The 117,224-nt window shown below is 53.1% G+C and overlaps 2 protein-coding genes, 1 long non-coding RNA gene and 2 gene segments (V, D, J or C); 1 reads left to right on the top strand and 4 right to left on the bottom strand.

Moving 5' to 3' along the window:
- Positions 1 to 1,112: 1,112 nt before the first annotated feature.
- LOC135975759 (immunoglobulin lambda constant 1-like) lies at positions 1,113 to 5,231 on the bottom strand. The segment is given in 2 exon segments: positions 1,113 to 1,822; positions 4,984 to 5,231. Coding segments are annotated over 2 exon segments (474 nt in total).
- Positions 5,232 to 9,083: 3,852 nt separating this feature from the next.
- Positions 9,084 to 12,875, bottom strand: LOC101950601 (immunoglobulin lambda constant 1-like). The segment is given in 2 exon segments: positions 9,084 to 9,779; positions 12,695 to 12,875. Coding segments are annotated over 2 exon segments (489 nt in total).
- Positions 12,876 to 16,100: 3,225 nt separating this feature from the next.
- LOC101952231 (immunoglobulin lambda-1 light chain-like) lies at positions 16,101 to 51,484 on the bottom strand. The gene is made up of 4 exons (XM_065567971.1): positions 51,153 to 51,484; positions 46,354 to 46,360; positions 19,963 to 20,015; positions 16,101 to 16,800 (listed from the first exon to the last, which is right to left on the bottom strand). Exons 1-4 carry the CDS (start codon positions 51,457 to 51,459, stop codon positions 16,478 to 16,480), a joined length of 690 nt encoding a protein of 229 aa, XP_065424043.1. The 5' UTR covers positions 51,460 to 51,484; the 3' UTR covers positions 16,101 to 16,477.
- LOC101950155 (immunoglobulin lambda-1 light chain-like) lies at positions 27,278 to 41,826 on the bottom strand. The gene is made up of 4 exons (XM_065567970.1): positions 41,727 to 41,826; positions 41,273 to 41,599; positions 32,727 to 32,780; positions 27,278 to 27,975 (listed from the first exon to the last, which is right to left on the bottom strand). The coding sequence occupies exons 1-4, from the start codon at positions 41,770 to 41,772 to the stop codon at positions 27,653 to 27,655; spliced, it is 750 nt and encodes a 249-aa protein (XP_065424042.1). The 5' UTR covers positions 41,773 to 41,826; the 3' UTR covers positions 27,278 to 27,652.
- Positions 51,485 to 66,116: 14,632 nt separating the features above from the next.
- Positions 66,117 to 98,635, top strand: LOC135975761 (uncharacterized). Its single transcript, XR_010592779.1, has 4 exons — positions 66,117 to 68,232; positions 68,497 to 68,648; positions 95,725 to 95,861; positions 98,257 to 98,635. It is a non-coding gene; the product is annotated as an uncharacterized LOC135975761 (long non-coding RNA).
- The last annotated feature ends 18,589 nt before the right edge of the window (positions 98,636 to 117,224 follow it).

Raw genomic sequence — 117,224 nt, 5'->3', positions numbered from 1 at the left:
TAGTGTGAAGCTTAAAAAAACCCTCATTGTTGAAAACTTTTCCATAGTTCATCCTCCCTCTGCTCCCCTTTCCCCTTACTCCCTTCTGTAGGAGATGGCAGTGCATGACTGGCCATCCATCCATGTAACCCATATTGTGAGTGGTGGTAGCACGGTGCGATCTGACATATATGTGACACATGTGATACAAATGAATCCCTTTACCTCCCTGGCCCCATGGCTATACGAGAACCAGTGTTTATGGGTCTCCTTTGGCTGGCTGGCCCAGCACAGCTCAGGGGGTCCATCTGTGATGCAAATTCGCAGCTGTACACACTGTGTATGCTGCTGTCTCAGAAGGGTCGGACAGACCCCAGAGCCCCTCAGAGTATCCACTCTCACATGAACCTGATCCCCCAGCAGAACTCATTGGTTTTTAATGGGACATAGACTATCTGCTCTGTCCTGTCAAGGCCCAAATCGTGCAGCATCCCAGAAGTAACACAGGCCTGAGTGATACCAGGGAATCCGGATGACCAGTAATGTTCTGCTTTCACTTGAAAAGCATCTTTAATCTGAAGGCTCCCAAAGCACTTCCCCCTTGTACACAGCTGGACAAACTGACATAAGGGTCACTGCCTTCCCCTTTGGCTGAGACACAGCAGGTGTCACACAGTGGCCAGCGGCGTTAGTTTAATTCAGGCAGATTTCCATGTACAGCTGAAGCTAGTGGGAGGGCCGGTTGGGTGGGTTGAGAGCTATCACCTAAGGTGGTGTTTGCAGGACATTAAAGGCCACTCTTCCAAAGAGGGGTTTGGGTCTCTACTGACCAGAAGTGGCCAGGAGCTCTGTTTACAGCTTATCCCAGGAAACCGCCATCAGCACTGTAGTGCCTCTCCCACTATGGGCCAGATTTGGCCACTTACACCCCTGAATGCTGAGCTGTTCAGCCAATAGCCCATTGACTCCAGTGAGGCTTGTTGAAGAGTGACTAATGCTCAGGGAGAAGGTGGTACCGGAATCTGCCCCATGCTCAGGCAGAGGTTGACTCAATACTAACTCACAGAGCAGACTGCTTTCTGCAGGGCTAGGGACCCAGCTGAGCATTGACCCAGATTAAAAAGAAAACCGTATTAGCTGATAAAAGGTACATTTATTTTATTGGAAGAGAAGGTGAATATTGCAATTAATACATGAGGTGTAAAAGGGACAGAAGAAGTTAAACTCTTCACAGTCACAGTAATAGTCAATTTTTTCAGATTTTATTAATATCATAACAAGGCTGCATCAGAGAGTAAAGCAGGAAGGACATTTCCAGGGAATGCAGGGGGGTGAGAGCAGTGGGGACGTGGGAATAAAGACAGGTGTCGTATGGATTGATAAAATCCCCCACCTAAAACAGGAAGCACATTTGCTGGAAATCAGCATTATGAGAATGCTACAGACAGATCCTGGCTCCCTTGAGGAACCCCCTATAGACTTGACACGGGAACCAGCCAAGCCGTCTGGGGGTCAGAGTGTTAAGAACACTCTGAGCTCTTCAGGGACTTCTCGATGTTCTTCCCATCGTGTGTCACCTGACAGGTGTAGGTTTCATGGGTCTTCCACTTTGATGCATCCAGAGACAGGTAACTGCTGGCCATGTACTTGTTGTCACTCTGTTTGGATGGTTTGGTCGTCTCCACTCCAGTGGAGATCTGCTGGCCATCAGCTTTCCAGGTGACTTGGACTGACCCTGGGTAAAAGCTGCCCAGCAGACACACCAGTGTGGCTTTGCTCTTTGTTTTTATCTCTTCCGAGGATGGAGGGAAGAGGTGCACTGTAGGAGATGCCTTTGGCTGACCTATAAGACAAGGAAACTCAGTGTTAGAAAACCCAAAACCAGAGACTAGCAGTGCAGAACGTAAGAAATTCCAGATCTCGACAGTGTAAGCAATCCAACCTTTCACAAGCGCCGTGGCAGGGTAATTATCTGAGATGTTCTCCCGGTTAAGGACTGGGAATCTGGACACTTGGGGTCCATTCCTAGTTCGGCCACAGGCTTCCTCTGTGAACCTGATGAAGTCACTTACCTCTCTGCCTATGAAAGGGGATTACATCACTGAACTCCCCGCACACAGGCTTTTTCTCAAGGTTTATGTGTTTTTACATATTTCTAAAGCGCTGTGAGACAGTTGGTGGAAGATGCTGGAGAAGTGCCAAGTATTCTCAGTATTGTTTCCAAGCTCACCTTTTCATTCATTGTTGCTCAGATAAAGGGAAATACGAATTCTAAACAGCTAGCAACCTAGGCAGTTTGCACAGTATTCCTCCATATTAAGTGCCAGATTTTAATCCCCTTCATCACATTGAGTAGCACTTTCCTTCTCAAATGTGCCATTTAGTGCAGAGGAAGGGGCTACTCATTGAATTAACTAGGAAGATATTTCCATGGAGAAAACTCTCTCTCTCCCTCCTCAAGAACAGACTATCTGCGAATGAGATGGTGAGAGCCATTCACAAAGGAAAACTCTAGGTCATTCGGCCTTGTGCCCATCTTAGAAATATAAAAACGGCAGATAAGTATCTTCCTAGGACTATGTTCTATTTATTATTTTGGGGATATTTCTTAGGGTCTAAGCTTAGAGTTTAATTTGTCTGTTCAGGCCTTGGGGGCTGTTTCACTAGAGGCACAGAGGAATCTGGGGGTAACCCCCATTTTTCCTAATGAAAAAAATGCTGTAACAGATAATTACAAAAAACCAGTAGGATCAAAGGATAAGAAGAAGAGCTACATGCATTAAATAGTTTTTTTTATAGAAAGTAGTATAAAATTCTGTACAGTTTAAAGAGAGAGAGAGTTTGTTTTTGAACCATCCTATGGAATTCCATAGCAGGGATAAATTCTCTATTCTGCCAAGTGGGTCAATAAACCCATTGTTGAATTATCATTGTCTATCTGGGTCTGTAGGTCTCCCTGCTAAGAGTCAGATCTTCTGATTAACACCTGGGTGACAAACAAGCTCCTACCACACCCTGGTTGCCTGTTCCTGTTGCTGAACAGCCTAGTTACCAAGCAAGCTTGTTGCTGAAACGTTTTCAGCAGCTGTAAAGTACAGACTCATTTATGGGACCAATCCCTGCTACAGGGCACGATCCAGTGTGCGTCTGAGCACTTTGCTGGATTGGGGTTCAAGACAAGAGGGAAAGGGACCTTGCAAAATACCACAAAGAGAGTTGATTTCATGGTGGGTGCAGAGTAGATTCCCCTGGGCCCTAGCCTGGTGCTGTGCTGTGTAACTGCAGGGAGACAGGGAGACATTGAAGGCACGACCTGCTTAGGAAGGGCACAAAAGTTCAGGGAAATTTTAAATCCTTGGTAACATTTATGAACAAGCCTTGTTGCAGGGGCCAGATTGGGATGCCCGTCCTCATGCCAGGTTGCACCTTACTCCACAGGCGGTCGATCCCATTTCATTAGTGGGACTGTATGAAAAGCAACGTGCTATTTGGCATGAGTAGGGTTACTGCAGTCTGGGCCTTAATTATTTCACGCTTTATATAGGTGAAAGCAGCCAACAATGGTCTTTGAGCTAATATTGCCCTGACTTACTGAGCCCTGGCTAAGCCAGGTCCATCAGGTCCCCAAGGCTGGTCTGTAACTGAAGCCGGCTGGTCCAGCCACCATCCTGATCACTGAGCTCTGAGCTTGGCAGACACAGAATCCAGCCTCTAGGAAGCCGTCCAGCCTTTCAGATTGGTCAGCAACCTCGTTAGTGTGCTCTACGCTTGAGGGACACAATTAGTGCAACCTCTTTAAAGCCCTCTTCCCCTGCAGGCTGCTCTAACCCCACTCTGTTTAAATGAGATCTTGCATATTTCAAAGGTTTTGGGTGGGGTTGGGTTGCATTTCTAAACTGAACTCCAGTGGTAGCTACAGTCGTCCAAGGTACAATGGAACGGCTCCTCCGCGTCAGGAGAAAGTCAGTCAGTGCAATCAGACTCACTGAGTGAACGTGTAAATCAGTGCAGTCCATTGCTGGCAAGGAAGCTACGTGGATTTACACCATGTGAGGAGCTGTCTTCGATTTTTAAAATGTTATCGGTCACTTGCCTACCTCTACCTGAGCAATGCTACAAATAGGGCTGGTGGAAAATGACCCATCAAAACTATTTTCAGTGGAAAGTTGGTTTTCAAGTGAATGAAAATTTTTGTGGCAAGTTTCTGCTTTTCTCAGAAAGAAAAAATTTTTTGGGGGGGGGTTAAAAATCCCAAAATGGAAAAAGTGGAAATCTTAAGCCAAAACCTGTCAATAACTGAAGCATTTTTGGTTTTCAGCTGAAAATGCTTGTTTGAATTTTGGACCCCTTGAGATAAAAATGATTTTTTTTGTTTTGCTTTTCCTGAAATTATTCACAGAATAAAACATTATTTTCTGCCCAGCTCTCATTGCTAAGCATTTCCTCCCAACGGCCCCTGACAAATCAGATTTTAAATCACCAGGTACCAATGACTTTAATAGAACATTAGATTTCCTGGGATTGGACACCTGTCTGTAGGCGCCTGGGGTGAGTTTTGGTGGAGCTCTATTGCGGACAATGGAGCCAGGGCAGTGTGCAGCACCTGAGACTCTGGCCCTGGGTTTCTTTCATACACTGACTAACACCCGGTGCTACTGAGAAATAGTTCATACCTTAAAAGAAAAAGAGGGAAAATCTTTTCCTTACGGGGCTAACACTAGGTCATCGTAAGTGGGGACCCAGTGGCAGAATCTCAGTAGGTTTCATGGGCAAATTCAAACTTCTCTTCATTAGGAAAAGAAAAGAAAACCCAACATGTGCCGTGTACACCTGCTATGACTATCCAGAGAGACTGAATGTTATTCCCAACACTGTGTGAAGGTCCATATATAAAGTGAGAGGAGTCCCGAGCCCAGCATGAAGACAAAGAAATCAGGAAAAAATCATGGAAAACGTACAATACAGCCAGGAGAAGGAAAGTTTGTGAGTAATTCAGTGACTTACCAAGGACGGTCAGCTGGGTTCCTCCACCGAAGACCCACCACAGTGACACAGGGCTGTACAAAAACCAGTCCCAGTCGATGGCAGGGAGAGGTCGCCACCTCTGCCCGCGTAGGGAAAAAGAGGCGCAGGGCAATTTCCACTGGCACCCCATGGGAGTGCAGGTTTATCCTTTCTGGAGAAACTCATCGTACAGTCGGAGGAATGAAGATCCACTGGGATGTGAAGCAATGGGGTATTCCTTTGGAGAACTCACAATAAGGCCAAATCCTGGTTCCAGGCACACAGCCCACATAAGAGCGCGGAAAATGGTCTTGTAGTTGAGGCACTGATGTGGGAGTCAGGTGAGCGTGGTTCATGTCGTGGCTCTGCCACTGATTTTGTATCCTTGGGCAAGTCATGTCATCTCTGTGCCTCACTTCCCCATCTGTAAAATGGGGGCAGCACTTCCCTGCCTCACAGGGTGGTATAAGGATAAATTCTATCGTGTGTCAGAGATTCTCAGGTACTACAGTGGTTGAAGGCATAAAAGTACTGAGAGAGAAGCAAAGGAGCTCTGTGCTCTGCTACCGCGCTGGGTTCCCCCACTACAGCGCTCCCCCAACTCCTGCACAAGCTGTGGGTCTGCCTGTGTGCCTGTGCGGCTGTGGCTGGAGCCCGTGGAGAACGGTTGTGGGTGCTGGAGGGCATGTACACAACTGGACTGCGTGTTGGTCCTTCCACTGCCATTTGGCCATGACAGGCCAATACTGGACCAAATTCATCACTGGTGCCATTGTAGTCACTTCAGTGGAATTACATCAGGGAAAGAATGAGGTGCATTAGTTGGCAGTATTGAATGGATTCTGTGGGGTATGTTATGGATATGATAACCATTCTTAGAAACCATGTGTCCGTAAGCCCACACCTCTGGGAGCACCAGCATCTTTCTAGACATAATTAATGTACAGCATGTCCCGGTGACCCACCAATTAGTGTCAGCGAAGAGACAGATCAGACGTGCCAGGGGCTGCATGCAGGTGGACCGGATGTGATCCAAACCACGTGCTGTCCTCGTCTACTCTCTGAATAGTGCAGCCTCTCTGCACCTGTCTGTGAGAAGCTAAGACATCCCCTCCCACATTGTCCTAACTTACCTGATCAGGATCTTCAGACAGTCCATGGGGCCAGGGGGTCACTCTGAGTCACTGGGCACAGCCCTTCTGCAAGAAGCTGCCTCATGATGTCCTGTGTTCGCTCTCAGCTGAGCCATGCAGTGGGCTGGTGATGTCTCCACATTGGACGTGCCAGAGGAATGACTCAAGATCCATGTGCCATTAAACCGATCACTCCACGCTCTGTCTGATCCCAGCAGTGGGTCAGGTGCAGGCATTACTGGAAGCCAGGAGCCAAGCAAGATGCTCAAAACCTTTGGTGCTTGTAAAAGCCATGACCATCGTTCAGCTGGCATATGCTGGAAAATGCTCCAGACCCTGTTGGTACCAATACAAGGCAATGCAGGTATCAATAGAGAGCAAGTCTGCTCAGCCCATGTCCAATATGCAGCAGAGATCAGCACTTTCCTCATGGGAGCCCCCAGTTGCCTTTAGAAATTAACTCAGTGCCATCAACGCTAGCCATTTGCTCTCTATTTCCCAGCTGTTCTCAGCAGTAAATCCCTGCGCTGTTTCCCTGGACTGAGCTGCCATGCGACTCACACCATTGCTGGGCTATTCCCTGCCCCTCACCTTAGGAGAGCAGCTCTGGGGCCTGCTGCCCAGCAGAGTGTGGGCGTGAGGTGCCCCTCTCACCAAGGGCAGGGCCAGTAAACATCTAGGCTGTGAGCTGTGTCCATGCTCACCTGGTTTCTTCTGAATTAAACCAGGGCACTGGACCCTCCCTCTGACTGTAAATACAACCCCCCCTTAGTGCCTGGTGTGTGTCAGCTCAGCACGGCCAGGGGAGTGAATGGTACCAGCCTCATTTCCTCATCAATGGGCCGCAGTTGAAGCCAAGGAGGATCATGTGCTGTGATTCACACATTAACCGGCACTTACTGAAGATGGTGGGGAAGCTCCTGTGACTTCAGTGGTTCAGGCTCAGACCCTGCGAGAATTCCCTGGGAAGTGGAGGGGAGGCCTGAGCCGCTAGCAAAAGTGTCCAAGTCCCATTGTCAGAAGTGACATAAACACTTGGGGCCGGAGCGTTAAAGGTATTTAAGCACCTATATGTACAGACAGGCAGTTGGCGGGATTTTGAGAAGCACCTAGCTGCCAAACGCCCATTCATTTCAATACCTTTTAAATCTGGCCCTTAGGCTCCTGATTCCTATTGACTTTCAGTTGACCTTAACTTGTAATGGAGTGAGTCACTTTTGAAAATACCCTAAATACTTCATACAGGTTTTCAGTCCATTCGTCAGTCTATTGCAGGTCACATGGGCAAGGGAACAGGCCCAATTAATAAACACTGAGCAAAGGAAGTTCACCTCTTTCCAGAGCCTTTTTGTCAATGAAATAGTGTTAAAAGTCAGCGCACACCAATAGGTTCTGGCAGCGAAATCTTTATGGCACGTGCTCGCTTCCACCCCGCCCCCGATCCTTTCACTCTCCTTCTTGCAGTGTAAGGACCTGAAAACGTCGGAAAGCCATTGTCCCCTCTGTGCTCTGCACACTCTTGGTGCGTCACAAATCATCATCTGGAAATCTTTACCCCCCCCCCCCAGTACAGACGTGTGTGTGTGTGTGTGTGTGTGTGTGTGTGTGTGTGTGTGAGAGAGGGTGTTGGGATGGTAGGGCAAATAGGTGTGGGAATGTTAAAAATATTTATTTAAAAAACCATCCTTCTTTAAAACTCATCCATAGGGCAGCCTCCCCCAGCTCCCTTCCCCCTTATTCGTTTCTGGAGGAGGCGGAAGTGCATGATAAATGCTCTCTGTGAAGCGAGTTCCCAGCTGTACACAGGGTGCATGCTGCTGTCTGGGAAGGGTGGGACAGACTCCAGGGTGCCTCTCAGACTATCCAGTCTCACATGCAACATGAAACTTATCCACAGACCCCCAGAACTATTTTGGGGTTTTAATGGGACTCAAACTGTCTGCTCCAGCCCATCAAAGCCCAAACTGTGCAATACACAAGACGTACTGAGGGCCCCAGTGTTGTGCAGCCAGAGAATCCAGATCATCAGGAATGTTCTGATTTAGTTCTAAACAATGATGCTTTTCAAATGTAATATCTTGAATCTGAAGGCTCCCAAAGCACTTTACACACCTACATAGCTGGTCAAACTGGACATGAGTTGAAACACAGGAGCTATCACACAGTGGCCAACAGCAATGGTTTATTTCAGGCAAATTTCCCTGTACAACTGAACCTGCTGGAAGGGCAGGTTGGATGGGTAGAGAGCTGTCACCCAGGTTGCTGTTGGCAAGATATTAAAGGCCACTTTACCAAAGAGCGGTTTGTGTCTCTACTGACCAGACGTAGCCAGGAGCTCTGGTTACAGCCTATCCCAGGGACCAGCCTGCAGCAGTGTGGTGCCCCTCACGCTCTGGGCCAGATTTGGCCACTTACACCTCTGAGTGCTCAGCTGTTCAGCCAATAGCCCATTGACTCCAATGAGGCTTGTTGAAGAATGACGAATGCTCAGGGAGCAGCAGGGAGCCGGAATCTGCCCCATGCGCGGGCAGAGGGTGACTCAATACGAACTCACAGAGTAGACTGTTCTCTGCAGGGCTAGTGCCCACCTGAGCATTGACCCAGCCTAGCCCTGCTGGTCTATTGGGAGCTGCCAGGATCCCAGCACAAGCAGGGCTGGCTGCAGAGCCCCGGGGGTTGCATTACGCGCTCACGTAGCCCACTATCACCCAGTGATTCCCTAACACAATGTGTGCTCTGCAGAGAGATTTGTGCAGCAGCAATTGTCACACCTCAGCGAAGGCTGGCTGAGACCCAGAGTGACCAGTCTTGGGGACGACAGTCACAGCTTGGGTAATGATCCCTGAGTGACAGCTCCTCCTCCTTCTCCCCTGCTCTCCATGACATTACACGTCACTTCCCATTAGCTTGTCTGAAACCCCAAAGCCAACGAGATCCTTACTAAAAAGAAAACCATATTGGCTGATAAAAGGTAAATTGATTTTATTGGCAGATAAGGTGAATATTGCAATTAATACACAAGATGTAAAAGGGACGGAAGAAGTTAAACTCTTCACAGTCACAGCGATAGTTGAATGTTTCTGATTTTATTAATATCATAACAAGGCTGCATCAGGGACTAAAGCAGGAAGGACAATTCCAGGGAATGCAGGGGGATGAGAGCAGTGGGGACGTGGGAATAAAGACAGGTGTCATGAATTGGTAAAATCCCCCACCTAAAATAGGAAGCAGATTTGCTGGAAATCAGCATTATGGGAATGCTACAGACAGATCCTGGCTCCCTTGGGGAGCCCCTATAGACTGACACAGGAACTGGCCAAGCCCTCTGGGAGTCAGAGGGCTAAGAACACTCTGAGCTCTTCAGGGACTTCACGATGTTCTTCCCATCGTGTGTCACCTCACAGGTGTAGGTCTCATGGGTCTTCCACTTTGATGCATCCAGAGACAGGTAACTGCTGGCCATGTACTTGTTGTCACTCTGTTTGGATGGCTTGGTCGTCTCCACTCCAGTGGAGATCTGCTGGCCATCAGCTTTCCAGGTTACTTGGACTGCCCCTGGGTAAAAGCTGCCCAGCAGACACACCAGTGTGGCTTTGCTCTTTGTTTTTATCTCTTCCGAGGATGGAGGGAAGAGGTGCACGGTGGGAGATGCCTTTGGCTGACCTACAAGACAAGGAGATTCAATGTTAGAAAACCTATATCCAGAGACTGCCAGAGCAGAACGTTCGACATTCCAGATCTCTGCAGTGTAACAAATCCAACCTTTCACCAGCGCCGGGGCAGGGTAATTATCTGAGATGTAAGATGTTCTTCTGGTTAAGGCCCAGGGCTGGGAATCAGGACATTTGGGGTCCAATCGTTGCTCTGCCACAGGCTTCCTTAGTGAACCTGACCTAATAAGTTACTGTCCCTATGCCTGTGAAAGGGGATAATATCTCTTTACTCATCCTTTTTGTTACTTTAATCCTTGAAGGCTTGATCTTGTATTCTTCCTGCACCCATAACTCCCACAACTTGGGCTCTGCAAGGTGGACAGTGTTGGCGCTAAAGATACAAATGATTGTTATGAAAGTGAGCAAAGTAGTAGGTTGCAATCTATATGCATTGGACGTCTAGCATGAGTGGTTCACAAAGAAACGTTGCAGTTCATTCTACATTGTGCTTCATTTAAAAAATCTGAAATCAGCTTTCTGAGGGTTTTGGACTATGGTCTGGATATTTGTTCGGGGTTATTTCTTAGGGTCTAAACTTTACGTAGAGTTTAATGTGTGTGGTTAGGGCACCAGAAGCCACTTCAGTGGCCAGAAAGGAATCTGGGGTAACCCAAATTTTTCCTTATGGAAAAAGCCAATAAAATGTAATAACAAAGCAACCAACATGATCCGAAGGATGGGACAGGGGATCTAGACACATTGACAGCGTTCTATAGAAACTACTGTAAAATAGTACACAACTTCCATAGAGAGAGCTTTTTGAACCAATCTATGGTATTCTATGGCACAGATAAAGTTTCAAGATATTAAATTCTGCAGCGTAAGTCAGTGATGTCATTGAGGAGTTATCATTGTCTATCACATTCTGTAGGTGTTTCTGCTAAGGGTCAGATCTGCATGACTCTTGGCTGGGAAATAGCCTTTTATCGCAGCGTGTTATATGCTGGATACTCTTGTCGCTGAAATGTTTTCAGAAGCATTTATGAGACCAAAGCACTCGAGCCAGTATGTGTCTCAGTGCCTTGGTGGATCAGAGTCCAAGACAAGAGGAAAAGGGACATTGCAAGATTTCCCAGTGGGTGCAGAGTCGAGTCCCCCAGGCCCTAGCCTGATGTTTGGCTATGTTACTGCATGGAGATATGGAGACAATAAAAGACCTTCTGGCTTAGGAATGGGCACACAAGGGGGTTAAAAATTTCTCAGGCTTTTAACACCTAGACACCTGGGATCAAACTGAGAAACTCTTCCTCATTCCAGGTAGCACTTTACTCCGCAAGCGGTCGGTCCCATTGACGTCAGTGGGCCTGTTTGAAGAGCAAGGTGCCACTTAACACGACTAGGCTCAGCGCAGCCTGGGTCGAAGCTACAAACAATGTTGTTTGAGTTAGCACAGTCAGCCCTGATTTACTGAGCCCTGGCTAGCCGAGATCTATCTGCTCCTCAAGGTTTTACTCTAACTGAAGCCTGCTGGCCCAGCCAGCATCCTGGTCATTGTGCTCTGAGCCTGGCAGACACCGAATGCAGCTTCTAGGAAGCCATCCAGCCCTCCCAGAGTGGCCAGCAACCTCATTAGTGTGCTCCAGGCTTGAGAGAGGCAACCTCTTTCAAGTCCTCCCTTCACAGGCTGTTTCAACCCCACCCCATTTATCTGTAACCCTCCATATTTCAAAGGTGTTGGGTGTCCCTCAGCACCTGCAGAAAATCAGGGTTGAGTGGTATTTCCAAACTGAAATCCACGGTAGCTACAGTCATCCAATGTACAATGGAACCGATCCTCCAGGTCAGGAGTAAGTCAGTCAGAGACATTACACTCACTCAGTGTAAGGGTAAATCAGTGTAGTTCCATTGTTGCCAAGGGGGCTACACTGATTTACACCACACGAAGATCTGTTCTTATATTGTTAAAATATCAATCGCTGAACTTGCTCTAAAAGGATACTGCAAATAGGGGTGTAAAAATTACCCACCAAATCTCGTCAGTTAAAAATTGTTTTTTTTTTTTAATTGTAAGTTTTTGCAGAAAGTTTCTGCAGATCTAGAAAAAAATCTTTTTTTATTGCTGGAAAAGTAAAATCTTAAAACCAAATATTTTCACCTAAACTCTGATTTCTCCTTCCCACCCCCCGGCTTTTCAGTAATTGTTCGGTGACAACGTTTTAGTGTTTGGGTTTTTGCCCAAAAGTCAAAATTTTCTGCTGAAAATTTAGATGAAAAGAGTTTTTTAAATTTCCAGAAAATGTAACCCTATTTCGTGACCAACTCTCTCTAATTTGAATTTTCTGCAAGCTAACCAGACAAATCAGGTTTTAGATTGCAACAAACACATTATTTTCTAGATCGCATTAGGTTTCAAGGTATTGTACACCCATCTTAAAGAGATTTGGATGACTTTTGGTGTAGGTTTATTGAAGACAATGGGACTATTTTGTTTTACCTTGGTTGAGAATCTGGCCTTTAGTTTCTTTCACATATGAGACAAAATGGAGTGGTAATAAGAAATGTCTAGTCCACTAAGACCAAAGCAAATAAAAAAAAAAAAAACGTTGGGGTGGGAAAATATTTCCCAGAAGAGGCTAATACCAGTTATTTAGAAATTGGTACCTGACAGCAGAATCTGCACAGGTTTCATGGGCAAATTCAAAACCCCTTTCAGAGGGAAAATATAAGAAAATCCAGCATGCAACATGTACACACTATTCTGACTATCCACGGGTGAAAGATTGTTCTCAACCCCGTGGGAAGGTCTGTGCATAAAGTGAGAGGAGACCTGAGTCTGGCACTAAGACAGAAAAGGACCTAAAAATCATGGAAATATGGCAGTATTGGCATTGAGAAGGAAAGGCAGTGAGTAATTCAGTGACTTACCAAGGACGGTCAGCTGGGTTCCTCCACCGAAGACAACCCACAGTGACACATGGCTGTACAAAAACCAGTCACGTTCAATGGCAGGGAGAGGTCGCCACCACTGCACATATGGAGAAAATGCCCATGGAACAACTTCTGCTGACTCTCCATGAGAGCGAATGTTCATCGTTTCTGCGGAAGCTCATAGTACAATTGATTGAATGAAGATCCATTGGGAGGTGAAGCAATGGAGTATTCCTTGGGAGAGCTCACATGAGGCCAAATCCTGGTCCATGCATGCCCACCACATAAGAGAGCAGAAGGTCGTCTTGTCATTAAGGCACTGGAGTGGGAGTCAGGAGACTGGGGTTCAAGTTGGGGACGCAGAGAGAGTTGAATTGGGGCTGCTAAACTGTTGGTCCTTCCACTGCCAGCTGCCCCTCGTTAGTCCCCAGGAGGGAGGGGCTGGCAGATTTCTTTGGGATGCTGATAGCGAACACGCTGAGCCACGTTCAACCCTAGTGCAATTATAGTGACTTGTGGGAATTTTACCAGAGAAGTATTAGGCCCATTTGCTGCCAGTATTTAATGTATCCAATCGTGTATCTCATGTAGGCGATACCCCTGTTTCCAAAGCACATGGCTGTAGCCAACACTTCTGGGAGCAATGGCATCTCTACAGGCCTAGTGTAAAAACTCTCCTAACACCACACCAACAAGTGTCAGCAAAGAAACAGATCTGCCATTCTGGGGCTGCATGTGTGTGGATAGGAAACCAACACCACGTGCTGTCCTCGTCTCTCATCTGGATAGTGCAGCCTTCCCTGCACCTGTCAGTGAGAAGCTACCACATCCCATGACACATGGTCCTGCCTTACCTGATCAGGATCTCCAGATAGTCCATAGGGCCAGGGGTCGCTCTGAGTCACTGGGCACAGCACGTCGTGTGTTCACTTTTGGCTGAAGGATGCCGGGGCCTGGTGAAGTCTCCACACTGGACATGTCCGAGGAACAAGTAAAGAATGCTCAAGATCCATGTGCCCTGAAACCGATCACCACCATTCTCTGCTGGGACCCTGTTATTACCAATACAAGCAATGTTGGTACCAATATCCAGTATGCAGCAGAGATCAGCACTTTCCTGAAGGGTAATTAACGCAGTGCGACCAAGGACAGCCATTTGCTCTGTATTTCCCAGCTGTTCTCAGCAGTAAATCCCTGCGCCGTTTCCCTGGACAGAGCTGCCATGAGACTCACACCATCGCTGGGCTATTCCCTGCCCCTCACCTTAGGAGAGCAGCTCTGCTGCCTGCTGCCCAGCAGAGTGTGGGCGTGAGGTGCCCCTCTCACCAAGGGCAGGGCCAGTAAACATCTAGGCTGTGAGCTGTGTCCATGCTCAGCTGGTTTCTTCTGAATTAAACCAGGGTACTGGACCCTCCCTCTGACTGTAAATACAACCTCCCCTTAGCGCCTGGTGTGTGTCAGCTCAGCACGGCCAGGGGAGTGAATGGTACCAGCCCCATTTCCTCATTAATGGGCCATATTTGAAGCCAAGGCTCTTGTGCTGTGTTTAACAATTGATCTGGCACTTGGTGGAGAAGCTCCTGTGACTTCAGTGGTTCAGTCTGAGACCCTGTGAGAATTCCCTGGGAAGTGGAGGGGAGGCCTGAGCCGCTAGCAAATGGGCCCAAGTCCCATTGTCAGAAGTGACTTAAGCACTTAGGCCTGGAGTGTTAATGATGTTTAAGTGTCTAAATATACAGGTAGGCCCCTTGTGGGATTTTGAGAAGCACCTAGCTGCCAAACGCCCATTCATTTCAATGCCTTTTAAATCTGGCCCTTAGGCTCCTAAGTTCTATTGACTTTCAGTTGAACTTAGACTTTTAATGGAGTGAGTCATTTTTGAAGATACCCTAAATACTTCATGCAGGTTTTCAGTCCATTTGTCAGTCTATTGCAGTTCACATGTGCAAGGGAACAGGCCCAATTAATAAACACTGAGCAAAGGAAGTTCATCTCTTTCCAGAGCCTTTTTGTCAATAAGGTAGTGTTAAAAGTCAGTGCACACCAATAGGTTCTGGCAGCCAACTCTTTATGGCACATGCTCGCTCCCCCCCATCTCACACACACACACGCTCTGTCTTATCCCTTCACACTCATCGTTGCATTGTAAGCTCCTGAAAACTTCTGCGAGCCATTGTCCTCTCTGTCCTCTGCACACTCTTGGTGCTCCACAAATCATCATCTGGAAATTTTAGCCCCCAAAAGTACAGTTCTGTGAGTGTGTTGGGATGGCAGGACAGTAGGTCTGGAGATGTTAAAAATACTTTATGTGAAGGTTAAAAAAACCCTCATTGTTGAAAACTTCTCCATAGTTCATCCTCTCTCTGCTCTCCTTTCCCCTTACTCCCTTCTGTAGGAGATGGCAGTGCATGACTGGCCATCCATCTCTGTAACCCATGAGTGGTGGTATCAAGGTGGGATCTGACATATATGTGGCACATGTGATACATGGCTGTAGGAGAACCAGTGTTTATGGGTTTCCTTTGCTGTCTGGCCCAGCACGGCTCAGGGGTCCATGATAAACGCTCTCCGTGATGCAAATTCCCAGCTGTACACACTGTGCATGCTGCTGTCTGGGAAGGGTCGGACAGACCCCAGAGCCCCTCAGAGTATCCACTCTCACATGAACCTGATCCCCCAGCACAACTCATCATTTTTTAATGGGACACAGACTATCTGCTGTGTCCTGTCAAGGCCCAAATTGTGCAGCATCCCAGAAGTAACACAGGCCTGAGTGATACCAGGGAATCCGGATTACCAGTAATGTTCTACTTTCACTTGGAAAGCATCTTGAATCTGAAGGCTCCCAAAGCACTTCCCCCTTGTACACAGCTGGTCAAACTGACATAAGGGTCACTGGCTTCCCCTTTGGCTGAAACACAATAGGTGTCACACAGTGGCCAGCGGCGTTAGTTTAATGCAGGCAGATTTCCATGTACAGCTGAAGCTAGTGGGAGGGCCGGTTGGGTGGGTTGAGAGCTATCACCTAAGGTGGTGTTTGCAGGACATTAAAGGCCACTCTTCCAAAGAGGGGTTTGGGTCTCTACTGACCAGAAGTGGCCAGGAGCTCTGTTTACAGCCTATCCCAGGAAACTGCCATCAGCACTGTAGTGCCTCTCCCACTATGGGCCAGATTTGGCCATTTATTCCCCTGAGCGTTGAACTATTCAGCCAATAGTCCATTGACTACAATGAGGCTTGTTGAAGAGTGACTAATGCTCATGGAGAAGGTGGTACCAGAATCTGCCCCATGCTCAGGCAGCAGTTGACTCAATACTAACTCACAGAGCAGACTGCTTTCTGCAGGGCTAGTGACCCAGCTGAGCATTGACCCAGATTAAAAAGAAAACCGTATTAGCTGATAAAATGTACATTTATTTTATTGGAAGAGAAGGTGAATATTGCAATTAATACATGAGGTGTAAAAGGGACAGAAGAAGTTAAACTCTTCACAGTCACAGTAATAGTCAATTTTTTCAGATTTTATTAATATCATAACAAGGCTGCATCAGAGAGTAAAGCAGGAAGGACATTTCCAGGGAATGCAGGGGGGTGAGAGCAGTGGGGACGTGGGAATAAAGACAGGTGTCATATGGATTGATAAAATCCCCCACCTAAAACAGGAAGCACATTTGCTGGAAATCAGCATTATGAGAATGCTACAGACAGATCCTGGCTCCCTTGGGGAACCCCCTACAGACTTGAGACGGGAACCAGCTAAGCCGTCTGGGGGTCAGAGGGTTAAGAACACTCTGAGCTCTTCAGGGACTTCTCAATGTTCTTCCCATCGTGTGTCACCTCACAGGTGTAGGTCTCATGGGTCTTCCACTTTGATGCATCCAGAGACAGGTAACTGCTGGCCATGTACTTGTTGTCACTCTGTTTGGATGGTTTGGTCGTCTCCACTCCAGTGGAGATCTGCTGGCCATCAGCTTTCCAGGTGACTTGGACTGACCCTGGGTAAAAGCTGCCCAGCAGACACACCAGTGTGGCTTTGCTCTTTGTTTTTATCTCTTCCGAGGATGGAGGGAAGAGGTGCACTGTAGGAGATGCCTTTGGCTGACCTATAAGACATGGAAACTCAGTGTTAGAAAACCCCAAACCAGAGACTAGCAGTGCAGAACGTAAGAAATTCCAGATCTCTACAGTGTAAGAAATCCAACCTCTCACAAGCGCCGTGGCAGGGTAATTATCTGAGATGTTCTCCTGGTTAAGGCATAGGACTGGGAATCTGGACACTTGGGGTCCATTCCTAGTTCGGCCACAGGCTTCCTCTGTGAACCTGATGAAGTGACTTACCTCTCTGCCTATGAAAGGGGATTACATCACTGAACTCACCGCACGCAGACTTTTTCTCAAATTTTATGTTTTTTTACATATTTCTAAAGCGCTGTGAGACACTTGGTGGAAGATGCTGTAGAATCGCGAAGTATTCTCAGTATTGTTTCCAAGCTCACCTTTTCATTCATTGTTCCTCAGATAAAGGGAAATACGAATTCTAAACATCTAGCAACCTAGGCAGTTTGCACAGAATTTCTCCATATTAAGTGCCAGATTTTAATCCCCTTCATCACATCGAGTAGCACTTTCCTTCTTAAACGGTGCCATTTAGTGCAGAGGAAGGGGCTACTCATTGAATTAACTAGGAAGGTATTTCCATGGAGAAAACTCTCTCTCTCTCTCCCTCCTCAAGAACTGACTATCTGCAAATGAGATGGTGAGAGCCATTCACAAAGAAAAACTCTAGGTCATTCGGCCTTGTGCCCATCTTAGAAATATAAAAACGGCAGATAAGTATCTTCCTAGGACTACGTTCTGTTTATTATTTTGGGGATATTTCTTAGGGTCTAAGCTTAGAGTTTAATTTATCTGTTCAGGCCTTGGGGGCTGTTTCACTAGAGGCACAGAGGAATCTGGGGGTAACCCCCATTTTTCCTAATGAAAAAAATGCTGTAACAGATAATTACAAAAAACCAGTAGGAGCCAAAGGATAGGAAGAAGAGCTACATGCATTAAATAGATTTTTTTTATAGAAAGTAGTATAAAATTCTGTACAGTTTTGAGAGAGAGAGTTTGTTTTTGAACCATCCTATGGAATTCCATAGCAGGGATAAATTCTCTATTCTGCCAAGTGGGTCAATAAACCCATTGTTGAATTATCATTGTCTATCTGGGTCTGTAGGTCTCCCTGCTAAGAGTCAGATCTTCTGATTAACACCTGGGTGACAAACAAGCTCCTACCACACCCTGGTTGCCTGTTCCTGTTGCTGAACAGTCTAGTTACCAAGCAAGCTTGTTGCTGAAACGTTTTCAGCAGCTGTAAAGTACAGACTCGTTTATGGGACCAATCCCTGCTACAGGGCCCGATCCAGTGTGCATCTGAGCACTTTGCTGGATTGGGGTTCAAGACAAGAGGAAAAGGGACCTTGCAAAATACCACAATGAGGGTTGATTTCATGGTGGGTGCAGAGTAGATTCCCCTGGGCCCCAGCCTGATGCTGTGCTGTGTGACTGCATAGAGACAGGGAGACATTGAAGGCACGACCTGCTTAGGAAGGGCACAAAAGTTCAGGGAAATTTTAAATCCTTGGTAACAATTATGCACCAGCCTTGTTGCAGGGGCCAGATTGGGATGCCCGTCCTCATGCCAGGTTGCACCTTACTCCACAGGCGGTCGATCCCATTTCACTGGTGGGACTGTATGAAAAGCAATGTGCTATTTGGCATAAGTAGGGCTATCGCAGTCTGGGCCTTAATTATTTCACACTTTATATAGGTCAAAGAAGCCAACAATGGTCTTTGAGCTAATATTGCCCTGACTTACTGAGCCCTGGCTAAGCCAGGTCCATCAGGTCCCCAAGGCTGGTCTGTAACTGAAGCCGGCTGATCCAGCCAGCATCCTGATCACTGAGCTCTGAACTTGGCAGACACAGAATCCAGCCTCTAGGAAGCCGTCCAGCCTTTCAGATTGGTCAGCAATCTCCTTAGTGTGCTCCACGCTTGAGGGACACAATTAGTGCAACCTCTTTAAAGCCCTCTTCCCCTGCAGGCTGCTCCAGCCCCACTCTGTTTAAATAAGATCTTGCATATTTCAAAGGTTTTGGGTGGGGTTGGGTTGCATTTCTAAACTGAACTCCAGTGGTAGCTACAGTCGTCCAAGGTACAATGGAACGGCTCCTCCGGGTCAGGAGAAAGTCAGTCAGTGCAATGAGACTCACTCAGTGAACGTGTAAATCAGTGCAGTCCATTGCTGGCAAGGAAGCTACGTGGATTTACACCATGTGAGGAGCTGCCTTCTATTTTTAAAATGTTATCGGTCACTTGCCCACCTCTAACTGAGCAATGCTACCAATAGGGCTGGTGGAAAATGACCCATCAAAACTATTTTCAGTGGAAAATTGGTTTTCAATTGAATGAAAATATTTGTGGCAAGTATCTGCTTTTCTCAAAAAGAAAAAAAAATTTTTTTTTGTTAAAAATCCCAAATGGAAATAGTGGAAATCTTAAGCCAAAACCTGTCAATAACTGAAGCATTTTTGGTTTTCAGCTGAAAATGTTTGTTTGAATTTTGGACCCCTTGAGATAAAAATGATTTTTTTGTTTTGCTTTTCCTGAAATTATTTACAGAATAAAACCGTATTTTCTGCCCAGCTCTCATTGCTAAGCATTTCCTTCCAACGGCCCCTGACAAATCAGATTTAAATCACCAGGGACCAATGATTTTAATAGAACATTAGATTTCCTGGGATTGGACACCTGTCTGTAGGCGCCTGGGGTGAGTTTTGGTGGAGCTCTATTGCGGACAATGGAGCCAGGGCAGTTTACAGGACCTGAGAAGCTGGCCCTGGGTTTCTTTCATACATTGACTAACACCTGGTGCTACTGAGAAATAGTTCATACCTTAAAAGAAAAAGAGGGAAAATCTTTTCCTTAAGAGGCTAACACTAGGTCATCGTAAGTGGGGACCCAGTGGCAGAATCTCCATAGGTTTCATGGGCAAATTCAAACTTCTCTTCATTAAGAACAGAAAACCCAACATGTGCTGTGTACATCTGCTATGACTATCCAGAGAGACTAAATGTTATTCCCAACACTGTGTGAAGGTCCATATATAAAGTGAGAGGAGTCCCGAGCCCAGCATGAAGACAAAGAAAGCAGGAAAAAATCATGGAAAACGTACAATACAGCCAGGAGAAGGAAAGTTTGTGAGTAATTCAGTGACTTACCAAGGACGGTCAGCTGGGTTCCTCCACCGAAGATCCACCACAGTGACACAGGGCTGTACAAAAACCAGTCCCAGTCGATGGCAGGGAGAGGTCGCCACCTCTGCCCGCGTAGGGAAAAAGAGGCGCAGGGCAATTTCCACTGGCACCCCATGGGAGTGTAGGTTTATCCTTTCTGGAGAAACTCATCGTACAGTCGGAGGAATGAAGATCCACTGGGAAGTGAAGCAATGGCGTATTCCTTGGGACAGCTCACAATAAGGCCAAATCCTGGTCCCCGCACACAGCCCACATAAGAGCGCGGAAGATGGTCTTGTACTTAAGGCACTGGCGTGGGAGTCAGGTGAGCGTGGTTCATGTCGTGGCTCTGCCACTGACTTTGTATCCTTGGGCAAGTCATGTCATCTCTGTGCCTCAGTTCCCCATCTGTAAAATGGGGGCAGCACTTCCCTGCCTCACAGGGTGGTGTAAGGATAAGTTCTATCGTGTCTCAGAGATTCTCAGGCACTACAGTGGTTGAAGGCGTAAAAGTACCGAGAGAGAAGCAAAGGAGCTCTGTGCTCTGCTACCGCGCTGGGTTCCCCCACTACAGCACTCCCCCAACCCCCGCACAGGCTGTGGGTCTGCCTGCGTGTCTGTGCGACTGTGGCTGGAGCCCGTGGAGAACGGTTGTGGGTGCTGGAGGGCATGTACACAACTGGACTGCGTGTGGGTCCTTCCACTGCCATTTGGCCATGACAGGCCAATACTGGGCCAAATTCATCACTGGTGCCATTGTAGTGACTTCAGTGGAATTACGCCATGGAAGGAATGAGGCGCATTAGCTGTCAGTATTGAATGGATTCAGTGGTGTATGTTATGGATACGATAATCATACTTAGAAACTATGTGGCCGTGACCCCACACCTCTGGAGCACCAGCATCTTTCTAGACATAATTAATGTACAGGATGTTCCAGTGACCCAGCAATTAGTGTCAGTGAAGAAACAGATCAGACGTGCCAGGGGCTGCACACGGGTGGATCGGATGTGATCCAAACCACGTGCTGTCCTCGTCTACTCTCTGAATAGTGCAGCCTCTCTGCACCTGTCTGTGAGAAGCTAAGACATCCCCTCTCACATTGTCCCAACTTACCTGATCAGGATCTTCAGACAGTCCATGGGGCCAGGGGGTCGCTCTGAGCCACTGGGCACAGCTCTTCTGCAAGAAGCTGCGTCATGACGTCCTGCGTTCGCTCTCAGCTGAGCCATGCAGGGGGCTGGTGATGTCTCCACATTGGACGTGTCAGAGGAATGACTCAAGATCCATGTGCCATGAAACCAATCACCCCACGCTCTGTCTGATCCCCAGCAGTAAGGTTGCCAATTTTGGTTGGACGTATTCCTGGAGGCTTCATCACATGACATAATCTTTAATTAAATATTAATTGTTAATTCCTGGATTAATCGACAATCCTGGACGGTTGACCAGCCGTGGATCAGATGTAGGTGTTACTGTCAGTCTCCCTGGAAGCCATGAGCCAGTCAAGATGCTCAGAACCTTTGGTGCTTGTAAAAGCCATGACCATCGTACGGCTGGCATATGCTGGAAAATGCTCCAGACTCTGTTGGTACCAGTACAAGGCAAAGCTGGTATCAATAGAGAGCAAGTCTGCTCAGCCCATGTCCAGTATGCAGGAGACGTCAACACTTTCCTCAAGGGAGCCCCCAGTTGCCTTTAGAAATTAACTCTGTGCCATCAACGCCAGCCATTTGCGCTGTATTTCCCAGCTGTTCTCAGCAGTAAATCCCTGCGCTGTTTCCCTGGACTGAGCTGCCATGAGACTCACACCATCGCTGGGCTATTCCCTGCCCCTCACCTTAGGAGAGCAGCTCTGGGGCCTGCTGCCAAGCAGAGTGTGGGCGTGAGGTGCCCCTTTCACCAAGGGCAGGGCCAGTAAACATCTAGGCTGTGAGCTGTGTCCATGCTCAGCTGGTTTCTTCTGAATTAAACCAGGGCACTGGACCCTCCCTCTGACTGTAAATACAAACTCCCCTTAGCACCTGGTGTGTGTCAGCTCAGCAGGGGCAAGGAAGTGAATGGTACCAGCCCCATTTCCTCATTAATGGACTGCAGTTGAAGCTGTTTATAGCGCTTGATCTTGCACTTACTGAAGTAAGTGACACAGCTCCCTTGACTCCAATGGAGCAGACCTTACCGAAGCCCCTGGACAGTGGTTTTCAGGCCTGAGAGAGGCTCTAAACTACACTCCCCCAAACACTAACACTGTTAAGCATGACATGGGCTTGGGAACATGTGATGAGCAGGAGAATTCTGCGCAATCGCAGCTGGGGGTGAGCATTAGGGGTTCTGTCTAATTCTCAGCGATGAATGTGTAGCTCTTCCAGGGAAGATGTTTTGGGTGATTAGAAATCCCCTCACACCTCTAATGTGGCACTTGCTGATTTGATATGTTAAGTGACTTCATCATTCTCCCAGTTGAGGGCTGGGTCATGTATCCCTTACCCAGAGTAGGATGAAGTCACCCCTGGGCTTAGGCTCTGCGCAGGCCTATGTTCCATTTAAATCTAACTTAACAGGGCTGATGTAGGACTTCTGTGGTGCATAGACATTATGCAGGTCCTCTGCACAGGGTGAATTTCACCCACTGGTGAGCACTTCTTCACCCTAACAGTCCTCTTGAAATCCATGGGACTAACTCAGGTGAGTAAAAGCTCACGAGTAGGAGCTAACATGCACGCCCTAACTGTTGAATCATTCAGGAGTGACTCATCTAGATGTTTAGCTTAATTAAAGGTCGACACGTGCTTAACTGCTCTGCTGAATCAGGGCCTGTTTTCCTTTTGCTCAGGTTCCTCAGACTGCATGACTTGTGTCTGATGTTTGCTTTGGCTACTACTTTAATCCGGCAAATGAAGGGTTAATGATGTCTAATAATGGATGGCCACAGGCTAAACGGGGATGTAGGTGGGACTGAAGTGGTGTGTAACCCTTGTGGTGGTTCTTTGCACTAGAGGGAATTTCACTTCGCCCGCCAGGCAGCAGAGTAATGTGGGGGCTGTTTTTCTGTAGCTGTTTGGATTTGCTCCGGGTTTTTTATGGGTTTGGCTCCCATGTAAATCCAAACCGTACACATAATACGAGTAGGATTTTCAAAGAGGGCTGGAAATATGGTGCTAGCTCCCATTGGAAATCAATGGAGTCCGAGCACTTTGATCTCTTAGAATCCTTTGGAAATGCCGGCCAATTCATTGCTAATAAAATATAATACCAATGCCCCATTTGTGCATCCACAGAGGATGTTGTGAAGGCCAAGACCATAACAGGGGTCAAAAAAGAGCTAGATAAGTTCATGGAGGATAGGTCCATCAATAGCTATTAGCCGGGATGGGCAGGGATGGTGTCCCTAGCCTCCATTTGCCAGAAACTGGGAATGAGTGACAGGGGATGGCTCACTTGATGATTACCTGTTCTGTTCATTGCCTCTGGGGCACCTGGCATTGGCCACTGTCGGAAGACAGGATACTGGGCTAGATGGACCTTTGGTCTGACCCAGTGTGGTTGTTCTTATGTTCCCTGTGTACAAATAAATATTATAGTTGCATCAATGCAATCAAGTCTGGAGCCGAATGCCAGCAAGGGCTGGCAAACAGAAGAGTATTTCGCCGGGGATGCTGTTCTCATTGGGAAGGGTTATATGGTGAATATGGGAAAGAGCTGGCCAGGGAGCAGGGCAAACCCACCAGTGAGTGGGGCAGGAGCATCCTAATGGAAGGAGCAGATTGTCCAATCCCTGTGCATAGGCGACAGCACCAGAGATACCAGGCCTGGCTGCGATGCCACCTTCCCCATAGTCCTGCAGGGACGGTGCAGTTCCACACAGCACCCCTCGCCCGTTACAAAGGCACAGCCTTTACTGACATGCTCACTGAGTGGCCAGGTTCCAAGGCATGGTGCTAGGGTGACCAGACAGCAAATGTGAAAAATCGGGACAAGGGTGGGAGGTAATAGGAACCTATATAAGAAAAATACCCCAAAATTGGGACTATCCCTATAAAATCGGGACATCTGGTCACCCTACACAGTGCAGCTGTTGTCACGGCCCAGCGTGCTTTGTGGAGAGTTTCTGTGTGAAGTGCAGGAACGTCTGAGAGCTGCATGAGCCTGTGCACGGGGAGTGACTGCAGTATCACAATGACACCACGCAGGGCCTTGGAAAGGAGGTAGCTGGATTGTCCTGAGTTGGTAACGCTGACTTCACTTTATAATGACTCTACATAAAGAACATAAGAATGGCCAGACTGTGCCAGACCAATGGTCCATCCAGCCTGTCTTCTAACTGTGGCTGGTGCCAGAGGAAGTGAACAGAACAGGGCAGTTATCCAGTGATCCATCCCCTGTCACTCAGTCCCAGCTTCTAGCAGTCAGAGGCTTACGGACCCCTGGAGCATGGGGTTGCATCCCTGGCCAGCTTGGCTTCTAGCCATTGATGGACCTATCCTCCATGAACTTCTCTAATTCTTTTTAAACCTAGTTATCCTTTTGGCCTTCACAACATCCCCTGGCAACGTGTTCCACAGGTTGACCGAGTGTTGTGTGAAGAAGAACTTGCTTATGTTTGTTTTAAATCCACTGCCTATTAATGTCATGGGGTGACCCCTGGTTCTTGTGTTATGAGAAGGGGTAACTAACACTTTTTCTCCTCACCATTCATCATTTTATAGACCTTTATCATATCCCACCTTAGCCGTCTCTTTTCTAAACTGAACAGTTCCAGTGTGTTTAATCTCTCCTCATATGGCAGCTGTTCCATACCCTAATCATTTTCATTGTCCTTCTCCACTTTTCCACTTCTAATAAATTGTTTTTGAGTGGGGTGACCAGAACTGCACACAGTATTCAAGGTGTGGGTGTACTGTGGATTTATAAAGTGGCAATATGATATTTTCTGTCATAATATCTATCCCTTTCTTAATGGTTCCTAACACTCTGTTCGCTTTTTTGACTGCCTCTGCACATTGAGTGGATGTTTTCAGAGAACTATCCACAATAACTCCAAGGTCTCTTTCTTGAGTGGTAACAGCTAATTTAGACCCCATCATTTTATATGTATCATTGGGATTATGTAATTAACATTGAATTTCATCTGCTATTTTGTTGAGTTTTGTGAGATCCCTTTGCAACTCTTTGCTGTGAGCTTTGGACTTAAATATCTTGAATAATTTTGTATCGTCTGCAAACTTTGCCACCTCACTGTTTATCCCCATTTCCAGATCATTTATTAGTATGTTGAACAGCACTGGTCCCAATCCAAATCCTTGGGGGACCCTGCTATTTACTTCTCTCCATTGTGAAAACTCACCATTTATTCCTACGCTTTGTTTCCTATCCTTAAGCAGTTACTGATCCATGCAAGGACCTTCCCTCTTATCTCATTACTGTTTACTTTGCTTAAGAGCCTTTGGCTATCAAAGGCTTTCTGAAAGTCAAGGTATACTATATCCATTGGATCATCCTGGTCCACATGCTTGTTTACATCCTCAAGAATTCTAATAGATTGGTGAGGTGTGATTTTTCCTTTACAAAAGCCATGTTGACTCTTCCCCAATATATCAAGTTCATTTCTATGTCTGATAATTCTGAGCTTTACTATCATTTCAACCAATTTGCCAGATACTGAAGTCAGGCTTATCGGCCTGTAATTTCCAGGATCATCTCTGGAGTCTTTTTTAAAAATTGGCATTATAGAGTTATTTGGTTTCTTTCCCCTACATTTGATTTAGCTTGCATAGGTGCCACAGCAGACTGGAAAGTCACGTGTGGGGGAAAAAAACCTCAGGGCCTGGAGTAAAACTAGCTACTCCAGCAGGCTATGCTTGATCTTAGCCTTCTCTGTTCCTGTAGCATGGTGACCCTGTACCAGCCTGGGAGACAGGGGCCTTGAATTCTTGCCTCCCTGGTGGTTTCTCTCTGGGTGTAATTCAGGAGTCCTGCAAGAGGCCTATGTACTAGTGAAGCCCACTCACATAAACGGTTCATTGGCTTCATGAAGGCCATTGCAGAGGGTGAATTTCACCCTCCAGGAATTCTGTTATTAGTTGTACCCACGCTTCCTGGTCCAGGGGAGCAGGCTGGCGATATCTGTGTGAGCAGCTGAGATTTCATGCTAATGACCAGGCAAACCATTTACATTCAATAAGAATTCTTTTCGGTAATGATGACCTTACAGCACAATGAATGACAGACCACAGATAAATGGAGCTAGGGTTGACTAATATAATCCTTCCCTTGCAGTGCTCCATGGCTTTATGGCCTTTCAAGCTATTACAAAGGACGTATTTTCATTTGGAGTTCACATTTGTAACTGTAAATGTATCTATGACTGTATTTGCCAGGCCTCTGCTGGTAAATTATAATCTGTTTACGCTCTTATTGGAGCTACAAGGTCACTGTTGAGACATTCACCTTTGGGAGAAGGAACAGGGACACAGCAGCTCGGAACAAAGATATTTTGATTTAAAAAAATCTATTCAAAGCTCCTCCTACCTAATAACATTCATTTGTCATTGGCAAGCCCATAGCTATCCGCCCCTGTGAACGAATAGTGGGTCCCACACAGAGAAGCACAGTGCAGTTTGGCATTCAATGGGAAGGTGCGTTTCCCTGGCTGCATTGCTGTCTTTGTGACTTGTGGGCGGCCAGGGACACCAGCAGCCAGAGATACTCAGTGAATTGAGTGGACTGTTGTAGCATGAGGTCTGTTGTTGGTGTTCCAGTTACGCCATTTGAAGGTGGGTCAAGTGACGCTCTTGTGCAGACAGCCAGCAAAAGGGCCACAGCCCCACTAACAGAAAGACCCACTTACGCTTGCTCCATAGTGTTTAAGTGGGACTCAAGTGCCACATAACTATGGTCTGAACTTGGGTTGAGTTCAGACCATAGGAGCTCCCAAGAGAAACCGGGCAGTGGGTCCCACCAGAATATTTCTGCCCTGGCAGCTGCAACCTCTGTTGCTTAGAGCAGTAGCACTTTCCACCAGACTCAGGGTAACTCCCAAGCTTGGTGCTAGTGGTTTTATTGGTAGACAAAAGCAAACAAGGTGAGATCATCAGCGGGCGTAAATCGGCCTCACTCCACTCAATTCAATGGCATGGGGCCAATCTACTCCAGATGAAAACCCTAGCTCCATTTATATATATAACGATGAACACATCTTACCCAGTGGCTACTAAATCTTACTGGTATTTGCTGGGAATAAGTTATTGACAGATAAATTGAGAGAAATCAGTTCAGCCTTTGGAACCAGAAGAATAAACTATTGGCAGATAAATGTCCATCTTTTATTGCAGAATCACGATAAACAACTTTTTGAAAACGTTTGAAAGAGACAATAATTTTAACTCTTCACAGACAGCGATAGCTGAATGTTTCTGGTTTTATTAATATCATAACAAGGCTGCATCAGAGACTAAAACAGGAAGGACATTTCCAGGGAATGCAGGGGGTGAGAGCAGTGGGAACATGGGAATAAAAGCAGATATCAAAAGGATCGTCAAAGATCCCCCACATCAAACAGGAAGCAGAGCTGCTGGAGATCAGCATTAAGGTGATGCTACAGACTGATCCCAGCTCTTTTGGGGAAAACTCTACTGATAGACACAAGGACCAGCTAAGCCATCTGAGGGTCAGGAGGTTAAGAACACTGTGAGCGCTGCAAAGACTTCTCAATGTTCTTCCCATCGTGTGTCACCTGGCAGGTGTAGATCTCATGGGTCTTCCAATCTGATGCATCCAGAGACAGGTAACTGCTGGCCATGTACTTGTTGTCACTCTGTTTCGATGGTTTGGTCGTCTCCACTCCAGTGGAGATCTGCTTGCCGTCAGCTTTCCAGGTGACTTGGGCTGCCCCTGGGTAAAAGCTGCCCAACAGACACACCAGTGTGGCTTTGCTCTTTGTACTTATCTCTTCCGAGGATGGAGGGAAGAGGTGCACGGTAGGAGATGCCTTTGGCTGACCTACAAGACAATGTGATTCAGAGTCAGATTAAGAACAAAGCCAAAGAGAATTCAGATTCACAGTGGAACATCAAATTCAGACGCTGCCAGTGCAGAATGCAAGGTACTAGATATTTTGAGCTAGATCCTCACCTACTATAAATCAATGTAGTTCCATGACACCAGCGGAGGATCTGGCTCTTCGGGTCTATAAAATTTTATTTTTTTAAATAAAGTCTGTGGGGCCTGAGGGAGAAACTGCCTGAAATCTAAACCAATGCTGCTTTGTAACTACAAAGTCTTACCATTAAAAATCAAATCAAAACTCATCTACATCCCTGGATTCTATCCGGCAACGATAGAGTGGAGTAGGACAGGAAAAGCTAAGTTCAGCTAAACCACGGTGCTAGCACAACACTGCAGCAGTGACTCTCTTCTTTTCAAATGACTTACTAGGTATTTCCCTGATAATGTTTTTCCACTGAAAGGACTATTCTATGGATACAGATCATCCTCACAGAGAAATCCTGCACCAGAATTTGGCAATATAATAATCTCCACTGTTAAACATTCCCTAGCATCTCTCCTTGTACTTGTTCCCTCTCCCACCAGCTAAGGAGCCATGTGGCACTGACGCTGCATTTGCAGGATTGCCCAGCAATTCAGGGCAGAGGAATGTAGCTGGCTTATTCTTTGAGTCAAACACATTTGATCTGCTGTGAGCTGCCATCAGAACATGGAAAGCAGCTGTTGCTTTCATACACAAAATGGCGCCCCACTACAGCTGGTCTGCTGTCATCTGGCTCTCACACGTCTATCTTTAAAACTGCCAGCTAGCATTTGCCATCCTGTGCCCACACCCTCTGGCTGTAGGAAATGTGGATGTTTCGGCGGGCTCCAGGTTTAGCTCTGACTTGGAATCCTGCCTAACCTGAGAGCTATTTAAATTGGTTGGTTTTTAATGGTTGGGATTATAGAAATTCAGTGCTCCTTCAGTATCTCCTCCCGCAGGATACTCCATACATGACAGAGCACTCACAGAGCGTCTTTCAAGTTTTTCTCCTTACTGTTTTCTTAATACTTTAGGGCCGCATGTAGGCAAATTCAGCTCGCATTTAGGCAGGTACTGAGGGAAATGTTGAACCACTGACGTCAATCTGATCGCATCAGAGAAACCAAAAACAAAATTAGGGCCCTTAAAATGAGAATAAGGGCCCCAATCCAGTTGAGCACTTAAACGCGTGCTTAACTTGAAATGTATTAGCCATCCCCTGGAAGTCAATAGACTGGCTACTCATGAGCTTAAAGTTAAGCATGTGCTTAACTGCTCTGCTGGATCAGATACTTTGTGCAAAGATTTAGGGTAGATGATGGCCCGTAGGCAGCATCAGAGTTTCCGCAAGTTCAGAATCTGTCACGGCACCCTACGTTGCTAATTCCTGTGGGCACAGTTCTCCCACTGCAGATATCCTGCTTGCCTGGAATTAGGCCTTCGGTCCTAGCATTAATAATCTTGTCTGTTACGAGCTCACTGGCTCTACGGCTATAACAGCTGAACACCACATTAGCGGGAATGAATGGCCCTACTGAGAAATGCTCAGCTGAAACCTGACCTGGCACAAGCCACAAGCCTATTGCGGAGTTCACAGTCACACCCGGGCATTGCTACGTCCGATTATTTCTGTGTGTTCAAGCTGGAGAAATTTAGCCTCTTAGGTCTTGATCCTGCAATCAGATGCGTACCACTGGCCCGGGCTGGATTCCTATTGGCGTCAAAGATGCTCTGTGAGTCTGCCTGTGTGGATCCAATTGCAGGAGTGGGGCAATATTTTATCTGAGGAGAGAGCCAGAAGGGCTCATTCTCCTGCGTTCAATTGTACAGCATTTGGCAATTCAAAGATGTATCTATAGTTAACTAGATTCTCTAGGGCAAACACTCCTCTCATCTACGCTGTGAAAATCCCGTGTAATCAATGCACTTCACAGTAACCGAGAAGAATATGGCCCAATATTTTCAGAAGCCAATTTCAGCTCATGTTTAAAGAAACCTCCTGGCTAATAACTGCCAAAGCTGCTAATATTCCCGGCACTGATTGCAGAACAAACAAGAGCAGCAGAGTTCCCGGTGTTTCATCAATGTAGTATTCATTGATTGTTCAGTGCTACCTTGCAGTTAACGCTGCAACTGATAAGTAGGGAGATTCCCTCCTCCTGAAGGGAAACTGATTCTTCAGAGACGTACTCCCTCATCCTGCCATGAGTTCCCCCAAGGAGACCCATGTGCTAGCACAGAGGCCCACTGGATTCAGTGGTCATTGATAGTCACTGAGAGTTAAAGGTTGTGGTCAGATTCTCAGCTATTGTAAATTCGCGGCTTTGATTGAGAGAGGCTATATATATATAAATTCGCGGCTTTGATTGAGAGAGGCTATATATATATATATTAAAAATTTGTGTGTGTGTGTGTGTGTGTGTGTGTATGTGTTCTCCCACTGCATATTCTGACAGTTCAGACCTGCACACACGGCTTGATTCTCAGAGATGCTGAGCACCCAGCACTGCCATTGGGAGCTACGGGCACGCAGCACCTCTGAAAATTAGGTAATAAGATTTGTTCACTTTCCTCTTAAGCATGTATACACACACACAAACACACTGTTGGAAGGAGAACCCATCATTTTAATATCTTCTAGGACAAAGTGAATCCAGTTACTCCAGATGTACACCAATGTAACCGAGAGTAGAATTTAGCCCACCGTTTCTAGATCAGGGTTCATTTTCTCTTAAATGACAATATGTTAGTCCCATCAGAATCTCAAAAACTCCTAGTTCAGCGGCTTTCAACATTTTTTCATTTGCGGATCCTTAAAAGATTTTGAATGGAGGAGCGGACCCCTTTGGCAATCTTAGCCATAGTCCGTGGCCCCCCAGGGTTGAAAACCACTGTCCTAGATGTTTCAGGAGACGCTTCCTAAAAAAAAAAAAAATTCTAACATTGCTGGTGTGACCCTGTCTGCTGCTGGTCTCCCTCTCGCTAGCAGAGAGGAATAAATATCTATGGATAAACTCCCAAAGGAAATCATCCCTTGACTTAGTCCTGCATATTCTGACAGTTCAGACCTGCACACACGGCTTGATTCTCAGAGATGCTGAGCACCCAGCACTGCCATTGGGAGCTACGGGCACGCAGCACCTCTGAAAATTAGGTAATAAGATTTGTTCACTTTCCTCTTAAGCATGTGTGGTAATTGCCAGCTCCGTGGTCTGACACTGTACAGCAATTCCTACTGATCTGATTCTCAGAGGCACTGTGCCACCACAGTTCCCAGTGAATTCATAATCTGGCCCGTTTCAATGCAGCTGTGCAACGCTGGGCAGCGACACACTTCTGTCCTGTCGCAAAGGTCCTATCCTATGTCCCGAAGCACAAGATATCAATTCCCTGCCTTTGCATGTGCAAGACACAGAACAGTGGCGTTAACTGGTCATAAAATTATCCAGCTTCTTGTTAACTCAAGCTACAGTGTTTTACTCTAGCATCTCCCCTGGGGATGATACACCCTTTTACTTAGCGAATCCTTCTATCTAGAGACCCCTCGGCTCAACGGGCAGTGAGAAGGGAGGAGTGAGCCGTGTTCGCTTGCTAACAATCACAGTCATTCATTCATAATCTTAAACACTTTGACTGAATCCTCTCTTGCACCGCTCTGTTCCAGGCTACAGAATCCTACCTGGAGCAGTTCCTCATCCATACGTGAGTCTCGCTATTTAAGACCATCTTTGTTGCCTATCTAGCTAGGGTATTCCTAGCGCCCATCACAGTAATATCTAAGTATCTGCATGACAAGGAGAAATCCTCCTCTGGATCTTTTCAGCAAGCTCCGATTCAACAGTGACTAGACAGCCAGCCAGACGCTTAAAACTGAACAGGCTATTTGCAAAAGAGGGTGTCTCATGTTTCAAGAAGAAGTCATCAGAATTTGCTCTGTATCCTTTTTAATTGCAACTGAGAATTCAAAGTATCTTTTTAATTGCTTCTGCCCCCGGGACTGACCTAAAACATCCACCTATATTTTCAAGAGACGTTTCTAGCTCCCTCTCAGCTGACTGACCGCTCCCATTTTCTGACTCTGAGTTGAAAACTCTCACCAAAATCTTCTAACTTTTCCAGCATAACCTCAGAAAAAGCATTAGACATGGAAAAAAACCCAAAAAGCAGCTGTCTTTTTTGACTATTTCTGAAACGGAGAGCCTTTCCCCCCCCTTTTTTTTGGCTGCAGGACTGACCAGTCTTCTACGAAACTAAAACCTTATATCTCAAACTCCTGAATATTTTCTCCTTGTTACCATAGCCTTACCTGGGTATCTTTCCATCAGAGAGTGAAAACTGACATAGAAAGTTTTGTTAGATAAACAATTAAAATACAATTTGGCTGGGCTCTGAAATTAGGAGGTACCCCCCCAACTATCGCCGGTAATAAAACAAAACCCCATTATGTGACCAAAGATTTGATCAATGGGGACTTATCAGTAACGAACGGACAAAAACATTTTACAAGTGGAAAAATCTGTAACAACACAGGACCTGCGTTTTGTCATTCAACAGAGCAACCCCCCTCCGCCCACGCACACATTTTCATGGTGATTAGGACAGAGTAGAAGAGCACCCAGCCCGGAATAGACAGAGAAGTTGAGAAAGGGAGACAAAGGAAAAAAATTCAAAACCCGCAACAACTCGGAAACGATTGTAAATGAATATTAGAGTGACTTACCAAGGACGGTCAACTGGGTTCCGCCGCCGAAGATATACGCACAGTGACACACGGCTGTGCAAAAATATCCCGGCAGCTGCTTGCTTCTGCTTTGTGGCCCGGGCGTCCCATCGGCGGGGTGAATTAGATGGGGTGGTTGATCGCCCAGAATGTTGAGCTTTGGGAGAAGGGACCCAGATTTCTCTTCTCTGAAGAAACTTGGGTGATACAGGTAGACGGATAATAGTTCAGTGGGGAGTGTAATTGTGGAATCAGCTTCTCTCCCAAAGGAGAAGCCACTGTGCCTCTGGTCAAGGTCTTGAGTTAAATCAAATGCTAATCCCAAAGAACGAACTCTCATTCTCTTTGAGTCCTAGCATAGGGCCTTTCTATTCAGGTCTGTTTGTCTTGGAGCATCTTGGCCTGTCTTCTTCACCAGCTCGTCCTTTCTGGATCTTTTTTCCTCCTCATTTTGGCAGAATGGGGTCATTGGGCCCAGCTTTGTTTCCATTTCAGTGTTTTTTGACCTTTCTACGGTGCCCCGCTACATGGCACCGTGTACATATGTAAACGCAGTTAGTGTAACATTAGCAGTGCTGGTGCACAGCAGTGTACGGAACCCATAGAATAAACCAGATCACAGACATGAACAGAATTTTCACCCGCCGGTTTGGCACAGGAGCTGTCGGCCTGGAGTCCAGGGGCCTCCAGGGAACCGCAGAACAAAACGTGGAGAGCTAAGCAATAGGGGATTGGGAGGAAGGGGAGCCTGGGGCTGTGTGAGGGGCCCTCGCTGTTATGAAGTTCTCCACAGAATGGACAAGGTGGTAGGATGTACGGCTGGGGACTGGAGTATGAATCAATAATATACATCGTACTGGAGTTGATAGACGGAATAGAAAAGAGGCTACATGATTATTCCCAATCTCTAGAATGCTGCACCGGGCCAGTTCTAGGAAAGGGCCACAGTTCCTAGAGTCTCCCCTTACAAAGCCAGCACTTTATGGGCCCCCCTTTATCCATATCTCCCCTGACAGCTTGAACCACCCCACAGACCATGGCACTTCCCCCCACTCCATGGCTGCAGACTCCCCTACTTCTCAGGCTGAGTGTCTGAATCAATGTGTGATCTGAAATGGTCGGGGAGGCAAGAGGGTCACAGACAGATGTCTAGAGCGTAGTGGTCCCTTTGCCCAGGTCCTGTGGAAACCCAGAGCCAGCCGCCGTGCAGCCTTGTTTTGGTTTAGGTCAAGACAAATAAAAATCAAGAAAAAGGTGATATTACGACTTTAAACCTGGTTTACCTGGTTCTGTATTTCTAGATTTCCAGCGAGCCTGTGGCTTGATTCCCAGTGGGTCCCACTGACACACAAGGTCAGGACAATGAGGTTCTTTGCTCTGAAATCCACCTCGATGCTGTGAATGAATCCCATTCTGGAAGGAGAATGCAGTGACTAAAGGACACTTGTTACTGAAGTATCAGCAGCATCCTCCATTGGGCCCCCAGTGAAGGCAGCTCTGGAGACATCTTTAGAACATATGAGCGGATCGGTTTCCCCAGAAGGCCAGTCAGAGACATCCCTGTGAAGCAGCAGGTAGGAAGGCTCCTGGTGTTTGTTGCAATGGATGGGTTACTCTTGCTGTAAACGGCCCTCCTAGCCCTGGGGCCTGGTCCTTGCTGGGAACCAGGGAGTGATCCGCGGCAGGGGGAACCCACAGGCCATTTCCAAGTTTTGAGCTATGACGTGTGGTGTCTCTTAGGATTAGGGAGGGTCTGGCTGCCCCTCACAGAGTACAGCCCTCTGGATGTTCACACTACTGATGTCTACCATAAGCATCTTCTGTGCAAGCTCCTGGGTCCCAAGAAAGCCCCAGAGGTCCGTCTTTCTGTATGTCCAAGGCACAAAGCAAAATTGTCCCAACAGATGCTGCTCCTACAGTCTAATTCACTGCAGTAGCAAGATAAATCCTTCCCTTATCTGCCCTGGAGGGGATGGACAGGCACCATCTCAGCCACGGACAGAGTCTCCTGCTCAACTGGCCTCTTCGGGAAGCCCACACCTCTGGCTCTGTCACCTCACTGGGAACTGAAACGTTGCTTCTTAACCCCTGGATTCTCAGCCTGTTACGCCTGACAAGCTGAGCTCGGTGTGCGCAGTACAGGCAAGAGACCGAGAGGAACATCGGGTGGTAGGTACAGCTGGCGATGCAAGCTTGGAGGGGAGGGGCCAGTAGCCAAGGGCCAGGAGCAGAACAGGAAGGGCTGACTCAGACAGAGTCAGCTTGGGCAGTGACTGCTGATGCCTGACGACATCTGCAATAGCAAGTCCCCGGGGACAGGTATAAACTGAAATTCAAGCCTGCTCCGTCAACCCCCGATTCCCAAGCTACTAGGGCTTCCTGTTGCTCTTGAAAGCCTTTCTTCAATAACATCCCCTTTGAACGTCCCCAATCCCATACTGCGCAGGGTGTTCAGTCCGGACAGAGCAACCCCCCCCCCACACACAGCTGGTGGGTGCTATTTTAAATGGAAGGATTTTAAAGTTAACGTCAACATATTCAGACACCTGATTTCATGTTCCTGGGGCGGGGGGAGGATAGCAGAAACCTGCACAGCTAGTTGGTGCTGGGGAAATACCTGGTGTTCAGCTGAAAAGATGAGGGCACTCATGTGACATTCCCCAGCCTGATCATTCTATTGCTGCTCCGAAGGGGCAAACCAATGCGGAGCCCCTAGAAAGCCATTCGAAGCGGCGAAAGGCTCCATCTTTTCATAGCTTCCTGGGGAGCGGGGGGGGGTGTCACACTCACGGTTTTATTTCAGTCGAAGCGGCTGCCGCCTCTCTGCTGTCCCTTGTCCGGAGCAGCCAGAGCTGAGAACCGTATGGATGTGCTAATGGTAAGAAAATGCACCTGGCCTATCAGAACAAAATCCCCCTGGATCAGTTGATGATGGCAGATGGACTCATGGAATTTACCTGTTTCACAGCCGGTTGCTTGACCCTGAGTGGCAGTTTTGTATACCTGAAATTAACTCATAGGCTGGGAAGTGCCAGTTGGTACCAAAACACGTAGCCGATGAAAACCTGCAGTGTGATGTAATGTGGCAGGGAAGTCACCATGTGTAATCAGTATGTGCCCTCTGCGGTCAGCTCCTGTGGTTACAAGTTGACTTGTGGTTACATAATTTCATGCTTCTTTTTTTCCATTGATGCACTGAAACACTCTAGTCACGGGGGAAACACACGGTGGGGTTGAGCAGCCTTGCGTTGCCAACTGTCCTGCGATTGCACACACATCTGGCACATGGTGTGTAACGGTCTGGCTCCTGGAAACCACTTCCTTTTTCTGCTAATCCCTGAAAGGAAATCAGAGTAGTTTCTGGGGAACGTAGGTGCCTCTCAGCGCAAGTGGCAATCACTCTGTTTATAGTTCCCTGCATGCACAAGACGCATCATGCAAGAGCCAGGCTCTCAGGAAAGCAAGTCTCCCGTCCTTCAGTTGGTAACCGTTCGCCTCTGGGAATCTGGGTTCAAAGTCTTTTTATGGCAGGAATGAGGCTGAGTTGGTCTCTGCCTTGCCCCTGATCTCATGGGCAGTCTCCCCACTCGGAGAGCTCGGAGTGGAATAACCATGGTGCTGGGGGTCAGGACTAGGATGCCTTGGGTGGAACTGCCTGGAGAAGTGGCCGGTGCTCTGGCGGGGTCTAGCCAGGGTTGTCAATCCCTCATGTGTAAGAGCAACTGTCTCGCCAGTTTGCATTAAACCAGAACCAGGTGAAGAGCCCAGTTAATTCCTTTCACTACTGCCAGGAGCGGCTCGTTCCGGCTGGTGGGGAGCGACTGGGCCAGAGAACGTATTCCCTGCTTACCTAGTGTGCCGTGCTGCAGCTGAACGTGGGAGCCAGCCCAGCCTACACGCACGCAGGCTTGGGGCTGCTTTGCACTGGATTCAGACTGGTCAACCGGGTTCATTTAGCCTGAGAAAAACTCAGACACCAACAAAACCCAAACCTCTGTGTGTGGGGGTGGGGTGGGGTGAGGTGTCTCATAGACAATCCCACCCCCTTTGCTTTACTCCTTCCTGGCTTATCAGACAGGTAAGGGTCAGAGACTCGGCAAAGAATCGAACCAAAGCAGAGAGCACCAGCCCAGCTTCACAGGCAGTAGCCCCCCCGAGCATCGGCATTCCCCACCCCCCTTGTCTGTGGCCCAGGGCATCTGGTAGCCAGTTGAAGCTAATCAGACTCCCATTATCACCAGCTTTGTTTTCAGTTGTTCTGGCTGCAGGTCCCTGCCTCGCCCAGCCTGCCCAGTTCTCTCACAGGCCAGGGCCTGGGCAGCATCCCAACACCTAGCCCCTGTTTGGAGGATCGAATGAAACTTCCACGGGGCTCGGGGCTTGTTGTCCTTTGCCAGGGTGTCCTTTCACCCTGTTATTAGCACAGTCTGCGTCAGAGCCAAGCTTTCAGCTCTACTGGTGATTGGTCAGTCACGTTGTGCAGTCAGGGGTATTGACACGTATCGCTTCACAATGGCCAGGCCCTGGTCACATGGAGCGGAGACCAATCGAGCTCTGATGGCTCATCAGCTGAGTGATCAGCCATGGCCGCAGTGAGTAGCTGCGCAGCCTTGCGTGGGGTGGCTGGGCGGCCCAGCCTGCCAGAGCGCCTCGTGCTGGGACCGCGTCAGGCCTCTCCCACTGCAACTGCTTGAGCTGGACGCGGAGACCTCCAAGAAACGCCTCGGGGGCCGCAGGAAGTTGGGTGTTGTAGGCGGGGTAGGTGCTGAGGCAGAACGGAAGCATGGCGTGAGGGGACACGATTTCTGGCAGAAACATCTCTTAGAGGCAGGGCCGGCTCCAGGGTTTTGGCCGCCCCAAGCAGCCAAAACCAAAAAAAAAAAAAGTTGCGATCTAAAAAAAGCCGCGATCGCGATCTGCTGCAGCAATTCGGCAGGAGGTCCTTCACTCCCAGGCGGAGTGAGGGACCGTCCGCCGAATTGCCGCCGAATACCTGGACCTGCCGCCCCTCTCCGGAGCGGCCGCCCCAAGCACCTGCTTGAGAAGCTGGTGCCTGGAGCCGGCCCTGCTTAGAGGAGACGTGAAATTGAGCTCCTGTAATAAATAATAATACAACTTTGGAAGCATTTTGCAGCCGTCTAAGGAGCTCCTGGCCATTTGGGTTCACTGAGACTCCACAGCACTTTTGCAGGTGTTAACCCCAGTGACCTGGCCTGTTGTAACAAAGCTAGTTACATTCTGCCTACCTCCATTTCTCATTGGATCGGCCGCATTATTATTCTGTGCTGCCTGCCCCAAACTCGTGTGTAGTGGCGTTGTTGGCTGTACATCAGCTGTCTCCCTTCACCCCAGAGGTGGCTGCCGATCAGTGATGGGTGATCTTTGTATATCATTTTGAGAGGGGCTTTGGGAATCCTCCGGGATCAGAGAGAGCTTTCTTAAGGCAAGAGACTGTTGGTTTTGCTCCGGTGCGCTTGGGCAGCCTTGCATGGCAAGGTGGGGCCGATTACCGTGCGCCGCATGAGCAGCCTTGCCTAGTATTCACCGTGCCGTCTCTGTGCAGCTGGTCACGAGCAGCTCCTCCAGGTCAGTCGTTTGTCCCAGCATGTACCTGAGTCTCTTAGGGATGTGAATATTATCGGTTACTCAACTTCATTGCTGCTTAATGAGTGCAGTCTTAGCAGCTCATAATGCCCCCATTTCAGACAGGGACGCTGAGCCATGTACTCTAAATAATTCAGGTCAGGTAAACATTTTGTAGCAAGCTGCCATCTCCCATCAAGTTATGCATAAGTCTAGTCCATGCAAAGGGAAATGATTAAACTAGCCAAAGACAGGAACAAGAGATGGACCCAAGCCCTGAAATGCAGCAAGCAAATTAATATTGGGCAAATGTCAGACGCTGACAAATAATCAGTCACAGCACAGTTCAGATAACGGGCAAGGCCCAGCTCCCAGAGCTAAGCAATGAGCCTCCCGCTGCTAACTCCCTGACAGTGCTGGGAAATTCAGATCTGGATCCCTCTACTCTCCATGCAGTTACCTCTCTCCCCCCCCACCCTCCCGGCCATCTTCTTTTTCACACACACAGTTTGTTTCTGCTTAGATCCAGGGCTTGGGTTCAGGCCTCTCTAACAGGAACTCAACTGAGAGGAAAAGAAAACAGATTGGCCAAAATTTTCAAAGGTGACCAGTGATTTGGGAGTATCCAAAGGGGGCCAAGCACCTGTCCTGTGAAAATCAGGCCCCTTTCCCGTGTCTTTAGTTGGGCAAATAGAAAAAGAGGCTCCCCAGAACCGTGTCCTTTTTGAACATCTTAGCCAGATTATGACTCCTGGGTATCCGAGGGAATGTGCAACTCCACCCACGCCCCCCAGCCCTGCACTAACCTTGTTCCCTGGTGCACATCCCCATCTAGTGTCATTTTGCAGCAATGCCACGCGAAGATTCCCATGTCTATTTCAACCAGACCCTTACAGCTGGAGACGCTTCCTGCTTGGGATGAGCCTGAAGATGGCAGCAGAGCCACAGAGATCGGAGCTGATGTGACTCCAACACTCACCTCACAGACTGTAGTGTCAGACAAGCTGGGGCTGGGGCAGGCAAAGCCAGGCCAGCAGAGGTCAACGTGCACCAACAGGTCTTGTGGCTCCTGGCAAAGGCAGAGTGTTTCCAAGGGCTAGCTGCCCAACGGAGCAGGTTCTGCCTGCTGATCACTTATGAAAGAGCCCGGTTCCTACCCGGGCACCTCACAGGTCCTCCCTGGCTCTCTGAGTGCAGAGACCGACTCCTCAAGTCATCGGCCTGGTCACAGCTTTGGAAGGGATTGCCCAGGGATTGGGGCAATCTCACAAGGATAAGATAGAGCAGAAACCCTCTCCCAGTACGTCTCTATATCATTCCTCCTTTTAGTGACCTCAACGGCCCTTTTCTGACACCAGCGTCACCCCTTGGCTGAGCGGTGGCAGTTGTTAAGGCCTGTCACCGACTCACAGATCGTGCCCACTCTTGGCCCCGTGCGGTCTGGGGGTGTGTGTCCCTTTCAGTCAGACAGCCCTTCTCGGGGGTCCACTCTCTCTCAGGGTCAGGCCCCTCCACCTCCTGGAGCCGCACTTCTCTGAGCCTTAGCACGTCTGTCTCTCGCCGTGGGCCCCCTCAGGGAGTCCACTTGCTCTCGACCCCCCGGGGCCTCCACCCCCCCGAAGGGGTTGATGCAACCCTGTTCTCTAGACCGGAGTGACTCAGCCAGCGTAAAACAGGAAGGTTTATTGAGCATTGAACACAGCACAGGAAACTCTCTGACCCTTAGGCCTGGCCTCCCTCAGCACAGCACATCCAAGTCTCTCCCTGCATCCAGGTGGGCTCTGCCTGCTTCCCCTCTCCAGCCCCAAGCCCCCCTGCTTCCCAGCTGGGCATCTGATATCACTGGCTCCAAGCTCCGCCTCTGTCCCTTGTCTTCTCTCCAGGTAAACAGGGTCGCCTCGGCCTCCTGTCCTCTGGCCCCTTCTGGCTGGAACGGGCTGGTTAGGTCATGGGGTCCCCTCTTCGCAGCCCATTGTCCTCCCACTGGCCAGAACCGGCTGCGACTCCTGAGCTGGGTCTCCGTCAGGTCACCAGTTGCTGGGGTGTCCCTCCTCCAGGCCATCAGCTGGGGTCCCAAGTTTCCTCTCCGGTCCTCTGCAACAACAAACTTCCTCTCCCCTCACCTTGTTAAACCAGTAACACCCAGGGACACTGAGTCCCACTCCTTCTGCATGCAAACCACTGGAAAACCAAGAAAAAATAAAAAAATCCCCCACTTCGTCACAAGGCCGTTCGGGTCAGTTCCCCCGGTCCATGGGCTTGTTTTACACTGGAAATCTCAGGATCTCTCTTCGCTGCAGGCTCTGGTGTCCTGGTGTCTCTAGCCTCTTTTTGCTAGAAGCGGGGATTGGGCAACAGGGGATGGATCACTTGATGATTCCCTGTTCTGTTCATTCCCTCTGGGGCACCTGGCATTGGTCACTGTAGGTAGACAGGATACTGGGCTAGATGGACCTTTGCTCTGACCCAGTGTGGCCGTTCTTATGTTCTCTTGGCAAGATCTCTAGGGCCCTGAGTAGGGATGTCTCCTGAGGGTGTAACTGGAGCTGGAGCTCCCCCTGCTCATGCTGGAGGGGGTGATGACCCTTAGGCCGTCTGAGCAGCGAGTTCCCATCCTGCACGAGGAGATGGAGGAGGGAGACGGAGAAGGGCCATTCACACAGTGCACGAAGGGAGCTGGGAAGAGTTCGCCTCCCCATGAAAAGAGAGAGGTGGAGGGCGGAGAAGGGCAGCGATGTTCCACCTGACCCCCTGCAGAGGGAACATGAGGAGGAATCAGGGGAGCGCTGTGCATCTCCTGAGTGAGGAAATGGACTTCACTGCGAAGAACAACTGTTGTGTGATGTGTTACAGGCAGAGACCAAACACTGCAGCCTGTGCGGTTCTGTCCCCCACGCACCACCACACAGCCCAGGGTCTGGGAGGGGAGGTTTTTGTCTCACTTCCCCATCTGACTGTGACACTGTGATGAGCACTGCTGTGCTCCACAGCACAGTAATAATCAGCCTCGTCCTCCACCAGTGTCCAGGAGATGGTCAAGTAGCCGGTGTTACTGGACGTGTCTTTGGAACCAGAGAAGCGAGCAGGGACCCCAGAGCCCTGGCCCTTGTCAGAATCTGACTTGTATCTCAGCAGGTATCGTGGAGAATTCCCAGGTTTCTGTTGGTACCAGTTCACATAATAGTCACTGATGCTGGTCCCACTGCTCATGGTGCAGGAGAGTTTCACGGTGTTTCCTGAGGACACTGACACTAAGGGCGGCTGAGTCAGCACAGGCTGTGAACTGGAACCTGGAAGAAATATGGTAGAAACCTGTCAAACCCTCCCTGTCCGTCCCCAGCCGCTAGTAACACGGGTTGTGCAATTGGCTTCAGCAGTAACTTTATTGTGTATTTAACCTGCTCTCCCTGTTCTCACCTGTGCACCACGTCCCCAGTAGGACAATGAGGGGAACCCAGATCATGGTGAGGAGATTTCAGGCCCTTGGGAGAAACCCAGCGAGAGCTGCTGACAATGCCTGACAGTGTCTGCTCCTTATATTGACCCTCCTTGGGGAGGAGCTATTAAGTTCCTCCTTTATGTTCATCTGCTCTCATCTGATTGGCCCTGACGATCACAGGGAGGGTGCTGTGCGGGAGGAGGGACAAGCTACAGCCCTATAAGATAAAGCTTCCACATCCCAGATGAGATTTGACTATTCGTGTCTAATCTGTGAACAGTTTTGGGTTGACTGAAACTGCATCTTTAGCTGAATAAATTATTTGTCAGAAACATTTTCCCAGCTCCAGTGATGCATAACTCACTTTTGCCCGAGTGGTCCCCTAGGCCTGCTCCCTGTCTGTGTCCACTGTTTGGTTCTGCTCTGGGGTTCTCGGAGTGCCTGGGCAGGCAGGTGGAGTCTGCAAGGCTCTCTGGCTGCTGTGCGGTGTGTGGAGAGCCCTCAAGTCCGTGGCTGAAGAGGGCTGAGGAAGTTACAATAAATGTTTGTCAGTCTCAGGGCCTCGTTCCCAGCACATCCAGACCAGGGAGACGGGCAGGTATCCACCTTCAGCAGCATTTACTCTGCCCCAGGGGAAGGAATAAAATAGGCAGTGAGAGCTAGTGCAGTGGGGACAGGCCTGGGAGCCGGGAACTCCATCGCTCTAGTCCCAGCTCCTGCACTGACTGCGCACCCTGCATGGACTTAATGTAGCACCCACAACTCTAATCTGAATCCTTAAAGCCTAGAACAATTAATCTCTTTGCATTTGTTTCTTTGCATGGTTATCTTGCAGGGTTTCTTAGCACCCTGCCTTTAGAGGTAGGATCAGGAGTATCAGTGCCCCATTTCCCCCCTGTAGTTGGACTGACCACTTGGGACTCATTAGATTCAGTGGACTGGTTTAGTAGTGCTGGTATTTCTGAGCTGGATGTTAGCACAATTTCTATTTGTCCCATATTTTCATTCTCCTCCTGCACAATTCTGTCAGTGCTCATCAAATACTGTCTGTTTCTTCCATAGACATCTCCTTCCTCTGTCTCAGCAAGATAAGGTTTTGGAGCAGGGTTTGGTCAATCACCAATGCAGATTTCCATACTCCTGTTTGACAAATACAGTCTCTCCACTTTTCAGTGATGATAAAGGCTTTGCACCTTGTCAAAGAAATATTTCTGTGTTGCTTGTCTCAATTTTAGGCTAGTTTGTATGTCTCCTTGTATCAGCTTAGGTTGTACCAATGTTGATGAAGTCAGTAATCAGGTCCTTAGATGTCTTCCCATGAGGCGTTGAGCAGGTGATCTCATACCTCCTATAGGTGTATTCCAATAGTCCAGCAGGCTAAGATAGGGATCTGTGTTAACCAGGCTAGATTTTTTAAGAATCTTTTTTACAGTTGCAACTGCTCTCTGGTCATTCCAGTTGATTGTGGGAACAATGGATTTCAAGCTTTGTGAATCAAGTCCCATTGCTTTGCAAAAGTTTTTAAGTCTCTGGCACAAAACTGTGGTCCGTTGTCACTAATGAGGTCTTCAGATATGCCATGCCTTGCAAATACAGACTTGTGATGTCTGATCACAGACACACTTGTGGTGTCCTGAAGCAAGCAGACTACTAAGTATTTGAATATTAATCAGCCAGAATAAGATAATCTGCACCTTGAATCTCAACTGTCCATGCCAAGTTTCTGCTAAAATCTGTTTGGGGCCTCATGTGGTAGCACCGGTTGCTTTTGATTTTTGTTTCTGAAAGTTTCTTATGTGGTGCAAAGACTGTACCATGTCCACAATTTGACAGCACATGCTTGGCCAATAGATGGCATGTTGAACTCTCCTTTTACATAGCTCTGCTCCCAGATCAGCATCATGAATAATAGCCAAGATCTCTTTTCTGAGATTTGCCGGTACTATGATAACGCGTACGACACGAAATTGCTTGTGGCATTCACGGACATGCTCAGCACTGTGGAACGCCGCTTTTGGGATCAGGAAACAAGCACCGAGTGGTGGGATCAGCACGCATCTTTCGGAACACTTGGCTGTTCAGGAAGATGCAGGCCGGGACTTTTTTCCCAGAGTGGAAGATCACAGTAGGGGAAGTTGAAATGCCCATTGTGATCCTTGGAGACCCCGCTTACCCGTTAATGCCGTGGCTCATGAAACCCTACGCAGGGAGCCTTGGCAGCAGCAAAGAACGGTTCAACTACAGGCTGAGCCGGTGCCGAATGACTGTGGAGTGTGCCTTTGGCCGTTTAAAGGCCCGCTGGCGATCTCTGTATAGCATCTGCTTGGCGCTCCAGGATGCTTATGGGCCGATCCGTGCTTTGTTGCCGGTGCTCTGTTCTTTGCTGCCGGTGCGCTGCGTTTTCCTGGCGGATCCTGCTTTCTCTCTCCCTCCACTGCTGTGCTTTCTCATTCTCTTTAATAGATTGCTGCATCACTTCTTGCAGCATGTCTTCTTTGCTTTTTTGCGGTCTCTTCCTGAGTCTTTGCAGTCTCTGAGCAGGCGATAAGAGGGACAGCTGAGGTCTCAAGGTTGATGCAGCTGTATAGGCAAAATGCAACGTTTAACAGAGGCAGCATTGTTTATACCAGACAGAGTAATGATTCCCCCCGCACTTAAGGAGTAGAAAACATACAGGGTCTACACAATTGCATAATTTTCTCGTCCGAAACAGAGCACACATATCCCACGGGAACCTCAAAATGGTGAGTAAGGGGGACTGATTGTTTCAGGGCTGCACTGTCCTCTGGGTTTCTGTGCCTTGGGGAGAGCCAACAGCTTCAGGGGGCACCTACACTGAACACTGTCCCAACATTTTCCACAGGAGTTCGTCCCGGACGATATCTCGCTGCTGAGGGTGACCTGGGAAGCAAGGAAGGGTCTTCTACTGCAATGCGGCTTCCGCCCTGGCCCATATGCAGCTTGCCTGTGTGAAGCAATGGTCCCCCCGCCCCTCGCGGCACAGTGGCGCGGACACATTAGCCTGGCTGGGACAAGGACCACGGTGGCTCTCCCGATAAACCTGCGCAAGCGCATTGCACGCGTTCTGGATGAGACATTCGAGGAGATTACCGAGGCCGATTACCGCAATGTGATAAACCACATCAATGCACTATTTCGCATCTAGGCATGCATGCCTAACCCTCCTCTCCCAAAGAGCCCGCACCGAAAAAATTCCTTCCCGAAAAAAAAAAACGCTTACCGGGAACCTGCTTTTCTGTTTGTCTTCCACCAAGTACCAGCCGCTGCGACTGGCTACCTTCCTCCTGGCTTGAGAAGAGCTCCTGGCTGCATGGCTCCAGGGATTCCAGGGTGTCTCCATCTGGCCCAACACCCTCACTCCCGTTTTCCTCCTCCTCCTTCCCCCCCCCACCGGCTCTGAAGTGTCCATGGTGGTGCTCGGAGTGGAGGTGGGGTTAACCCCAAGTATCGCATCCAGCTCTTTGTAGAATCGGCAGGTCGCGGGGGGAGCACCCGAGCGGCCGTTTGTGTCGCGGGCTTTGCGGTAGGCACTCCGCAGCTCCTTCACTTTAATCCTGCACTGCAGGGCATCCCGGTCATGGCCCCTTTCCATCATGTCCTTTGATACCTTCCCGAAGGTATCATAATTCCTACGGCTGGAGTGCAGCGGGGACTGGACAGCTTCCTCCTCACAAACACTGATGAGGTCCAGCAACTCACCGTTTCTCCATGCTGGGGCTCACTTGGTGCATGGAGGTATGGTCACCTGGAAAGATTCGCTGTTAGCACTCCACGCCACGCTGGGCTGAGCAAACAGGAAGGGGATTTTTAAAATTCCCGGGGAATGTAAAGGGTCGGTCACATGGTTGGTTACCTGAGGCCAGGGCAGTAGAGTTTGAACTGATGACCAGAGTGGCTAGAACAGGCATTGTGGGATACTGCCGAATACTTCTGGAGGCCAGTCACAGTGCATAGGGTGGCCACACTGGCACTGCAGCGCTGCAGCGGCAGCGCAATACACGCTATTCCTCTCGGGGACGTGGAGTACATGCAGCGCTGCAGCCACGGAGATACAGCGCTGCAAATGACTTGCCAGTGTGGACGGGGAGTGAGTTACAGTGCCTGGGGGCGGCTTTACAGTGCTGCAACTCGCAAGTGTAGCCAAGGGCTAAGACTAACAGATGTATTGGAGCATAAGCTTTTATGGGTGAATACCCACTTCGTCAGACGCATTTAATGGAAATTTCCAGGGGGAGGTATAAATATGCAGGCAAGAATCAGTCTGGAGATAATGAGGTTAGTTCAATGAGGGCGGGTGAGGTCCTCTGCTAGCAGTTGAAGTGTGAACACCAGGGGAGGAGAAACTGCTTCTGGAGTTGGCTAGCCATTCACAGTCTTTGTTTAATCCTGATCTGATGGTGTCAAATTTGCAAATGAACTGAAGCTCAGCAGTTTCTCTTTGGAGTCTGGTCCTGAAGTTTTTTTGCTGTAAGATGGCTACCTTTACATCTGCTATTGTGTGGCCAGGGAGGTTGAAGTGTTCTCCTGCAGTTTTTTGTATATTGCCATTCCTGATATCTGACTTGTGTCCATTTATCCTCTTGCGTAGTGACTGTCCAGTTTGGCCAATGTACATAGCAGAGGGGCATTGCTGGCACATGATGGCATATATAACATTGGTGGACGTGCAGGTGAATGAACCGGTGCACACAATTGAAAGTGTTCTCTTTGTATTGCTTTATTCAGATCTCTCAGATCCAAGCACATTCTTATTTCATCTCAACCTGATTTGGCTACACTTACTATAGAATTGACCCATTTTGTACGTTCGTCCCACTCTTGTTATTACTCACAACTGTTCCATATGGTGCAGTTCTTTCACTTCACTGGAACTTACCAGGTGCATAAATTGCAGCTGGTACTTGTGAATTCACCTTTAAGGTGTACTTACCTGGGACGCACCCCAACCCTGCACATCCATCCTCATATTCGCTAAATGTATCTCAGTCACCTTCTGGTTCTTCCGTTACCAGATTGACCCTTTGCACTTGTCACAGTCTGTAAGCCCAGTACGGCTTGTGAGTGAAATTCCAGCAACGCTTTCTTACGCCAATGCTCACAGTCCAAACTGCATTTACCACAAACTTAAAGTTGGTCCCCTGAGTAGCTTCTCAGCTGGATACTCAAAGTGCAAAGTGGTTTGGACCTTAATGTGTTGTATGACCTACAGACATCACATTGGCCTGTGCCCCAGTATTGATTTTAAAGCTCATATTTTGTGATCGTTAATGAGAAAATCCACATTTCACTTGTCCTTGGGAAGCTCAGGACTGAGCACACTGAGGAATAGATGTTACAATTGCTCATCTGCTCCTGGCAGTGGGTGCAAGTCCAGTCTGTCCATGTAACAGGAATGGGGACGAGATCCCATCACTCTCTGAATTGTCCTTCAGAGCTCTGTGCATTGGGTGAGATTGTTCCAAGGGTTATGAGGGAGATGCAAATTCTGCCTGGAAGAATTTCTGGGCAGATTAAATATGATACCTGCTCCCCCACCTCTGAAATGGCCCCTCACGCTGTCATAGGACGAATGCTATTAAACGTTCCCCTTTGCTGACTAGAGGTTTGTGTCTCACTTCCCCATCTGGCTGTGTCACTGTGAGCAGCACCGCTGTCGTACACCTGACAGTAATAATCAGCCTCGTCCTGCGCCTGGACTCCAGTGATGGTTAACATGGCCGTGTTACCGGAGTTGGCACCAGAGAATCGATCAGGGATTCCGGAGGGTCTGCTGCTACTACCATATATAACAAGTAGTGGGGCACTGCCGGGTTTCTGTTGGTACCACTGCACATTCTTGCTACCAATGTTGTTCCCTGAGCAGGTGATTTGAGCATTTTGTCCTGGAGACACAGACACTGAAGGCGGCTGAGTCAGCACGTACTGGGCGAGAGAACCTGAGACAGGAGGAGAAAACGTGGGGATAAAATCATGATGATTAAAGCTCTCAGCTAGGAGCCTGGGGGAACCAATGGGAGAAATGGTTCTAAACTCAAAGACCCCTTTGATTGAAAGACTGAGATAAGCCACCCTCCCCTCGCAGCACCTGAGCAGTACGTGAGCAGCACGAGGAGCAGAGGGGCCCAGGCCATGGTGGGAATCCAGATGAGCTCGGCTTCCTGAGGCAAACAGGTCTGTGGCTGGGACCCTCCGATTCTCTCTTAAACCCCCAGAGCTGGAGAACGGCCCCTTCATGCAAATCAGCTCCCTGCTCACTGGCTGCTGCTGCCTTTCACTCCCCAAGATCAAAGGGACCCAAGGGAGAGCCGCTCTGTATAAATCCACCAAGACACCTGTAGGGGAAAGGACTGCTTTGCATTTCAGTGGCAAGGAGAACGTCTAGCTCGCCCCAGAGGTGAGGAGCACCCAATGGGCCTGGTGTACTCAGAAAGTCAGGTGTAGACCCCTCTCCCCAGAAGTCTCCAATTTTATCTGCCTGGGACCTCAAAGGAAACTGTGGTTTCTTCTCATGCCCCCAGGCCACAATTGTTTTCAAAGTCATGCCACCATTTTCAGTCATTGCAGGAAGAAATCATGGCCAGTTTTGGGGTGATCATTTCTGGCGTGTGGATGGGGTGGGTGCTGTTGGATGGGGACTGTAATTGGGGCTAGTTTCGGAGTGGGGGCTGGATGAAGGCAGTTGATATTTGCAGACCTTGCATCAATCCCATGGTTCGCAGGACTGTCCTGATTTGACGCACAAACTCCCTATTCCACGGGGATGGCTGGGCCTGGCTCCTCACTCTGGGAACTGCAACCTGGCCCCTAGTGAGCGGGTCACGGTGCTGCTCCGGTCTGGCCCAGCCGCCCCATGGGAATGAGTGAGGAGCTGCTGGTTCATCTTTTCTTTGTACCGTTAAGCCATCATGCCAAGTGTGATGGCCCCGTTGATTCCTGGCAGCCCTCGCACAGCGTCCTTTGTTATTCCGCAGAGTGTGAGTGTTTGTGGGTCTGGTGCTGGGCGCTCTGACAGCCCCTGACTCTGAGCGTGTGGCACACGCACCTCACCCAACACCCAGGGCTGGTGCACACCAGCCCTCACAGCCACTCCCTGCAGTGGGGTCGGCTCCCACAGATTAATATTGCCCCCTAGTGGCCAGCGTCGCACTTGCCATGCTCACATCCCTGACTCTCCAGGGCTGTAAGGAACATCGCTAGCCAGTCCCTTGTGGTGTCCTGAAGCAAGCAGACTTCTAAGTATTTGAATATTAATCAGCCAGAATAAGATAATCTGCACCTTGAAACTCAACAGGTCCATGCCAAGTTTCTGCTAAGATCTGTTTGGGGCCTCATGTGGTAGCACTGGTTTCTTTTGATTTTTGTTTCTGAAAGTTTGACATGGCTTGCAAAGACTGTACCATGTCCTCAATTTGACAGCACATGGTTGGCCAATAGATGGCATCTTGAGCTCTCCTTTTACATAGCTCTGCTCCCAGATCACTGTCTTGAATAATAGCCAAGATCTCTTTTCTGAGATTTGCCGGTACTACGATTCCATCACTCTTAAAGACAAATCCATCTTGCACACTTAGTTCCTCATTATATAAGGAATGAGCACAGATATCCTCTGGTACGTCCGGTCTCTTATCCAGCCATCCTTGCAAAATAGTTTGTTTTAAGGTTTGCAGGACAACATCATTTGCAGTAGCTCCTTGGAATTCCTTCAATTTCTGTTCTGAAATAGGCAAATAAGCCATCATAAGATGTATTGCAACACCAGCTTCCTCTGAACTTACTCCTTCACCATTAAACATGTCTGCTAATTCTTTCACTGCTCTGTGTCTCACTTCCAGCTAATATTTCGGGAGTGTTAACAACCATCTAGGAAACCTTGGTGGAGCACTACAGAGGTTTTCTGAAAATGGCCTCAAAGTATGTTTTCACAGCTACTTTTCCCCCCGTAGGTAAATGGATGAAATCAAGTACAGCCAAATACTGTTTCCAACATTTCTTTTCCTTCTGGACATTGTTCTGTGGTGTGGAAGTTTAGAGCTTTAAAGACACAAGCAACAGGAGCCCTGTTTTGCAGCAATACAGCCCCTAATTGGGAGAACTTGCATCCACCGGCAGAGCAACTGGTTCTGTGACAGTGAGTACTTCAGCACCGGTGTCCTTATAAGCAATTCTTTCATGTGTTCATGTGCCACCTCCATGTACTGGCATCCCAGCAGACATGACGTCTTTTCCAACAGTTGCCTTAAAGGAGTATCTCCCATTGACATGTTCAGCATACATTTCCCAAGGTAAGTAACCACTCCAAGAAATCTTGGCAATTCAGCCTTGCAGGTCAGTGTGGCCATTTCAGTAATTGCAGCCATTTTTGAGTTGTCAGGTTTTAGACCTTCATTTGGCAAATTATGCCCCAAATATTTCATCTCTGTCAGATCCAGTTCAGTCACAGGTTCCTTTCATGGCAGGTGTCTAGCACTCCCTTGAGCCTTTCATCGTATTCCCATCTGGTATTTCCCCACCCGGTATGTCATCCATATAATATTCAACACCTTCCAGACCTTCAAATGTCTGTTGGATCACTATTTGGTACCCTTCAACAGCTGAACAGATGCCCACAGGAAGTCTAGTGAACCTGCACCTGCCAAATGCTGCGCTGAACGTACAAAGTCTAGAACTTTTGTCATCCAGCTGTACTTGCCAAGATCTACTCCTGGGGTCCAAATCAGGGGAAATGGCAGTTTTTGCTAACTTGCTGGTAATTTCTTCCACTGCAGGCAATTGAAAATGTTCTTTGTATTGCTTTATTCAGATCTCTCAGATCTAAGCACATTCTTATTTCATCTCGACCTGATTTGGCAACTCTGACTATAGAATTGACCCATTTTGTAAGTTCTTGTAACTCTTGTTATTACTCTCAACTGTTCCATATGGTGCAGATTTTTCACTTCACTGGAACTTTACTAGGTGCATGAATTGCAGCCAGTACTTGTGAATTCACCCCAACCCTGCACATCCATCCTCGTATTCTCTAAATATATCCCAGTTACCTTCTGGTTCTTCCGTTACCAGACTGACTCTGCACTTGTCACAGACTGTAAGCCCAGTTTGTCCCTTTAACAGGAACGGGGACGAGATCTCATCGCTCTCAAAATTGTCCTTTAGAGCTCTGGGCATTGGGTAAGATTGTTCCAAGTGTTATTAGGGAGATGCAGTGTGGTCCCAGGCTCTGCCTGGAAGGATTTCTGGGCAGATTAAATATGATACCTGCTTCTCTACCTCTGAAATGGCCCCTCTGGCTGTCACAGGGCGAATGCTAGTAAACGTTCCCCTTTGATGATGAGAGGTTTGTGTCTCACTTCCCCATCTGGCTGTGTCACTGTGAGCAGCACCGCTGTCGTACACCTGACAGTAATAATCAGCCTCGTCCTGTGCCTGGACTCCAGTGATGGTTAACGTGGCCGTGTTACCGGAGTTGGCACCAGAGAATCGATCGGGGATTCCGGAGGGTCTTTTATTATCCTTATATATAACAAGTATGGGGGCGCTGCCAGGTTTCTGTTGGTACCAGCTCACATACTTATCCCCAATGTTGTTTCCTGAGCAGGTGAGCTGAGCATTTTGCCCTGGAGACACAGACACTGAGGGCGGTTGAGTCAGCACGTACTGGGCGAGAGAACCTGCAACAGGAGGAGAAAACATGGGGATAAAATCAGGATGATTAAAGCTCTCGGCCAGCAGCCTGGGGAACCAATGGGAGAAATGGCTCTAAAATCAAAGTCCCCTTTGATTGGAAGACTGAGATAAGCCTCCCCCCCTCGCCCCCCCCGGCACCTGAGCAGTAAGTGAGCAGCGCGAGGAGCAGAGGGGCCCAGGCCATGGTGGGGAATCCAGACGAGCTCGGCTCCCTGAGGCAAACGGGTCTGTGGCTGGGACCCTCCGATTCTCTCTTAAACCCCCAGAGCTGGAGAACGGCCCCTTCATGCAAATCAGCTCCCTGCTCACTGGCTGCTGCTGGCACCTCCCTCCCCTCAGAGACAGCAACTGACAGACTCAAGAATTGTTTTGTTTTCTGGTTGCAAGGAAAAATGAAGCTCATCTTGGGGGTGAGGGGTTCCGAACTGCTGTGTCTGCTCAGACCGTTACCATTCACAGCACTCCCTCTGGAGCAAGGAGTCTCCCACGTTGTCTGCTTGGCATTGCAAAGCTAGCTGGGTTTCTTGTCACGACCCTCACCCACAATGTTTATGGCTGCAAGAAACCTTGGCTGGTTTGGGGCTGTGTGTCCTTGGTGGGGTGGCTGCTGGGACTTGCTGGTGGTGCAGAATATGCAGGTGTCTCTGAGCGGTGTGGCTGTTGTGGACTGATGGCTTCTGGGGTTAGCAGCTGTTGCCTGGGGGGTGGTGTAGGCATGGGGTTTGGGAGTGGACAATATGGCTGTCGCTGGGTGGTGGACGTGCGGCTGGGTAGTTATGGTGCTATAGGAAGATGCTGCTGAGGGATGTACCCCTGGAAAGGGATGGGGGAGGGGCTGCAACCCTTCTGCACTGCACACTGCTCAAGGGAAGCTCACTGAAAGATGGTGAGGAACCAGTTAAGGATACTGTGCGCAATGGGGCCCATGGTGAGCGAGGCCGCTGGCTCCTGACGGCTTTTAGTGGCTTTCCTTGCAGAAGGACGTGCTCTGGGCAGCGGGACAGGAATGTGGCTGCAGAAGAGGGAGAGAATTTCTGCTTCTCTCCCCTTAGCTTCCCCCTCCCGGGTTAGAGCAGCCACTGGGTTTTGGTGATCTTGTCATGACCCCCCAGCCATTCCAAACGAGACTGCCAGTCTGAGCCCCCTGCTCCAGGGCGCTGGGAGCAGAGATGGAAGTGGGGGGCTGGGGAGTGAGAAGCTAAAGCACAGTGTCCTCCAGGGTGACATTAGAAAGGGGAAAGTTGTTGGGGTATGAAAAGCCCCAAGCCCAGAGATGTCTCTATCCCAGCAGTTTGTAGCCTGACCCCTGTGCACTGCTGCTCTAATCCAGACGCCCAGCTCCAGTATTGGGTAGATGATGAGCCCCCCCCAGTGGTCAGTGTTGCTGTTACTATGATCAGTCCTTCACACATTTCACAAGCGCTCAGTCCCTACATGCAGAGCTCATGGGAACGCTTGCCCCTACCGACTGTCTCACAGCTGCAGGGAACACCGGTGTACAGTTGTTCCTTTTCAGGGTTTTTGGGGCTGTTCGATGTGGACTGGTGTTGGGGCTGATTAGGGAGTGGGAGTTGGCTGGGTGGGTGCTGTTGGATGGGGGCTGGTGTTGAGGCTGGTTACAATTGTTTTCAGAGTCATGCCACCATTTTCGATCCGTACAGGAAGAAATCCTGGCCAGTTTTGGGGTGATCATTTCTGGGGTGCTGGATGGGTGGGTGCAGTTGGATGGGGGCTGGTGTTGGGGCCGGTTTCGGAGTGGGGGCTGGATGTGGACAGCTGATATTCGCAAACCTTACATCAATCCTATGGTGTGCAGGACTGTCCCGATTTGACGCACAAACTCCCTATTCCACGGGGCTGGCTGGGCCTGGCTCCTCACTCTGGGAACTGCAACCAGGCCCCTAGTGAGCGGGTCAAAGCCCTGCTCAGGTCTGGCCCGGCTGCTCCACGGCAATGAGGGAGGAGCTGCTGGTTCATCTTTTCTTTGTACCTTTAAGCCATCGTGCCAAGTGTGATGGCCCCGTTGATTCCTGGCAGCCCTCGCACAGCGTCCTTTGTTATTCCGCAGAGTGTGAGTGTTTGTGGGCTTGAGTCGGAGACGTCTGGTGCTGGGCGATGACACCTCCTGACTCTGAGCGTGTGGCACACGCACCTCACCCAACACCCAGGGCTGGTGCACACCAGCCCTCACAGCCACTCCCTGCAGTGGGGTCGGCTCCCACAGATTATTATTGCCCCCTAGTGGCCAGCATCGCACTTGCCATGATCCCGTCCCTGACTCTCCAGGGCTGTAGGTAACATCACTAGCCAGTCCCTTCCAGCTTTCACCCCCTTCCTTTACGGATGTTCTTCTCCACACTAACCAGCTGATGCGTCCCTCGGCTTAGTCATGTCAGGCAGGGATCAATCAGTTATTCAGACACACCCGTCCCCGGGGGAAGGTCAGGGAGGCGGAACCATCCCGGGCTCCTACGCAGCGTTTTACCTTGCGCTTTTGAACGTTGCCGGACAGAGTAGAAATTGACTGTCACCACCTTAGAGTCCCTACACTGAGAGCGCCGAGGAACCGTAAATCTCCACAGAGTTCAGATGTAATAACAATATCCTGGGAGAGCGTCTCTGTCTTTCGATGCCCTGGGCATTCACACCACTCCCCCGAGGATTTGATTCAGAAGTAGAGCAACTGATGGGCTGCTGAGGAACCTGGACACCTCCTGAGAGGCAGGGGTGTGTCCCCTCGCCCTTTCCTTAGGACCCCTGGGGTTCTTAGTACCAATGCCTGCTGGCTGGGGCAGGAGCCCACACGAGAACTGTCTGCTGGGGGACTTTCCAATGCTCCACTGGGAGCAGAATGGGCCTCTCAACTCCCAGGAGCACGGAGGTCTGTCTGCATAGTGGTGGAGCCTGTGTCAGGGGAGGAGTGATTCAGCCCTTACCCACCCCAGCTCAGGACTCTGCGTGTGGCCAGCACCCCAGCAGAGCTATGCTGAGATGGCATCAGCCAGGGCCCCAAAAGACAGAATCACTCAGAGATTCCGGAGGGTCTCTCACTATCCTTATATAACAAGTGTGTGTGTGTGGGGGGGGGGGGGGGGGCGCAGACAGGTTTCTGCTGGTACCAGCTCACATACTGTTTGTCAATCTCTTCTCCTGTGCAGGTGTGGGGTTGGGAAGGGGGAGTGTGTGACAGGAAGCGTGTGTGTGTGTGTATGTGTGTGTGAGAGGGAGAGAGAGAGAGAAAGAGACAATGTGTGTTGGGGGAGAGTGAGTGTGTTGGCATACTCTCCTAAATTCAAACAGCGGCTGGCCCAGAAACACCATGAGGCCCTTTCCCTCTGCGCCAGATGCACCAGATATGGGTCAGGCAGGCTCAACCAGGCAGGATCCAGGTATGAAGGGGCTCAGTGTGGGGGGATCCAGGTGTCGGGTGAGAGGATTCTGTGTGGGACAATCTGGGTGCAGGCAGATTGTGGGGGATCTGGATGCACAGGGGCTCGCTGGGGGGGGGGGGGGGTTTCCAGGTGCAAGGGCAATGGGACTCTGCAGGGGCTTCCAGGTGAAGGTGGTTGGGGATCAGTGGAGGGGTCTGGGTGTGGGGTCTCAGCAGGGGAGTCTGGGTGCAATAGTTGGGGATTAGTGGTGTGGGGGGTCTGGATATGGGGGCTCAGGGGATGCGGGGGTGGGGCTCATCAGGGTGGGGGATTGAGTGCAGGGAGCTCAGTGGGGGTGGTCTGGGTGCAGGGGGTCTCGGTGCAGGGGGGCTCCAGATGCAGGAGTTGGGGTTCAGTGGGGCGGGGTTTGGGTATGGAGTGCTGGGTGAGTTTTGGGTGCATGGGGTGAGGCTTGGCAGGTGTGTCTGGGTATGGGAGGTCCAGATGCGTGGGGGTTGGGTGGATGGGGAGCAGCTCCCCGTACAGTGACCCCTCCCCTTGCAGCTGAGGAGCGATGGGGGCAGGAAGCAGGGGAGGATGCTGAGCTTGCTGCAGCTGGGGGAGGTTTCTGGGGTTGGCTCTGACACAGCCAGGAGTAAAACCATTCCGCACCCTTCTGCAGCTTGGTGATGACCAGCTCCCCCTAGTGGTCAATGTCACACACGCCAGGATCCTGTTCCTCTGCAGGGCAGTGGAGCAGCATCACTTCACAGGCATTGCAGCACACAGGCTGTTCCTTCGCAGGCTGACCTGCTTCTCTGTGTCATCCAGGTTGATCACGCGTCGCCATCAACTTGGAGATCAGTGTCCAGCCTTGGACTGTTACCGGGTGAGTGAGGGGCGTCCTCATTCTGTGGGACAACAGAAGAGGTAGCAGAGTTCAGAGCTGTAACAGAGCCAGGGGTGGGTCTAATTCTTGTTTGTCCCTGTAAGAAGAATGAGGAGGAGACCCCATTGCTCCCTGCATCAGCCTTTTGCTTTGCAAACCTCCTGGTGAAATCTTGGCCCCACTGAAGTCATGGGAATTTTGCCAGTGACTTCAATGGGGCCAGGATTCTCCGCCATGCAGGGAGGTGAGATTGCTCCCAGGGGTTACTAAGGAGACATACTGTGAGCCCAGGCTGCCGAGAAGGGTTTGTGGGCAAATGAAATATGAAGCCTCCATCCCCAGTTTGGAAAGGGCCCCTCATGCTGTCACAGAAAGAATGCGAATAAACATGCACCTGACACAACAGAGGTTTGTGTCTCACTTCCCCGTCTGACTGTGTCACTGTGAGAAGAGCTGCTGTCACTGTCCCGCCGCTGAAAGTAATAATCAGCCTCGTCCTGCGCCTGGACTCCAGTGATGGTTAACGTGGCCGTGTTACCGGAACTCGTCCCAGAGAATCGCTCAGGGATTCCGGAGGGTCTCTCACTATCCTTGTATATAACGAGTACGGGGGCACGGCCAGGTTTCTGCTGGTACCAGTGCACATACTTTTTGTCAATCTTTTCGCCTCTGCAGGTGAGTTGAGCATTTTGCCCTGGAGACACAGACACTGAGGGCGGTTGAGTCAGCACGTACTGGGCGAGAGAACCTGCAACAGGAGGAGAAAACATGGGGATAAAATCAGGATGATTAAAGCTCTCGGCCAGCAGCCTGCGGACAATGGGAGAAATGGCTCTAAAATCAAAGACCCCCTTTGATTGAAAGACTGAGATAAGCCCCCCCCACCCCCTTCCCACTCGCCGCACCAGAGCAGTAAGTGAGCAGCGTGAGGAGCAGAGGGGCCCAGGCCATGGTGCGGAATCCAGACGAGCTCGGCTTCCTGAGGCAAACGGGTCTGTGGCTGGGACCCTCTGATTCTCCCTTAAACCCCCAGAGCTGGAGAACGGCCCCTTCATGCAAATCTGCTCCCTGCTCACTGGCTGCTGCTGGCACCTCCCTCCTCTCAGAGACAGCTACTGACAGACCCAAGAATTGTTTTGTTTTCTGGTTGCAAGGAAAAATGAAGCTCATCTTGGGGGTGAGGTGTCCAGAAGTGCTGTGTCTGCTCAGACCGTTACCGTTCAGAGCACTCCCCCTGGAACACGGATTCTGACTCAAACATTCCCCACTCGGCATTGCAAAGCTAGCTGGGTTTCTTGCCATGACCCTGACCCACAATGTTTATGGCTGCAAGAAACCCTGGCTGGTTTGGGGCTGTGTCCGATGGGACGGCTGCTGGTTGTTTAGGTGTCACTGGGAGATGTGGCTGCTGCAGACTGATGGCTTGTGGAGTGAGTGGCTGCTGCCTGGGCTCTGGAGTTGTGCTTGATTGGGGCTGGGACTGACCGGGATGGTGCTGCTGGGTGGCTGTGGGGGGCTATTGGAGCATGCTGCTAGGTGAGGCTCTGCTGGGAAGAGTGGAGTTGAGACCCTTCTGCTCTGCACACTCCTGGAGGGGAGCCCCACTGAAAGACAGCGAGGAACCAGCTAATGACCCCTGTGAACAATGGGGGGCCATGGGGATCAAGACAGCTGGCTCCTGACTGCTCCCCTTTTAGTGGTACTTCCCTGCAGCAGGCCAGTGTGGGCAGAGCGAGGGGAACGCTTGCCCCCTCTGGGTTATAGCAGCCACTGGGTTTTGGTGACCCTCCCAGCACCCCAAGCAAGACTGCCAGTTGGAGAATCCCTGCCCCAGAGACAGAGAGGGGATGGCTGGGAAGTTGGAATCCAAACAGTGTTCTCTAGGTCCCTTGTCCTGATCATGTGAGCGCTGTTGGGGAATAAAGAGCCGCAAAGCCCAGAGATCTCTCTAGCCCAGCAGTGTGTAGCCTGACTCGCGTTACACTGCCCTAATACACACTCTGAGCTCCAGTACTGCGAGGGTGAAGAGCACTCCCTGATGGTCAGTGCTGCTGTTACTAAGATTATACTGACCGGGGTTTCACAAAAGCTAGAGACCCTCCATGCTGAGCTCATCACAAAGCAGCCCCTACTCACTGTCTCTCACAGCTGCAGGGAACATCATTGTACAGTTGTTTACAGCATTCATGTTGTTCCTTTTCAGGGTGTTGTTCTCTGTGCTGGCTGCACGGATCATGTCATCAGCCTGGTCACATCTTCATCAGCCTGGTCTCATCTTTGGAAGGGATTACCCAGGGATTTCAGAAGTTGCACCTGCCTAGATTAAGACTAACGCGACCCAAGCTAGGGAAGTCACCTCCTCCTAGCTGGTTTGCTATTGTTGCCTCTTCCCGTTACACTAATATTCTGTTCTGACCCCAGTGGCACCCGGTGTGAACGGTAGTGGATGCTGGGGCCGGGTGGGCCAGTTCTCCAGTGGAGGGTCGAGCAGTGACGTGCACTGTGAATTTTAGGGTTGCCAATTTTGGTTGGCCGTATTCCTGGAGGTTTCATCACATGATATAGTCTTTATTAAAGATTAATCTTTAGTTCCTGGAGACTCCAGGACAATCCTGGAGGGTTAGCAGCCCTACCAGGTATGTTCTCAGTGGAATTTCTGTCATTCCCACGTACATCAGTCAAAATGTCATTCCTGGGTAGGCTGATGCTTCCCTGTGAATATTTAAGGAAACAGCCCTGCTCCATCACCCGACCCATGGGGTGTGTCTTATATTTAAAATCTCAGGATCTCCCTTCCCCCTCTCGGAGGCAGGCCCTTGGCAAGATCTCTGGGGCCCTGAATAGGGATGTCTCATGAGGGTGTAATCAGAGTGGCAGCTTCCTCTGCCCACCCTGAGGCTGCAGGGGATGGAAACCCTTAGTCAGTAGAGAGTTCCCGTCCTGCACAAGGAAATGGAGGAGAGAGACTGGACTGAGCAGTTCACATGGTCCATGGAGTGAGCTGGAACAAGTTGTCGAACCCTCTTCCCCAAGTAAAAAGAGAGAATGTGGCGGGGGAAGGGCAGAGCTCTTAGAATTCACCAATCTATTACAATTCTCTGAGAGTGTCAACAAGCATGTGGACAAGGGTGATCCAGTGGATATAATGTACTTGGACTTTCTGAAAGCCTTTGATAAGGTTTCACCCCAAAGGCTCTTAAGCAAAGTAAGTCGTGGGATAAGAGGGAAGGTCCTTGCATGGATCAGTAACTGCTTAAAAGATAGGAAAGAAAGAGTAGGAGAAAATGGTCCGTTTTCAGAGTGGAGCGAGGCAAATAATGGCATCCATAAGGATCTGGGTAGGACCAGTGTTCAACATATTCATAATTGAACTGGAAAAGGAGTAAGCAGCGAGGTGTCAAAGTTTGTAGATGATACAAAATTACTCAAGATAATTTAGTCCAAAGCAGATTACGAACAGTTACAAAGGGATCTCACAAAACTGAGTGACTGGGCAACAAAATGGCAGATGACATTCAATGTTGCGAAATGCAAAGTAATGCACATTGTAAAACATAATCCCGACTATACAGGGTCCTGGTGTCCCTAGCCTCTGTTTGCTAGAAGCGGGGATTGGGCAACAGGGGATGGATCACTTGATGATTCCCTGTTCTGTTCATTTGCTCTGGGGCACTTGGCATTGGCCACTGTAGGGAGACAGGATCCTGGACTAGATGGACCTTTGCTCTGACTCAGTGTGGCCGTTCTTATGTTCTCTTGGCAAGATCTCTAGGGCCCTGAGTAGGGATGTCTCCTGAGGGTGTAACTGGAGCTGGAGCTCCCCCTGCTCATGCCGGGCGGGGTGATGACCCTTAGCCAGTCTGAGCAGCGAGTTCCCGTCCTGCACCAGGAGATGAAGGAGGGAGACGGGGAAGGGCCATTCACACAGTGCAAGGAGGGAGCTGGGAAGAGTTCTCCTCCCTTCCTCCCCATGAAAAGAGAGAGGAGGAGGAGGAGGGAGAAGAGCAGAGATGTTCCATCCGACCCCCTGCAGAGGGAACATGAGGAGGAATCAGGGGAGCGCTGTGCATCACCTGAGTGAGGAAATGGACTTCACTGCGAAGAACAACTGTTGTGTGATGTGTTATAGGCAGAGACCAAACACTGCAGCCTGTGTGAGCCTGTGTGGGTCTGTCCACCCCTCCCCCCCCACACCACCACAAGGCCGAGGCTGGGGGAGGGGAGGTTTTTGTCTCACTTCCCCATCTGATTGTGTCACTGTGAAGAGCACCGCTGTGCTCCACAGCACAGTAATAATCAGCCTCATCCTCTGCCAGGGCCCCGGAGATGGTCAGATAGCCGGCGTTACTGGCCGTGTCTTTGGAACCAGAGAAGCGAGCAGGGACCCCAGAGCCCTGGCCCTTGACTGACTCTGAATAGTAGTACAGCAGGTATCGTGGGGAATTCCCAGGTTTCTGCTGGTACCAGAACACAACGTAGTCACTGATGCTGGTCCCACTGCTCATGGTGCAGGAGAGTTTCACGGTGTTTCCTGGGGACACTGACACTGAGGGCGGCTGAGTCAGCACAGTCTGCGAACTGGAACCTGGAAGAAATATGGTAGAAACCTGTCAAATCGTCCCTGTCCGTCCCCAGTCGCTAGTAACATGGTTTGTGCAATTGGCTTCAGAAGTAACTTTATTGTGTATTTAACCTGCTCTCCCTGTTCTCACCTGTGCACCACGTCCCCAGTAGGACAATGAGGGGAGCCCAGAGCATGGTGAGGAGATTTCAGACCCTTGGGAGAAACCCAGCGAGAGCTGCTGACAATGCCTGACAGAGTCTGCTCCTTATATGGACCCTCCTCAGGAAGGAGCTGTTAAGTTCCTCCTTTATATTCATCTGCTCTCATCTGATTGGCCCTGATGATCACAGGGAGGGGGCTGTGTGGGAGGAGGGACAAGCTACAGCCCTATAAGATAAAGCTTCCACATCCCAGATGAGATTTGACTATTCGTGTCTAATCTGTGAATAATTTTGGGTAGACCGAAACTGCATCTTTAGCTGAATAAATTATTTGTCAGAAACGTTTTCCCAGCTCCAGTGATGCATAACTCACTTTTCCCGAGTGGTCCCCTAGGCCTGCTCCCTGTCTGTGTCCACTGTTTGGTTCTGCTCTGGGGTTCTCTGAGTGCCTGGGCAGGCAGGTGGAGTCTGCAGGGCTCTCTGGCTGCTGTGGGGTGTGTGGAGAGCCCTCAGGTCCGTGGCTGAAGAGGGCTGAGGAAGTTACAGTAAATGTTTGTCAGTCTCAGGGCCTCGTTCCCAGCACATCCAGACCAGGGAGACGGGCAGGTATCCACCTTCAGCAGCACTTACCCTTCCCAGGGGAAGGAATAAAATAGGGAGTGAGAGCTAGTGCTGTGGGGACAGGACTGGGAGCCGGGAACTCCATCGCTCTAGTCCCAGCTCCTGCACTGACTGCGTAGCCTTGGGCACGTCATATGATCTCCCTGGGCTGTGTGTATCTCTGATGTAACTGCACCAAGTTACAGGGTTCTAGAGCAGGGTGGGTTTGGCCAATCAGGTCTCTGTTTTCCCATTTGAGAAGTGCGGACTTTAACAATCAGTTATTTACCTCAGAGCCATGGTGAGAATTCATCAGTTCTTGCTCGTGGCTTTGGGGTGCCATTCAAAGGGTAACTCTTAATTTCAGGTGATGAATATAGCCCAATTATTGGAAATCTTAAGCAGCTGGACATGTGGGTGGCATCTTTACTGGCAGTCTTGCCAATAAAACCACAGACTGGCCTCCAGGAATAAAGAGCCCCAGAAAAGCACTGGGAAGGTTCTGTTGACATCTCTAATCTAACCCAGCCCGGTGCATTCATACTACTGCCCTTGCCACAAAGTCAGGGCTGTGCTAATTAACTTTCACCCTCTCTCTCATGGCTCTGAGAGTTTGGTGCAGCTCTGTGCAGTCAGAGCCCTCCTGCTCCTGCACGTTTCACCTCAGGAATCAGCTCCCTAACAATCCTGTTATTCAGAGATTGTCTCTCTCTCCTATTAGTGCCTTTTTCACAAGCCTCAGGCCCTGCTCGCACTGGGGCTGTAGCGCGGGCTCTCAGGAGGCTGGGAGGGCTCAGAGAGTTCTACTGCATTCAGAGACAGATGCCCACAAATCCCAGATGCCCCTGGGGATGGAGAGTGGGAAAAGTGAGCTCTTGCTGCTGGCTCCAGGACCCAAGTGACTTTCTCCAGTGCAAGGTGTAATAGCTCTTGCCAACCAGCTATAAGAAAAGATCCGGGAGACTTTACGTAACAGTAAACACTTTAATTAACTTGTTTCAGAGTGGTAGCCATGTTAGTCTGTATCAGCAAAAACAACAAGGAGTCCTTGTGGCACCTTAGAGACTAACAAATTTATTCAGGCAGTTTTTGTCTCACTTCCCCATCTGGCCTTGTCACTTTGAGTAGTGTTACTGTCTTTGTGCCACCGCTCACAGTAATAATCAGCCTCGTCCTGCGCCTGGACTCCAGTGATAGTTAATGTGGCCGTGTTTCCGGAACTCGTTCCAGAGAATCGCTCAGGGATTCCGGAGGGTCTCTCACTATCCTTATATATAACGAGTACGGGGGCACGGCCAGGTTTCCGCTGGTACCAGCTCACATACTGTTCGTCAATTTTTTCACCTCTGCAGGTGAGTTGAGCATTTTGCCCTGGAGACACAGACACTGCAGGCGGCTGAGTCAGCACGTACTGGGCGAGAGAACCTGCAACAGGAGGAGAAAACATGGGGATAAAATCAGGATGATTAAAGCTCTCGGCCAGCAGCCTGGGGACAATGGGAGAAATGGCTCTAAAATCAAAGACCCCCTTTGATTGAAAGACTGAGATAAGCCCCCCACCCCCTTCCCACTCGCCGCACCAGAGCAGTACGTGAGCAGCGTGAGGAGCAGAGGGGCCCAGGCCATGGTGGGGAATCCAGACGAGCTCGGCTTCCTGAGGCAAATGGGTCTGTGGCTGGGACCCTCCGATTCTCCCTTAAACCCCCAGAGCTGGAGAACGGCCCCTTCATGCAAATCTGCTCCCTGCTCACTGGCTGCTGCTGGCACCTCCCTCCTCTCAGAGACAGCTACAGACAGACCCAAGAATTGTTTTGTTGTCTGGTTGCAAGGAAAAATGAAGCTCATCTTGGGGGTGAGGTGTCCAGAAGTGCTGTGTCTGCTCAGACCGTTACCGTTCAGAGCACTCCCCCTGGAACACGGATTCTGACTCAAACATTCCCCACTCGGCATTGCAAACCTAGCTGAGTTTCTTGCCATGACCCTGACCCACAATGTTTATGGCTGCAAGAAACCCTGGCTGGTTTGGGGCTGTGTCCGATGGGACGGCTGCTGGCTGTTTAGGTGTCACTGGGAGATGTGGCTGCTGCAGACTGATGGCTTGTGGAGTGAGTGGCTGCTGCCTGGGCTCTGGAGTTGTGCTTGATTGGGGCTGGGACTGACCGGGATGGTGCTGCTGGGTGGCTGTGGGGGGCTATTGGAGCATGCTGCTAGGTGAGGCTCTGCTGGGAAGAGTGGAGCTGAGACCCTTCTGCTCTGCACATTCCTGGAGGGGAGCCCCACTGAAAGACAATGAGGAACCAGCTAATGACCCCTGTGAACAATGGGGGGCCATGGGGATCAAGGCAGCTGGCTCCTGACTGCTCCCCTCTTAGTGGTACTTCCCTGCAGCAGGCCAGTGTGGGCAGGGCGAGGGGAACGCTTGCCTCCCCTGGCCCCCTCTGGGTTATAGCAGCCATTGGGTTTTGGTGACCCTCCCAGCACCCCAAGCAAGACTGCCAGTCAGAGAACCTCTGCCCCAGAGACCAGGGAGCAGAGAGGGGGCAGCTGGGAAGTTGGAATCCAAACAGTGTTCTCTAGGTCCCTTGTCCAGATCCTGTGAGTGCTGTTGGGGAATAAAAAGCCCCAAAGCCCAGAGATCTCTCTAGCCCACCAGTGTGTAGCCTGACTCGCATTACACTGCCCTAATACACACTCTGAGCTCCAGTACTGCGAGGGTGAAGAGCACCCCCTGATGGTCAGTGCTGCTGTTACTACGATTATACTGACCAGGGTTTCACAAAAGCTAGAGACCCTCCATGCTGAGCTCATCACAAAGAGGCCCCTACTCACTGTCTCTCACAACTGCAGGGAACATCATGTACAGTTGTTTCCAGCATTCATGTTGTTCCTTTTCAGGGTGTTGTTCTCTGTGCTGCGAAGAACAACTGTTGTGTGATGTGTTATAGGCAGAGACCAAACACTGCAGCCTGTGTGAGCCTGTATCAGCAAAAACAACGAGGAGTCCTTGTGGCACCTTAGAGACTAACAAATTTATTCGGGCACAAGCTTTCGTGGGCTACAACCCACTTCATCAGATGCATGGAGTGGAAAATACAGTAGCAAGTATATTTATACATAGTACATGAAAAGATGGGAGTTGTCTTACTAGGTGGGAGGTCAGTAGAGACTGATACAGGCTTTGCACTTTGTCAAAGAAATATTTCTGCTTTGCTTGTCTCAATTTTAGGCTAGTTTGTATGTCTCCTTGTATCAGCTTAGGTTGTACCAACGTTGATGTAGTCAGTAACTGGGTCCTTAGACGTCTTCCCATGAGGAGTTGAGCAGGTGATCTCATACCTCCTATCGGTGTATTCCAATAGTCCAGCAGGCTAAGATAGGGATCTGTGTTAACCAGGCTAGAGTTTTTAAGAATCATTTTTACAGTTGGAACTGCTGTCCGTCATTCCATTTGATTGTGGGAACAGTGGACTTCAAGCTTTGTGAATCAAGTCCCATTGCTTTGCAAAAGTTTTTAAGTCTCTGGCACAAAACTGTGGTCCATTGTCACTAATGAGTTCTTCAGCTATGCCATGCCTTGCAAATATAGACTTGCGATGTCTGATGACAGACACACTTGTGGTGTCCTGAAGTAAGCAGACTACTAAGTATTTGAATATTAATCAGCCAGAATAAGATAATCCGCACCTTCAATCTCAACTGTCCATGAATAAATGGTCCCCCATGTCAACAGGCAGTTTTTGTCTCACTTCCCCATCTGGCTGTGTCACTGTGAGGAGTGCTACTGTCACTATCCCACACCTGACAGTAATAATCAGCCTCGTCCTGCGCCTGGACTCCAGTGATGGTTAATGTGGCTGTTTTACCGGAGCTGGCCCCAGAGAATCGCTCAGGGATTCCGGAGGGTCTCTCACTATCTGCATATATAATGAGTACGGGGGCACGGCCAGGTTTCTGCTGGTACCAGTGCACACTCTGTTCATCAACTTTTTCCCCTGTGCAGGTGAGCTGAGCACTTTGTCCTGGAGACACAGACACTGCAGGTGGCTGGGTCAGCACGTACTGGGCGAGAGAACCTGCAACAGGAGGAGAAAACATGGGAATAAAATCATGATGATTAAAGCTCTCGGCCAGCAGCCTGGGGACAATGGGAGAAATGGCTCTAAAATCAAAGACCCCTTTGATTGAAAGGGTGAGATAAGCCCCACTCCCCTTGCAGCACCTGAGCAGTACGTGAGCAGCGCGAGGAGCAGAGGGGCCCAGGCCATGGTGGGGAGTCCAGATGAGCTCGGCTTCCTGAGACAAACGGGTTTGTGGCTGGGACCCTCCGATTCTCTCTTAAATCCCCATCACTGGAGAATGGCCCCTTCATTCAAATCTGCTCCCTGCTCATTGGTTGCGTCTGGCACCTCCCTCCCTCAGAGACAGCTACTGACAGACCCAAGAATTGTTTTGTTTTTTCCATTTGCAAGGAAAAATGAAGCTTATCTAGTGGGTGAGGGGTTCTGAAGTGCTGTGTCGGCTCAGACCGTTACCGTTCAGAGCACTCCCCCTGGAGCGAGGCGTCTCTAATGTTGTCTGCCTGGCCTTGCAAAGCTAGCTGAGTTTCTTGTCATGGCCCTGATCCACAGTGTTTTTCCAGCTGCAAGAAACTATGGCTTGTTTGGGGCTGTGTTTGGTGCGATGGCTTTTGAAACTTGCTGCGGTGCAGGTTATGCAGGTGTCTCTGAGAGGTGTGTAGGGTGATCAGATAGCAAGTGTAAAAAATCGGGACAGGGGTGGGAGGTAATAGGTAATATATAAGAAAAAGCCCCCAAAATCGGGACTGTCCCTATAAAATCGGGACATCTGGTCTCCCTAGGGGTGTGGCTGGTGTGGACTGATGGCTTCTGGGACTAGCAGCTGTTGCCTGGGGGGTGGTGTAGGCATGGGATTTGGGAGTGGACAATATGGCTGCCGCTGGGTGGTGGACGTGCAGCTGGGTAGTTATGGTGCTATTGGAAGATGCTGCTGAGGGATGTACTGCTGGAAAGGGATGGGGGAGGGGCTGCAACCCTTCTGCGCTGCTCAAGGGAAGCTCACTGAAAGATGGTGAGGAACCAGCTAAGGATGCTGTGCGCAATGAGGCCCATAGTGAGTGAGGCCACTGCTCCTGACGGCTTTTAGTGGCTTTCCCTGCAGAAGGACGTGGTCTGGGCTGCGGGACGGGAATGTGGCAGCAGACGAGGGAGAGAACTTCTGTTTCTCTCCCCTTAGCTTCTCCCTCCCGGGTTAGAGCAGCCACTGGGTTTTGGTGATCTTGTCATGACTCTCCAGCCGTTCCAAACGAGACTGCCAGTCTGAGCCCCCTGCTCCGGGGCGCTGGGAGCAGAGAGGGGAGTGGGGTGGCTGGGAAGTGAGAAGCTAAAGCACAGTGTCCTCCAGGTGACATTAGAAAGGGGAAAGTTGTTGGGGTATGAAAAGCCTCAAGCCCAGTGATGTCTCTATCCCAGCAGTTTGTAGCCTGACCCCTGTGCACTGCTGCTCTAATCCAGACTCCCAGCTCCAGGACTGGATAGGTGAAGAGCTCCCTCCGGTGGTCAGTGTTGCTATTACTATGATCAGTCCTTCCAGCGTTTCACAAGAGATCAGGCCCCATATGCTGAGCTCATGGGAACCAGGGCCGGCTCCCCAGGCACCAACTTGCCAAGCAGGTGCTTGGGGCTGCCACTCTGGAGAGGGGCAGCACGTCCAGTTATTTGGCGGCAATTTGGCGGATGTTCCCTGACTCCCGCTCGGAGCGAAGGACCTCCCGCCGAATTGCCGCTTGGGGCGGCAAAAACCCTGGAGCCGGCCCTGACGGGAACGCTGGCCCCTACTGACTGTCTCACAGCTGCAGGGAACATCGGTGTACAGTTGTTTCCAATGTTCACACTGTTCCTTGTCAGGGTGTTTGTTCTTCTCTGCACTGATCACGTCACCAGCCTGCTCACATCTGTGGAAGGGATTATTCCGCTACTTAGGTAGTTGCACCTGCCTTGATGGGGAGTGACACAGCCGAAGAGAGGGAAGCCACCCCCTCCCAGTAGGTGTTTGTATTGTTGCCTCTTTTAGTAACACCAGTGTCCCTTTTCTGACACCAGTATCAGCCCTTTGTGAGCCAGGGGAGATGTTTGGGCCTTGCAGGCCAGCTCCCTGGTGGAGGGTCAATCAGTGACATGGAGTCTGGGTATATTCTGAGTGTAGCTCGGTTTATTTCCACATATCCCGGTTCTGGAATGGAGAAGCCAGGCAAGCCCTTCTCCCAGGAATCTCAGTCCAATACCAGTGCCAGGGAGCCAGGAAACAACTCTGCCTCAAGAATTGATTATGATCAGAGCCCTGGGCAGACAGCAAAGTCTCCTGCAGCTCCCACAGCTCCCTCTTGCCTTGTGTAACCAACACACCACAAACATTTCTTCCAAGCCTAAAAGGTTGCTCACACTAAGGCTCTGTCCACACTGGCACGTTCCTCGTTAAAACCTTTTTGCTCTGAGGTGTGAAAAAAAACACACCCCTGAACGACCAAAGTTTAAACAATTAAAAGTACCGGTGTGGACAGCGCTTCATCGGCGGGAGACACTCTCCCAGCGACGAGCTGCCGCCCCTGGTCTGGGGTGGTTTTATTTTGTTGCTGGGAGAGCTCTCTCCCGCGCCAAAGAGTGACTACACTGTGAACCTTACAACGGCGCGGCTGCAGCCACTCTCTGTAAGGTGCGCAGGGTAGACATCGACTAAGAAAACAACTTGGGAGACTCCGTGTAACAGCACGAGCTGGGCAGGGCGAAGGGCAGCTTTGACGGTTGGAGGCCTCCTAGCTCTGGAGATGTAAATGGGGAGGTTGCATGAGGCTTAACCAGAGCTGCAAGTGTAACCCATGTGCCTAATAGGGAGATATCTCTTTAAGAGACCCATTTGGGGGAGGTAGGAGTGAGTTGTGTCTGGGTCACTGTTGCTAGGCAGATTAAGCAACTCCACATCCAGAAGCTTCTGGAATTGGGTGGGCTAGTTTAGGGTCTGATCCAATAGATTCCCTGTTGCTGGGGTCAGACTCCGGGAGGGCAGCACTCAGGGCAGCAGTCAGGGCAGAAGGCCACGTGCCCTGTGTGGGTTGGGAGAAGCTGAGCCGAGGAGCAGGAAGCAGGCTGTTGTCCCGAACGCTGAAGCATTTTGCAGCAGGTTAGTGTATTGTTAACTCTAACAGGGCAGCCTGGGCAATGCTAATTATAGCCCGGGGAAATTGGGAGGGAAAAATAACTTCTATTTTAATTGGATGCTTTGAATGTTGTTTTGATTTTAGCCAAACTGTTCCAGTTAAATTGTCTGAACTAGTCCGAGTCACCAACTTTTCTTTCAATGCAGTAATGGGGAAAGAGTCATTTCTAGTTTGCTATTCTCAGTTTTGTATTTTCTTGCAATCGGATTTTCCTTAAATCGATACAGGTAACGGAGTGGTGAGTTAATCAGTCAGCTGACTGGCTGGAGTCTGCCTGGATTCCAACTGAAGATTCCTACAAGCGAGTGGAGGGAAGATGTTGTTTTAGACTCATCATACTGTCTAGATTTGGTGATCAAAGACTCTAACTGAGACTTAGGTGAACAAAACTTAAGCTTTTGGGAACTTCCAGTTTCTTCTCACTGTATTTCTGTGGGGACTGAATTGTTCCGATTTTAATTTGTTTTCTTTACTTATGTTTATGTATAACTGTGAAGGTAATGTCTGGGGATTATAAAATAGCCATCTCATGCTGTAAAAATTAGATTATTATTTGTTTCTTTATCATAAGATTTTATAAAGTTATTTAATTAAATGCATTTCTTTAGTTCCTTTTGGGACTTGACTGTGAGGAGGTTGACCTTGTGCAATCCTTGCTGAAAATCCTTTGAGACTGAACTCTGGGTCTCCAGCTACTTTCTATGGGAGTTGGGTTTTTTTAAGGCACTGGAGACGGGACATGAAGTGAACTCTAGCCCACCAAAAGGTTACACAAAGAACACGTATTTGTGTGATATGCTGTAGGAAGAGACCAAACCTAGCAGCCTGTGCAGGCCCCTGCAGATCATAGGCTGGGGGTGGGAAGACAGAGGTGGTTTTTGTCTCACTTCCCCATCTGTCTGTGTCACAGTGAGGAGCACTGCTACTCCCACTCCACACAGCACAGTAATAATCAGCCTCATCCTCGGCCAGGGCCCCGGAGATGGTCAGATAGCCGGCGTTACTGGACGTGTCTTTGGAACCAGAGAAGCGAGCAGGGACCCCAGAGCCCTGGTGCTTGCTGGAATCCGTATAGTAATACAGCAGGTATCGTGGGGAATTCCCAGGTTTCTGCTGGTACCAGGACACACCATAGCCACTGATGCTGGTCCCACTGCTCATGGTGCAGGAGAGTTTCACGGTGTTTCCTGGGGACACTGACACTGAGGGCGGCTGAGTCACCACAGGCTGCGAGCTGGAACCTGGAAAAATAATGGAGAAGCCAGTGAACCCCACTGTGTCCGTCCCCGGCCGCTAGTGACACAGTTTGCGCATTGACTCCAGCAGCAACTTCAACGTGTATTGACCCCACTCCCCCTCTTCTCACCTGTGCACCACGTCCCCAGCAGGAGGGGTGAGAGGCAGCGCTCCGGGGACAGGACTTGGAGCCAGGAACTCTGCAATTCTAGTCCCAGCTCCTGCACTGACTGGACAGTGACAGAAGCAGATGGAAGCAGCAGAGGTGCATTCTGGGACTTCTTGTTTTAAGCCGGGAGCAGTGAACCCAGCCCAGTGCATTCACACTGCCTCCCTCCCCCTGGTGTCAGGGCTGCGCTAACTAACCGTCGCCCTCGCTCATGGCTCTGAGAGTTTGGCGCAGCTCTGTGCAGTCAGAGCCCTCCTGCTCCTGTGCGTTTCACCTCAGAAATCAGCTCTTTAACGTTCCCGTTACTCAGAGACTGAGGCTCTTCTCCTTCCTGCTGGTGCCACGTGGGGCTTGTCACAGGCCTCGGCCCCGGCTCGCAGGCAGGCTGTTGTGCAGGATCTCAGGAGGCTGGGAGGGGTCTGGGGGTTCTCCTGGGTGCAGGACACAGATGCCCCCAAGGCGCGTGGGGATGGAGAGTGGGGAAAAGTGAGCTCTGGCTGCCGGCTCCAGGAGCCTGACACTCAAGTGATCTTCTCCAGTGCCAGGGTCCATCCTCCATTCCCACTGCGGGGAATTGTGTGTGTGTCGATGTCTAGACAGAGGTGTGAGGAGAAGAGAACGTGTCTGACTTTGGCAGTAGAAGTTTGGAGAACAGTGTCCAGTCTTGGACTGTTACCAGATGAGGAGCGTCCTCATTCCCGGGGGTATCAGAGAAGAGGTGAGATGAGAGAACTGACACGGAGCCAGGCACTGGGTGTGAGTCCAGTTTGTCCCTTTCACAGAAATGGGGACGAGATCCCATCGCTCTCTGAATTGTCCTTTAGAGCTCTGTGCATTGGGTGAGATTGTTCACAAGGGTTATGAGGGAGACACAGCGTTGACCCAGCCTCTGCCTAGAAGGATTTCTGGGCAGATTAAATATGATACCTGCTCCCCCACCTCTGAAATGGCCCCTCACGCTATCACAGGACGAATGCTATTAAACGTTCCCCTTTGATGACAAGAGGTTTGTGTCTCACTTCCCCATCTGGCTGTGTCACTGTGAGCAGCGCTGCTGTCGTACACCTGACAGTAATAATCAGCCTCGTCCTGCGCCTGGACTGCAGTGATGGTTAACGTGGCCGTGTTACCGGAGTTGGCACCGGAGAATCGATCGGGGATTCCGGAGGGTCTGCTGCTATCATGATATATAATGAGTAGTGGGGCACTGCCAGGTTTCTGTTGGTACCACTGCACATTCTTGCCCCCAATGTTGTTTCCTGAGCAGGTGAGTTGAGCCTTTTGCTCTGGAGACACAGACACTGAAGGCGGCTGAGTCAGCACGTACTGGGCGAGAGAACCTGAGACAGGAAGAGAAAACATGGGGATAAAATCAATATCTGAAGAGCTAACACACCACAGGCCGTGCAGGAACCTGAGGAAGAGAAAATCCCCTGAATAAAGAGATGGAGAAAAACTCTCCCGCTTATAATACCTGAGCAGTAAGTGAACAGCGCGAGGAGCAGAGGGGCCCAGGCCATGGTGGGGAATCCAGACGCGCTCGGCTTCCTGAGGCAAACGGGTCTGTGGCTGGGACCCTCCGATTCTCTCTTAAACCCCCAGAGCTGGAGAACGGCCCCTTCATGCAAATCAGCTCCCTGCTCACTGGCTGCTGCTGCCTTTCACTCCCCAAGAGCAAAGGGACCCAGGGGAGAGCCGCTCTGGATAAATCCACCCAGACACCTATGTAGGAAAGGACTGCTTTGCTTTTCATTGGCAAGAAGAACGTCTAGCTCGCCCCAGAGATGAGGAGCTCCCAATGGGTTTGGTCTGCTCAGAAAATCAAGTGCAGACCCCTCTCCCTAGAAGTTTCCAATTTTATCATCCTGGGACCTCAAAGTAAACTGTGGTTCTTCTCATGCCCCCAGGCCACAGTTGTTTTCAGTCTTGCCACCATTTTTGGTCATTGCAGGAAGAAATCCTGGCCAGTTTTGGGGTGATCATTTCTGGGGTGCTGGATGGGTGGGTGCTGTTGGAGGGGGACTGGTGTTGGGGCTGGTTACGGAGGGGGGCTGGATGGGGTGGGTGCTGCTGAGGGTGACCAGACAGCAAATGTGAAAAATCGGGACGGGGTGGGGGGTAATAGGAGCCTATATAAGAAAAAGACCCAAAAATCAGGACTGTCCCTATAAAGTCGGGACATCTGGTCATCCTGGTGCTGTTGGATGGTGGCTGATATTGGGGCTGATTAGGGAGTGAGTGCTGGATGGGTGGGTGCTGTTGGATGGGGTGTAGTGAGGCCGTATTGGTGAACCGGGAAGTGGGCGGGCTTAGCCGCCCACTACGAAAGGCCCCTCCCCCAACCTAGCGGGAGGGACCACTGGACCCAGTACCAAATAATTACGTGGGACAACTAATAAAAAAAACAAGGAGCGAGGTGACGGTCATAGGTTCAAAATCAGGGAACCAGATGGGGACACCGAGCAGAGAACCCCGGACAGCGCCCACTGCTCCTCGAAGGTGGCAAGGGAGCCAGCAGACGCTGCCCAGTGAAACTCCGCCCGGAGACGTGAAACCAAAGAGGTATGAAAGTAGGCCCCACAGTCGCAGAGCACCCCCTCGTCCAACATCTTCTCCCTGGTATTATAGATGGTGAGTTTGGCCAGGGCCAGGAAGAGGTTGACGAGGAGGTCCCGCGACTTAGTGGGGCCACGGACAGGGTGCGCATAAATAAACAAGTGCGGGGAAAAGTGTAGCCAGAACCTCAACAAGAGGTTCTGGAGAAGCCGGAAAAGGGGCTGCAACCTGGCGCACTCAAGGTAAGCGTGCGCCAGGGTCTCCCTAATGCCGCAAAATGGGCAGGCCTCAGGAATAGGGGTGAACCGCGCCAAGTACACGCCCGTGCTCACGGCCCCATGAAGGAGCCGCCAACCAATGTCCCCGGCGGGCCTTGGAACTAAGGTGGAATAAAGGCTGGCCCACCGGGGCTCCTCACCCTCCACAGGTAGCAGATAGTCCCTCCACTTGGTGTCGGGGCGGGACACGAGGGTGAGGTGATGCAACGTGTGGAGCACGAGCGTGTACAGGTGGTCTCTGGACGCGGTCCGAAACCGGACCGGCTGCAAAGTGTGCAGCCGGCTCGGATTATGGGAACGGGGGAGCCGGGGGGGCTCACGGAACAAGGGCCCGAGAAAAAGGTCCGGAGGGCCTGGGGTGAGGGGTGGGCGGGGAGCGCCCTCCCGCAGGGCCCGCCACAGGAAGCCGAGAGCAAGAGGTGACAATGCAGCGCCCACCTCCTGGAGTACACGCAGAGGGGTCGCGAGGGTGGAGAGCCCCATGCGCCGACCAAGCGAGCGGGGATCCACCCAGTCCCCTCTGGTGTAGTCCAGGAGGTCTCCGACCCTGGTGGTTTCCGCCAGGACCAACCTCCGGCTCACCGAGGGTGACTCCGCCACCTGCACACGGAGATCGGGATTGTGCAGCAGGGGCTCCGCGAGGAGATCCACACCCTCGGTGGCCACGGGGGACCTGGTCGCCGAGAAAAGCTTCCAGGTCCGGAGAAGGTCCTGGTAGAAGACCGGCAGCTCCGAGAGGTCTCGCGGAAGACCTCTCGGGTGAAGAAAAAGGAGCTGCCGGTCGTATCGGAGCCCTCGGAGGCGGCGGAGGAAGGCGTGCGCTAACGTGCTCCATGCCGGACTACCCGCACCGTAAAGGAGCCTCTGCAGGGCCTGGAGGCGGAAGACATGGACCTGGCTACGAAGGCAGACCAGGCCCTGTCCCCCCTCCTCCAGGGGAAGACTCAGAACCCCTGCAGAGACCCAGTGCAGTCCAGGCCAGAAGAACTCCAGGGCTATCCTCTGGAGCCTGGCCAGGAGTTCCGGGGCCGGGCTCAGGGTGTTGAGCCGGTGCCAGAGCATGGACAGGACGAGCTGGTTCAGCACCAGCGCCCTCCCCCGCAGGGAGAGACACCGGAGCAGTCCCGTCCATCTCCGCAACCGCTCACGCACCCTGGCCTCCAAATCCAGCCAGTTCTCCGACGGAGAAGGATGCGTGGCGGAAAGATAAACGCCTAGATAGAGCAGCGGACCCACGCTCCACCGAATGGCTTGAAGCGCGGGTGGGAGGGAGCCCGCCTGCCAACCGTCCCCGACCACCAGGCCAGAGCTCTTGACCCAGTTGACCCGGGCGGAGGAGGCGGCCGAATAAACGGCCTGGCAGGCCTCCACCCGCACCAGATCCGCTGGGTCCTGGACCACGAGGAGCACGTCGTCGGCGTACGCCGACAGGACCAGCCGCAGCTCCGGCTCCCGGAGCACCAACCCTGCCAACCTCCGACGGAGGAGGCAGAGGAAGGGCTCGATCGCCAGAGCGTACAGCTGGCCCGAGAGGGGGCACCCTTGCCGTACTCCCCGCCCGAAGCTGACCGGCTCGGTCAGGGTCCAGTTGAGCTTGACCAGACACTCCGCCTCAGCGTACAGCACCTGGAGAAAGCCCACAAACTGGGGCCCGAAACCGAACGCCCGCAGAGTGCCCAGGAGATACCCGTGGTCCATCCTGTCGAACGCCTTCTCCTGGTCCAGAGACAGGAGGGCGAACGACAGACCATCCCTACGTCCCAGCTCCAAAAGGTCCCGGATCAAGTACAGGTTGTTAAAGATGCTCCGGCCCGGGACGGTGTAGGTCTGGTCGGGGTGGACCACGTCCGCCAGCACGGACCCCAGCCGCAGCGAGATGGCCTTCGCTACGACCTTATAGTCCGTGCTGAGGAGCGAGACGGGACGCCAATTTCGTAAATCGCGGAGGTCCCCCTTCTTCGGCAACAAGGCGAGCACGGCTCGCCTGCACGAGAGAGGGAGGACCCCGCCCTGCAAGGACTCGGCCCAGACGGTGACGAGGTCTGGGCCGAGGACGTCCCAGAACACGCGGTAAAACTCCACGGTCAGCCCGTCCATGCCCGGAGATTTGTTAGTGGGCATGAGCCGGAGGGCTGCCGAGAACTCGGCCAGAGAAAGAGGCAGCTCCAGCCGGTCTCGGTCGCCCGCGCTGACCGTCGGGAGCTCGGTCCAGAGCACCCTGCGGGCCTCGGCGTCGGTCGGATCCGGGGAGAAAAGAGCGGCGTAGAAGGCTCTGGCCCTGTCACGCATCTCCTCCGGATCCGTGAGGGGGACGCCGTCCTCCGCCAGGAGGCAGGTGACATGCTTTTTGGCCCCCCTCCGTTTCTCCAGGGCGTAGAAGAAGCGGGAGCCGCGATCCATCTCCCGAAGGAGACGGATGCGGGATCGAACAAACGCGCCCCGGGCCCGGTGGTCTTCCAGGGCCCGGAGCTCCTCCCGCTTCTCCCGGTACGCCGCGCAGAGGGGTGGATCCTCGGGGCCGGAGGCCAGACGCCTCTCCAGCTCCAAGACCTCCCGCTCCAACTGCCCTATCAGCGCATCTCGCCGCCGGCTGGCGCCCCGGGCGTAGTTCCGGCAGAAGAGCCGCGCGCGGACCTTCCCCACGTCCCACCACCGCCGCGCCGAGGGAAAGGCGCGCCGCTGCCCCCGCCAGGCCAGCCAGAACTCCCGGAAGGATGCCACGAAGCCCACGTCCTCCAGCAAACTATTATTAAAATGCCAATAGGCCGGCCCCGGCCGCTCGGAACTGAGAGAAGCCGTCACGGTCACCAGATGGTGATCCGAGAACGGGGCCGGCCGGACGCTGGAGGCATGGGCCCGCGCCAGATGAAAGCGGGACAGATAGATCCGGTCCAACCGGGAGTGGCGTGACCGGTCGTCCTCCACCCGGACATAGGTGAAGGTGGTGTCGTCGTCCGGGTGGTGTTCACGCCAGACGTCCACCAGGGAGTGATGGTCTACGATCTCCCTGAGGACGCCCGCGGCTGCCAGGGAATTTTCAAGCCCGGAGCGGTCCCGGTCCTCAAGGGTGGTGTTAAAGTCCCCGCCCAGGACCAGGCACTCGCGAGAATCCAGAGTGCCGAGGAAGGCCGCCGCCCGCTGATAGAAAGGCACTCGTTCCAGGCCCGCGTTCGGGGCATAAACGTTGACCAAGTTCAGAACCAGCCCCTCCACACGGGCCCGGACGTGCAGCAGGCGGCCCGGCACGACCTCGGCGACCCCCAGCACCTCAGGCCGCAGCCCCGGGGAGAAAAGGGTGGCCACCCCAGCCGAATGGGCGCTGAGGTGGCTAAAATAAACCCCGTCTCCCCACTCCAGCCGCCAGCTAGCCTCGACGGCCGGAGCCGTGTGGGTCTCCTGCAGGAAAATCACAGAGTACCCCCCCTCCCGAAGGAAGGAGAGCACCTGGCTCCTGCGGAGACCCACCCTACAGCCCCGAGTGTTCAGCGATGCAAAGGTGGTAGCAGTCATGCGGAGGGCTGGGGCAGATCCTCACGGGCGGAGGGACCATCGGCCCCCAGCGGGCCCCGCAAGATCCCGGTTTCAACTCCGAAGGTCAAAAGGGAGTCGCGGAATCTGCGGGCCCGCCGATAGGCCGCGATGTCCCGCCGACCGGACCCCCGCCCCTCCCCCAAAAGCGCCTGCACGGCCCGGAGGACGAGATGGAAGTCCCCCCAGCGCTGAAGGGCGAGCTGCACCTTACCCTGGGAACCACGGGAATCCGATAGAAAGAGGCGCAGCTCATCCCGCAGCGCGGAGGGGGAGGCAGCGGCCAAGCCGCCGCCATCCTCCGGCGGGGCCCCTGAAGGGTCCTCGCAGCCCACAGTGACGGACATACAAGGGGCCGAGTTCCGGCGCCGCTGCGCCGGGCAGCCCGTCCCCATCCCCGGCAAAGGAGAGGGCGGCTGAGGGAACAACACAGCCCCCACAGTGGCAGGAAGGGGAGACACGAAAACCGCCCCCTGAGGGTTGTCTGCAGGCAACGGAAATGCGACAACCCCGGGGGCGGCAGTAACACCAGAGGTGGCAGACAGAGACACCTCGGGGACAGGATCCGGGGCAAGGGCGGGAGTAGGGGCGGGGCTCGAGGCGGGAACAGGGACTTGGGCAGGAGAGGGGACAGGATCAGGGACGGGAGCGGGAACGGGCTCCTCATCTCCCGCTGCCAAGCCGCTAGACTGCGGCTCCCCTCGGCCAAGGTCAGCATCCGAGGGGACGGAGGCAGCAGGGACAGGGGAAGCCTCAGGGGCAGGAACGATGGAAGGGGCAGGATCGGGGGCAGGAACCGGCCGCTCAGCAACGGCCGTCGCCCCGAGGGGCTCGGCAGCCGTGCACGAGATGGGAGTCGCGGCCGGGCTGGCAGGTAGGGCTAAGGGTCCTCCCAGGACTAAGTCGGGAGCGGCAGAGTGGGGCGAGGAACCGGGAGCAGGGGAAGGGGGCGGGACTAAGCCAGCACCCGGATCGGGGCCCGCTGGCGGAGGGTCGTCCTCTCCCTGAGTAACCGGGGTCAGACCCAGGGCCTCGATCTCATCGAAAATGGAGGCGAAAGCGGTCCCCTCGGCCCCGGCCACCTCCCCGCCAGTCACAGGGACAAGGGCCGCCCCGGCATCGGCGGCGGCGGCGGGGGGCACAGACGGAGCAAGGGCCGGGAGAACCGCTGCTGAAGCCTCCTCAGGCGTGGGCCCAACAAAAGGGACAGAAGTTTCCCCAGCCGCTGCCACGGCATCCACGGTCTCCATGGCCGGCACCTCCTGCTGGGCACCGTCCGGGGGCGCGGAAACAGAACTAACAACGTCGGCCCCCCGCGGCATCTTTCGGGGGGCCTGCTCTCCCTCCTCATCAGAGGGGAGGGAGAGAGCCCGCGACCTGCGGGCGCCGCGCTTCCCCCGGACGGTCACCCAGCCCCCCGAGGTGGAAGAGGAGGTGGAGGGCCGGTCAGCAGGGGCAGGGCCAGAGGGCAAGGGCGATGGCTTCGGGGCTTGGGGCGGCAGGGTCGGAGGGACAGCAGGGGAGAGGGAAACCTCCCCCTGGGGCGGGCCCTTCCCCGCGGCCGGCGGAAGCTGCCCCGCCCTCTCCTCCACATGCCCCGCTGATCCAGGGTCGGCGACGGCAAGGCCCGCCTGCCCGGCCGTCTCCGCGGCCAGAGCGGGAACCGCGGCAGAAGGAGGAGGGGCGGCGGCAGCAGCAGTGTCCGAACCGCCAGGGTTGCCGGCGATGACAGGGCCGGCACCCTCCCGGGCCCCGGGGGTCTCGGACGCCCCTCCAGGCCGGGCCAGGGGACAGTCCCTCCGGACATGCCCCGGCGCCCGGCAGAGGAAGCACCGGGCCTCCCCCGTCGAATAGTGGACCCGATAATGGGCCCCCCGGTAGGGCACCAGGAAGGACCCCTCGAGCGCCACTCCGGCACCCGCCGCCGGTGGCAGCTGAAGCTGGACCTGCCGGCGGAAAGACAGGATGTGCCGGAGGGCAGGGTCCTTACAGCCCAATGAAAGAGAGCTCAGAATGGAAATGGGCTTCCCCAGGGTGGAGAGGGCCGGCAACAGGGCGGCATTGGGGAGGTAGGGCGGGACAGAGGTCAAGAGCACCCGTACGCCCAGATCCTCCAGGGGTTCCAAAGGCACAAACACGCCCCCCACCGCCAGGCCTCGTTCCACCGCCTCCTGCGCGGCGGCCACCGACGCCAGGAAGAACACGGCCTTCCCGTACATCTTGGAGGCCGCCACGATGGCCGTAGGCCCCACCACCCTCGCCAACGCCCGCACATAAGTCTCAATGTGGGGCGAGGCAGGCACCAAATGGCAACGGACGCCATGCCTCCTAGTCAGCGAGGGGAAGGGGCCGTGGTCACCAGGGACAGGTCCAGAGGCGGCGGTCGGGGTGGACGACGCGGCGGCACGCAAAGAGGCGGCGGTCACCTGGGCGTATGCTCTGGGGGCCGGAGGTGGAGCACCACCAGAGCTGGTGGAAGGGACGGCAGGAGAGGGAGGGGCCGCGGCCGGTGTCGGGGCCGCAGCGGGGACCGTAGCCCCGCCCGCAGGAGGTCTGGCTCCACGGGCAGGGCCCTTGCCCTTCTTCCTCCCTTGGCCCTTCCTGCCGGTGGAGGGGGCAGCCGTGGCAGCGGCAGTATCTGGGACAGGGCCAGCCGAGGGGCCGGCCACTGGGGTGGGCGGGGACAACAGGGCAGGGGCAGGGGCAGGGGCAGAGTCCCCCGCCATTACAACCTGCAGCCGCTCCTCCCCTCTAGGCAAAAAACAAAACAAGGGAAAGGCAACCACTCCCCCCCGCTAGGCTGCAAGCTGGGGAGGAGGGAGCCAATGGAGAGGGCACACAGGAGCGAAAAGAGAGGGGTGGGGCACAGGTGCCAAAAAAGAAAGCCGGCTCCCCCGGCTACACTGGGGCGGGGGGGGGACCACGACAACAGTAAAAAGGGGGGGGTGAACAGTGCAAAAGGGGAGGGGGCAACAAAACGGGGTCACAAACGCGCGCGGGGGGGCGAAGGGGGGGGGGGTGCACCGGAGCAGCGGCTCGAAAACAGAATGGAATGTCCAGCCAGCTGCAGCCCAAGGACAAGGAGGGGTAGGAGGAAAAACTCCAGCCAGCCACAGCCCAAGGACAGGGCTGGGAACACAGCCAGCAGGCTAGGAACCGAGGGGGGGGGGGAATGGGCACCAAAAAAATAAACCGAAGGGGGTGAAAAGGAGGGGGGTAAAGTAGGGCCAACTAATACAAAGGGGGCTACAGGGAGGGGACCCCACCAGCGAAACGTAGTTGGGGGGCAGGAGAAGTCCAGGGCGGGGGAAAAGGTGCACCCACAGCGTTCGCGAAGCGCAGGCTCTGCCGTTCACTGCTGCAAGTAAACAGTCCCGGACGATGGAAATGGCGGGGGGAGCAAACAGCCCCGCCGAGGGGCGAAAAGCAGGTCCAGGTGGCACGCGGGGCGGTGGAGGGGTTGTCGGCAGCTGTCGGCGGTGGGGGTGGTGGTAGAGGGGGAGCAGATGGACGAAGGGGGGGGGCACCGCACCCCCCCCACACCCCCTTCAACAGTCCGCTACGGGGGACGGGATAGCAGGCTCCCAAGTCGACCTCGGAGCTTCCTGGCAAGCGACGGCTTCCAGTCCGAGGAATTACAAACGAGAGGCTCAGTACCGTCCACACTCCTAACGCGACTGGGGGCACCACCACCCCAGGAGCAAAGATGGCAAAGTCACTCAAAACACAGTCCTCAAACAACCCCCTCCACAATCTCCCGAACCAGGGACGCAGTCTCTTCGCACTCCGCGACGGAGGCAGCGGCTCCCACACAGGAACAGCAGCAGCAGCGAGCGGCAGTCAGCCGGCCGGGCAACCAGCCAGGCAGGCAAGCAAGCAGGCAGGTGGGCCCCCAGATGGTATCGGTGTTGGCGTTGGGGGGCCGATGCTTCTCCCTCCGGAGGCGAGGGCGAGGGGGAGGGCAGGCCGGCAAGGCCCCCCCCTCCGCACTCACTCACTCACGCAGCAGCAGCGGCAGCGGCAGCAACAAGGAGAGCAGCAAGCAGCAGCTGGAGAGGGCCAGGAAAGGCCAGAGGGAGAAGGGAGCACGGAGAGCTCCTGCAACCTGTAGTGAGGCCGTATTGGTGAACCGGGAGGTGGGCGGGCTTAACCGCCCACTACGAAAGGCCCCTCCCCCAACCTAGCGGGAGGGACCACTGGACCCAGTACCAAATGATTACGTGGGACAACTAATAAAAAAACAGGGAGCGAGGTGACGGTCATAGGTTCAAAATCAGGGAACCAGATGGGGACACCGAGCAGAGAACCCCGGACAGCGCCCACTGCTCCCTGAAGGTGGCAAGGGAGCCAGCAGACGCTGCCCAGTGAAACTCCGCCCGGAGACGTGAAACCAAAGAGGTATGAAAGTAGGCCCCACAGTCGCAGAGCACCCCCTCGTCCAACATCTTCTCCCTGGTATTATAGATGGTGAGTTTGGCCAGGGCCAGGAAGAGGTTGACGAGGAGGTCCCGCGACTTAGTGGGGCCACGGACAGGGTGCGCATAAAGAAACAAGTGCGGGGAAAAGTGTAGCCAGAACCTCAACAAGAGGTTCTGGAGAAGCCGGAAAAGGGGCTGCAACCTGGCGCACTCAAGGTAAGCGTGCGCCAGGGTCTCCCTAATACCGCAAAATGGGCAGGCCTCAGGAATAGGGGTGAACCGCGCCAAGTACACGCCCGTGCTCACGGCCCCATGAAGGAGCCGCCAACCAATGTCCCCGGCGGGCCTTGGAACTAAGGTGGAATAAAGGCTGGCCCACCGGGGCTCCTCACCCTCCACAGGTAGCAAATAGTCCCTCCACTTGGTGTCGGGGCGGGACACGAGGGTGAGGTGATGCAACGTGTGGAGCACGAGCGTGTACAGGTGGTCTCTGGACGCGGTCCGAAACCGGACCGGCTGCAAAGTGTGCAGCCGGCTCGGATTATGGGAACGGGGGAGCCGGGGGGGCTCACGGAACAAGGGCCCGAGAAAAAGGTCCGGAGGGCCTGGGGTGAGGGGTGGGCGGGGAGCGCCCTCCCGCAGGGCCCGCCACAGGAAGCCGAGAGCAAGAGGTGACAATGCAGCGCCCACCTCCTGGAGTACACGCAGAGGGGTCGCGAGGGTGGAGAGCCCCATGCGCCGACCAAGCGCACGGGGATCCACCCAGTCCCCTCTGGTGTAGTCCAGGAGGTCTCCGACCCTGGTGGTTTCCGCCAGGACCAACCTCCGGCTCACCGAGGGTGACTCCGCTACCTGCACATGGAGATCGGGATTGTGCAGCAGGGGCTCCGCGAGGAGATCCACACCCTCGGTGGCCACAGTGGACCTGGTCGCCGAAAAAAGCTTCCAGGTCCGGAGAAGGTCCTGGTAGAAGACCGGCAGCTCCGAGAGGTCTCGCGGAAGACCTCTCGGGTGAAGAAAAAGGAGCTGCCGGTCGTATCGGAGCCCTCGGAGGCGGCGGAGGAAGGCGTGCGCTAACGTGCTCCATGCCGGACTACCCGCACCGTAAAGGAGCCTCTGCAGGGCCTGGAGGCGGAAGACATGGACCTGGCTACGAAGGCAGACCAGGCCCTGTCCCCCCTCCTCCAGGGGAAGACTCAGAACCCCTGCAGAGACCCAGTGCAGTCCAGGCCAGAAGAACTCCAGGGCTATCCTCTGGAGCCTGGCCAGGAGTTCCGGGGCCGGGCTCAGGGTGTTGAGCCGGTGCCAGAGCATGGACAGGACGAGCTGGTTCAGCACCAGCGCCCTCCCCCGCAGGGAGAGACACCGGAGCAGTCCCGTCCATCTCCGCAACCGCTCACGCACCCTGGCCTCCAAATCCAGCCAGTTCTCCGACGGAGAAGGATGCGTGGCGGAAAGATAAACGCCTAGATAGAGCAGCGGACCCACGCTCCACCGAATGGCTTGTAGCGCGGGTGGGAGGGAGCCCGCCTGCCAACCGTCCCCGACCACCAGGCCAGAGCTCTTGACCCAGTTGACCCGGGCGGAGGAGGCGGCCGAATAAACGGCCTGGCAGGCCTCCACCCGCACCAGATCCGCTGGGTCCTGGACCACGAGGAGCACGTCGTCGGCGTACGCCGACAGGACCAGCCGCAGCTCCGGCTCCCGGAGCACCAACCCTGCCAACCTCCGACGGAGGAGGCAGAGGAAGGGCTCGATCGCCAGAGCGTACAGCTGGCCCGAGAGGGGGCACCCTTGCCGTACTCCCCGCCCGAAGCTGACCGGCTCGGTCAGGGTCCAGTTGAGCTTGACCAGACACTCCGCCTCAGCGTACAGCACCTGGAGAAAGCCCACAAACTGGGGCCCGAAGCCGAACGCCCGCAGAGTGCCCAGGAGGTACCCGTGGTCCATCCTGTCGAACGCCTTCTCCTGGTCCAGAGACAGGAGGGCGAACGACAGACCATCCCTACGTCCCAGCTCCAACAGGTCCCGGACCAAGTACAGGTTGTCAAAGATGCTCCGGCCCGGGACGGTGTAGGTCTGGTCGGGGTGGACCACGTCCGCCAGCACGGACCCCAGCCGCAGCGAGATGGCCTTCGCTACGACCTTATAGTCCGTGCTGAGGAGCGAGACGGGACGCCAATTTCGTAAATCGCGGAGGTCCCCCTTCTTCGGCAACAGGGCGAGCACGGCTCGCCTGCACGAGAGAGGGAGGACCCCGCCCTGCAAGGACTCGGCCCAGACGGTGACGAGGTCTGGGCCGAGGACGTCCCAGAACACGCGGTAGAACTCCACGGTCAGCCCGTCCATGCCCGGAGATTTGTTAGTGGGCATGAGCCGGAGGGCTGCCGAGAACTCGGCCAGAGAAAGAGGCAGCTCCAGCCGGTCTCGGTCGCCCGCGCTGACCGTCGGGAGCCCGGTCCAGAGCACCCTGCGGGCCTCGGCGTCGGTCGGATCCGGGGAGAAAAGAGCGGCGTAGAAGGCCCTGGCCCTGCCACGCATCTCCTCCGGATCCGTGAGGGGGACGCCGTCCTCCGCCAGGAGGCAGGTGACATGCTTTTTGGCCCCCCTCCGTTTCTCCAGGGCGTAGAAGAAGCGGGAGCCGCGATCCATCTCCCGAAGGAGACGGATGCGGGATCGAACAAACGCGCCCCGGGCCCGGTGGTCTTCCAGGGCCCGGAGCTCCTCCCGCTTCTCCCGGTACGCCGCGCAGAGGGGTGAATCCTCGGGGCCGGAGGCCAGACGCCTCTCCAGCTCCAAGACCTCCCGCTCCAACTGCCCTATCAGCGCATCTCGCCGCCGGCTGGCGCCCCGGGCGTAGTTCCGGCAGAAGAGCCGCGCGCGGACCTTCCCCACGTCCCACCACCGCCGCGCCGAGGGAAAGGCGCGCCGCTGCCCCCGCCAGGCCAGCCAGAACCCCCGGAAGGATGCCACGAAGCCCACGTCCTCCAGCAAACTATTATTAAAATGCCAATAGGCCGACCCCGGCCTCTCGGAACTGAGAGAAGCCGTCACGGTCACCAGATGGTGATCCGAGAACGGGGCTGGCCGGACGCCGGAGGCATGGGCCCGCGCCAGATGAAAGCGGGACAGATAGATCCGGTCCAACCGGGAGTGGCGCGACCGGTCGTCCTCCACCCGGACATAGGTGAAGGTGGTGTCGTCGTCCGGGTGGTGTTCGCGCCAGACGTCCACCAGGGAGTGATGGTCTACGATCTCCCTGAGGACGCCCGCGGCTGCCTGGGAATTTTCAAGCCCGGAGCGGTCCCGGTCCTCGAGGGTGGTGTTAAAGTCCCCGCCCAGGACCAGGCACTCGCGAGAATCCAGAGTGCCGAGGAAGGCCGCCGCCCGCTGATAGAAAGGCACTCGTTCCAGGCCCGCGTTCGGGGCATAAACGTTGACCAAGTTCAGAACCAGCCCCTCCACACGGGCCCGGACGTGCAGCAGGCGGCCCGGCACGACCTCGGCGACCCCCAGCACCTCAGGCCGCAGCCCCGGGGAGAACAGGGTGGCCACCCCAGCCGAATGGGCGCTGAGGTGGCTAAAATAAACCCCGTCACCCCACTCCAGCCGCCAGCTAGCCTCGACGGCCGGAGCCGTGTGGGTCTCCTGCAGGAAAATCACAGAGTACCCCCCCTCCCGAAGGAAGGAGAGCACCTGGCTCCTGCGGAGACCCACCCTACAGCCTCGAGTGTTCAGCGATGCAAAGGTGGTAACTGTCATGCGGAGGGCTGGGGCAGATCCTCACGGGCGGAGGGACCATCGGCCCCCAGCGGGCCCCGCAAGATCCCGGTTTCGACTCCGAAGGTCAAAAGGGAGTCGCGGAATCTGCGGGCCCGCCGATAGGCCGCGATGTCCCGCCGACCGGACCCCCGCCCCTCCCCCAAAAGCGCCTGCACGGCCCGGAGGACGAGATGGAAGTCCCCCCAGCGCTGAAGGGCGAGCTGCACCTTACCCTGGGAACCACGGGAATCCGATAGAAAGAGGCGCAGCTCATCCCGCAGCGCGGAGGGGGAGGCAGCGGCCAAGCCGCCGCCATCCTCCGGCGGGGCCCCCGAAGGGTCCTCGCGGCCCACAGTGACGGACATACAAGGGGCCGAGTTCCGGCGCTGCTGCGCCGGGCAGCCCGTCCCCATCCCCGGCAAAGGAGAGGGCGGCTGAGGGAACAACACAGCCCCCACAGTGGCAGGAAGGGGAGACACGAAAACCGCCCCCTGAGGGTTGTCTGCAGGCAACGGAAATGCGACAACCCCGGGGGCGGCAGTAACACCAGAGGTGGCAGACAGAGACACCTCGGGGACAGGATCTGGGGCAAGGGTGGGAGTAGGGGCGGGGCTCGAGGCGGGAACAGGGACTTGGGCAGGAGAGGGGACAGGATCAGGGACGGGAGCGGGAACGGGCTCCTCATCTCCCGCTGCCAAGCCGCTAGACTGCGGCTCCCCTCGGCCAAGGTCAGCATCCGAGGGGACGGAGGCAGCAGGGACAGGGGAAGCCTCAGGGGCAGGAACGATGGAAGGGGCAGGATCGGGGGCAGGAACCGGCCGCTCAGCAACGGCCGTCGCCCCGAGGGGCTCGGCGGCCGTGCACGAGATGGGAGTCGCGGCCGGGCCGGCAGGTAGGGCTAAGGGTTCTCCCAGGACTAAGTCGGGAGCGGCAGAGTGGGGCGAGGAACCGGGAGCAGAAGAAGGGGGCGGGACTAAGCCAGCACCCGGATCGGGGCCCGCTGGCGGAGGGTCGTCCTCCCCCTGAGTGACCGGGGTCAGACCCAGGGCCTCGATCTCATCGAAAATGGAGGCGAAAGCGGTCCCCTCGGCCCCGGCCACCTCCCCGCCAGTCACAGGGACAAGGGCCGCCCCGGCATCGGCGGCGGCGGCGGGGGGCACAGACGGAGCAAGGGCCGGGAGAACCGCTGCTAAAGCCTCCTCAGGCGTGGGCCCAACAAAAGGGACAGAAGTGTCCCCAGCCGCTGCCACGGCATCCACGGTCTCCATGGCCGGCACCTCCTGCTGGGCACCGTCCGGGGGCGCGGAAACAGAACTAACAACATCGGCCCCCCGCGGCATCTTTCGGGGGGCCTGCTCTCCCTCCTCATCAGAGGGGAGGGAGAGAGCCCGCGACCTGCGGGCGCCGCGCTTCCCCCGGACGGTCACCCAGCCCCCCGAGGTGGAAGAGGAGGTGGAGGGCCGGTCAGCAGGGGCAGGGCCAGAGGGCAAGGGCGATGGCTCCGGGGCTTGGGGCGGCAGGGTCGGAGGGACAGCAGGGGAGAGGGAAACCTCCCCCTGGGGCGGGCCCTTCCCCGCGGCCGGCGGAAGCTGCCCCGCCCTCTCCTCCACATGCCCCGCCGATCCAGGGTCGGCGACGGCAAGGCCCGCCTGCCCGGCCGTCTCCGCGGCCAGAGCGGGAACCGCGGCAGAAGGAGGAGGGGCGGCGGCAGCAGCAGTGTCCGAACCGCCAGGGTTGCCGGCGATGACAGGGCCGGCACCCTCCCGGGCCCCGGGGGTCTCGGACGCCCCTCCAGGCCGGGCCAGGGGACAGTCCCTCCGGACATGCCCCGGCGCCCGGCAGAGGAAGCACCGGGCCTCCCCCGTCGAATAGTGGACCCGATAATGGGCCCCCCGGTAGGGCACCAGGAAGGACCCCTCGAGCGCCACTCCGGCACCCGCCGCCGGTGGCAGCTGAAGCTGGACCTGCCGGCGGAAAGACAGGATGTGCCGGAGGGCAGGGTCCTTACAGCCCAATGAAAGAGAGCTCAGAATGGAAATGGGCTTCCCCAGGGTGGAGAGGGCCGGCAACAGGGCGGCGTTGGGGAGGTAGGGCGGGACAGAGGTCAAGAGCACCCGTACGCCCAGATCCTCCAGGGGTTCCAAAGGCACAAACACGCCCCCCACCGCCAGGCCTCGTTCCACCGCCTCCTGCGCGGCGGCCACCGACGCCAGGAAGAACACGGCCTTCCCGTACATCTTGGAGGCCGCCACGATGGCCGTAGGCCCCACCACCCTCGCCAACGCCCGCACATAAGTCTCAATGTGGGGCGAGGCAGGCACCAAATGGCAACGGACGCCATGCCTCCTAGTCAGCGAGGGGAAGGGGCCGTGGTCACCAGGGACAGGTCCAGAGGCGGCGGTCGGGGTGGACGACGCGGCGGCACGCAAAGAGGCGGCGGTCACCTGGGCGTATGCTCTGGGGGCCGGAGGTGGAGCACCACCAGAGCTGGTGGAAGGGACGGCAGGAGAGGGAGGGGCCGCGGCCGGTGTCGGGGCCGCAGCGGGGACCGTAGCCCCGCCCGCAGGAGGTCTGGCTCCACGGGCAGGGCCCTTGCCCTTCTTCCTCCCTTGGCCCTTCCTGCCGGTGGAGGGGGCAGCCGTGGCAGCGGCAGTATCTGGGACAGGGCCAGCCGAGGGGCCGGCCACTGGGGTGGGCGGGGACAACAGGGCAGGGGCAGGGGCAGGGGCAGAGTCCCCCGCCATTACAACCTGCAGCCGCTCCTCCCCTCTAGGCAAAAAACAAAACAAGGGAAAGGCAACCACTCCCCCCCGCTAGGCTGCAAGCTGGGGAGGAGGGAGCCAATGGAGAGGGCACACAGGAGCGAAAAGAGAGGGGTGGGGCACAGGTGCCAAAAAAGAAAGCCGGCTCCCCCGGCTACACTGGGGCGGGGGGGGGACCACGACAACAGTAAAAAGGGGGGGGTGAACAGTGCAAAAGGGGAGGGGGCAACAAAACGGGGGCACAAACGCGCGCGGGGGGGCGAAGGGGGGGGGGTGCACCGGAGCAGCGGCTCGAAAACAGAATGGAATGTCCAGCCAGCTGCAGCCCAAGGACAAGGAGGGGTAGGAGGAAAAACTCCAGCCAGCCGCAGCCCAAGGACAGGGCTGGGAACACAGCCAGCAGGCTAGGAACCGAGGGGGGGGGGGAATGGGCACCAAAAAAATAAACCGAAGGGGGTGAAAAGGAGGGGGGTAAAGTAGGGCCAACTAATACAAAGGGGGCTACAGGGAGGGGACCCCACCAGCGAAACGTAGTTGGGGGGCAGGAGAAGTCCAGGGCGGGGGAAAAGGTGCACCCACAGCGTTCGCGAAGCACAGGCTCTGCCGTTCACTGCTGCAAGTAAACAGTCCCGGACGATGGAAATGGCGGGGGGAGCAAACAGCCCCGCCGAGGGGCGAAAAGCAGGTCCAGGTGGCACGCGGGGCGGTGGAGGGGTTGTCGGCAGCTGTCGGCGGTGGGGGTGGTGGTAGAGGGGGAGCAGATGGACGAAGGGGGGGGGGCACCGCACCCCCCCCACACCCCCTTCAACAGTCCGCTACGGGGGACGGGATAGCAGGCTCCCAAGTCGACCTCGGAGCTTCCTGGCAAGCGACGGCTTCCAGTCCGAGGAATTACAAACGAGAGGCTCAGTACCGTCCACACTCCTAACGCGACTGGGGGCACCACCACCCCAGGAGCAAAGATGGCAAAGTCACTCAAAACACAGTCCTCAAACAACCCCCTCCACAATCTCCCGAACCAGGGACGCAGTCTCTTCGCACTCCGCGACGGAGGCAGCGGCTCCCACACAGGAACAGCAGCAGCAGCGAGCGGCAGTCAGCCGGCCGGGCAACCAGCCAGGCAGGCAAGCAAGCAGGCAGGTGGGCCCCCAGATGGTATCGGTGTTGGCGTTGGGGGGCCGATGCTTCTCCCTCCGGAGGCGAGGGCGAGGGGGAGGGCAGGCCGGCAAGGCCCCCCCCTCCGCACTCACTCACTCACGCAGCAGCAGCGGCAGCGGCAGCAACAAGGAGAGCAGCAAGCAGCAGCTGGAGAGGGCCAGGAAAGGCCAGAGGGAGAAGGGAGCACGGAGAGCTCCTGCAACCTGTAGTGAGGCGGCCTGGGCCCCGACGGCCCCTGAGGGAGAGGAGCCTGAATTGGCACCCAAGTGGGCGGAGCCACCGCCACCTGTTCCCGCCCCCCGGAAGTCAAGGGGCGGGACAGGAAGTATAAGAGCCAGGCCCCAGCCCTCAGTTAGAGCCCAGCGGCCGGAGAGGCCAGACGTGCCGGTGCGAGCTCCGGCTAGACCGAGCCTTTCCAGAGCCAGGTATCCCGACGCGGACGGACCGAGCCTCCCCAGAGCCAGATACCCGGACGCCGGCCGACTGGACCTCCCCAGAGCCAGGTATCCCGACGCGGATTGGCCAAGCCTTCCCCAAGCAAGGTACCCTGACGTAGACTGGCCGCACTTGCCCCGAGCACGGTACCCCGAGGAGGGGCCCGAGCGCCCCCCTGACCGGAGACCGGAGGAGCGACCCGACCCAGACGACCCTCTGCGAGCTGAGGAACCCATGGTGTGGGACCCCGCTGTCGAGCCCGGCGAGGAGCAGGTACCAATGGAGGGGGAAATGGAAAGCAGCCCGGGGGTAGCTGACCCCAGTCTGGCTACAGCAGAGGAGCCAATGTCGGTGTGTTGCGGTCAGGACCCCACCGACACAGCGGCAGACTAACTGCCGCTCTTAGGGCCCCGGGCTGGGACACAGTGGAGTGGGTGGGCCTGTGTCCCCCCTGCCACCCCACTTAACGGGTGGCAGCCTCCCCCTCCAGCCAGCGCTCTGGCACCGCAACTGAGCTATTGTTTGCTGCCCTGAAGGAGTGCTTGTTGCCCCACCCTGACTGAGGGTCTGGGGCGTCCCGAGTTTGTCCGTGCTCAGTTCCTGATACCCAGACCTGAGCCCGAACCCCTGAACTATTATTTGTTGCCCCGCCCTGACTGAGGGCCAGGGCCTACTAACTCTGTTTGGGGCTCAGCCTGCAGGAAGGTCCTGAGCCCCTGAACTATTGGTGGTTGCCCCGCCCTGACTGAGGGCCTGGGCCTACTAACTCTGCCTGGGCTCAGCCTGCAGGAAGGTCCTGAGCCCCTGGACTATTGTTTGTTGCCCCGCCCTGACTGAGGGCCTGGGCCTACTAACTCTGCCTGGGCTCAGCCTGCAGGAAGGTCCTAAGCCCCTGGACTATTGTTTGTTGCCCCGCCCTGACTGAGGGCCGGGCCTTAACTCCTGACTTTACTGCTCAGCCTGAAGGAAGGTTCTGAGCCCCCTGGACTATTGTGTGCTGCCCCGCCCTGATTGAGGGCCGGGCCTGAACCCCTGACTTTACTGCTCAGCCTGAAGGAAGGTTCTGAGCCCCCTGGACTATTGTGTGCTGCCCCGCCCTGATTGAGGGCCGGGCCTGAACCCCTGACTTTACTGCTCAGCCTGAAGGAAGGTTCTGAGCGCCCTGGACTATTGGGGGTTGCCCTCCCCTGAATAAGGGCCTAGGACGTCCTGAGTTTGTCAGGGCTCAGCTCCTGATCCACGGAGCTGAGCACCCGAACTATTGTTTATTGCCCCGCCCTGAGCTAGCGCGGGGGCTTGACTGACTTGTAATCCCCAGCTCCGGCAGTGAGGACCGGAGCCCGGGCCTGAGTTACTGCCGGACCCTGACGGAGAGCAGGAGCTCATTGCAGAGGCCGTGTACCTTTGGCCTAGTCCCTGCCAGAGGGGCGGAACCCTGAGACCGATCCAGGCCGTGTAGTGAGGCGGCCTGGCCCCCGACGGCCCCTGAGAGGGCCCGACCCCCGCACCGGACGTTTACATGGGGGCTGGTGTAGGGGAGGGTTACGGAGTGGGTGCTGGATGGGTGGGTGCTGTTACATGGGGAGTGGAATTGGGCTAGTTTCGGAGCGGGAGCTGGATGAGGTCAGTTGATATTCGCAGACCTTACATCAATCCCATGGTTCGCAGGACTGTCCCGATTTAACGCACAAACTCCGTATTTCACAGGGCTGGCTGGGCCTGGCTCCTCACTCTGGGAACTAGAACCTGGCCCCTAGTGAGCGGGTCACAGCCCTGCTCAGGTCTGGCCCGGCCGCCCCACGGGAATGAGGGAGGAGCTGCTGGTTCATCTTTTCTTTGTACCGTTAAGCCGTCTCATAGACTCATAGGCTCATAGACTTTAAGGTCAGAAGGGACCATTATGCTCATCTAGTCTGACCTCCCGCATGATGCAGGCCACAAAAGCTGACCCACCCACTCCTGGAATAATTCTCTCCCTTGACTCAGCTGTTGAAGTCCCCAAATCATGATTTAAAGACTTCAAGTTGCAGAGAATCCTCCAGCAAGCAACCCCTGCCCAGCAAGCGACCCCTGTCCCATGCTGCGGAGGAAGGCGAAAAACCTCCAGGGCGTCTGCCAATCTACCCTGGAGGAAAATTCCTTCCCGACCCCAAATATGGCGATCAGCTGAACCCCGAGCATGCGGGCAAGATTCTTCAGCCAGACCCTCCGGAAAAAGTTCTCTGTAGTAACTTTTAATATCCCATCACTGACCATTGTTACTAATTACCAGCGATGGCACGTTATTGACCTATTGACTAATCACATTATCCCATCAAACCATCCCCTTCATAAACTTATCAAGCTTAATCTTAAAGCCAGAGAGGTCTTTTGCCCCCACTGTTTCCCTCGGAAGGCTGTTCCAGAACTTCACCCCTCTGATGGTTAGAAACCTTCGTCTAATTTCAAGCCTAAACTTCACGACGGCCAGTTTATATCCATTTGTTCTCGTGTCCACATTAGTACTGAGCTGAAATAATTCCTCTCCCTCTCTGGTATTTATCCCTCTGATATATTTAAAGAGAGCAATCATATCCCCCCTCAGCCTTCTTTTGGTTAAGATAAACAAACCGAGCTCCTCGAGTCTCCTTTCATACGACAGGTTTTTCATTCCTCGGATCATCCTAGTGGCCCTTCTCTGTACCCGTTCCAGTTTGAATTCATCCTTTTTAAACATGGGAGACCAGAACTGCACACAGTACTCCAAATGAGGTCTCACCAGTGCCTTGTATAACAGAACCAGCACCTCCTTATCCCTACTAGAAATACCTTGCCTAATGCATCCCAAGACCGCATTAGCTTTTTTCACGTCCACGTCACATTGCCGACTCATAGTCATCCTGCGATCAACCAGGACTCCGAGGTCCTTCTCCTCTTCCTTTACTTCCAACCAATGCGTCCCCAGCTTATAACTAAAATTCTTGTTAGTCATCCCTAAATGCATAACCATTGTGCCAAGTGTGATGACCCCGTTTATTCCTGGCAGCCCTCGCACAGCGTCCTTTGTTATTCCGCAGAGTGTGAGTGTTTGTGGGCTGGAGCCGGAAGGGTCTGGTGCTGGGCGCTGACAGCCCCTGATTCTGAGCGTGTGGCACACGCACCTCACCCAACACCCAGGGCTGGTGCACACCAGCACTCACAGCCACTCCCTGCAGTGGGGTCGGCTCCCACAGATTAACATTGCCCCCTAGTGGCCAGCGTCACACTTGCCAGAATCATGTCCCTGGCTCTCCAGGGCTGTAGGTAACATCGCTAGCCAGTCCCTTCCAGCTTTCACCCTCTTCCTTTAAGGATGTCCTTCTCCACACTAACCAGGCTGATCAGACCCCTCAGAGACAGCTACGGAGAGACCCAATAATTGTTTTGTTTTCCGGTAGCAAGGAAAAATGAAGCTCATCTAGGGGGTGCGGGGCTCCCAAACTGCTGTCTCTGCTCAGACTGTTACCGTTCAGAGCACTCCCATCGGACACAGCCCCAAACCAGCCAGGGTTTCTTGCAGCCATAAACATTGTGGGTCAGGGTCATGACAAGAAACCCAGCTAGCTTTGCAATGCTGAGTGTCATAGAAAAAAGGGGAATAAATGATCCCCCGTGTCAACGGGCAGTTTTTGTCTCACTTCCCCATCTGGCTGTGTCACTGTGAGGGTGAGTAGTGTTACTACTATCTTTGAACCCACTCTGACAGTGATAATCAGCCTCGTCCTGCGCCTGGACTCCAGTGATGGTTAATGTGGCTGTTTTACCGGAGCTGGCCCCAGAGAATCGCTCAGGGATTCCGGAGGGTCTCTCACTATCCTTATATATAACGAGTACGGGAACGTGGCCAGGTTTCTGCTGGTACCAATGCACATACTGTTTGTCAACTTTTTCTCCTGTGCAGGTGAGTTGAGCATTTTGTCCTAGAGACACAGACACTGCAGGCAGCTGGGTCAGCACGTACTGGGCGAGAGAACCTGCAACAGGGAGAGAAAACATGGGGATAAAATGATGATTAAAGCTTTGGGCCAGCAGCCTGGGGAAGCAATGGGAGAAATGGCTTTAAAATCAAAGTCCCCTTTGATTGGAAGACTGAGATAAGCCCCACTCCCTCGCCGCACCTGAGCAGTAAGTGAGCAACGAGAGGAGGAGAAAGGCCCAGGCCATGGTGGGGAATCCAGATGCGCTCGGCTTCCTGAGGCAAACGGGTCTGTGGCTGGGACCCTCCAATTCTCTCTTAAACCCCCAGCGCTGGAGAACGGCCCCTTCATGCAAATCTGTTCCCTGCTCACTGGCTGCAGCTGGCACCTCCCTCCCCTCAGACACAGCTACAGACAGACCTGAGAATTGGTTAGTTTTTCATTTGCAAGGAAAAATGAAGCTTATCTTGGGGGTGAGGGGCTGTGTCTGCTCAGACCGTTACCATTGGGAGCACTCCCTCTGGAGCGAGGAGTCTCCAACGTTGTCTGCTTGACATTGCAAAGCTAGCTGGGTTTCTTGTCATGACCCTGACCCACAATATTTTGCAGCTGTAAGAAACTATGGCTTGTTTGGGGTGGCTGCTGGGACTTGTTGCGATGGAGGTTGTGCAGGTGTCTCTGAGAGGTGTAGCTGGTGTGGACAGATGGCTTTTGGTGCCTGGGGCGTGGTGTTGGCATGGGATTTGGCAGTGGACAATATAGCTGCCGCTGGGTGATGGACGTGTGTCTGGGTGGTCATGGTGCTCTTGGAAGATGCTGCTGAGGGACGTACTGCTGGAAAGGGATGGGGGAGGGCTGAAACCCTTCTGCACTGCACACTGCTCACGGGAAATGCACTGAAAGATGTTGAGGAACCAGCTAAGGATACTGTGAGCAATGGGGCCCATGGTGAGTGAGGCCGCTGCTCCTGACGGCTTTTAGTGGCTTTCCCTGCAGAAGGACGTGGTTTGGGCAGCGGGATGGGAATGTGGCAGCAGAAGAGGGAGAGAATTTCTGTTTCTCTCCCCTTAGCGTCCCCCTCCCAGGTTAGAGCAGCCGCTGGGTTTTGGTGATCTTGTCATGACCCCCCAGCCGTTCCAAACGAGACTGCCAGTCTGAGCCCCCTGCTCCGGGGCACTGGGAGCAGAGGGGGGAGTGGGGGGGCTGGGGAGTGAGAATCTAAAGCACAGTGTCCTCCAGGGTCACATTAGAAAGGGGAAAGTTGTTGGAGTATGAAAAGCCCCAAGCCCAGAGATGTCTCTATCCCAGCAGTTTGTAGCCTGACCCCTGTGCACTGCTGCTGTAATCCAGACTCCCAGCTCCAGGACTGGATAGGTGAAGAGTGCCCCCTGGTGGTCAGTGTTGCTATTACTATGATCAGTCCTTCCAGCATTTCACAAGAGATCAGGCCCTATATCCTGAGCTCAGGGGCGGCTCTAGGCACCAACAAAACAAGCAGGTGCTTGGGGCAGCAAATTACCAGGGGCAGCATAATGCTGGGGCCTGAGCTCCGACCTGAGGCAGCGTCCTGGGCTGGATCCTGACCACCCTGTTGTTTTCTGACCGGGTGCTGCCGGGTCTGTGTGGCAGGGCAGGGGGAGCCGGCTCAGTGGGGAGCGTGTCCCTGCCGCTTTCCCACGGTCAGTGGCCAGCCCCCCTCAGGCAGGAGCTGGTAGTGCGGCCCTGCCCCAGTCGCAGAGCACCTGGATGGTGGTGGAATATGGCGGCCGGGCAGGCCGCTCCTCCAGTGCCGGCTGTGGGCTCCTCCTCTGCTTGTCCCCACCTCCGCCTCCTCCTCCCCCTCGCGCCGCCTCCTGCCCGGGGAGGACAGGGGAGGGGAGCAGCAGCAGCCCGGGCTGAGCCGAACTCGTGCCGCTGTGCAGGCTGAGCCCGCAGCCAGCTCGCGGGGGTCCCACGGAGCGGGAGGCCTGGGCACGCTGCCCTGCGATCACTGGCTGCTCTGCCCTGGGCCCCAGCAGCCGAACCCCGCAGCCGCCCCAGTTCACTACAGGCAGTGCCCCTTGCCCGGCTGGCTCTGTCCCCGGCCACGCTGTGGGGTGACCGCCCAGGACTCTGGGGTGTTGCTGAAGCTGCCCCAAGTCAGGCTCCCCGGGGTCCGCTGCCCCTCCAGCATGAGGGCCCTAGGCCAGTGTGGGAGCCGGGCTGCAGCCCTGCTCTCAGAACCTCCTCTTCTCCCCGCACTGCATAGCAAGATGTGGGACCATGGGCAGGGCTGCTACAGCCATTTTAGACTGGGATTGGCACCGGGGGAGTGGAGGTGATTGTGCCCTGGCTGGAGGGACGGGGCAGTCCCCCCCCCATGCCCACTGCTTGCTCCTGCTGGCATGGGGCTGTGACGCCCAGCTCCGGAGGGCAGCGCCAAGCCCCCGGGCGTGCTCGTGGGGAAGGAGAGACAGGAGGCAGAGCTGTTCGGTGTCTCCCACGCAGCTCCAGGCCCCTCTGGCTACTCGGCAGCGACAGCCAGGCTGGGTCAGCCCGCCAGCAGCGTGACTTGGTCCGACCCGCATGGACCATGTGAGCCCTGGGGTTGGCGCTGACGTCCTGCCCATGCCAAGGCCTCCGGCACAGGGGCAGCCCTAGATCTGCCCAGGCGGACACAGCCCAACTCACTGCTTGGCCGGCCCAGTGAGTAAATGAGTACACCAGTAGGAAATTGTTTTATTTCACTAACTACAAATTCTCTGTTTTCATTTTTTTTTTAATTTAAACTGTCAAAAACAAGACAAAACAAACAAAAAACATTGAAAAGTGCAAATGTGTAAAAGCCAAAAAAAGGGGGGGGGGCAGCCAAATTTTTTTTTGCTTGGAGCAGCAAAAAACCTAGAGCCAGCCCTAGGCTGAGCTCATTGGAACCCTGGCCCCTACTCAGGAGCGCCGCCAGCCCCGAAATGCCGCCCCCAACAGAGGCGGAAGAAGGTCCCGCCCCTGAAATGCCACCCCAACAGAGGCGGTGGAAGGTCCCGCCCCCGAAATACCGCCGATGACTGGGGCGGCCGAAGATCCGGCCGCCACTGTCGCCGCCCCCCAAATGTTAGTGCCCTAGGCGACCGCCTAGGTCGCCTAATGGGTTGCACCGGCCCTGCCCCTACTGACTGTCTCACAGCTGCAGGGATCACCAGTGTACAGTTGTTTCCAATGTTCACGCTGTTCCTTTTCAGGGTGTTTGTTCTTCTCTGGACTGATCACATCACCAGCCTGCTCACATCTGTGGAAAAGATTACCCTGCTACTTACGCAGTTGCGCCTGCCTTGATGAGGATTGACACAGCCCAATGGAGGGAAGCCACCCCCTTCCAGTAGGTGTTTGTATTGGTGCCTCTTTTAATAACACCAGTGTCTCTTTTCTGACACCAGTGTCAGCCCTTTGTGAGCCAGGGGAGATGTTTGGGCCTTGCAGGTCAGCTCCCCAGTGAAGGGGCAATCAGTGACGTGGACTCTGGGTATATTCTGAGTGTAGCTCGGTTTATTTCCACATATCCCGGTTCTGGAATGGAGAAGCCCGGCGAGCCCTTCTCCCAGGAATCTCAGCCCATCACCAGGGCCAGGGGGCCAGGAAACAACTCTGCCCTAAGAATTGACTCTGATCAGAGCCCTGGGCAGACAGCAAAGTCTCCTGCAGCTTCCACAGCTCCCTCTCGCCTTGTATAACCAACACACCACAAACATTTCTTCCAAGCCTAAAAGATTGCTCACACTAAGGCTATGTCTACACTGGCACTTTCCTCGTTAAAACATTTGTTGCTCAGAGGTGTGAACCAACCCCCTCCCTCCCCCGAATGACAAAAGTTTTAATGACGAAAAGCACCAGTGTGGACAGCGCTTCATCGGCAGGAGACACTCTCCCAGCGACGAGCTACCGCCCCTGGTTCAGGTGGTTTTATTTTGTTGCTGGGAGACCTCTCCCCCTGCACCAAAGAGCGACTACACCGTGCGCCTTACACCGGCGCGGCTGCAGCCACTCTGTAAGGTGCGCAGGGTAGACATCACCTAAGAAAACAACTTGGGAGACTCTGTGTAACAGCACGAGCTGGGCAGGGCGAAGGGCAGCTTTGACGGTTGGAGGCCTCCTAGCTCTGGAGATGTAAATGGGGAGGTTGCATGAGGCTTAACCAGAGTTGCAAGTATAACCCATGTGCCTAATAGGGAGATATCTCTTTAAGAGACCCACTATGGAGAGGTAGGAGTGAGTTGTGTCTGGGTCACTGTTGCTAGGCAGATTAAGGTAGGGTTACCATATTTTAATTTTAAAAAAGGAGGACACTCCACGCGGCCCTGGCCCCGCCCCAACTCCGCCCCTTCCCCGCCCAAGCCTCGCCCCAACGCCGCTCCTTCCCTGCCCTGTCCCCGCTCCTTCCCCAAAGTCCCCGCCCCAACTCTGCCCCATCCCCTGAACGCTCCGCCACCTGCTCCTCCTCCTCCCCTGCTTTCCGCGAATCAAATGTTCGCGGGAAGCCTGAAACAGGGAAGCAGCAGGTAAGCTGGGGCTGGGGCTGGGGCGGGACGCGGCGCGGCCAGGTCTGGCCAAGCGGCTCCCTCCGGCGGCTGGCTGGCCCAGGCCAAGAGGCTCTGGCCCCGGCGTCTCCCGCCTGGCTCGGCTCAGGCCCTGGGGCGCCGGCCCCCGGCCGAGCACCACCGACCCCTGGCCCCTGGCCGAGCACCGCCGGCCCCAGCCCGTCCACCGGCTCCAAGCTGAGCACCGCCAGCCCCGGCCTGGCCCCCAGCCGAGCACCGCTAGCCCCGGCCTGGCCCCCAGCCGAGCACCGCTAGCCCCGGCCTGGCCCCCGGCCGAGCACCACCGACCCCTGGCCCCTGGCCGAGCACCGCCGGCCCCAGCCCGTCCACCGGCTCCAAGCTGAGCACCGCCAGCCCCGGCCTGGCCCCCAGCCGAGCACCGCTAGCCCCGGCCTGGCCCCCGGCCGAGCACCGCTGGCCCCGGCCCGGCCCCCGGCTCCCGCCTGAGCACCGCTGGCCCCGGCCCCCGGCCCCGCACCGCCGGCCCCGGCCCCGCACCCCTGGCCAAGCACCGCCGGCCCCGGCCCCGCACCCCTGGCCAAGCACCACCGACCCCGGCCCGGCCGAGCACCGCCGGGCCCTCCCTCCCTCCCTATTTTCCTGAACATGTCCGGCTTTTGGGGATTTCCTCCCGGACGGGGATTTGAGGCCCAAAAAGCTGGACATGTCCGGGAAAATCCGGACGTATAGTAACCCTAGATTAAGCACTCCACATCCAGAAGCTTCTGGAATTAGGGGTGGTAGTTTTGGGTCTGCTCCAGTAGGTTCCCTGTTGCTGGGGTCAGACTCCGGGAGGGCAGCAGTCAGGGCAGCCGCTTTGCAGAAGGCCACGTGCCCCGTGTGGGTTGGGAGAAGCTGAGCCGAGGAGCAGGAAGCAGGCTGTTGTCCCGAACGCTGAAGCATTTTGCAGCAGGTTAGTGTATTGTTAACCCTCTAACAGGGCAGCCTGGGCAATGCTAATTATAGCCCGGGGAAATTGGGAGGGAAAAATAACTTCTATTTTAATTGGATGCTTTGAATGTTGTTCTGATTTTAGCCAAACTGTTCCAGTTAAATTGTCTGAACTAGTCCGAGTCACCAACTTTTCTTTCAATGCAGTAATGGGGAAAGAGTCATTTCTAGTTTGCTATTCTCCGTTTTGTATTTTCTTGCAATCGGATTTTCCTTAAATCTATACAGGTAACTGAGTGGTGGCTTAATCAGTCAGCTGACTGGCTGGAGTCTGCCTGGATTACAAGTGAAGATTCCTACAAGCGAGTGGAGGGAAGATGTTGTTTTAGACTCAGCAGACTGTCTAGATTTGGTGATCAAAGACTCTAACTGAGACTTAGGTGAACAAAACCTAAACTTTGGGGAACTCTCAGTTTCTTCTCACTGTATTTCTGTGGGGACTGAATTGTTCCGATTTTAATTTGTTTTCTTTACTTATGTTTATGTATAACTGTGAAGGTAATGTCTGGGGATTATAAAATAGTCTTCTCATGCTGTAAAAATTAGATTATTATTTGTTTCTTTATCTTAAGATTTTATAAAGTTATTAAATGCATTTCTTTAAAAACAACAAGGAGTTTTTGTGGCACTTTAGAAACTAACAAATTTATTTGGGCATAAGCTTTCGTAGGCTGCAGCCCACTTCATCAGATGCATGGAGTGGAACATACAGTAGGGAGGTATAAATACACAGCATATGAAAAAATGGGAGTTGCCTTACCAAGTGGGGGGTTAGTGCTAACGAGCCAATTCAATTTAAGTTGGAAGTAGGCAATTCTCAACAGTTGACAAGACTTTTGTTGTGATAATGAGGCCAATGTAAACAAGGGTGCCCATTTCAAACAGTTGACAAGAAAGTTTGACTATTTAGCAAGGGGAAATTTAGTTTTTGTAAAAACAACCAGGAGTACTTGTGGTACCTTAGAGACTAACAAATTGATTTAGTTTCTGTAGTGACCCATCCACTCCCAGTCTCTAGTCAGGCCTAATTTGATGGTGTCCAGTTTGCAAATTAATTCCAGTTCTGCAGTTTCTTGTTGGAATCTGTTTTTGAAGGTTTTTTTGTTGAAGAATTGCCACTTTTAAATCGGTTATTGACTGTCCAGGGCGATTGAAGTGTTCTCCGACTGGTTTTTCAATGTTATAATTCCTGATGTCAGATTTGTGTCCATTTATTCTTTTGCATAGAGACTGTCCGGTTTGGCCAATGTGCAGTCACACTGCCTCCCTCACCCTGGGGAGGTAACTAATTAACCGTCGCCCTCGCTCAGCGCTCTGAGAGTTTGGCGCAGCTCTGTGCAGTCAGAGCCCTCCTGCTCCTGTGCCTTTCACCTCAGAAATCAGCTCTTTAACGTTCCCGTTACTCAGAGACTGAGGCTCTTCTCCTTCCTGCTGGTGCCACGTGGGGCTTGTCACAGGCCTCGGCCCCGGCTCGTGGGCAGGCTGTTGTGAAGGATCTCAGGAGGCTGGGCTGGGTCTGAGAGTTCTCCTGGGTGCAGGACACAGATGCCCCCAAGGCGCGTGGGGATGGAGAGTGGGGAAAAGTGAGCTCTGGCTGCCGGCTCCAGGAGCCTGACACTCAAGTGATCTTCTCCAGTGCCAGGGTCCATCCCCCGTTCCCACTGCGGGGAAGTGTGTGTGCGTGTGTGTGTGTGTGTGTGTCGCTGTCTAGACAAAGCTGCGAGGAGAAGAGAACGTGTCTGACTTCGGCAGTAGAAGTTTGGAGAACAGTGTTCAGCCTTGGACTGTTACCAGGTGAGGGGTGTCCTCATTCCCGGGGGTATCAGAGAAGAGGTGAGATGAGAGCACTGATACGGAGCCAGGCACTGGGTATGAGTCCAGTTTGTCCCTTTAACAGGAATGGGGACGAGATCCCATCGCTCTCTGCATTGTCCTTTAGAGCTCTGTGCATTGGGTGAGATTGTTCACAAGGGTTATTACGGAGATGCAGTGTGGTCCCAGGCTCTGCCTGGTAGTGGCAGGATTTCTGGGCAGATTAAATATGATACCTGCTTCCCCACCTCTGAAAAGGGCCCCTCACACTGTCACAGGACGAATGCTATTAAATGTTCCCCTTTGATGATAAGAGGTTTGTGTCTCACTTCCCTGTCTGCCTGTGTCACTGTGAGCAGTGCTACCTTCCCTCACCAGACAGTAATAATCAGCCTCATCCTGCGCCTGGACTCCAGTGATGGTTAACGTGGCCGTGTTACCGGAGTTGGCAGCAGAGAATCGATCAGGGATTCCGGAAGGTTTGCTGCCATCACTATATATAACAAGTAACGGGGCGCTGCCAGGTTTCTGTTGGTACCAGGACACAGGCTTGCTACCAATGTTGTTTCCCGAACAGGTCAGTTGAGCATTTTGCCCTGGAGACACAGACACTGAAGGCGGCTGAGTCAGCACGTACTGGGCGAGAGAACCTGAGACAGGAGGAGAAAACATGGGGATAAAATCAATATTTCAAGAGCTAACACACCACAGGCCGTGCAGGAACCTGAGGAAGAGAAAATCCCCTGAATAAAGAGACGGAGAAAAACTCTCCCACTTATAATACCTGAGACGTAAGTGAACAGCGTGAGGAGCAGAGGGGCCCAGGCCATGGTGGGAATCCAGACGCACTCGGCTTCCTGAGGTAAACGGGTCTGTGGCTGGGACCCTCCGATTCTCTCTTAAACCCCAAGAGCTGGAGAACGGCCCCTTCATGCAAATCAGCTCCCTGCTCACTGGCTGCTGCTGCCTTTCATTCCCCAAGAGCAAAGGGCCCCAGGGGAGAGCCGCTCTGTATAAATAAAGTTGTTGCAGGAAGAAATCCTGGCCAGTTTGGGGGTAATCATGTCTGGGTTGCTGGATGGGTGGGTGCTGTTGGATGGGGCCTGGTCTTGGGGCAGGTTACAGAGTGGGCGCTGGATTGGGGAAGGGGCCGGGAGGCACAGAGTTTTACTCTGCACTTTTAAACATCACCGGACAGTGTAGAAATTGAATGTCACGACCTTAGAGCCCCAAAACTGAGAGCCGAGGAACTGTAAATTTCCCCATAGTTTAGCTGTAATAACAATATCCTGGAAGAGCGTCTCTGCCCTTCGATGCCTCGTGCTGCACCCAGTGGGGACTCTCAAGAAACCCTTTTTCTGGGGTTAAATCCCCCCTGAAGCGCTCGATCCCTGCTCTGCACAACTCCAGTACGGCAAGTGCACATTGACAGTCCTCTGGATACTTGGTAACGGCATCACTGCCGTGCTCACCCCGCTCCCTTGAGGATTCGATTCAGAAGAAGAGCAGTTGGGGGCAGCTGAGCCACCTGGCCACCTCCTGAGAGGCAGGGGTGTGACACCGGGTCTCCCTTTCCTCAGCACCCCCTGGGGTTCTCAGTAGCAATGCCTGATTGGTGGGGCAGGAGCGAGCCATGTGAAAGCTGTCTGCTGGGGAACCTTCCAATGCTCAGAATGGGCCTCTCAGCTCACGGGAGCACAGAGCCCTGTCTGCAGAGTGGTGGAGCCTGTGCCAGGGGAGGGAAGACTCAGCCCTTACCCACTCCAGCACAGGACTCTGCATGTGGCCAGCACCCCAGCAGAGCTACCCCGAGATGGCATCAGCCATGGCCCCAAAGGATAGAGTGCTCTGGTGGGGTGGGGCTAGTGAGGGCCCCACAGAGCAGCAGGTTCTCAGGGTTAAAATGAGTGAGTCAGGTCACAGTTCTAGAAACGACTGGTTCAGGTTCTCTGCAGACTCAGACAGGCATGAGGGACATTACAGTCACACTTCAAGCTTTTCTTAACAACCCATAATAATTTCTTGTAATGAAGGCTGAGATTCCGATCTCATCCCAAGAGTCAGGACCCTGGGCCTGGGCATATAGACAGTGCCTGTGTCTTAATCTGGCTCTCATCCCATTACAGGGTGTGAGGAGCTGATATGTAGTGTGAAGAACACGTATTTGTGTGATACGCTATAGGCAGAGACCAAACCTAGCAGCCTGCGCAGGCTCCTGGGAAGAGACTGTCTAGGAAGGAGTACGGCAGAAAGGGATCTAGGGGTTATAGTGGACCACAAGCTAAATATGAGTCAACAGTGTGATGCTGTTGCAAAAAAAGCAAACATGATTCTGGGATGTATTAACAGGTGTGTTGTGAGCAAGACACGAGAAGTCATTCTTCCGCTCTACTCTGCGCTGGTTAGGCCTCAACTGGAGTATTGTGTCCAGTTCTGGGCACCGCATTTCAAGAAAGATGTGGAGAAATTGGAGAGGGTCTAGAGAAGAGGAACAAGAATGATTAAAGGTCTAGAGAACATGACCTATGAAGAAAGGCTGAAAGAATTGGGTTTGTTTAGTTTGGAAAAGAGAAGACTGAGAGGGGACATGATAGCAGTTTTCAGGTATCTAAAAGGGTGTCATAAGGAGGAGGGAGAAAACTTGTTCACCTTAGCCTGTAAGGATAGAACAAGAAGCAATGGGCTTAAACTGCAGGAAGGAAGGATTAGGTTGGACATTAGGAAAAAGTTCCTAACTGTCAGGGTGGTTAAACACTGGAATAAATTGCCTAGAGAGGTTGTGGAATCTCCATCTCTGGAGATATTTAAGAATAGGTTAGATAAATGTCTATCAAGGATGGTCTAGACAGTATTTGGTCCTGCCATGAGGGCAGGGGACTGGACTCGATGACCTCTCGAGGTCCCTTCCAGTCCTAGAATCTATGAATCTATGAAACACAGGCTTGGCGTGGGAAGACAGAGGCGTTTTTTTTCTCACTTCCCCATCTGTCTGTGTCACTGTGAGGAGGAGCACTGCTACTCCCACTCCACGCAGCACAGTAATAATCAGCCTCATCCTCTGTGAGGGCCATGGAGATGTTCAAAAAGCCGGTGTTACTGGACGTGTCTTTGGAACCAGAGAAGTGAGCAGGGACCCCAGAGCCCTGGCCCTTGTCAGATTCTGCATAGTAATTCAATAGATATCATGGAGAATTCCCAGGTTTTTACTGGTACCAGTTCACATAGTAGCCACTGATGCTATGGCTGGTCCCACTGCTCATGGTGCAGGAGAGTTTCACGGTGTTTCTTGGGGACACTGACACTGAGGGCGGTTGAGTCAGCACAGGCTGCGAGGTGGAACCTGGAAAAATAATGGAGAAGCCTGTGAACCCCACTGTGTCCATCCCCGGCCGCTAGTGACACAGTTTGTGCATTGACTCCAGCAGCAACTTCAATGTGTATTGAACCCGCTCCCCCTGTTCTCACCTGTGCACCACGTCCCCAGCAGGAGGATGAGGGGAGCCCAGAGCATGGTGAGGAGATTTCAGGCCCTTTGGGGATAAAAAGGGCCTATTACTGTCCTTTGGTATAAGCCATTTACACGTCTCTGGAAGGGTCATTTCAGCCTGGTTCCCATGGAGGCTGATCATATGGCTCTTCTCTGTGATATTTGCATTCCTGGGCAGGCAGATAAGCTCTGCGGGGTGTCGGTGGTTGCTGTCCGGTGCACGTAGTGCCAAAAAGCAGCACCAGGCAGTCTTCAGTTTGGGGCTGAACAAGGTTTGCAGACGTTACAGTAATGTTGTTAATAATATTTGATCTCCCTTCCCAGAACGGCCACGCCAGGGAGCAGAGCCGGGTAGGTACCCACTTCAGCCGCACTGACCTGGCCCAGGGGAGGGGTGAGAGCTCGTGCTCAGGGGACGGGACTTGGAGCCGGGAACTCTGGCGTTCTAGTCCCAGCTCCTGCACTGACTCCTTGTGGGGCCTAGGCCGGGTTACATGTTCTTCCTGGTTCCTGTTCCTCTTGGAGGTGACTCCACTGAGGCAGAGGGTCCTGTCACTTACTGGAAAATTTCAGGAAGAGGGCGGGTTTGAGTAACAACCTTACTGTCCCTCTGTTAGCCAATAGCAGGGGCACAGAGTCCCTTCTCTGTCATCCCCAGGTCCTTTGGTTCCTCCACAGCAAAGCAGCAGAGAAGCTCTGCTAACGCGATCTGATGAGTGCCCGGCTCTACATGGGATCTTGGTAACACCAACTAACACCCTCTGTTCCTCTCCCCTGTGTGAGAGCCTGGCCCAGCTCTGTGCGCTCAGTGACTGCTCCTGGTCTCGTTAGGTCTGTCAGAAATCAGCCCTTTAAAGCTGTGCTCCGTGGTGGGGAGCTCGTATCTTTGCTGTGGGGCCAGGTGGTGGCTTTGCACAGGCTGCAGCCCAGATCACCCTGAGCCGCTGTGCTGGCGCTCAGGCGGCTGGGAATGCTCGGAGCGTGCATGAGGGGGTGGCCTTGCGGTGGAGGAGGCAGCTGCTCCCAAGCCCAGTGTGTCCTGGGGAAGGCAGAGTGGTCAACAGTGACCTCCTGTGTCTGGCTCCCTGCCATCTCTAAGGCAGGTCAATCCCCCTATTCTCACTGAGCAGCTCTCACCACTAAGGGGAAGAGTGTCTGTTGATTTCTAGACAAGGTTGGGAGGAGAAGATACCTTGTCTAACGTTGGAAGTTTGGAGATCAGTGTCCAGCCTTGGCCTGTTACCAGGTGAGGGGTGTCCTCATTCCAGGGGGACAGCAGAACAGGTGGCAGAGTTCAGAGCTGTAACAGAGCCAGGGGTTGGTCTTATTCTGGTTTCTCCCTGTAACGAGATTGAAGAGGAGACCTCATTGCTCCCTGCTTTGGATGCCCCTGAGTGAAATCTTGGAGTTTTGCCAGTGACTTCAATGGGGCCAGGATTCTCCCCCATGTAGGGAGGTGAAATTGCTCTCAGGGGTTACTAAGGAGACATACTGTGAGCCCAGGCTGCCGAGAAGGGTTTCTGGGCAGATGAAATACAAAGCCTCCATCCCAGCTTGGAAATGGCCCCTCACACTGTCACAGAAAGAATGAGAATAAATGTGCCCCTTAGACAACAGAGGTTTGTGTCTCACTCCCCCATCTGACTGTGTCACTGTGAGAAGAGCTGCTGTCACTATCCCACCTCTGACAGCAATAATCAGCCTCGTCCTGCGCCTGGACTCCAGTGATGGTTAACGTGGCCGTGTTACCGGAGCTGGCACCAGAGAATCGCTCAGGGATTCTGGAGGGTCTCTCAGCAAATGCTGGGCTTCCCTGGGCCGAGGGAAGCAGGAAGCTGCCGGGGAGAGGAGATCTTGCCAGCTGCTGCCCGCCCCACTGCTCCGCTCCCCACAGCCCCCGGGAGAAGCGAACAGCACCTGCCCGCCCCTCCTTCCCCACGCCTGCCCCCTGCCCCCGGACCGAGCCCCTCCGAGGAGGGGTACAGCATGGCCGCAGCATGGCCGGAGGAGCCAAGAGGGTGGGGTGCAGCGCGGCGCTGCTGGAGGAGTCAGCCAAGGGGGGGGGGGGCGCGGAGTGGCCGGAGGAGGAGCCAGGGGGCGTGGCCAGAGGAGGAGCCAAGGGGGAGCGCCTTTTTTATGTTTGCTCCCCCTGCACTTAGAACCTGGCTACGCCACTGGGTAGGACCAGTGCTGTTCAACATATTCATAATTGATCTGGAAAAGGGGTAATCGGTGACGTGTCAAAGTTCGCAGATGATACAAAACTACTCAAGCTAATTTAGTCCAAAGCTGATTGCAAACAGTTACAAAGGAATCTCACAAAACTGGGTGACTGGACAAGAAAATGGCAGATGAAATTCAATGTTGCTAAATGCAAAGTAATGTACATTGGAAAACATAATCCCGACTATACAGGGTCCTGGTGTCCCTAGCCTCTCTTTGCTAGAAGTGGGGAATGGGAGACAGGGGATGGATCACTTGATGATTCCCTGTTCTGTTCATTCCCTCTGGGGCACCTGGCATTGGTCACTGTAGGGAGACAGGATCCTGGGCTAGATGGACCTTTGCTCTGACCCAGTGTGGCCGTTCTTATGTTCTCTTGGCAAGATCTCTAGGGCCCTGAGTAGGGATGTCTCCTGAGGCTGTAAGCGGAGCTGTATCTCCCCCTGCTCATGCTGGAGGGGGTGATGACCCTTAGCCAGTCTGAGCAGAGAGTTCCCGTCCTGCACCAGGAGATGAAGGAGGGAGACGGGGAAGGGCCATTCACACAGTGCAAGGAGGGAGCTGGGAAGAGTTCTCCTCCCCTCCTCCCCATGAAAAGAGAGAGGAGGAGGCGGGAGAATGGCAGAGATGTTCCACCCGACCCCCTGCAGAGGGAACATGAGGAGGAATCAGGGGAGCGCTGTGCATCACCTGAGTGAGGAAATGGACTTCACTGCGAAGAACAACTGTTGTGTGATGTGTTATAGGCAGAGACCAAACACTGCAGCCTGTGCGGTTCTGTCCCCCACGCACCACCACACAGCCCAGGCTGCAGGAAGGGAGGTTTTTGTCTCACTTCCCCATCTGACTGTGTCACTGTGATGAGCACTGCTGTGCTCCACATCACAGTAATAATCAGCATCATCCTCCACCAGTGCCCCGGAGATGGTCAGATAGCCGGTGTTACTGGACGTGTCTTTGGAACCAGAGAAGCGAGCAGGGACCCCAGAGCCCTGGTGCTTCTCGGACTCTGTATAGTAATACAGCAGGTATCGTGGAGTATTCCCAGGTTTCTGCTGGTACCAGTACACACTGTAGTCACTGATGCTGGTCCCACTGCTTGTGGTGCAGGAGAGTTTCACGGTGTTTCCTGGGGACACTGACACTGAGGGCGGCTGAGTCACCACAAGCTGCGAGCTGGAACCTGGAAAAAATATGTTAGAAACTTGTCAAACCCTCCCTGTCCGTCCCCAGTCGCTAGTAACACGGGTTGTGCAATAGGCTTCAGCAGTAGATTTACTGTGTATTTAACCTGCTCCCCCTGTTCTCACCTGTGCACCACGTCCCCAGTAGGACAATTAGGGGAACCCAGAGCATGGTGAGGAGATTTCAGACCCTTGGGAGAAACCCAGCGAGAGCTGCTGACAATGCCTGGCAGTGTCTGCTCCTTATATTGACCCTCCTCAGGGAGGAGCTGTTAAGTTCCTCTTTTATGTTCATCTGCTCTCATCTGATTGGCCCTGACGATCACAGGGAGGGGGCTGTGTGGGAGGAGGGACAAGCTACAGTCCTATAAGATAAAGCTTCCACATCCCAGATGAGATTTGACTATTCGTGTCTAATCTGTGATCAGTTTTGGATCGAGCCTGCAGTGATCTCTAGGTGCTGTGGGGTTTGTGGAGAGCCCTCAGGTCCGTGGCTGAAGAGGGCTGAGGAAGTTACAATAAACGTTTGTCAGTCTCAGAGCCTCTTTCCCAGCACATCCAGACCAGGGAGACGGGCAGGTATCCACCTTCAGCAGCATTTACTCTGCCCAGGGGAAGGAATAAAATAGGGAGTGAGAGCTAGTGCTGTGGGGACAGGCCTGGGAGCCGGGAACTCCATCGCTCTAGTCCCAGCTCCTGCACTGACTGCACACCCTTGGGCACGTCATACGATCTCCCTGGGCCGTGTGTATCTGTGATGTAACCCTCGAGTTACAGGGTTCTAGATGAGGGTGGGTTTGGCCAATGAGGTCTGTGTTTTCCCATTTGAGAAGTGTTGACTTTAACACTCAGTTATTTGCCTCTCAGAGCCATGGGGAGGATTCATCAGTGCTTGTTCGTGGCTTTGGGGTGCCATTCAAGGGCTAACGCTTACTTTCAGGTGACAAACATAGCCCAGTTATTGGAAATATTAAGCAGCTGGGCATGTGGGTGACATGTTTACTGGCAGTCTTGCCAATAAAACCACAGGCTGGCCCCAAAGAGAAAAGCAACGGGGAGGTTCTGTTGACATCTCAAATCTAACCCAGCCCAGTGCATTCATACTGCCGCCCTTACCACGAAGTCAAGGTTGTGCTAACTAACTTTCACCCTCTCTCTCATCGCTCTGAGAGTTTGGCGCAGCTCTGTGCAGTCAGAGCCCTCCTGCTCCTGCACGTTTCACCTCAGGAATCAGCTCCCTAACATTCCTGTTATTCAGAGATTGTCTCTCTCTCCCATTGGTGCCTTTTTCACAAGCCTCAGGCCCTGCTCGCACTGGGGCTGGAGTGTGGGCTCTCAGGAGCCTGGGAGCGCTCAGAGAGTTCTACTGCATTCAGGAGACACATGCCCGCGAATCCCAGATGCCCCTGGGGATGGAGAGTGGGAAAAGTGAGCTCTTGCTGCTGGCTCCAGGAGCCACGTGACTTTCTCCAGCACAAGGTGTAACCGCGCACAGGCACGGCGGCGCCAAAGTCCCCCACATGGGCGACCTGTGTGACATCGCGGTCATCACGCACGCCTTCCGCCTCCTGACGTGCCCGGACACCAAGGTGAAGAATGTTGTGACGACCGCCCTGCGCGTCTCCACCGCGAAGCGAATCGGCAGAGCTCCTTCCGACCGAGATGTAGCCACCTTCTTGAGCGGCTCCCTGGACGGTGAATTTGCCCGGGTTGGGGGTGACATCGCCTTGCTGTGGTCCCGCGCCCGCAACGCCACGCGCCGACTGGGGAAGCGACTGGGCTGCTGCTGGGAGTGGAGCGAGGAACGGCAGGAGCTAGGAGTCCTAGTGCCACACATCGGGACGGACGACAACACCATCTTCACCCACGGAGCCAGAGGCGTGCTGGAGAGGACTCTGAAGGCAGCCATCCACGCGCTCTACTTGGACACCCTGAGGAAAAAGCCGGACCAGGGTAAGGCCTTCAAGGTGACCAGGAAGTGGGACTCCAGCAACCACTTTCTCCCCGCGGGCAGCTTCACCCGATTCGCCGACTGGCGGTTCATACACCGCGCCCGACTGAATTGCGTCCCTCTCAATGGAGCCGTCCGCCACGGGAACCGGGACAAGCGCTGCAGGAAGTGCGGGTACGTCATGGAGACCCTGCCCCATGTCCTGTGCAGCTGCAAGCCCCACGCCAGAGCCTGGCAGCTGCGCCACAATGCCGTCCAGGACTGCCTAGTGAAGGCCATTGCCCCGTGCCTGGGAGAAGCGCCGTCAACCGCATCGTCCCCGGCACTGACAGCCCGCTGCGCCTGGACATCGTCGTCGTGGACGAGGATCGGAAAAAGATCATCCTCGTCGATGTGACAATCCCATTCGAGAATAGGACCCCGGCATTCCGCAAAGCCCGAGCCCGCAAACTCGAAAAGTACGCCCCCCTGGCTGACACCCTGCGGGCAAAGGGCTATGAGGTGTACACCGACGCTCTGATCGTTGGGGCCCTGGGCTCCTGGGACCCCTGTAACGAGCGTGTACTGAGGACCTGCGGGGTAGGCCGTCGCTACGCGCGGCTAATGCAACATCTAATGGTCTCGGACACTATCCGGTGGTCCCGAGACATCTATACAGAGCACATCACCGGCCACCGCGAAAACTGAGAGTGAGCCGGCGTGACTTCGCGCACCCACAATGAGGAAGAGACCTGAAGACTTGCTCTGTTGGACCTTATCCCCTGAACCCTCCGAAACGAACTGAACTCCACCATATGAGGGTCATCTTATCCTCATTACCCGGCCCGCTTATTTATATCTATGATTGCCTGTAATTCCTGTATGAGTGATGTACCCTCACTGCTTGCTGACTGTACCTTCATTCATCCACCTTATACCCCCCTATTGGGGATATTGCAGACTGTATGTGTTATGTGCTATCCAATATCAAAATACTAACATTCCCCTATACTCTGTATGTTACCCCCGATGACTAATAACTGAAGTTTCAACACTCTGTATCATCTATTTGTAAACATTTTCTAATAAAATTTTAAATCTGCTCTTGCCAACCCGCTATTATAACATAAGAAAAGATCCGGGAGACTTTACCTAACAGTAAACACTTTAATTAACTTGTTACTGAGAACTGTACAGATACATACTGCGGACTTGCCTGCTTGGCTCCAAGTGCTGTAGCAAAGTGCTCCTGCTGATAAGGCTCGTGACATAATGACTCCTCCCAGACAGCACTACGGGTAACTTGTTCCTAGTCCAAAGTTCCTACGATTGTCACATTTCCCTTTTTTTAAAAATAAATACAATTTAACTAATTTTTAAATTTTTATTTAACTGCATGGACTTAATGTAGCACCCACAACTCTAATCTGAATCCTTAAAAGTCTAGAACAATTAGTCTCTTTATCTTGCAGGGTTTCTTAGCGCTCTGCCATTAGAGGTAGAACCATGAGTATCAGTGCCCCATTTTTTCCCCTGTAGTTGGGCTGACCACTTGCGACTCATTAGATTCAGTGGACTTGTTTACTAGTGCTTGTATTTCTGAGCTGGATGTTAGCACAATTTCTATTTGTCTCATATTTTCATTCTCCTCCTGCACAATTCTGTTAGTGCTCATCAAATACTGTCTGTTGCTTCCATAGACATCTCCTTCCTCTGTCTCAGCAAGATAAGGTTTTGGAGCAGGGTGTTGGTCAATCACCAATGCAGATTTCCATACTCCTGTTAGACAAATACAGTCTCTCCACTTTTCAGTGATGGTAAAGGCTTTGCACCTTGTCAAAGAAATATTTCTGCGTTGCTTGTCTCAATTTTAGGCTAGTTTGTATGTCTCCTTGTGACGTTATGAGTGTAATATAATATCTCATTGAAAGGTGATAGGGCCAAAAAGAGTTAATTAACTCAGACTGACCTGACCCGTGGGTGAACCTAGACTGGTTAGGAAGATATGTAAATGAATAGAGCTTTGAAATGCAAGTCTGCATTGTTAGAGGTAAAAGGGTAGATGTTTGCTCAGGGCTTGCGATGTAAGCAAAGAAGTCTTGTCTATTGCTGTAACTTTAATTCGAAGATCAAAAAGGAATATTAACATTTATGATGATACTTGAGTGACATAGTATTATTGTCTATATGTCTCTTTGAAGATTGTGGTAACCTGTATCTGAACTGTTTAATGGATAGATTACCCTGTGTTAATTGCCAGGATGTTTGAGAGAAGAAGAATTAAGCCTATTGTTTTCTCAGGCCAAAAGGCTGCTGGAAATGTATAAGAAGCCTGGGACACGATCCTGTTTCATCTCAAATCTGCTTTGGGTTTCAAGAGGGGGAAACCTTAAGCCACAAGGATTGAGATCCCCAGTCACTGACTGGAGTCACCCTGAATATGGACATTGGACTATAACCTATGGACTATTTCTAAAAGGACTTTTGGCAACTACAAGATCACCTCGGCTATGTATCTGAACCTCAAGAATTGAATTCAAGTCTCTATGTATATTGATCTTTTAACCAACACTCTCTCTCTTTTCTTTTTTAATAAATTTTAGTTTAGTTAATAAGAATTGGCTATAAGCGTGTATTTTGGGCAAGACCTAAGTTATAATTGAACGTGGGTATGTGGCTGATCCTTTGGGACTGGAAGAACCTTTTCTTTTATATGATGAAGTAAGATTTTCAAGAATCATCATCATATCTGACAGGTGTGTCTGGACAGAGGCTTGAGGCTGGGTACTTTAAGGGAACTGTGTTGTTTGGACTTCTAAGTAACCAGTGAGGTACTATAGAAGCTGTTCTGTGCTGGCTTGGGAAATCTAAGTATTGAAATATCCACCAGAGTTTGGGGTTTGTCTGCCCCGTTTTGTTTGCAGTTCACCCTGATTGAGTGACCTCAGCTGGCTCCCACGGGCAGCACCGTCACACTCCTTGTATCAGCTTAGGTTGTACCAACGTTGATGAAGTCAGTAATCGGGTCCTTAGACGTCTTCTCATGAGGAGTTGAACAGGTGATCTCATATCTCCTATAGGTATATTCCAATAGTCCAGCAGGCTAAGATAGGGATCTGTGTTAACCAGGCTAGATTTTTAAAGAATCCTTTTTACAGTTGGTACTGCTCTCGGTCATTCCATTTGATTGTGGGAACAATGGACTTCAAGTTTTGTGAATCAAGTCCCATTGCTTTGCAAAAGTTTTTAAGTCTCTGGCACAAAACTGTGGTCCATTTTCTGTAATGAGTTCTTCAGCTATGCCATGCCTTGCAAATATAGACTTTTGATGTCTGATGACAGACACACTTGTGGTGTCCTGAAGCAAGCAGACTTCTAAGTATTTGAATATTAATCAGCCAGAATAAGATAATCTGCACCTTGAAACTCAACAGGTCCATGCCAAGTTTCTGCAAAGATCTGTTTGGGGCCTCATGTGGTAGCACTGGTTGCTTTTGATTTTTGTTTCTGAAAGTTTGATATGTGGTGCAAAGACTGTACCATGTCCTCAATTTGACAACACATGGTTGGCCAATAGATGAGCTCTCCTTTTACATAGCTCTGCTCCCAGATGACTGTCTTGAATAATAGCCAAGATCTCTTTTCTGAGATTTGTCGGTGCTATGATTCCATCACTCTTAAAGACAAATCCATCTTGCACACTTAGTTCCTCATTATATAAGGAATGAGCACAGATATCCTCTGGTACGTCTGGTCTCTTATCCAGCCATCCTTGCAAAATAGTTTGTTTTAAGGTTTGCAGGACAACATCATTTGCAGTAGCTCCTTGGAATTCCTTCAATTTCTGTTCTGAAATAGGCAAATAAGCCATCATAAGATGTATTGCAACATCCGCTTCCTCTGAACTTTCTCCTTCACCATGAAACATGTCTGCTCTTGATAAAGAATCAGCAAGTGCTAATTCTTTCACTGGTCTGAGTCTCACTTTCAGCTAATATTTCAGGAGTGTTAACAACCATCTATGAAACCTTGGTGGAGCACTACAAAGGTTTTCTTAAAATGGCCCTAAAAGAGGCTTGTGGTATGTTTTCACAGCTACTTTTCCCCCATAGGTAAAATGATTGAGCCTTGCAGGTCAGTGTGGCCATTTCAGTAATTGCAGCAATTTTTCAGTTGTCAGGTTTTAGACCTTCATTTGGCAAACGATGCCCCAAATATTTCATCTCTGTCAGATCCAGTTCAGTCACAGGTTCCTTTCATGACAGGTGTCTAGCACTCTCTTGAGCCTTTCATCGTATTCCCATCTGGTATTTCCCCACCCAGTATGTCATCCATATAATATTCAACACCTTCCAGACCTTCAAATATCTGTTGGATCACTATCTGGTACCCTTCAAGAGATTCCCCCACAGGAAGTCTGGTGAACCTACACCTGCCAAATGCTGCGCTGAACGTACAAAGTCTAGAACTTTTGTCATCCAGCTGTACTTGCCAAGATCTACTCCTGGGGTCCAAATCAGGGGAAATGGCAGTTTTTGCTAACTTGCTGGTAATTTCTTCCACTGCAGGCAATTGAAAGTTTTCTTTGTATTGCTTTATTCAGATCTCTCAGATCTAAGCACATTCTTATTTCATCTCGACCTGATTTGGCTACACTGACTATAGAATTGACCCATTTTGTAAGTTCTTGTAACTCTTGTTATTACTTGCAACTGTTCCATATGGTGCAGTTCTTTCACTCCACTGGAACTTTACCAGGTGCTTGAATTGCAGCCAGTACTTGTGAATTCACCTTTAAGGTGTGCTTACCTGGGACGCACCCCAACCCTGCACATCCATCCTCGTATTCCCTAAATGTATCCCAGTCACCTTCTGGTTCTTCCGTTACCAGATTGACCCTTTGCACTTGTCACAGTCTGTAAGCCCAGTATGGCTTGCGAGTGAAATTCCAGCAACACTTTCTTACCCCGATGCTCACAGTCCAAACTACATTTACCACATACTTGAAGTTGGTTCCATGAGTAACTTCTCAGCTGGATACTCAAGGTGCAAAGTGGTTTGGACCTTAATGTGTTGTATGACCTTTATAGACATCACATTGGCCTGTGCCCCAGTATCGAGCTCAAAGTTCATTGTTTTGTGATCATTAATGAGAAAATCCTCATTCCATTCGTTCTTGGGAGGCTCCGCACTGAGCAAACTGAGAAATAGATCTTACAATTGCTCATCTGCTCCTGGCAGTGGGTGCGAGTCCAGTTTGTCCCTTTAACAGAAATGGGGACGAGATCCCATCGCTCTCTGAATTGTCCTTTAGAGCTCTGTGCATTGGGTGAGATTGTTCACAAGGGTTATTAGGGAGATGCAGTGTGGTCCCAGACTCTGCCTGGAAGGATTTCTGGGCAGATTAAATATGATACCTGCTTCCCCACCTCTGAAATTGCCCCTCATGCTGTCACAGGACGAATGCTATTAAATGTTCCCCTTTGATGTTGAGAGGTTTGTGTCTCACTTCCCCATCTGGCTGTGTCACTGTGAGGCTGATCACTGCTGCTGTCCCACACCTGACAGTAATAATCAGCCTCGTCCTGCGCCTGGACTCCAGTGATGGTTAACGTGGCCGTGTTACCGGAGTTGGCACCAGAGAATCGATCAGGGATTCCGGAGGGTCTGCTGCTACTACCATATATAATGAGTAGCGGGGCACTGCCAGGTTTCTGTTGGTACCAGTACACGTACTTGCCCCCAATGTTGTTTCCTGAACAGGTCAGTTGAGCCTTTTGCCCTGGAGACACAGACACTGAAGGCGACTGAGTCAGCACGTACTGGGCGAGAGAACCTGAAACATGGGGATAAAATCAATATTTAGTGATCTAACATACCACAGGCCGTGCAGGAACCTGAGGAAGAGAAAATCCCCTGAATAAAGAGATGGAGAAAAACTCTCCCACTTATGATACCTGAGCAGTAAGTGAGCAGCGTGAGGAGCAGAGGGGCCCAGGCCATGGTGGGAATCCAGACGAGCTCGGCTTCCTGAGGCAAATGGGTCTGTGGCTCTGACCCTCCGATTCCTTCTTAAACCCCCAGAGCTGAAGAACGGCCCCTTCATGCATATCTGCTCCCTGCTCATTGGCTGCTGCTGCCTTTCCCTTCCCAAGAGCAAAGGGCCCCAGGGGAGAGCCTCTCTGCATAAATCCCCTCAGACACCTGTAGGGGAAAGGACTGCTTTGCTTTTCATTGGCAAGGAAAATGTCTAGCTCGTCTCAGGGGTGGGGAGCTCCCAATGGGTTTCGTCTGCTCAGAAAGTCAAGTGCCAGACCCCTCTCCCCAGAAGTCTCCAATTTTATCTGCCTGGGATCTCAAAGTAAACTGTGGTTTCTTCTCATGCCCCCAGGCCACAGTTGTTTTCAGAGTCATGCCTCCATTTTCAGTCATTGCAGGAAGAAATGCTGGCCAGGTTTGGGGGGATCATTTCTGGAGTGTTGGATGGGTGGGAGCTGGTGTTGGGGCTGGCTATGGGATGGGTGCTGGATGGGTGGGTGCTGTTGGATGGGGCTGGTGTTGGGGCTGGTTAGGGAGTGGGGGCTGGATGAGGGCAGTTGATATTTGCCGACCTTACATCAATCCCATGGTTCGCAGGAATGTCCCGATTTGATGCACAAACTCCCTATTCCACAGGGCTTGCTGGGCCTGGCTCCTCACTCTGGGAACTGCAATCAGGCCCCTAGTGAGCGGGTCACAGCCCTGCTCAGGTCTGGCCCGGCCGCCCCACGGGAATGAGGGAGGAGCTGCTGGTACATCTTTTCTTTGTGATGGCCCCGTTGATTCCTGGCAGCCCTCTCACAGCATCCTTTGTTATTTCGCAGAGTGTGAGTGTTTGTGGGCTGGAGCCGGAGGGGACTGGTGCTGGGCGCTGACAGCCCCTGACTCTGAGCGTGTGGCACACGCACCTCACCCAACACCCAGGGCTGGTGCACACCAGCACTCACAGCCACTCCCTGCAGTGGGGTCGGCTCTCACAGATTAATATTGCCCCCTAGTGGCCAGCGTCGCACTTGCCAGGATCCCGTCCCTGACTCTCCAGGGCTGTTGGTAACATCGCTAGCCAGTCCCTTCCAGCTTTCACCCTCTTCCTCTAAGGATGTCCTTCTCCACACTAACCAGGCTGGTCAGGCCCTCGGCTTAGTCACCTGGGGCAGAGATCAGTCAGTTATTCAGGCAGCTGCAGTCCCTGGATGAAGATTAAGACATTCTAGAGCTGGGCAGCCATCGGGGTGCGGCTACATGAATCTAACTCTGTCAGACACAGACAGACCCCGTCCCCGGGGGAAGGGGCCGGGAGGCAGAACCACCACGGACTCCTGCACGGCGCTTTACCCTGCGCTTTTTAACATTGCCGGACAGAGAAGAAATTGACTGTCACCACCTTAGAGTCCCTACACTGAGAGTGCCGAGGAACCGTAAATCTCCACCGAGTTCAGACGTAATAACAATATCCTGGGAGAGCGTCTGTGTCTTTCAATGCCCCGGGCTGCACCCAATGGGGCCTCCCAACAAACCCTCTTTCGGGGATGAGATCTCCCCCTGGATGGAGCCATATGATCCCTGATCTGCACAGTCCAGTACGGCAGGTGCCTGGTGACAACCCTCAGGAGAGTTGGTAACGGCATCACTTCCCTATTCACCCCTAGGGTTACCATTCGTCCGGATTTACCCGGACATGTCCTCCTTTTCGTGCTAAAAATAGCGTCCGGGGGGAATTTGTAAAGCACTCAAAATGTCCGGGATTTCCCCCCTCCCCCGGCAGAGCAGAGCGAGCGGCTGGGAGGGCTGCAGGAAAGTCCCGGGCTGGACTCCGGAGCAGCTTCTTCCTCCCACCCTGCATTCTGAGCTGGCAGCTCCTCCTCCAGCAGCCCAGTCCGGCAGCACTGTGCAGGGCCAGGGACCGGGTTTTGTTGTGCTGGGGAGCTCAGCCATGTGTCCGGCTCGGCTCGCACAGAGCCCAACACCCTGTTCTGAGCAGCAGGGTAAGGGGGCCAGGGGGCAGGAGAAGGGGCAGGGAGGTTCTGGAGGGGGCAGTCAAGAAACGGGGGGGGGCTTTTTGGGGGGAGTGGAGAAAGTTTTGGGCAGTCAGGGTACAGGTAGGGGGTAGGGTCCTGGGGGGCAGTTGGGGGGGGGTCTTAGGAGGGGGCAGTTAGGGGACAAGGAACAGGGAGTCTTAGGTAGCGGGTGGGGTTCTGGAGGGCAGTTAGGAGCAGGGGTCCCAGGAGGGGGCAGTCAGGGGACAAGGAGCGGGGGGGTAGGGGGCTGGGAGTTCTGGGGGGGAGCTGTCAGGGGGCAGGAGTGGGGAGAGGGATCGGAGCAGTCAGGGGACAGGGAGCAGAGGGGTTTAGATGGGTTGGGAGTTCTGGGGGGGGGCTGTCAGGGGGTGGGGAGTGGTTGGATGGAGCGTGGGAGTCCCAGGGGTCTGTCTGGGGGTGGGGGTGTGGATAAGGGTTGGGGCAGTCAGGGGACAAGAGGCAGGGAGGCTTAGATAGGGAGTGGAGTCCTGGGGGGCAGTTAG

This window comes from Chrysemys picta, chromosome 15 (assembly GCF_011386835.1).
Source record: "Chrysemys picta bellii isolate R12L10 chromosome 15, ASM1138683v2, whole genome shotgun sequence".
In the NCBI taxonomy this organism is placed as follows: domain Eukaryota; kingdom Metazoa; phylum Chordata; order Testudines; family Emydidae; genus Chrysemys; species Chrysemys picta.
Note: the sequence above shows the minus strand (reverse complement) of the source record. Positions and strands in the feature narration are given on the sequence as shown.

What these genes read in the sequence shown, in the direction of transcription:
- LOC101950155 (XM_065567970.1), bottom strand. Translation starts at nt 41,772, where the DNA reads ATGATCTGGGTTCCCCTCATTGTCCTACTGGGGACGTGGTGCACAG. An exon ending in GCACAGCAGTGCTCATCACA is followed by an intron (nt 32,781 to 41,272) that starts GTGTCACAGTCA and finishes ATTTTTGCACAG; the next exon opens with CCGTGTGTCACTGTGCGTAT. An exon ending in AACCCAGTTGACCGTCCTTG is followed by an intron (nt 27,976 to 32,726) that starts GTAAGTCACTCT and finishes ATTGTCTTGTAG; the next exon opens with GTCAGCCAAAGGCATCTCCT.
- LOC101952231 (XM_065567971.1), bottom strand. Translation starts at nt 51,459, where the DNA reads ATGTTTTCTCCTCCTGTTGCAGGTTCTCTCGCCCAGTACGTGCTGACT. An exon ending in AACCCAGCTGACCGTCCTTG is followed by an intron (nt 16,801 to 19,962) that starts GTAAGTCACTGA and finishes CATGTCTTATAG; the next exon opens with GTCAGCCAAAGGCATCTCCT.